This window comes from Argiope bruennichi, chromosome 9 (assembly GCF_947563725.1).
Source record: "Argiope bruennichi chromosome 9, qqArgBrue1.1, whole genome shotgun sequence".
Classification (NCBI taxonomy): domain Eukaryota; kingdom Metazoa; phylum Arthropoda; class Arachnida; order Araneae; family Araneidae; genus Argiope; species Argiope bruennichi.
Window position 1 is genome coordinate 75,969,961 of NC_079159.1, and position 144,179 is coordinate 76,114,139.

The 144,179-nt window shown below is 29.3% G+C and overlaps 1 protein-coding gene across 1 annotated transcript; it reads left to right on the forward strand.

The window, feature by feature from the left end:
* Positions 1–30,255: 30,255 nt before the first annotated feature.
* LOC129985318 (chaoptin-like) lies at positions 30,256–97,190 on the forward strand. Its single transcript, XM_056095303.1, has 6 exons — positions 30,256–30,478; positions 75,798–75,890; positions 83,994–84,173; positions 85,184–87,993; positions 91,071–91,486; positions 96,759–97,190. Exons 3-6 carry the CDS (start codon positions 83,994–83,996, stop codon positions 97,091–97,093), a joined length of 3,741 nt encoding a protein of 1,246 aa, XP_055951278.1. The 5' UTR covers positions 30,256–30,478; positions 75,798–75,890; the 3' UTR covers positions 97,094–97,190.
* Positions 97,191–144,179: the final 46,989 nt, after the last annotated feature.

A 144,179-nucleotide genomic window follows, 5' to 3' on the forward strand; every position in this document is an offset into this window, starting at 1 on the left:
ATTAATGAATGGAAATGGTTTCAGTTTTTTTTAAAGAATGAATAATAATCCTTCAAAAGATGGAGAAAAAATTAATGAATAAGAAGATGAAAGAACACAAAATAAATCCAGTTATGAATTTTCATAAGACTGCAGTAGGGTGAAAGTTCTTATTTATTGATAGATGGGAGTGCAGTTACAGCTACACGCAGAAAGTCGATTTAAGATCGCAAAAAAAAAAAAAAAAAAAAAGTATGTTTTATTTTCCTTTGGAGAGTACTAAATCGTATCACGAATCTTGCAAATCGTTTTCATAACAAATGCAGCCGAATAAGAATCAATGGACTTTCACCTCGCTTTTTGTGTAAGGAAAAAAAAGTAAAGAACAAAAAAAAAATGGCGCAATCAATTCTATTACGAAAGGCTAGAAAGAACTTGGTAATATTTAATTTATCTATGAATATGCATCTTACTTTTCGCTCTCGGTGCAAAGTAGAGTCTTCAGAAGATCCAATTTTCAATGAAATATTTTTTATTTGCATTTCTAGCGTGGGTTTTTAATTTTATTATTCTAAAAAGTTGTGGTCGAAAAGTTTTTTTTTCACTCTATTAGAATGACGTGTCCTTAAGGCTTAATGTTTCTTTTTTTAAACTTCTGATCTCATTTGAGTTTTTATAAGATTTTTTCCCCCGTTTACATTATTAATTTTTGTTTCATTAAGAACAATGAAGTAGTGAAAATAGTGCTGATAGGGGCAATGTAGATTTAACTTGCGATTATTTCTCCCACTTTCTTTCTAAATATGAGATAAATTTTTAAAAAACTCTTGATGCAGTTGTGTTAGGAAATGAGTAATTTAAAATTATAAATTACGACATTCAAATTTACAGCAAGGAATTGGATTCACAACAAGAATTCAGATTCACAGCAAGGAAATGAGAAAGAAAAATAATAAAATGTGGTGAAAAGAACTTAAGAATGATATATATTTTTACTACTGATTATTGTGGCATTTCCAGTTATTAATATCGAATAATATATTCAACACTCTTATAATACCTCGTGGAAAAGAAGAAATGCAGAAACGTATTTCCCGGTAACTGATTAAGTTTATTAAGAGGTCTTTACACTTGTGTTTATTATTAATTTTATTAAGAGGTCTCTACACTTGAATTTGTTATTAATTTTATTAAGAGGTCTCTACACTTGAGTTTATTATTAATTTTATTAAGAGGTTTCTACACTACAAGTTTTTGAAAAGTTCTCGAAAATAATGCACCATATACAAACATCCCACAATTTTAAGTACAGAAATTAAATTTTAAAATAATATATTCTAATAATTACATCAATTTTCATGCAGAAAAATTGTTTTAATGTTATATTATTATTTTTTTTAAAAAAATTAATCTTTTTGATAATTTCTAGATTATATTTATTAAATTATCTGCGATTTTTATTTGTTCATATACTGTTTAGAAAGAGAAAGTATCTTCAATAAATTCTAAATCAACAGTTTGACGAATTCCACATGTCATTCCTGAGTTCGAAAAGCTCATTTCTAACTGTAACTGTAACGGTTCTTATTTCTAACTGTAGCTGTATAACTGTACTTTAAGTGTAACTGTAACTGACTTTATATCTGTCTATCTGTGAACACGAAACTCAAAACTCTAGACGGGTGAAATTCGTTGTATTATCTCTACTTTAAATTTCTACATTTTTTTTCAAATTTTAAATGAAATCCATTCAGAGGATGAATCCATAAATGAGAACAAAATTTAAATTTCACACCATCAAAAAAAAATATTCCGAAATAAAATTTATAGCAAAAAACAACTGTTCTTGAATGATTAAGAACCATTTGAATAAGGAAAATTTCTTTAAATGAATTAATTCTTGAATATGAGACAAAGGATTGCATAAGTTTGGATGTCGAAAAGAGTAAGATATCTTTAATTTTTTTAATAATTAACTACGACCGAAGTTGAAAACTTTAGTGACATAAAATAATTTTTTTCTAAGATTAAGTAGTACAATGATAAGGAAAATTTCTTTGATGGAGCATGGCTTCAACATGAAACAAAGGAAATTGCAAATGCTTCCACAAAAAAAGAGAAAGTTTGTATGAAAATTTTCGATTGCACTGCAATCAACAAATACCCTAGAAAAAATTTATTGTTATAAAAGAATTGTTTTAAAATGACTAAAAGAGCTAGGACGACGAAAATTTCTGTTAATAGAACAATACATCAATATGAGTCAAAGGATATTGAAGAAGTTTCGACATCTGAAAAGAGTACACAAAATTTTATAATTTTATTACCAACATGATTTTTTTTATTAATAATAAGTCAATATTTGTGCACCACAAAAGACAGCAGAAGGCTTACAGAAGTAAGTAGAAACAACTACATACATAGATAAAAATATGTACGTTTAAAAATAAGGATAAAAACAACAGGAAAAAATAAACAACAAAGCTAATCAAAAATTGAAGCAGCAAAGGCAATAAATTTACAGAATGAGAAGAAAGCCATTTTGTTGTCGACCAAAACATGAAGTGGAGGTGGAAACTTAATATTACAGGCATCTAGATCCACAATAAAATCTCTTCTCCCTTCAGTAAGTTTGGAGCAATCAAAAAGCAAGTGTTCGACATTTTGAACTCCATCCACGCTGCAAGAGTGTGTGATCAGTGTTCGATAATCCAAATTTCTTGAGATAATAATTGAAATTACCTTGTCCAGTAAGAAATTTTGTTAAGTGAAAATCACTGAAAAAATGCTTGTTATTCAACCTTTGAGAAATTGTGGGGAAAAATAATTTGGTTAAAGAGGCAGTTGACGAATTTTGGTACAGCTCGTTCCATAAGAGAATGGTCTTTTTGTGATTCTCATTACGAATGTGAGATTTGGGGATGCTCACAGGATCGATGATGTTTAGTTTTGTAGCTTGCTTTGCAAGCCAGTCGGCTCTTTCATTCCCTAAAATGGCAGAATGACCTCGAACGTGAGAAAAACAGACACTAATTCCTCTTGCTTTAAGCTGGTAAAGAGTGATTTGAAAATTCACTACAATTTTGTTGCAGGAAGAAATATTACTTAGCAAAAATAAGGAACCAACATGATTTGTGGTTGAAAAGTTTATCGACGTAAAAGAACTGTTTGAGAATGGTTAGAAAGTTCAAAAATGGGGAAAATTTCTATTACTTGACTAACACTTCAATATGAGGCAAAGGAAATTACAGACGTTTGGCCATCGAAAAGAGTAAGAAAATTTTAGATTTTATTGTAACCAACAAATATTTTATTGGAAGTTTTCTCTATATGAAAGAGTTCTAAAAATACTAGGTCCGGGAAAATTTCTGTTAAAGGACAAATTTTTCGATATGAGACAAAGGAAATTGTCAATGGTTGAGCTTCATAAAAGAGTTTAATTGCATGATAGCTACCAAATACTTCTAAGAAAATCTATCAAAAAACTGTTTTAGAATGTCCAAGACGGATTATAATGAGGAAAGCGTTTATTAATAATCTAAAATTTCGTCACGTATATATAGCTGGGTTCAGTTTGGTTTCAATAATCTAGGCATAATTTGGTTTGGTAAACACCAATCTAATTTAAATCACAATACGACGAACAAGAAATTCAAGTGAAATTAAAGAAAAATTATGATATTATTGTCCATTCCTTGGTATTTATTGTTGAATTTAAAAATTTCTCCTTTTTAAACAAACAAATTAGAAAGAATAATACTCAATAATTCTAAAAAATCCAATCAAGCACAAAAACAAATTTAGAGCCCTTCAAATAAAATACATTTTCTTTAGATAAGCTTTAAAGTTTACTTTATCACAAATAATAAATCGTTATAATACGTGTTAAAAAAAGAAATCGTTAAAATGACAGATTTTGAATAAACGTAAGGTAACATTGAGGTTTCATTTTCTTCACACATTTTGAAACTTCAGCATATGCATAAAAGTCTAGTTATAATACCGTCCTATTAAGAGGCAATACAGAAGTAATATTTGAATGACTTTGTAATTTCTGTTTCAAGGTGAAATGATTAAAGTGGTATCTCAAAAAGAACTCTTAGCATTTCCAGACTCGATCATTTGGTTCGTTTTTGAATCCAACGATCTGGTTTCAACTTTAAATATTTTATCTCACACACGAACTTTATTATCAGGTCAGAAACTGAATCACTATATGAATATGGATCTATAAAAGTGGGAACAAAATCTGTGAAATAAAATAATTTTGAGAGAGACAGCAGATCAATTAAGTATGAAGAATTGGAACCTTTAGGTCCCGCAGACAATAATTCGCAGTCAGAAATCGATCTCCAATATCAATACAGATCTCTAAAAGTGAGTAAAATGCCTGCGAAATACAGCAATTTTGTGAGATACAAAGAATCATTTGAATATTAAGAACTGGAGCCTTTAGGTCCCAAAGACAAAATCTCGACACCAGGTCAGAAATCGATACCCAATATCAATACAGGTCTCTAAAAATGAATACAATGCCTCTAAATACCATGATTTTGAGGTATACAAAACATCACTTGAATATTAAGTTCATATAATCGATTAAGTAATAAATAATAGTCTATTCATTTGAATATCTGAATGAGCCATTAAAAAGTATCTTCCAATAAAACCTCAAAATGAAAGGTCATTTATTTATAGAAGAATAAGGCAATTTCCACATCTCTTCTCACTAGGGTACAATAATTGGATTTCATTTCCAATGAAGGATTTTTGATTTAAGGAGGAGGAGAGCTGATGTGAGATAAAACTTAATCATCCCACCTATTACCGGAGGGAGGCCCTTCAAAAAGTCAAACAATCATCTCTAAGGCACTTCAACAACAAGAATCGCTCCAATTTCGTCTCCTAAAATGGCAATTAATCATGAAGGGTTTAATCTGATCAAGATCTCTGAGGCCCAGATAAAGCTAATAACGCCCTAATGGAGTTGAAGCCCAAAACAGCTCAGATTCAACCACCAGGGGAAGCACGCCCCCCACCTTTTTCATCTTTTGCTCCCTCCAAACCTACAAATCGATAGAACGCAGTAACAGATGGCATATCGATATTTCCTTTAACATCAACACTTCTGTCTCTTAGGGGAATCTATCGATATTTTTCCTGGCGAATTTTGGAATATCCCTTTAGGGAGGTCCTCCCTCCTCCTCCCCTCAGAGCTGCCCTGCAGTTGCCTACCTTCTAGAAAATCGTTCCGCTTAAACACGGAAATAATTAAGTTATAAACGTGCGTAATAATAAGATTTATACGGAAATATTAATTATTTAAATTGGATGGAAGATGGACGTTAATACAAATCCCTTCTTGCTATCCATCCATTATTTTGGTAGAATTTGGTGTTTTAATCAGTCTTATCAAAATGCAAATGGGATCCTTGTTCGAAAGGCTATTGATAATAATGCTTCTTAAATAGGAAATGCTCTTATTTGGGGAAATGGAATCCTGTCGATTTGAAACCGTGCTATTTTTGACCTTTTAACGCCTATTTTGAGGTATCAGACTAAGTTCGGAGGTTTTTATAATGGTTTCGGTTTTATAATGGTTCGGAGGTTTTATTTTTTATTTGAGAAATATTTTCTATTTTCAAATAACATTTATGCAAAAACTTAATGTATCGAACAAAAATATTTTATGAATTAATTATTTTTTAACTATTTGAGGTAACAAAATTTTTTCTATCAAATTTGGCTTTTTATCAAACATTCTCGAATAAACAACAAGAAAAAATAGTATATTCTTTGTTATACGTAATTATTGATGTACTGACTAGGGGCAGAAGTCAATACATCACTGAAGGGATACATAAAAATTCTTGCAAATGACAAGGAATTTAATGTAAAATCTCAGGTGGTTTTTTTTTTTTTTTTTGATATTTTTTTAAAGGTTAAAAGGTGCCTAACTTTACAATTATCTACCACTGCATTTATATTTTGGGTAATTTGGTAGACAATATTATTAACAAAATTCATGCGAAATTTCATATTGGTATTTTTAATAGTGTTTTAATAATATTGTTCCGAAACTGAAAGAGAGAAGATGGGTTAAACTTTTTGTTTTCAATAAAATAAAAAAAAATAATTGTCTTCAAAACTTTGTGTACTAATATGCTTTTCCATTTTTCCCCTTAAACTCATATAATTTTTTTTAAATTTTTAACTTTGGATTTTTTTCTTTTACTCTAATGAGTGTAAATATGTTGATTAACCTATAAATACTGCTATCGATTAATATTTGTCCTAAGTAAGATTAACATGTTTCTCACAAGTTTTGGTCAAAAATTACATTATCATTGGAAAATAAAAAAAATAAAAACTTCGGCAGATATGAAGTGATTTAGAATTATCTAAATTTCCAAAAAAGATCTATAAAAATAAAAAGAAAATTCATACTGAGAGAATTTCAAAATAGAAAAATTTTAGCCCATGGTAAAATAAATAAAATAGGAAAATACATTAATTTTTAAATAACATAAATAAAAAAATAATGGTAACATCTCATTTGTATTGTTACTTATAGTTCCGGTTTAGAAGTTCGGTTTGTTCTATTAGAATGTCTTTTTTCATTCATTTATGTAACAAAAACTGTTTTAAGAAGGAAAAAGAACATAAGTATTAACCTTAACCTTAATTTATATTTAAGCTTTATTATACACTTTGTTTGTATTTTTGGATATCTTATGCCAGATTTACTATCCTCATACAACAATTATATATTTATATGTTCTTTCTAAGAAAATTCTATTGATTTGTTTCAAATGAAAAGGTATCTTTTTTGTCTAAATCTTGTGGATAATCAGATTTCTGCCTTTTAAATGTGGGTTCAGTATGCAGTTAAAACGTATTATATTATGCTGCATTCTATTTGTAATTAAATAATATATTATCTTTATTCTATTCACATTTAAGTATTTGAGTACAAGACAACAGTGTAAAGTTTTTTTATATCGTATGGTTTTTGTAGAAAACTTAATTTAATGCGTGGTAAAATGTGCTAAATACGTTTTTTTTCCATAAAATCAATGCATATCGATTGTTAAGCATTTATATTTAATATATTTGGCATCTATAAACTTAATTATGATATATAATTACAATTTAAAAATTTTTAGTATCCAATTAAATTGATCGCAGCTAGCTTATTATCCAATACTTACAAAATAACAATGAAGAATTATCAATAATCTGTTATAATTTTTCGTATCTAATTATAGTATCTATTTTCAGGATGCTTTGGAGAATTATTTTATAATATTAAATAGATGATTTAATGATGACTTTGACACCTGCCTGGAATCCCAATGTTATTGATGGGAAGAAATTTTTGCATTACAGTGACAATTTGGCATTAAATGAATAAAAAATTGACAGTATTTTTTGTATTAAAAAAACGTATTTACGATAATTATATTTACAAATAAGAACATTATTACACACATTTTGTTAAAAACGTAAATGAATAAATAAAACGATCACTAAATACAAATGTGCAAACCAATGCCGTTAAAGCAATTCAAATGCATTGTAATTTGATATAAAATAAGTATTGAGAACTGTTCTGTAGATGAGTCAACAGGTGGCAAAAAGAAACAATTTAACAAATTCAGAAGTATAACATAAAAGAAGATTTGACAGATTTAATGGAATAAATTTACCTTTTCACGAAACATGTTAATCATGCCATGACAATTTAATCAGGATTTCATTGTACAAAATGCAGAACGGAAAAGGTCGTACGGTTCAGAACAAGCATTATTAGAATGTATTCCAATGTGTTACGCAACCATGTATATCAATTACTTTACTAATATGCACGGTTGGATATATGATTATATTCCGATATAAAAGTTCATTATATGTTAAAGTATTTAGATACATTAAGCAACCGTGCATATCGATTACTTTATTAGATTGTTAATATCATATATTATTATTTATTCTATTTATTCCTTTCTCATATCTTACTATCGTACTTTCTTCTAATTTTTCTTTATTCATATTCTTTTTATTTATGAACGTCATTCACGTACCTAAATATTATTTATTCTTGCTTATTTTTATTTACATATTACATTGCATTCTTTCATGAATTTTATTATTATTTACTTTTATTTATTTTTATTTACATATTACATTGCATTCTTTCATGAATTTTATTATTATTTACTTTTATTTATTTTTATTTACATATTACATTGCATTCTTTTATGAATTTTATCATTATTTACTTTTATTTATTTTTATTTACATATTGCATTGCATTCTTTTATGAATTTTATCATTATTTACTTTTATTTATTTTTATTTACATATTACATTGCATTCTTTCATGAATTTTATCATTATTTACTTTTATTTATTTTTATTTACATATTACATTGCATTCTTTTATGAATTTTATCATTATTTACTTTTATTTATTTTTATTTACATATTGCATTGCATTCTTTTATGAATTTTATCATTATTTACTTTTATTTATTTTTATTTACATATTACATTGCATTCTTTTATGAATTTTATCGTTCTAATATGTAGTAATGCTTGTATGTGAATGCAGTGTTGAGTTGTTCTCGCGACTGTAAGATATGTCAAACTCCATTTTGGATAGTGGTCACAAGAACCAATAAATGTCTTATTACTTTAAACGAGTAATTCTTATGTGCACATAAATTTAATTTGTGTATCTTGAAAACGGCTCTAACGATTTGGATCAATTTTTATATTAGATAAGGTTTTGCTTTTTAAATTTATCCACATAGGTGTTTTTCCTGAAAAAAAAATATGATTTTACATATACACACACACACACACACAAATGCATAACTAAATATTGAGTGGCTATATATGACCCGCATAAGCGTATCAGAGTTGAAGCAGTTGTTAGGGTTTCAGATTCCCATGCATTTTTCTCATGTTCGATTTTGTTATATTAACGTCCCGTTTGAAGCAACACTAGGGCTATTTTGGGACGGACCTCGTCATTTTGAACCGCAGTCAAATGACGAGGACGACACCTGAGCTGGCACCCCACTGTCCACACCACACCTCACCAGCGGGAGGACGTTTGGTCAGGACGGATTTAACGTGTAACAGACCCCCTTACCCGACGGTTCTTCGGTGGAATCGGGTCTCGAACCTGAAACCCTCCGGTTCCGAAGCCGAGATCTTACCACCAGGCCACAGCGGCCTCTTTCTCATGTTCGATCCTGCGTTTTCAATTCAATTAGATTTCGTTTATAACTTTAAACTAGACATAGGATAGGATTTTATTTACGATTTTACATAAGAGAAGAAAAAAATTGCCGAGCGAAGCTTGGTCCCCCAGGTACTTAACTGTTTTATAGCAACTGCTATTATTTTCTATTCACGAGACAAGATTAAGTTAACAAATTCTTGAAATTATTTCTAAATTAAACTTTGGATCAGAACTCGAATTATGAAAAATAATTATATTTGAATCAAAGATAACCAACAACAAGTCTAAACAAAACTTGGATCTATACCACTCAATATTTGGTACCGCACAAATATTTCCACCTTATGTAGTATTTCTTCACGCAACGTTGCCAAAAGTCTTCACTTTCCAATACATCTTCCATAAATGTATCACAAATTACCCACGCCAGGGAAATCGACGGTGACATCCGTCCTAATGGAAACGGAGCACAACTTGTCCACCAACAAGATTTCGGATGGAGTTCGCTTGTCTTTCCTTCCAGTTGGCGGAGATGTTTTTTTCTCTTTTTCATCTGCTGTGGGAAGTGCGTTTCTGTGCTTTTTGCTCTTAGAGGGGGATCAACCAGAACCGCGGATCTCATTTCCATTAATATTTCATATCCAGAAGGAGAGAGATACGCACAGGCATTGGGAGTGGTTGGATGGGAAATATCGTTGCCACACGGGAGAAAATTTTTGTTTTCACCCGTGTTAGAAGTGAATTTGAAAATCATTTGGTTGTTGCTTTATTGGGGTGTTATTTCAGTCGAAATGTTTATATGCTATTTATTTGGCTACTTTTTAGGTTTATTCGTAACTCTACGGTAAATATAAAATAGACTGACTTAGTACTCTTGATTTTATGTATATAATTATATGTCTTTCTTTGACAAATATTTTTGCCAAGAAAATTCTTTGCATGCACAATTTTATTTTTGCTTCATTTAAATCAGTGCTGGATTTCTTGCCCTTGTTGATCAGAATTTTTGTTTGGTTTCAAATATTATCATATTTTTAATGCGACACCTTACAAATCATTGAACCAAACTGTTAGATTACCTTTTTGGCAATCTTTAAGAACTTTGAAATACAGAATTCACCTATCTTTGAAATGACTGTAGCTCACGATATAAATTGCAACAAAATTTACATATAATGTATTGTATTTTATTGGCCGATTAATGAAATATCATAGGTTTAATATTCTTTATGAAATAAAATATTGCTGCCTAAAGTATTAGTTAAGGGAAAATCATTTCATTTTTAAAGTAATTTCTCATGGCATTTTTTAAAATTTTCAAAGAATAATGATGCATTTTAAAAATTTCATAAATTTAATACTCATTTTAATTACTGATTAATTATCGTTAAAATTCTTCATAAAATAAAATAAAAAAATATTGTCTAAAATATATTCATGGTAAGATAGTTTTATTTTTGAAATATTTTCTAAGTAATGAAGGCTCTTGAAAACAAGCACTATGAAGAATTTTAATTTTACTAAAGAATGGTGCTCTTTTCTCTAGAATAGAGTTTGAACCCAGAATTATAATAAATTGATTTGTACTTAAAAACAATATGTTTCAGTAAGGCAGTTCAAAACGAAAATAAATCGGACGAGTTATATATCAGAAATATATTTCTTTAATTATTCATTATTAACAATAAGCATTATTTAAAATCATAAGATTCCATGAAACAATTTTAAAACCAAATTCGATTCATTAGAAAATTCGCTATCACCAGGCATTTGACATGGTACCGAATCTAAAGAAGGCTGTTGTTGCCGTTTTTTTAAAATACTCAGTTCATTTTAACTTTTACATGTTGCCAACCACAAATAATCTAATTTTATTCAGATGAGGTTCGAATCAGTTATTTTGAGATCATAGCTGGAAACTGGACGGTACACAAATAATATTTCTATCTAGGTTCTGGAAAATTCCTTATAAGAACAAATCTTATAATAGATAATTGATGATGATGATTTCTATTAAATAACTGAAGATACTTTTATTAATTTTTGATTTCCCAACAGTTACGTCATTTAATGTTTTTATGCTCTATTTACTCTTTTTTTTTAAACTATCATTTTATAATCCAGTGTATTTTTTTCAATTAAATATCAAAACGTAACTTCATCGCAATTAGAAATTTTGAATTCTTTATTAGAAAACCATTAAAAAATGTTGCTTATTGAAAGGCTGTAAAAGGACTTTCGAAGATTTCATTATTTGTCATTATTTATTGGAGGTTTTGATGAATTTTTTTAAGGCCTGTTCCTAATTACCAATATTTTATTTTGTTTCGGATTCTTCTATAATTTAATCTTCAAATTTGTGAAACTCAAAATAAGTCAAATACAAACAACCTTTCAAATAGCACATTTGTATCGAATTTTTAAGAAAAGAATCTTTTTAAATAATGCGTTTAAGTATTTTCTTTAAATTATCTCATTATTAAAATTAGTTTATGTAATTTTTTATATGCTTAACTAAGAAACAGAACTCTAATGAGATTTTAATTTCGTTAAGTAAAACCAAGTTACAAAATTTTTATATAGTTTTGTTGTGAATTTTGAAGTGATTTGAAAATTTCCTGATAACAGAAATGAAAATATAACATTCTTTTTCAACAATAGCAGTAAAACTAATTTACCACCAATAAAATTAATGTAATTTTTATCTATTATTTTATAACATAATAAAAACAGTAATATGCCAAAGCAGATATTAATTTATCGTCTGCGAGTGACATTTTATTCGGTTTTGTTTAGTTATTAATTATGATAAACAACTTTAGTTTTATCAATTTCATGATATCAATGCTGTATTTTTAAGAGGGAACCTTGCTTTTATGACCTTCCTAATTTTTAGTTTATTATTTTTATATAACGAAACGAATCGTTCTTTTTTATCAGCTGGTTCTTTACATTATTATTTCTTTGAATCATTTCTAGAATCTTCATCGATTTTTTCTCAACGTGAGGCATATCACTTATTGTCGATTTAGACAGTTTTAAAATTCTTTTTAATAACAAAACAGCAGACCCGAAAGCGGTGTGAAAAGGAAGAAACTGTAAAGACTAATCATCGAATTCAGATTAAGTAAACAAATGTATTTTTTTCTTGGTATCCACTCTGATTGCGGTTCAATATCTAATTTCCACACAGTTTGATCTCAAATTTCCAATCTTTTCTAGACTATAATAGTTAATAGTTTTCCGGGGTTCGTTTGGATAGTGAAAGTTATATGGTGTGAAGAACGCTCAATCACCAGGCGGCAGTAGAAAATAAAACAACGACGTTTATTTACACGAAGACAAACAGGACAGCACAAAGACGACAACTATATACAGCACAGAAGACGATTATCTTCAACCGAGACGTGCAGCATACAACAGCATACACAGCAGCATACAAAACAGCATACACAGCAGCATACAACAGTCTCTACTGCAGACAGTAGCGCACAGCTTAGTTCAGCACTAGCTTCACTCCGTCGCTGCTCCGCTTAGCTCTGGAAGACCAGTTCTTTACCCTCGGTTCCGACTACGACGACAACTCCACTGGTCCACGATTACGACTCCGATCTGGTTCACCACGACGACTACTCTTTCGCTTCCGACTACTCTTCGACTCCACTGGTTCGCAACTACCCGGCAACTGCGGCTGCTTCCTTTTATAGGTCTCAGGAGGCGGGACTAGAAGCCTCTCAACAAATCAGGAACGTTCGAGGCCTATCTCGGTTCCTACTGGACGGATCGGGAAAATTCTCGATGTTTCGGATATAATCTATTTTGGCGCCAAAGTCGCCAAATGGTCGCCAAGTTTGTCGCCAAGCTCTGGGATCTCCTATGGAACCCACTATGCTTGGAAGCCTCATCAAGGATTCGTAACAATATCAAATATTAAAATATTGTTGCATATTTTCTATGTCTATTTCATATGTCTATTTATATATTAAGAATCACACAATTAAAATAAAATGAATCATTAAATGAGTAAAAATAATTGCCTTTTAAAAATTTAAGGATCGAAAAAATAATCATATGAGTGAAGTTCATATAGTTATAAGAATTTGTTAAAACTCAATTAACATATTTTATTAATATAAATCTCAAATTGCGACGTTAATCAGTTCCTTTTCTTAGAAAGTAAATAATAATTTGATGTCAACCCACGCTCAGCCAAACCCACAATTCAAGGTTGAGAATTTGTACTGATTTTTGAACCCAGAGACCTTGGAATTAATTTCTTAATATTACTTTTTTTTTCCCTTATAAGGATTATGAATTCCTCTTTTAAATTTGAGTATTTTGCTGTATCCGGTTTATGAAAGGATTTAAAACCTATCTCAAGATAATTATTATATAAAATTTCCTACATTTTTTACTCCAGTTATTCTTTTGGCTGTCTTAACGCCTCTCATTTACCTATAGACACGCTGCCACCCTCATGGAAAGATCCAAAGCTCATTGGAAACGCTATCTCCCACGTTGGGAATTTATGAATTACGATAAGCATATATTTATAAATAAAAAATACTTTAAATACGTCGTAAAGAAATCTATTTTATACTTTATAAATGAATGCCAACACAAAGATGTTAATTAATACAAACCAATGCCAGACTGAACGACTGTGTGTACCAATTGCTCAGCTTCAATTATTGAAAATAAATACAGAGTATAAATATTTACTCTATTTTCCTATTCTAATGGTAATATTTAGAAAAATATTTTTGTAATATTCCTACAATTCTATGATTAAAACTGAACGAATTATGAAGCCTCTATCATCATTATTTTAGAAGAGTTTAGATCCTTTCAAACAACACCTCAAGGGAGATCGTCGATTCAAAGCCCATTGTTTACTTCAGATGATCGTAAAGTAGTTTAAAATAATAACGAAATTCAAATGTTTACTGTTTAATTAGTTTGAATTTCAGAAGAATGATTTTTTTAAAGTTTAAAATATGTTAATGTTTCAAATATGGCAAAGAAATATTGGGAAAATGCTTTAGATTTCTTAATTTTTCATCCGTGCATTTATTCGATAAATACAACGTAAAATATAATTCTCTATGTCATTAGTTTTCCCTGAAACACATGTCAATAGTTTAGGCATTAAGTACACGGCCATTATTAGAATGGAAATCCTCTATAAAAATGAAATACTTCCTATTAATTAAGTAAATAAATATAACTAAATATTATAATAATATATTCAGACCTTCTTCGGTAATTACAGACGATTTTGTTCTCGTCATAGTAATTTTTAGTGAAAATGAAGAATCTATTTGTTTTGAGAGAAAAAAGAAAGAGGTTGGAGATGCAGATGATCCACAGATGAAGAAAATTACGATGGGGGAAGCAGAAGAAATACTTTAGAATTTCATAAAATTCAAAAACTATATATTCGCTTATGTAAACACTTATGTTATTAAGTTCAAATGTAAAACAGTTAATTTTAAAAACTATGGCAGCAATCTTGTAAGTAGGTAGACATTTGAAGTGAAACATTATCACACAAAGAAATGTGTGATATTATATATAGGATAATTTTAAAATATTGTTCCATTTAGTTTTTGTGAATTATACAACTACATATATGTGTTAAATAACTTGTTCTATTTATTTAATCATGGTCGATAGATAGAAATAAATGACCAATGGGCTTTGAAATTTTAAAAATATACAAATGACACAAGATATGATCTAATGAATCCTAGAAATATACATTGAAACATATATCCAATTATTAGAAAAAACATCTCTTATGACATTAACGAAGTTCTGTTACTACTATATGAAAGAAATTCTACCATAATTGAATGATGAGATTTCAGCATTATTCTTTGACGATATTATACATTTGTATTTATTATTCTAAGCGATACTGCATGTGTTTAATTCAATTTTTATGTAATATCATTTAATGTGATGTTTTAAATGAGTTTTTCCTTTGAATTTCATTCATATATTATTATAAAAGTAGTAAGTCCTGAAAAATTATTCATAGAATCTGTAAAAATTATATTAAAGATAAAAATTAATATTAATCTAATGTTAATCATAGTAATCGTGCATGTAGAATAATTAGATATTATTTAACTTACTTCTTATTTCATTTTTTTTTTTGTTGATGAATTAAAAAAGAAACACAGATCTCCATATTATTACTCTCAATTCAATGTAAAAGATTTAATTATAGTTATCTTGGTCCTCTTTTACGAAGCGGAGTAAAGAAAGCGAATGAAAAATAAAATAAAAATATGTAAAGCAATGAAAATTTGTTTCCAAGACGAAAACATACAGTTTTCGTTATCAATTTAAAATAATATGGAAGAATTATGAAAAGAATAAAGCAAATATTTTTTTCTCATCGCCTTACGCTTCGAATTAATGAAGAGTTGTTTTTAAAGTGATTAAAAACAATTTATTTGAGACTCCAAAATTGTCAGAATTTATAAAAGATGATACAAAAACTCGTCTAAAGTGGAAAACACGTGGAACTAATTTCTTAACACTGCGACGGTTTTTAGAAAAGAATAAACTGCATTCTTAATTGCTCTTGTGTCTTCGTTAAAAGAATTTTATTTTCTCATACGACGCTTATTTTAGGAGATTTAAAGATAAAAGAATGTGAAAAATTGTGTTCATTCTTTTAGCTGAGTTACTTTTTTTTATCGTCTGCTTTCCACAAGAAGAAAAAGCTTACATTAACATTATTTATAAAAACACGAATGCCAGTTACAGACAAATGAATGTTATCATTGCATTAAGTTATTTTGAGATTGGGTTTTGATAAAGATATTTCTTTCTTTCTATAACAATAACTCACTAATCGCCAAAGAAAGCAATTCAAAGGAATAATTATTCATTATCGGAAACTCAACATTTTTTTGGCATATGGCAACATTGCAAGGCTATAACGATCACGGTCGGTTTCTTTTACTGAATCTGAATATTTGTTGCCAAAAAGATTATGTAATTATTGATCTTGCATCCCGAGATAAGAATGATTAATTGAAACAAATGTTAAAAATTCTAAATAAATAATTGCTGGAACTACTATCATTTATTATTATGCCGGGTTTACACTCGGCCAGATATAAGACGGGCAATAGGCAGCGCATGCGTAGAAAGGCTGAAAAATACTGTTTGGTCGATGGCAAGTAATTGTCCCGACGGGACAATTACAAGTCGTTGTATTGTATTTTTTCTTACTGCGCATGCGTTTGGCGGGTTTTTTGGTGTGAAAAAAAATTGATCACTTATCGTAGATAAATTCGACATTTTTTGCTCTCTGTTCTTTTTAGTGTGAGTTTGTGTGTGTGTGTTTTTCCATTTTATTTGCCATTTTTTCTATAGTTTTACATATTTAGGTAAGTTGACCTTTTTTTTATATTTTACCACATTTCTTTGTGTAAATATCCATCATTTCAATACGATACGCGGTGAAAAATTCAGACTTCATACCGGTAATTTATAGCCAGGCATGTAATGCTTGAATCTATGTTATAAAATTGCAGCAAACATAAATCAGTCCCTTTCTACGCATGCGCTGCCTACTGGCTGTACTATAACTAGCCGAGAGTAAACCCGGCATTGTTCTAATATTATTTATACTTTAACTAGGAATAAAATCAAATATTCTAATAGCATTAATGGCAACACGTTAACGCGTTACATAGCCTTCAACTTAAGTGGTTTAATTAATTTCATCTTAATTAAACTACTTTCGAAACTGTAAGTAAAATAAGTGTTAGTTTTGTAGTCCAACGTTTACTTTTCAAAAAATTTTGTTTTGATTTAATCATTTTTAAAAGTGTTATTTTATGCCTAATTTTAGGAGAGATTAAATTAGAGATAAAATTTTAGGAGAGATTAAATCGTGATACACTTTTTTATTTATAAATAATTAATCTTTAACATTTATAACTGAATGTCTGAAAAAATTTATATTTACTTACATCGGATTAGAATTTCCATTTTCTGAAACTCATGCATGTCATTAGTTATTGAAATATTTTATGGAAGAAAATAGAAAAATATCAAAATTAATAAATTAATGATGGAAATTCAGACAGTAGTCTTGAAACGTCTTTTCCGAAACCTAGGAGAATTATTTTTCTTTTAAATAAAGTGAATATATATTATTTATACGGAAGTTTAATGCATATGTATATGATAGTCCTCCATTCATAATTTTTTTATAAATCTGTAAATTTTGTTTTGAAATACAACATTATATTGCAACTTTCAATGTCTAGGAATTTTAAACATTATTTCATGAGCTAAAAGATATTTAAGGAAGCAATTTCAACAATTTCATTTTTTATTAGTGAACAAACAATATAATAACAGTTCGCTCTTTTTTTCTTGATTTATGTTAAAGAATTCGATGAGACGCGATTAATTAATTTTTTTTTATTTACCTTTTTTACAAATCATTTCAATTTATATTAATTGCTTCTGTTTTTAACCTGAAAACTTATATTTCTTTTCGGTTCATTATTTTCTCATTAAAAATTAAATAATTTATATAGGCCGTTCGAAACGTCATTTTTTTATAATATGTTCATATATTTTTCTGATTTTGAGAATAGCAAAGCATAAATAAATATGTCCTTTTATTTTTAGATCAAGCTCTTTATTCCGTAATTTGCTTTAGTCATCGTAATTGCTAAAAATATCATGAAACTGTTTTTCGGGAGTTCGATAAGCTCTTTTTATCAGATTATAACATCATTTTAAACAGATCAACTTATTTATGCACTGATTTGTCCAGTTGAAACTATTTCATTGTTGCAAACGATTCTCCAATCTCTTATAATGTTCTTGTTTATTTTTATTTATTTATTTTTCATTTATATATTCACGTCGAAAGCAAATTATTCTAATATTTTCAGAACTTAATTTTTAATTAATAAATTAATTTAACTAAGTTTTTATTCCATTGGATTTCATGTAGTAACTAGTTTTGAAGAAAAGAATTGGTTTTAAAATTATAAAGATTTAAATTAAAATAAATGTAAAAAAATTAAAAAATACTAAAAGCAGCTAAAAATTAAAAATGAATGAAATAAAAATTATTTATTAATCTATACTTATAATAAAGCTCAATGTGTGTGTGTGTGTGTTGGCGCTCTACAGGCCAGGTCATTTGACATACAGCTATCAAATTTGGTACATGTATACCTTAGAGGTCGGGAATGTGCACCTGGGGTCCCTTTTTTTGAAATTTTAATTAGAATTTTAATTATTAATTAAAAACTAACTTTCCCGCCAAAAAAATCTTCCATTTCCCCCACCGCCAAATGAGTAAGGATTCATTTTTTTTTCTCTCCCAACAGTAATGAGGCTAGGGTTAATATTTTTCGGTGGATTATTTCAAACGATTCTGTTTATTTTCTTAATGTTTTATGCATTTAAAATTAAACATTGTTAATTAATCCATGTTTCAGATTCATTCTGAAGTACTTTTGAATTAAAATAACACAGAATAAAGGAAATTAAAAATGTATAATCTGCATAGCGTTACCCCAACTGGCGTAGAAAAATTCATGCATTTGCGTTACCGGAGCTGGCGAAGAAAATTCACGCATGCGCTTTCTAATTGTTGCCATGACAACCGTTATCAACGGATGATTTAAATTATTTTTAGGTTAGTTGCATGCTTTTGTAAGTAAATTGTATTTATGTTAGTTATATATTTTTTGTATATGCTTATAGTTTTAAGTACATCGTTTTTTAAGTTGTTTTTTAAACCTGTTTTCGACCGATTATTTTAAACGATTCATTTTATTTTCTTAAAGTTTGATGCATTTAAAATTAAACATTGTTAATGAATCGATCTGTTCATGATGAATCTGAGAAAATTTTGTTGACAAATTCTTGAGATATTACATAACTTAAGAAAGATATTCTTTAGTGCCCATAAAGTTTAAACGCTCAGTGACTCTATTATCAGTAATCATATTATTAAAAAAAATGCTTTGTTTCAGTAAAACATATTATTATATTAATTGCAGTTTAGTCATTTCCATTTTAATTTTAAGCATAAATTCTACCGGAACTAACAGAAAATTAGAGAGATACATATTATGTTATGGCTGAAGGACTTTATATTATTATGAGTGAATTACATGATTATCAAAATTTGAAGCTTTAAAATATTTGATGAAGAAGCTATTAAAGTAGGAATTACATAAAATATTTAATTATTAAAATTTTAACGAGCATTAAGATTGGCGAACCGGCTGGTCGCCAAAGGCGGCTGGTATAGTAATAAACGTCTGTTTTAAAAAACTACATTCCATAAATTCAATTTGTTTTTTATTATAATTATTTATAATTCCAAACAACGACAATATAAAGAAAACTATTTCATAACTGGGCATTGTATCCAGTAATGGGCATAGTCCTATTAAAAGTTACTAAAGAGTTATATTATCTTTTTTACAGAAAATAAAAGCTAAAAACATTCAAAGTATGATATTTTGTATGCAGCTTCGAATTTTTACAATAATATATGCTGATATAAAAATCGGAATATTATCCATTTTTTTTTAAATAAAAGACATTTTTTCTTTTTTTTTATGATTGGAAGGAATGTTGCATTCCTACATTAAAATGAAATGCTAATATTATATAAAATAATAAACTTATAAAACTTATTGTTTTTCAAATAATTGCATAAATTTCCAATTTTTTAAACAAAATTTTTGTTTTCCAACGAAATAAAAACCAAATCTGTTTTCGCATCAAAACATTAGTTATAAAATAAAGTCCCTCATTTACTTTAATTTAAACTAATTTTGAACAATTCTTAAAACATAGCAGTTCTTTTGCCTTTCTCTTTGTAAATGGAATTTATGAAGAAGCGGTTTTAAAATAATTGAAAACAATTTATTTAAGACTCAGAACCCGACAAAATTAATAAAGAAAACTAAGCAAAAACGTGTCTGAGTCAAAAAACACGCGAAACTAATTAGTTCACAAGGCGACGGTTGTTAGAAGAAAAATTGTGATCGTAATTGCTCTTGTACATTCGTTAAAATCTTTTATTTTCTTCTAAATGCGTTCATTTTTGGATACTTAAAGATAAAAGAATGTGAAATATTCTGTCTATTATTTTGTCTGGGTTTACTTTTCCCCCTGCTTCTTTTAAAGAAGAAAAATGAAATGCATTAACCTCAGCCATAAAAATAAAGATGTCAGCTTCATACAAGTGACTGTTTTTGTTGATTTAAATAATTCGAAGTTTTATGAAATAAAAGCTTTCTTTTTTTAATAGCAATAACTCAGTAATATAAAGGAGAAATCCTGGAAAGGTATGTTTATTCATTTGGAAAAACTTGGTAATGACTCGCAATAATTCTCATATCAGATAACAATAAATTCAAATTTTTTTCAATTGAATTTTATTGTTTCCTGAATTAATATTGAATAACGCGAGTTCTCAAATTGTACAGACTAAGTCTATAGCAAAGGATACCGACATGCTCTGATTGGTTTAAGCCTTGTCATCCTTTTGACCATGTTTTGCACTCATAATAGTGTAGTTACTTGGCTCAAACCTTTTACCTTTCATTAGTTTTATGGAAGATACGAGTGAATATCCACACGATCTAATTTTTACTAATATAATTGTTTTCTCTAAATATTACTAGTAATACTACTAATACTAATTAATAATAATAAATATTACTAATAATACTAGTAATACAAGTAACTAATGTTGTTTATGCACAGAAGTATAAAAACTAAATGAAAGCAATTATTCAACATATGATGCAGCAATTAAATAATTCTTATTTTTCTATGACTTTCGTGCTTTTATTAGATAATTTATGCAGTCATTGAAACTTGTTGCTGAACGTTTATTACTTTCCCATCAGCTACATATGAGGAGATAAATACTTAATGCCCAAAACGTATAAATATGTAAGCTTTAACGGAATATGTGATTTAGTAGCTAATTTTTTTAGTTATATCAAAATAATATTAAGAAGAAACACAAAAAAATATTTTTAATAAATTGTAATTTTTATATTTCCTGAATTTAGGTTTCAGAATTTGATCTTTTCTGCTGTATATGTGTTCCAGATTAATATTACATGTAAACCGTACGAAATAGGGGGAGGGGGAGGATAAATTCACAAATTTTATTTATTTTTATAAAAATATATTTCGGTATGGCATCTTTTTGGCAAAACATACACAGCATCTTGGCATCTTTTTGGCAAAACATTGCCAAAAAGCTGCCAAGGCTTAAACCAATCAGAGCACGTCGGTATTCTTTGCCATAGACTTAGTCTGTACAATTTGCGAACTCGCTTAAATAACTAGCCGCCATTATCAGCCAGTAGTTTCTGAGAAAATACTGTTTGTGTTTATTTTCAATTAAATATGTTATACACACCTTAATGATCATGATGCTTCTAAAAATACTTTTAAGCATCAAACTGTGACATATATTAAAGTCTTACACAGCTCTGTTCATTGTGCGTATGAACCGCCTTAATAGAATCAAATTCTACGACAACACAGCGCTATTAAAAATGTATCAGTCAGATAATATATCTTTAACGTTCACAATACTGTATCTTCACTTTTTTGTTCTTCACTAGTCGCCTTAGGCGATTAGGTTGTTTGCCTTGCTAAAACTTTCATTTTAAACATTACGATTAACTTTCTCTTAATAGTCTTCTCAGCAAAATAATTTAATTCCAAATTTTGCCAGATCTGTAAGACATCCTATTTTAGGAACCTTACACTGTTTCTATTTATAGTATTAATTTTTTGATTATATCACAGGACACAGGATCAATTGACGCATTGAATAAATTTCTTACCAATGTTTGATTCTGAAATTAAATCTTACATGCAATCGCAGTAAAATTTCAAACATTTTCTTAAAAACATGTATTATGGCTGAAATTAACACAGTTTTTGAAAATAAATCGAATCTTCGAACTTTATTCACCAGTGCAAAAACACTAGTATGTAATTGTTAAAAGCAACAATGAAAAACAGTTTGAAGCTTTTAAAAACAAATGAAAAATGAAAAAAAATGCTATCACCACAAAGATAATTCCTTAAATCTTAGGCTGCTGTAAAACACATTTATATGTTGTAATACCTTTAGAATCTATCGCAAAAAAATCGAAAAAATTCTTAAATTTAATATAAAAACATCATTTAAAGTACACTTTTTCACTCTCTGAATTATATACGCGCTATGTTTTGTGGTTTTTATATTAAATGTTGTGGTCTATAGAGCTCCAAAGCCCACGCACGTACGCACACACACACACATCCATATTTATTATTGGTAAAGACAGAGATACATCTTTAGTTCTACGAAATTTCGATTCTGTTTACTTTCAATTTAATTTCTAACACAAAACTTATACTTGGGATTTTCACTAGAAAACATTTTTATCCATCGGATTGCTGCAAAAATTTATTTCATGTTAGTTTAATAGTCAATGCTTGAAAGTTTTACTCATTGTATATATGAACCATCTTAATCGAATGAAATTCCATAATACTATAGAGCTTAAAATACATAGATTACTTGGTTCAAACATTTTTTTCAGTGGTTCTATGACATCATTTTCTTATTTTTCATGTAAATCACCCAGTTAGTAAACAGAATATTTCTTCCTGAACTTTCAGCAGTTAGTAGAAAATGTCATTATCTCAACTTTCGATGAAATATTGAAAACTTATTTTAATTTAAAAGTTATAGAATAATCTATTGTTGAATATTAGACAAAAAAATTTTTTCTTTAATTACAAAATTTCAACAACAATTTATGATTATTAAATGGATATCATTAAAAAGATTTTTAATTTTTTAGCTGATATAAAAATCATTTCCGTGTTTTAATATTTTTGTAGTGAAAAAACATTAAAATTTCGCTTATTTTTTAATTATTCAAATTTTTATTTAAAATGTTGAAAAAAATCGCTGTTTTTTTGCTTTCCTATTCTCCAAATTGCACATAGGTCAAATTTAGTAACTATATATGATATCTGATCTGTACAGAGTCAACACACAGGTACACACTCTTTTATTATTAATATAGATTATTGCTAATTATTTTTCTTAGCCAGAAAAATTTGCGAAATTTGAAACAGAAAACAGTTTAATTTCATATTTATTACAACTACAATCAAATACTAAAATAGTCATAGCATTTATACATTTATTATAAAAGAAAAGCAAATATATAAGTAATATCATTGACAATAACCATTAATTTCATAAATCAATGCGTATCCATTCAATTTGACTAATGAAGACGCGTGAATTATGAAGAAAGTGAGTAAAATAAATATGTTAAGAAAATGTTATATGTGACCGATTGTATTCTTAAAGTGATATATATATATATATATATATATATATATATATATATATATATATATATATATATATATATATATATATATATATATATATTAAATCATGCACTGAAAGTATATTATTGAATTATACCTCTGTTCACACATTTTACAATCAAAGAAAACTTGCTTTTTCTTTTAATATGAAATCAAACATTTAAAAATTAAGGAATTTTTCAAAATAGTCCAATTTTTAAAATTAATTCTTTTTTATTATGTATTTCACTTAAAATATTTGTTGATCTTCAGCTTTTTTTCCCCTAAATCTTTATGTAGGTTTATGTTCTTCATTTCTTGTTTTACCGTTAATGATAAAATAATCTTTGTATAATCTAGGTTTAAGGAGTGGGGACACTAGGCATTTCTTTCAAGTCAGCTGCAGCTGCAAGTACTTAACAAGATTCTTGTCAGAAAATGTGAGAAAACCAACACAGTCGAAATCGCGTTATGTGATTAAACAAGAGAAATATCAAGGTATTGAAGATCATGCTACAAAACTGTATATTTTACAGCTTTGATAGGGATTAGAAATTCATTGCTTTAATTTACAACCATTCACTTTTTTTAAAACTTATTTTAATCTGTATATATTCTATGATAATTTAAAGTTTCTACTAATAGTTTTAAAACCCACTGTCGAAATATTTTCGACAAATTATTACTTAATAAAATAGAGAACAGTTCAGATTCTTTGGTGTAATCTTTTCGCAACACGCAGGAACGAAAATGTAATGAAAAAAAAATGCATAGTAGATTATTTTTTGCAAGAAGATATTTCCTTTTTTATCGATATAAAATAATCCTCTTTTCTTTGTAAATCTCATTTTATATTATGGTAATTATTTAGAAAAGTTTTATAATGATTAAAAGCAATTTATCTGCCAACACAAAGCTAATAAAAATTATAAAGAACACTTTACAAAGCTTCTTTCAAGACAGAAAACATCAGAAACTAATTACTTACAACTGCGACGGTTGTTAAAGGGGAAATAAACTTTGGCCTTAATTGTTCCGGTACAGATGTTAAAATCTTTTATTACCTACCAACAGTGCTTATTTTAGAAAAGTTAGTGTTAAAAGAGCTTGAAGAATTGAGTCTATTGTTTGCTCTGAATTGTTTTATTATTTCTTCTTCTTCAAAAAAGTGAAAAGGGGATAGGATTAACAGCATCGATGAAAACTAGAGAAGCCGGTTTTAACAAATAAATGTTTTCATTGTATTAAGCCATTTTGTGAGTATTATTTAATGAAAAATAGTTTCTTTTGAAGAATAGTAGTGTTATTTAATGAAAAATGATCAATAGTTGCTAAAGAGAACACTAAGGAATTACAATTATTTATTTACTGACATAAATTTCTTCTTTTTTTCAGGTGGATAATTTACTTGAGAAAAAAAATTAATGTTCTTTTCAGTTGAATTTAAATATTTATCAGTATAATTCTTACAAGCAGGAATAGTTTCGAGAGAAACTTTTTTCCGGAACACAAATGTATTATATTCTTCTTCCCCGCCTCCTCTTAAGCATAAAATTGGAAAACATGGCAAAGATAATAAAACCAATGAGTACCTTAGGGGTTTTTTTCCCCCGAAGTCAAGAATATGAGAAGTTTATGTTTCGTAGTACATCACAGAAATACTATTATTTATTTTAGAAACTTTTTTCTAAATCGATAGAAACAAGAATTCGACAAACTACTACAATGTTAGTTGCAAGTTCATACATAATATGTTTCATTTATTTAACCCTTTAAAGGGCCACTTTTTTCTAGTCATATTATGTTAAAATATTTTTAGGCTTGAAATTAAAATAAGAAAAAGGGTTCATTTAGCTTATTAGATAAATTTAATTTGATTCATTAATTAATTTGGTTAAATAATAATTAAGTGACAAACCAAGACACATCATTTTGTGTGAGATAAAGAACTGAAGCATCTAAGTTTCTGTCTTTCTAAAAAAATTTATCAGAACTGATGCCAACCTACATAATTTCATACAATGATTGATAAATTTGGTGGGAAGCATACTTCTCACGGCCTTAGAAAGGGTTAAGTAAAACCTAGTAAAACTATTTTCATGTACTAAACTGAATTTAATTTTAAAAATTGATTTCAAGAGCAAACGACGAACTAATTATTTAATTTTAACCTTGGAAGAATTCAAAGTTTATGAAAAGACATCAAAAGTTTTTATAGAAATATAGATTATCTTCAAAAGATAGTATATTAATGATTAAAAATTAAAATGATAAAAATTGGTATTTTTTCCTCAGCTGTACTTTCTCAGCTTCCTCAGTGTTCTTCCAATTTATAATGATATTTGTGGAAATATAGTACTTAATTTTAACTCTCACTCTAAATTGTATGCAGATTTAAAAAATTAAAAATTCAGACTTAACAATTTATTAAACTTTTAAATGATTCAAAGATACCGTTATATGGGAGCGCTAGAAACTACTCCTTCCATTTCTAAAGTTCATTTTTTCAAAGCTGAAATCTTTTGATCATAATAATTGTTATGCACAGAATAATTCGGCGTCTCATCAAAATAAACAGTTTTATTATTGCCACTTTCATTACCTTTGCCATGTTAATTAAGTAACAAACCAAGACACATCATTTTGTGTGAGATAAAGAACTGAAGCATCTAAGTTTCTGCCTTTCTAAAAAAAATTGTCAGAACTTATGCCAACCTACATAATTTCATACAAAGATTGATACATTTGGTGGGAAGCATACTTCTCACGGCCCTAGAAAGGGTTAAGTCATTACGCTTTTCACTTATCACTTTACATCAGACTAATACCTATCTACAGACTTTCGATCCACTCATAGATTTAATTACAAATTTGACACAAAACTACAGTTTTAGTAACAAGATCACACACCAAATTACATTTATCAAAAATGTTGCGTTTTTATATTATCGTGTTTACATGCATGCAAAAGACGGTTGTGTCGTCGTTGGATTTGGATCATAACTGAAAACGAATCTATACTTAAGATGCTGAATCTGTGCATAGAATTTTATCTATCTATCCCTTTATATTTTGTAGATATCGGGTTCACCTGTACTTGGACGATCAGATGGGAAGACAGATTTTCTGTTAATAGATTGAATTCAAAATCTTGAAATCTACATGTTAAGTATTAAGACTACATACCGAATTCCATACGCTTATCCGAAAACGATTTGGGTTTATCGCCTGTACAGACAGACATAACTTCAAAAGCTTGTATTTCGGATCCAGGGAAGTTTGAACCACAATCTTCACTTTAGATGTTCATTTTAGAAACGGATAAACCGAGGAACAAGAAGAAACGGAAAGTATAAATACTTGGTTCGCCAGTTTCAAACGGAGATATCGGACAAAACATTAGTGTATTATTAGAAAACATTTATTTATTTTAAAATGAAATATCATGAAGTTACGACAAATTAACACCATATTTCGGGAATCTTCTATATTTGCTAAACTATTGATGACGACTGGGGTAACCACGATAGAGCTGATCTCACTCCACTCGAATACATACAAAGAAAGTTTGAAATGATTTGGACCCTTCAATAGGACTAATGGTTGAGTCTTACGGGCACTCAGCGGTAACGGTACAACCTCTCCGGTAGGGAGTACATCTGGGTATCGGCAAGGAGTAACCAATCCCACAACGTTACTATATCCAGTGTGTGAGAACTAACCATCATATCAGAAGTTTTTCATCCTCATATATGAGATGGTAGGGTTGACCTGGAGTAGGAAATATATCAGGCATTATTATTATGTTACCCTCGTCTCTATTCAAAATAAATATTTCGAAAGTATATCAGTATTTAACTAGATATATTTTTAACATATATATTCATATTTTAATCTAGAAAAATGTTTCAGAATATTATTAATGTTAATGGCGAACTAGAATGGAATATACATCCTCTTTTTGTTTCAAACTTTACATATCTATTTTTGACATAGCCAAGGAAAAGTTAAAACTGGAGACATTCATTGTTCTGAAATATAAGGAATATAAACTTTCAGTTCTTTCTTCATTTCCTCCTCTAATTTTATAAGTGTTGGGCATAGGAGATGAAAGTTAGTGGAAGACAATGCAACTGAGAAGTACTATATTTAAAATTAAGTACTATATTTCCACAAATATTATTTGATATGGGAAGAACACAATAAAGACAAGAATCTGAGGAAAGAATACCAATTTTTATCATTTTAATTTTTAATCATTAATATACTATCTTTTGAAGATAATCTATATTTCTATAAAGACTTTTGATATCTTTTCATGAACTTTGAATTCTTCCAAGATTAAAATTAAATAATTGGACAGTCGTTTGCTCCTGAAATCAGTTTTTAAAATTAAATTCAGTTTAGTACATGAAAATAGTTTTATTCGGTTTTACTTAACGTACTTTAAGCATGTTTTCAAGGATAGAAATTTAAAAACGATTTTTCACTCACTTCAGGATGAACTAATTTTTTGAAATGTCCAATTTTTAATATTTGTTAACAGAGCAGTATTTTAATATTTTCAAATTTAATTCCCATTAAGATTATTAGTTTTGATTCAATAAGTGACATTATTTGATAGTGAAATTGTGAAAAAATATATATATTATAAGAGTCTACAATATTTATAAAAAAGGAATTATGAAATTTGTTACAGATTAAAAAGAAGACAATAATGAAAATAAAAAAAATTCGAAAGATTTTTCATCTATTTAAATACGATAAAATAAAAAAATAAAAATTCTCAAAAATGTGTGATTGTAACCATAACACTAAATTACTGAAAAAAAAAGCACTAAAGCACTATATTTAAATGCAGTCACGATGAATTTAAAAAGAAAGTTATTCTTATAAATTCATTAAAAAATTAAATTTAAGCATATAACAAATATAATTAAACTTTTAATTACCATAGACTTTTTTTAAACTCCGTCACACATTTTTATGATTTAATTTGTGGTATTTAAAGTTTGGGTGGTTTTGATTGTTTGTTTCATAATAAAAGATCTTGAAAACCGATTTTATTACATTAGAATTTTTGCATGCTTTCTAGAAAACTACCCGTTTTCTTAAGCTTCAAACTATAGCTTGGAGAGCATCTTAAATTCTTAAAACTAAAATAATACTCCAAGCAATTTAGAATTCCATCGGCTTGTTTATTCTTTCAACTTAACAGCGTATCTTACAGACATTGCCAGATTCCAGAAGGTTTACAATTGATCATCAGCTATTATACAAAAAATAAACGAAATAATATTAACAAAATATGTTTATCAAAGAGAAAATCGTTTGCTTTTACTTTTTAATATTATTTTAACAAAATAAAAATGGTAGCAGTTATAAAATGTCTGAAAAGGAATCGTCTGCTAAATGTCTATTAACAGATATAGATTATGATATTTAATAATATAACATATAAAATATAGAACAAGAATATTATAAAAAAGAAGAAAAATTCAGAAAGTGGATCCAAACACAAACTAATAAGCATGACACCGCTATAGTAATACTAAATCATGATGAGCTTAAAAAAAAAAACGAAACACAATAGTGAAATGGTGAAATTTTGGCGAGTTATTTGGCGATTTATCCTGTCATGCGATTAATAACATTCGAAAGTCGAATATGTGATTTAGATGTGTTTTCCCAACCGACTGAAAAGAAAATTTGACAAAAAACTACTTTTGCAGTTATAAAATCCCATACTAAATTTAATATATTTAATTCATTGCGTTTTTGTGTTATCGCATTGATATGTTTCTGGAAATACAGACCAACAGACAGTCAACCCCTCGTTGGATTTGGTTAAACATTTGATTGGAGTCTATACTATAGATGTTAAGTCTGCATACCAAATCTTATCTATATGGCTCTTTTCCTGTTGCAATTATCTTAAACTACATTCGAACAGCAGGACAGACAGACTTCCTCAGAGCGAATTTTTGCTGGAAATCTACAAATTTGGTGTAAGGATCGCATAACCAAATTTCATTCTTCTTGATCAAAGCGTGTTTTAGTTTTTTTTGTCACAGACAGACATACAGACGGATGGACATTTTCTTAAAATATTTTTTTCAACTCATGAGGGGTCTAAAAAACGCAGATTCGTCAAAATTTCGAATGCGAATTGTTTGAAGTTTGCTGTACTTTCTCTATACTATGTGTACGAGAAAGTAAAAAGGTTTTCAGATGATAGTAAGTTAAATTTTCTTACAATTTAGAAACCATTTTCATGTAGAAATCCGTAAGACGTTCCATTTTATCTTCACTCTATTTAGTAACATGTATCTCATGATATTTATTTTTCCTTTCACCGCAAAAATACTTACATTTTTCTACTTTCTTCCACACCCTCCAGGTTCTCGTTTTAGAATAAAATCATCTTAAAGGTAAAACATTCCATAATCGAATTTCTGAAATATCAGACTGGCGGGATTTAGTTTCTACTACTCGCGGCGCATGCGTCAAGGAATGGAGGGGGTAGGAGTTGAGCAGGGTAAAAGCTGCCTCCAACATAGAATCGTTTGGTGAAGGGTAGCAGAAAAGTGCGAATCGTGGTCTTCGTGACATTTCAGTCCGCTCGCTCCGCGAAGTTCTGGAGAAGTTTGCCGCGAGGTGGTTTAGCAACCCTCGAGAGGTTCTGGAGGAAATTAAATTGTTCCCGATTCGGCTCTTTATTAGCGATGAAGGATAATTGCTTCCACTGAACACAAAGAATAGTTGGTAGATTGTTTTGAATGGTTTCAATGAGTTGGACTTGGAAAGGAAATTAGGAACGAAAGGCAGGTAAGAAAAGTTTCTCAAAGTTTGAGATCAAAAGAAAAATGATCATTTGATAAGTCACTGATTCATGAAATTGCATGATTTGCATTCAATTCAATATATTGATTTTTAATTGCATTGAATTGTAATCGTTTTGGTTAATTAATATTAAAAGACATTTTTAAATAGTATATTTATTTAGCTATTTTTAAGAATAATAACAAAACTATAGTTTCTAAATTTAATTTTAATAATTATTTAATTTCAATTTTTGAATTCAATGAATATTTATTGCCACTTTTTTTAAGTTACCCTTTCTTTCCCTGCCCTTTTCTTTCATTTGCAATTCTACTTAAAGACTGGTGAATTCTATTTACCGAAGAGTGTTTGTTATAAGTGATTTTGTTTAAAAAATTGTTTGGAAATGTTTTATTTATTTGTTAATTTATAATTGTTCGATATGAAATATCATTGATTAGTGTAAAATTTTCTTAATGGTTCTCCGAAGAATTTGGTCGCCAAAGCATAAAATAACTTTGATGAATTTTTAGTTATCTATTTTTTAACTGCCAGGATTTGAAAAAACGAAAGAAATATTTTATCAGTTTTTCTACCTTATATTTATTATATGTTATTGATTAATTTAACATTTTCCTAAATTTTTTATTTCCATTTCCATTTCATTTTTTTCAGTTCTTCGATTTTCGATTCGATCTTCAATCATTTTTTTTTAATTAACATGATTAGAATAAAATAAAGAATAGAAGATTTGCCAATCTTTAAGGGCATGAATTGAAATAATTTTTCGAAATGTTTGTTTCAAAAACTGTTTTTTATTATTTTTTCATGTTACTGCACCACTATTATTTCTCCTCCAACTGACTTTGAATTTTTCACTTTGCTTTATATTTTTAATGAGTATATCCAAATATTGAAACATTCATCTCTTAATATTTACTTATTAGAAGGAATAATTTCACTTTTGGACTCGTTAGTTAAGAGGTTTTGAGAAAAATTTGTTTGCTTCCTCCATTTTATATTTTAATAGTTATATTAAACATTTACTTTATATTATCTTACATATATTTTTTTTCATATTCGTTATTTAACAAATTAATTTTTAATTTAGAAAGTATCAATGAATGAGATATTTTCATTGCAATTCTTAACAAATAGCGATCCCAAAGAATTGATTCATTTTTTTAATTTTCTATAATCTTTTAATATACACGTTTCCCTACTTCTTAAGAACATTTTATTGCATTATATAACACCAATGAGCCATTGGAATATTTTTCTGCCCATTATTCGCATTTTTTATTATAAATTATATATATCTTTTATAACAGTAGGAATAAATTCTATCATCCAAAAGGGTCTATATCTTAATTAACTTAATTATGATTGGATTTCCTATCTAAAAAATAAGTATTTAACGTTGTGAAAGAATTTTGAGTAATTATTTTTAATTTTTATGCAATTGTTTAAAATTTTCATATATTATATTAATTACAATGAATTTCTGTTCAAAATTAATTCTTACTTTATCATGCCAATTGGTGTATCAAACATAGGGAATGTCATGTCTTCTTATTATTTCAAACAAGATTCTCTAATGGATGATTTTAAGTTGAAGATGTCGGTATTGGAACTTCATTGTAACCGATTTACATACTGTATTAAATTTATTAGTTGTTTTTTTTTTCATCTGATCAATTTGATGTTTAATATTTTAGTAAATAACTAATTTATCCCATAAAAGAATTTAAGAGATATTTTTAAATATTTTTACGGAATTTGGAATAATTATTTGGTTTTGTTTTAAGTTTTAAAACACTCTTATTTTTTGCTCTATATAACTCTATATCTACTACAATGCGTTGTAATCTGAATTAAATCTAAAGTATTCGATCTCAAGTTTGTATTGTTAAAATATTGAAATATGATAAATCCAAAAAAGCCATTTTTTTTATAATTATAAAGTATCATTCTGAGAATCTGATTGCTGAAAAATGCAAAGCGCTAAATGCATGAAATTAGATCGTCACATCAAAATTGACGATCGTTATCAAATTTGAGTCAGAGCTGTCGAAACATTATTCATTTAACTTTGAAGCTATACCAAAGGAGCATATTTGCAAAAATTGCTTTACACGCATTGCTATTTTATCCATTTAAAAATTCTGAATAACTTTTGTGGTTGCCAAAAAAATATAATTTTTACGAATTTACGAAATTAAATAGAAAAAGAGGTAATAGAAATTCGCTTGCTTAAATAAATATAAATGTATTTGAAAAAAGGTTTTATAGTAAAGAATGCTGGCAATGTATCTTTAAAGGTAATGTTTTTTATTCCTTCGTAATTATTACGGAATCTGTTCAATTCTCGGACACGTTTTGAAGCTTTTTTCAGTAATTTCATTATCAAGCAATTGCGCATATTTAACAGAAAGTAAGCATAAAAATTCATAAGCATAAGCACCTAAATATGCATAAACATATAATAATAGCATATTTAATGGAGATGGTAGATAAAAAGGAGACTGTGAGTACGCATACAGAACTTACGTAAGTCTTTTTTCTTAAATTTGTACTAAATAAGAACTAACTGATTTGAACTAGAAGTAAATTTGATTTAAATTCATTTCGAATGCGTGTAGACTGTGAAGCATGGAAACGAAAAAAAAAAGATCATAAAACTTGGGGGTTAAAGATATGGTGAATACTAGTTTCAAATAAGTAGAAAATAATTATTTTTTAGAATATGGTTAAATATAAAAAAAAAATCCGACAAAATAAGAGATGAAGAATTTTTAAATGACAGCATTATACTTCATGATAAAATAAAATATTTATAGCGTCTTTAAAAAATTCCTGACACAGGAAACAAAAAAAAGGATAAAGTTGATGAACTTTAAACAGTTAAAAAAAATGATACCCGTTTCTGAAGGGTAATCTGATTTAAAATTGAAGAAGTGCTCTAACAGCAGTTTAAGTTAAAATTATATGTAAAACCTCGAAAACTGGATAATCAACCGAAAACAATCAATTTTAAGAATACAAATAATCTGAATTCAAATCAGATTATTTGTATTATACATAGCATTTTTTGTAGATAATAGTTTTTGAAGTTGTATGAATACTCTCAATCCATCAGTATTAAACATCTAAGGGTTTAATTAAATCAAATTCCGTTTACACAAAGACTTCTTTAGAATAGACCTCAATCTGAGTCATAATAAAATGACATCTGAGTCAGCACTCATCCTTTTTGGATTTTCATATCTCACCACAGGGTAGCATATTCAACTCATAAGACAAGAGGTTTTGTCAAGCAGGCTTCAAATCCGCGACCCTCTGGTAAGAAAGTCTGGGTTGTGAGGAGGTTACTGCTATTAGCTTGGAACATTTGGGTTCTAATACAAAACAGAACATTTAATAATCTATTGCCAAATTTCACTTCACTGCGGTTCATTTTAGATAATCTGGAAAATCTAAGTCATTAAAAAATGTCAATTATCGATTCCAGTAAATTTGTATTAAAAATATATCTCGCTTATAAGTATTTCGCTTAACTTAGAAAAAATAAAAACACTCTAACCAAAATTTTAGACATCGTTTGGGAACCTACATAGAAATTGTTACTATCTAAAAGTGATATTAAAAGCGCTTGATTAAAATTATTTCCAGTTTAAAGAGTTATTTTAATTGATTCTGTACATTGTGTTGATTTTGATAATCATTGACCTAAAATGAATATTCATTTAGTATGTATTTTTAAGGCATTGGTTGATTTCTTAGTTAGTTTGCATTTTATTTTTTTTAACACAAGAGCTCTTTAGCCTCTTTGCGCTATCCAGTAGAGTAGTAGAGTAGAAACTTAATTCTGTTTTAAAAATTTATAAGATCATGTATAGTTATATAGATATATATGAAAAATCATGTATTGTTATATATCTATACTTATATAAAGCTCAATGCGTGTCTGTTTGTGCGTGTGTGTGTTGGCGCTCTACAGGCCAGAGCGTTCGACCTACAGCTATCAAATTTGGCACATGCATACCTTGGAGGTCGGGAAAGTGCACTTGGGGTCACTTTTTTGAATTTTTAATTATAATTTTAATTATTAATTAAAAACTAAATTTCCCGCCAAAAAAATCTTTTCATTTCTCCACCGCCAAATGAGTGAGGCTTTAGTTTTTTTTCCCCACCCTAGAGAGGATAGGCTTAAGAAATTTTCGGATACGGATACGGAACGGATTTCAATTTGAAGGCTTAATATGTTTTCGACAGATTATTTCAAACGATTATGTTTATTTTTTTAGTGTTTGATGCATTTAAAACTAAACATTGTTAATTAATCGATCTGTTCATGATGAATCTGAGAAAATTTTGTTGAAAACTTCTTGAGATATTATATAAATTAAGAAAAATATTCTTTAGTGTCCATAAGGTTTAAATACTCAGCGACTCTGTTTTCAGTACTCATATTTTAAAAAAATGCTTCGTTTCAGTAAAAAAAAATATTATTATATTTATTGCAGTTTAATCATTTCCACTTTAATTTAAAGCGTAAATTCTACGGGAGCTAACAGAAAATTAGAGAGATACATATTTTGTTATGGCTGAAGGTCTTTATTTATAACGAGTGAATTATATGACTATTAAAATTTGAAGTTTTAAAATATTTTAATGAAGAATCTATTAAAATTTGAAGTTTTAAAATATTTTAATGAAGAAGCAATTAAAATGTGAGTGCCATAAAATATTTAATTATTAAAATTTTAACGTGCATTAAGATTGGCGAACCGGCTGGTCGCCAAAGGCGGCTAGTATGAAAATAAAGCAGTTAAAATACATAGATAAACGATAAGAATTATATAATTTTAGGACATTTATTTTAGGATCGTATTTTTTTTTTCATAGGATTAATTTATGTAAGCCTATTTATAAAAATAAGAGCTAGTAAATTACATTTATTCATTGTTTAACCCTCGTTATTCTCGGATCGTGTCGATTATCCTTATTTATTTGAGTAATACTAGTTTATTCGCATTTATTAGGATTTTGGCGTTATATAATTTCAATCACTAAGAGCGCCACTCATTTTCAGCTTTGCATTATTCGTTCGTAATCCGACGTAATTCAGAATGTGGATTTATTCTGGCGAAAGTGGATTATTTAAACTAGTTAAAGTTTTCAATTCATGGTAAGTTATTATCTAAATTAATTTCAGCTTAATGAGATTATTTAGTCTTACGAGTGCTTGACAATTTCCAGCTAATACACATTGTCACTCGTGTGTTATCTGGATTAAGGAATTTACGTTATAAGGCTGTCTGTCGATTTTCGATTTTATTTCCCGAAAATGTTACATCTCAAGTCTAATTAGTATATAAAGCCATTCGCTCATTATTAAACAATATGTTCGAAAACTTTCAGCCATCAGAACTGGCAGAATTTGGCCGATTAATATCATCGGCTTATGTTACAGAATTTTCTTGAAACCAGTCATCAAGTATATCTACTGTCTATATAAAATACCATTTTAAATGTATGTCAGACTTTTTATCTCTCACTTTAACTTGAAAATTATCATGGATATTAATTATATGCTGAAGTGCATAAATTCTAGAATATTCAATTATTGTCATGTTGATCTTCTTTGAGTTTGACATGTTTAGCAACTTATTGTAACATGGATGCAATATCATGTTGGAATTTCTAAGCAGTTTACAAAAGATATCGTCCAAACAACGAGCAACAGTACCATTTTGCAAAATGTCATTCGCATTTGGGAAGACAAAATTTACAAAGAAGCTGCTAATTTCTACGCAGCTGAACGTACCGATTGCTTGTCGATTACTATTTGAGTTTGGCCAGAGAATGCAATTCATGCTAAAAGAATGTTTCTCACACTATTAGGGGATCATCATCAAATATCTTTTAAGTATTTTATCAGAATATTTTGCTCGCAGATTTTAACGTAGCCTTATAGAGTCTACTTGCAGAATTAAATTTGACCATTGGTTTTTGCAACTGAAAACGAGACTCATCAAAACATACTACTTTTTCTAGTCATTCAGAGTTAGATGCATAAGATCGTCAAGCTCACGACAGGTGTAGACGCTGAAGCTTCAAGTTGTCTGCTATTAATTTAAATACTCGATAATCTATTAATATATTCCAGAAAGTCAAATTTCATTATTCGGGCCTCAAAGCCAATTCTAGTAAGTGTGCCCTTAACCATCGGATGATGAATTTTAACTACATTTGGTTATATATGTCCTGTGAGGATCCAAAAAGCTAAATGTCATAATCAATTTGATTTTGAAGAACAGATAGTTCGTCTATCTGCAAGATCACATGTACTCAAAGAACTAATCTCGAGCATTCAGTAGATGTTGTCAACCGATATAATATTGTCCCTTTGAGAGGCTATTGCTTACAAGTGGAATTTCTTGCCATTGTAAAGCAAAAATACTATAAAAATCCGAACAACTACTTAAGAGACACAACTTATGCATTGATTTTAATATATGAAACCAGAATTCACCAGCAGTAATGACGCATATATACCTTTTAACCAGTGGCAGCTCGACAACTCGGAAATTCGAAATGATACAAAAGTTATTTGCCAGGTGATTATTACTTCAGTAAAACGCAGTACCACTTTCAGCATAATCTATTACTCATAATAAGCTTAAAATTTTTTAATTCAAAGCCAGATATAAAGTCTGTTCCCTTTTAGAAATATTAAAAAGCCAGTACATGATACAAATTTCTTGTAGTTTTGTCAACAGAAAATTAATACTCATCCAAAAAGGTATAAAATTTTCAATGATTGATCTGTAACATTCATCGCTTTTTAGTTTCTAGTATATGAAGTTTGCAAAGAGTAAGTATTGTAATCGTCAAAATATTTAAAATCTAGGAATCGCATTCTTCGTATCATATCTGTCTGTTTATCAATAATATAACTCAAAAACACTTTGATCAAGACAGATAAAATTTGATTTATATTCTCTACTCCAAAGTCATAGATTTCTATCAAATTTTGAATGAAATACATTCGAAAGAAATCTGTCTCTCTGATTGTTCGAATATAATTTAACATGATAATTACAAAACGAAGAAGGTAAAATGGAAAAAAACTGACACAGACATTTAATATCTAAAGTGTAGATGGATATCAGGTTTGGAACAAATCTTTCAAGTAGTTGTCCGTCTGTCGGTCTGTACTTTCACAAACACGCAAACGCGATAAACCATAAACGGATTGATTTAAATATATGAATTATATGAAGCTTTGTATATTATTATATGACTAAAATTGTAGTTATGTGTTAAGTTTTGCTTTAATTGTTTAAAAGCATCCCAAATACACATTCGATTATCTGTGTTACCTAGTTTCTTAGTTAGCAATAATCCTCCCTCCCCCCCAAAAAAATAAGTAGAATATCTCAATCTAATAGGCTGTTTAATAGTTAATATTCATATATAATAATACATAAATAGAATTATTATGGAACATGCGAGAAAGTTTCGGGTAAACGATTCCTAATAATTGCATGTAGTAATTAATAATAATGGATACCTCCTTACAGAAATGTCTGAATGAAAATAATTTTGAAAATTATCTACACACTTTTTTCTGAAGAGAAAAATTTAACAAAAGAAAATGAATAGCCAATAGAATAAACGCATTTCTATCCAGTCAATAAGGATCGAAACGAATTGAAAAAGACATCACGGCCAATAAGATGTTAGGAAAATAATAATATTAATACACTGAGAGAACGAATGAGAATTTCTGATGAAAGAAAAAATGAAATGTCATTAATTTGCTGCGTTCGTAGCTGGGTCTGATCTGATTGCAGCTCTAGCGTTTCTGAATTGTCGCTCTTGTTTTTACTCATTGAATCAATTGCGAACCCTGGGAGCTTTCATGAATTACTCACAGATCTACTAATACCTGCGTTTGTCTTACTTATTGATTCAATCCCTGCCTTATTTTCCAAATTTTATTGATTTTTTTCCTTGATCATTGTACTCTTAGAGTAAAAAAGTAATAAAAATTTGATCTAAAACAAAAATTAGATTTTTTAAAAAAATGAAGCAACAAGGTGAAAAAAAATATGCGTGATGCAGCTCTGAAGCCCTTATGAAACAGTCGACGCTGTTTTGAAACCTTCGAAAATGTCCAAAGAAAATTCCATATGACTAATTGGTTACGTTTTTGAATTCCGTGTTTACATCTATACAAAAGAACAGACCGACAGACTATCAAACCCTTGTCGGGTTTAGTACCGGATTTGATGTCTAGCTACACTTTAGAGGCTAAATCTCTCTATCAAATCCTATCCAATTAGTTCATTTCGTTTGGAAGTTATTCTATAAAGAAAGTTTGGAAGTTATCCTGAAACCTGACGGATAAGCTTCTTCTGAATAAAGCTGGCTCCAAGTGTAAAGTTCATTCATCTAGCTCAAAGAATTTTAGAGTTATCGTGCTCATAAATAAAGAGAGTGACAAACAGACATAATTCCGAAACATAGTTTTCGTACTTGGGGAGGGGGGGAATCTGCGATGTGTCGATTCATCAAAAGCACGGGTTTGAATTGTTTTGATTGCAGCACTTTACATACTTTGTGCACAAGGAAGTAAAAAGTAAGGATTTCTTTCTTCTACGAAGAAATTAATTAAATTAAAGTAAAACAAGAATTTTACAAATGGAACTTCCGAAAGAAAAAAGGTAAGGTAAATGATTTCAAAATATCAGACTTTAATGGGAAACTAAGATTCTATACAATATCGTTGCTAAAGCTATGGCAGAATCTTTCATGGGATTTAATTTAGCTAAATAAAGTCTGCAAAATATATGAATGAAAATTTTGCTTTGGAAACTGTGAAAAATTGTCATTTGCCAGTCTAGACAGAAGAATCTTTTGATACTCCTTGAATCTGAATTCTCTTCTCTCTACTATTGCAATTCAAGTTTATTTCATGGAAGTATAATGAGGGCCGAGATTACTTTCATGATGGCTTCTATCTTCAAGAAATGCTATGGATGTATTCGAATTTTAGCAAATTAATACTTTTAGAAAAAAAAAAGATATATAGATGTAAGTTAAATAATGCAGTCTTCAATTAAATTTCGTTAGTAATAGATATTAACGATGCCGTCAATTTAAATCCAGACTCATTAAAGTTTTTTTTTTACATTCTTGATACTTTACTAATTAGAAAATTTGTAAGTTATATCTTTCTGACTATAGAGTCTAACAGATGCACATTTCTGAATTAGGTGCAGTGAGGGTCTGTATTAAAAAGAAATAATATGAAGTCAAAAGGTAAAAATGAAAAAAAGAAAATGTAAAAAAAATTCGAGCCCCTTTCCGAAAGCATTATACCATCATTATGTCTATGTCTTGATTAGTTTGTTTGCATATTCGTCTTATTATATTGCGATACGATGCCAATAAAAAAATAAACAGTTAATAGTCATAGCACATATATTTATAAATGTAGTACAGAAAATAATGAAAAATACATTTCGTAAAATAAAATATTTATAAAAAATATTTACAATTTTTTTAAAAACACTCAAGTGATATAAAATCATTTTTATCCAACAGTATAGGCAACAAATATTTTTATCCAACAAAGGCATTAAAATTTCGATAATTTTTTCAGTAAAAACATAGTTTGAATTTTTTTTAAAGTCCTTTCTTAATGGATATATAATACCCATATAATAACTATGCAGTAAATTTAGCAACTCTCGGTGTTATGATTTGCACTATGAGGAGCTTCGAATGATTTTTTATATCATGCAGGTCAAATGACCCATACGCAGTTTAAACATAAAATAATCAGCCTATAAAGGCAGGGGTTATAATTAAAGTAATCCTACTCATATTTATATAGAGATTGTTCTGATGGATTTATTTTGTTGAAACTTGGTACATATGTTAATTGAGTCACGGGGAAAAGATATCAGCAATAAAAATAAATAATTAAAATTTTGAGCACCATGTGCAAAAGTAGCGCACAAAAGACATAAATTAGGAAAACAGAACTTTAATTATTCACATCATTTATTTAATGTGCATTCCATATTCGTCAATCACATGCTAAAAATATGTTATGACTTATATAACAACAGCGCAAAGTGCTTCTTGAGCAATTGTAGCATCATGGCATGTTATTAGTATTTTGAATTCAGATAGAGTCCCATCTTTCTCCATAAATACGAAACTTCAGGAAATCCCGCAATCTTACCGAGTTTACCTTCAGGAATTCCAGGATGAAAATGGAAGCAAAACCATACATCTAAAACCGTTTCAAAACAACAAACATGGTTTTAATTTCAAGATAACGATGTAGCCTACTATTCAATATTAGGCACAAAAAATACAAAATGTAAGAAAAAGTTTCAAGACTATTAAATTGGTATCATAAAAAGGACAATTTTGAAACTGTGTGAAAATTGTACATTAATATCTCCAGAAGAGCAATGCTAAGTTTGACTTAATTTTAATTAATTGAATTTTCAAAAAAAAAATATCATTCCGATGTGCACATTTCCAAACTCCAAAATACATCTGTGACGAGTTTGGTTTTCTAATTCAAACTGATACGCTGGCTTGCTTGTAGAGCGCCAACGTATTTTCTAATTCAAACTGTAGAGCTAATTCAAACTGATACGTTGGCTTGTGGAGCGCCAACATGCACGCACACGCACGCACACACATGCGCACACACACACACACACAAGGTTTAAAAAAGTAAATTGTGAGCATTCTTGCCACGTTGTTAAGGAGAAACTGTTCTTTAACTGAGGGCAGAAAAAAGATAAATAGTTGATAAAATTTAAGATGCAAATAAGAAATCATAACACCCACATTACAGTACATTTTGAATATCTTCAAGATAATTAAAACATTAAAAAAAGGACATTCAGAGTTGCAACTCGTTTCAGAAATGATATATCTTCTTTTAACTGTTGGAAAAGGATAAAGTGAATGTCCTAAAATAACACAGACCCATTTTGGAAACTAAATAGCAGAATAATAATAGCCCCCCAAGAATGAAAAGCACTTGAAAAAACAACACTAAGATGCATCAAATCTATAAAAATGTGGACGAAATCCATTGAATGGAAATCTATATGTCCGTGTGCAATGAATCACGATAACTCAAAAATAATACAGAGTTATAAAGTAAAAATTTGATAACAAAGATTTATCATCGAAATTGTAGGTGTGCGAGACCAAATATGTAGGACGGATTATTAAAAGTCGGTCTATATATTTGCGCGAATGCAAAAGTTATTACCCCAAAACTCAATACTTTATGTAAATGAACTTTGTTATGATGCTTCATGACTCAAATTGTAGTGGATATTTCTCGATTTTGGTACATGCAGAATTTAGTAGGACAGGATATGAATTTGTGGATCAGAGGGAAATAGCAGGAGAACAGAAAAGAAGTGCTAAATAACTCAAAGGAGTGGAGATCTCTTTATATTGCAAAGTTAAAAGAAGGACATTCCAGCTTGGTGTTTGTTTGTTTTTTTTGAGTTTTAGGCACACCGTTATTAGAAGTAGAAATGGAATAATCAAGTCTTATAAGAAGAACGTATAGCCATATAGAATGTGGAATTTTGAATTCTTATAACAATGTATTTCATTTAAATTTAAGGGTATTTTAATCACAGTTTTTTAGTCTTCAATTTGTACCGATAATTTGATAAATATGTAATTTCACAAAAAAGAATTTTTCTTTTAATGTTGTAATGTTATTCTGAATGTAAATTATTATTAAAAAAAGCCCTTAGCCCTTTTGTGTTGATACATTTAGATTCATAATTATTTTGAAAAAATGCGTTTAAAAAGATTTCACTAAAATTGCGCTAAGATATAATTGAAGACTAAACACCTTTCTAATATAATTCTTAAGATTTTAATGGCAAGCACGTCCGCACTTTGTTTTATCGCTTATGTCAACGTTGCAATCGTTTGAAGTTAAGGCCATAACTATTCTACTCTTATTTTCGTCTTCTTCACGCCTTTTATCAGCCATTATCCATGAAAAAAAAAATGAAGCAATTTGCGCAGAATTTCCGGCTATTATGTGCCAAGAAGAATTTTAGTGAACACGTACTTTTTATATGTAATTCACTGAGGTTCTACTGGCATTAGTTTGATTGTTTTCATGAAACCGTCTTTGATCAAGCGATAAATTCCCCAAACATTGATTCAAGTTCTGTATCTACATCTAATTTTCAGCTGCCATAAATACATTCTCCAACAGATTAATTTGTTCAGTTTTGCCGAGATTCTAATCTGAAAACTACGCCTGAAAACAATTGAGTATATTATCCCTACGTATATTACTTTTATTTAGTTTTGGACGTTTTCCAATAAAAAATTCTACTCTAAAATAGTTAAGAGCAGGCGTCGTGAAAGTGAACTGTCGTTTTGGGATATCTATCCCAGTAAGACAACTGCTGTCTTTTTAAAGGCACAAAATAAAGGAGACTTCATGTTGCATAATTGCTGGGATAAAATGAGATATAAAGGTTTCGCGTGTTTAATATTGTTTGCACTATTCCACTTTGGCCAGATGTATCGCCAGGAATATTAAATATTTAATTTCAGTTAATTCATTTAGATATAATTCATGTTCATGATTCCATCAAATTTTAAAGCATTAAAGTTGTGTTATTTTAATTGTTTTACATATGGTCTATTCACAGTGTGCATGAACCTTTCTAATGGAGACTAGTCCTATGACATCATAAATGTATTACCATAAAGTGTCATCTATCGTCTAAATTTCGAGGTATTATAACTTCATTTATTTTTATTCTTCTTCTAGCTTTAATTTTATCAGGAAGCTGAAGGGAATTTTATTGTTTTATAAAATCCTTTGTTTGTATACTTTTGTAAACGTTAAAATTATTGTTAAAAACACTTTTGGAAAATAATTTTTAAGCAGATTTTTTAAACTTTGGTTTCTACTAGCAGGATAATGATTTGAGATTTCTGTCAGTTGAGAAAATGGTTATTCACAAAATGCAACGGCTGATGCAATGAAGCTAGACAATAAACAAATAAATGAATGAAGCCTGTAGCATAATCATGTTACGATGTTTTAACTATAATTTCGAAAAGTACGAAGCTTTTGATTCAATCGATAGCATGCTATAAATTTTGCAAAGTTGCAAGTTTACATGGATTAGCTTTTCAAATTTTGGTAGAAAAGTATTGGCGTTTATAATTTACGTATAGTGGTTTTAAAATATTTTTACATTTATACTTTCATAATATTTATACATATATGCCGCTTAAGAATGCGTAACTTTTCCACAGTATTTCCCAAGCTCACCAAACTTTTATATCTGGACCACAAATAACATTAAAAAGGTTAATTTTGTGGTCAAGCAGAATTTTTAATGATGCTTTTTTTCTAATTATTTAAAATTGTTAGTCAAAAAGTATTAAACCATTATTATTAAGACTTCTCGTTAAAATTAATGAAGTACTTTATTAAATTCTTCTTTATATATATATATATATATATATATATATATATATATATTATATGTATGTATTCCTATTTAATTTTTGAATTCGCGATTTTACAATTCTAATGTGTTAGATTTCAGAAAGTTTTTGTAACTGTATATTCTAAATGGCAATATATTATTTTCAGAATTTAATAGATAAATAAATTAATTAATTTGATTAAATTTTGATTTTTTTTCCAAAATTACCATCTATAGAATAATTTGAAGAAAAATCCATTTCAAGAATCTTTTATATTCATAATAATAAATTATAAATTATAGACTAAAAAAGTATAAAAACTTTTACAATAAATAAATCTTTACTTTTCTCTATGTTAATAAGATTTTGTTTTAAAAAACTGCTACTTAATAAATTTATATAAATAAAGTATTAAAAATTTCTTCCAGTGAATCAGTTTCATATATAAATATACAGATGGGAATGTGAAAAATTCATTTTCCAAAAAAGACATTACGTAGAGGGTTTTGAGTCAAACTGGCGATACATTCTAACTCCTAATGCAGACATTTTAAATATATTAAAGAACTAATGCATGTATTGTGTTAGGAATTTCTATGTTTATGTCATTAAGCATTAAAAAAGTCAAAATTAGTTTTCAGTTTAAAAATAACTCGTGTTATATCATTTTAAGACAAACTATAGAAAGGATATTGAATTTTGTCGGAGTTGAGTATTAAATAACATACTTACTGCTTAATCGAGTTCTAATGGTTATTGTAAATTAATTAGCGAATATCTAATATAGAAGGGAAGTTATTAATTGTAAAGAAAATTAAATATGTTTAAAACTGCAGGATTTTTTAAAAACTTTTTTTTGGTGGTGGTGGGGAGATTTTAACATTTTTTTGTTTTTGTGTTGTCTATAAATCGCTTTGTTTCTTTAGATTACTAAACTAATAATCATACTGCTGAATTTTTATTAGTTTATTTATATTAAAGATTATTAATTTTTTTTTTATTAGAGATAGTTTATTTAGATTAAAGATTATTAAATTTTTGATGATTTTATTAGTTTGTAATATTTAATAACTAATATTTTAGTAAAATATTTGATTAATTTGTCAAAATAGAGGCAATTTGTTGGCAAATTGTCTTAGAAATTATTGAAATATATTTTGATAATAATGAAGTTTTATCAAAAGTTTATATATTTATAATGAAAAATTTGTATTGTTGCATCGTCTTGAAGATGAAATTTTGTAAGTAATTCTGGAGCTTCGAGATTATGTTCGAATGTGTATTCTGGATGAAGATAAACGAATTAAAATTTTCACATTTCCATTACTAGTCATTTAATTGTTTTCAGTAAATTTTGATCTTTGACCAGTAGCGCCATCTGATGACAAATTTGTCAACATTAATTTAATGATTATAATTTATTAAAATAAATTATAATCATTAAATCATGTTTTTTTTTATTTAAATCATGTTTTTTTTAAAAATTTCTATACATTTTTACTTAACCTCTCTTGTTTCAAGTTTTTAAAATAAATAAATAAAATCTGTCAATTAAAATAAATATTGATTCCATACTCTTTATGCTTTCTTGTAATAAACAAAAGAGGAAAATTAATTTCATTATATCAAAATATTTATCGTGAATGATAAATTCAGAAATAAAAAGAAACTATTATGCCAAAGGCGAAATTTCATTTTGTAAAAACCGTTTTTGTGATATTTATTATTAATTTAAGGGAGTAAATATAAATGCAGGCGTTACCCTTGCTTAATTGGCAAGACGAAATATGACTCCATTATTCAGCATAGTACTTCACGCTGTTAATCAGGTTCACCACTCAATATCAGGGGGGGCTTTCACCATGCAGAGCAGATTGAATTAGTAGAGTGATTCTGAGCGACACCAAGTGTAGTAGCGGGTTGTTAAATTAAATTTGAGGTAGTGACAGGTAACTGAAATTACCCGTATTTGCGCTTTGGTTGTTCACTTATTCTGTGGCCATATTTTTTTTAATCTTAAATGTAGAAAAATAATCTTTTTAAATTCCAAAATTATGTTTTCTAACGAAATAAAACTTTAATTTTTTAAGCCACAGTATGTCAATGATTTTGCTGGAAAATTGTTAAGAGCCTCTGGCTTTATTTCGTATTTATTATGGACCATTTATTTTGAAAGTGGTGTAAGTGCATCAGAAAAATGAGATATCATAAACTGATTAATTTTAATTAATGGTCTTTTTATTAATTAACTGAGATGAATTGTGATTAATTTAATTTAACTTTTTTAAAAATTTATAATTGATTAATATATAACATTTTAATAAATGATAATGGTTTTCCCTATTTAAAATTGGCCAACGATTTATTATGAAATCCTGAAATAGGAGAAAAAAATGGACATACCACTTTCAAAATAAACGATCCATTTTATTGAATAAAGAAATAAATGCCCGATGAAAATAAACCCAAGGGTGAGTGGAATTTTTCATAGTGTATAATTCAAATATGAAAAATATCTTAAATTTTCTAATTAATTAATTGGTTGGTTAGTTGATTTAATGCCCTTCTCAACGTCTTTTAACGTATCATTTAATTCCTTCAGTTGATGGTTTTAACATTTTAAAATAATTTACAGTTTTTAAAACCTTTTAGATGCTATTGAAAAAAATAAAACAAAAAATGGTTTCAAAATACGAGTTTGAAACCATGAGATCTTAAATGTGTTTTTAAAAGCAGAATTTTTTGCTAATGAAAAATAGGGAAGGGAAAAACAAAATCTTAAAATCACAAACCACAAATAGAAATAATCTAAATAAATTGGAATTTTATTTACATTTATAATGTATTTATCATTTTTTTTTGAATATATAAGACTTTCATTTTTCGTTATATTCTTTTAGAATTTGATTTTATTATAGTATTTTTTAACTACAGATAATCATATTTTATCGTTTGTATTATTGTTAAAAAAAGGATTTTCTGCTTTCTATTAAATTAACAAAACAGCGTTTGTAAAATCTGTTTATTTGATTTTCATTGTTTTCTGATTTATAATCGTTAATACATTTCATCGTTCGTCCTTATTATTAACTATTATTACTTTTAAACTAATATAAAATGAAATTGTTTATATATGATTAAAATTTAATTAAAAGAAGGGATGATATGATTAAAGGAAAATATTAAAGCTCCATATAAATTTCAGAGAACAATAGACTACAAAATTTCAAAATTCTATTTGGAAAGAAAGTGAGTAATACTTTAGTTATAAAATTTCATCTAAAAATAGAATCTCTTAATATGAAAGTAATTAAGTTCAATAAAAGTAAAGCTTAAAATAAGATAATATGAATGGAATAAACATAAAATCACTGCCTAACCATGATGGTGTGCAAACATTAGAGTGCATTTGAAAACAGAAATAAAATCATGCCGGCACAATTTCCGTTTTTTTCCAGGTCCCGCTATGGAACACTATATATAAGAATGAAAATCGATACTTTAAGTGGCTAACCGCTTTGATCGTGACTTTCAATTTCTACCCAACACTCGTGATATCTCAAAGAAAAGAGAGATATATATAGCTGAATTGCCACTAGCTTTATGTGAAAGTTAAATGAGTTACAACAATTGTGAAAGAATGGACATCCTTTTCCAAATTACGTTATTTATTATTTATTATATTGATGATAGTTTTCTAGTTTACAGGGAGCAAAAAATCTTTAGATTGTTTCCAATAAATAAATTACTCTTTTGCAATATATTAATACTAATATTTACTATCTTTTCTAACTTTTCATAGATACTGACAATCTAGTCTTCGTTGCACTCTGATCATTATGATTTTATGATTTCTTTTTTTATTACCTACAAAGTCGCACATCGTTGTTTAAAAAAAAATCTAGTTTCTTCTTATAATATCAATGGATGACAGCATCCTTTGTACCAGGATTACTAGGAATATGGTCTATCTTTTAAGATAAGTTGAATGGTGAGAATTAATCAGTTTTAAAATTGTTGATGTGGGGAGAATGTTTGATTAAGTAGAAAATGAAGTTCCGTGACACATGTATCCTCTGTATTAATATACCGTACGGGTAATGGCACATAACCACCTTTGGTCTGGGATTGTCGGATTGATAGTTATCATTTAAGATAAGTTGACTGATGTTTTATTGTAGCAAAATTTGTTGACATGAGAAAAAAAAAAAGCTTTCATGAAGGTATCATATGAAGAAGCGGAGTGTGAAAATCTCCACTGTCATCTTATTTTTGTGATTCCGCTATAAAGTCATCATGTCCCTCCTCAATAACCAGTGTACAGTTACAAATTAAAATTGTCAAAAGATTATTAATCTATTCTGAACGGACAATACAATGAATCCTGTTCTTGACAACAAATTTGAGAATCATCTGGCGTCTTTGGCTATAAAAACATTTTTGGAAGATTTTTCTTTACAATAATAAAAAAACACAGCATAGAAGCAATATCACATATTCGTATTTGCATACAACGATACGTAAAATAAAATTTTATTATTGAGAAATATAAAGAGTTGCCGATGGCTGCATAAATTTCTCAGAAATTTTTATCCAAAACATGTACACATTTCACCAACAATGAAAGATCCGACTTAAATCAAGCCCAAAAGTAGGATTAATTTTCTGTGGAATCAGGCTTAAAACCAAAGAGAAGAACACAATCTTATCAATCAGAACACAGACTTAACAATCAGAACACAAACTTATAATCAAACAAACGTGGTTGCATTCGTTAATTTGCAAGTATACAACAGGTCTCAAATTTTACAACAACCATATTTTGATGATATATAATAAATATGTAAAAATTCTATACATAACTTAATGCAAATAATAAAAGCTTAAAGTCTATGCAGAGCTCTGAACTTTTAATAGTTCCAGAGCCAACTCACTCAAACGAGCCACCATAAGCAGATAACTTAATATGCTATTTACATACTGCAATCTTTAAGATCTCAAACAGCTCCTATTTTAATTCGATGATTAATTTAGTTAAATTCCCATCCCAGTCACTGAAGAATTCCACTATAGTTTTCCTGCCCAGAGGGTCAAATCTCTCAAGAGACAGGCATATCTCGAAATTTCTCTACGCTCCAGACTGCATATGTTGGATTTTAAATAGCATCCATTTAATTCATGGCATAGTTTTCTTAATATTCATGCGCAGTTTTGGATTCTAGGACGCAATTAACTCAGTATTTTTTATTCATAATTAAACAATGAATAAAACTTCTGAACTGGCAATTTCAGTTGGATAATGTTTAAAAAATAGCAATGAAGGCTTTATCTATCGAATATTTCACGAAACGCTTTTATTAATTGGATTAAAAGGTAAATTATTTAAAATTATTTTCTAATTCATTTTTTTTTCTCTTTTCCTTTTATTATTTTTATTCTTTCAAACAGTAGTTCATTTATAAATGTTACAGAATTTCGATTTTTTTTTCTTCTGAAATCTGCAACCAAGTGGCCCTTGCTGATATTGAATAAGAATTTAATTAAATTAAACAAATAAATCATATTATAAAAATAATAAAATACTGTATTTTAGGATTAGTTCCCCTTCCTCATCCAGATGGCAGCGAATTCCCATTGTCTTGAAAATTATAAAGAAAAGATTTTTTGTTTTGCTTGACAGCCAAGAAAAGTAGACATTCACGTGGTGTGTGAGGGATCAATTGCTCGTAAGGGAAAGCAGAGTAAATTTATTTAAACGATCAAGGGGAAACCCAGGAGTTTCTTCTGAAATTAATAGTTTATGAAGAAAATTATTTTTATTGTCTTTAAGAAATATTCGTAACCGTGATATGGAATTGCTTATCTAAAATTGTGTAAAAATAAGGAGTGGCACAAAGTGAATAAATGGATGACTAATCCAGGAAACTGTTTCCTGATTTTTCTTGCGTAGAATTTTCTATTTTTTTCAAACAGGAGCACTGGGTATGTGCTCACGAACAGTGCAGAAATACTTTTTTAGGGAAATACCCCCTATATTCGACACTGTAGTTTTATAGAATATTCGAAAGTGTTCTAGATTTTTAAACTATTTAATCGAAAAGTTGGTAAAAAAAAATTATAAGAAAATTCTATCTATATATGAAATTATTAAAGTTAAAAAAGTACAAGTAAAAAAAAACAAATTCGATTGAAACTTTACGCAAGGCTGTTATATCCAAATAAGAATACATTAAACTGGATGGTGCAGTTCAAATATAAATTTAAAAATGACAGTGTATCAAAATTTTTAGCTATTGACTGACTTTCTTATATAGGTCATTTATGTATTGCAGTACAGTACTTTCCGTGAAATAAGAAAGTAACATCAATAAAAAATGCATTTAAAAACAATACTTCATTTAAATAAAAAAATAATAATTTAAATGCATTGTTAAATGTAAGAAACGAACAAGATTATCAATTATGAATAGAATTAAGTAATGAAATGACATTGAATGAAAATAATTAAATTATTGAGACTAAAAGTTTTAGGCAAAATTGATGCGTGCTAGCCCAAACTTTTGCGGACGACATAATTTCCATTGTGGTTTTTGAATTAAAATCAATAAGTACAAAGAAGATTGCAAACATAGAATAAATATTAAAAATAAATCGAAAAAGTAGTAGTTCACTTATAAATATGAAAAATTCAATATAGATAGAATACTTTCCACATTTAATAACAAAATCTTTTGCCATTTTCTCAATTTCATAATTACAGGATTGAAAATTGTATGACCAAGGATTGATTAATTTTATTATAAACCAATCGTTCTGAATTGAATTTCAAAAACTGAAAGACTTTTCCATGTTTTCTTAAAAATTTCCCATTTGATAAACAAAAAAAAAATAAAGATTTGACAAAATGTCGGTATTAAGATGAGAATTCTTTAAAATATAAGTATTAGATAGAATAAAAAAAATTAAATTATGCACAAAGTAACATAAATATTAACTTAGAATTAAAAATTAAACTGAAGTTATGCTTTCACTTTAAAAAATCCAACTTAATTCAATAATTTAAATATAATATAGCAACATATAATCGATTTTAATAAGAATTAAAATATCTAGCCCTTGAAGAATGGAAACATATTTTTCTTTGAATGCCATGATTTTAAATCAACAAATACAAGAAATAATTTGGAATATATTTATTATTTTTAAATAACATTTAATTTTTTCTTTAAATTTTCAAAACTTTTTTAAATTGTGAAAACAAGAATATATCGATATTCTTTTCATATATTAGGCTCATAAATATAGATATTTTTTATTTTTATTATTTTATTTTCATTTTAAATTAAGATTTATTGTATCACATTATAAAATATGAATGATAATTAACGTCGACATTCTTCGCTTTAACTACAAAATTTTTACCATTATTTATTTGATCGACTATGACAAATCTTTTTAACAAAAAACGAAATAAAATGTTTAATGCTTAAAACGAAAGCACTTATGTAAGAGGATTATAAGTTTTAAAACTATGAGACATTTATTCCCTCTTTAGCAAACATAATGTAAATTGATTTCATATGCATGCTTGCATAAAAAGATGAGGCAAACTTTCAGCTTTGCTCCAGGCAAAAATGACTCTTCAAATTTTCATTTATTTTCATATTTTTAAGCAAACTACCTCCATTATGAATTTTCGATTACACGTTCAGCGTCAACATCATTAATTATGCAATATAACTTTTGAGGTTTTAAAATCAACGCGTCCGTGCCATTTTTGAGCTATTTATCCGTAATATCATTAACACCTTATTATCTGCTTTCGTTTTAAAACTTTTTAAAATGAATGCATTTTTCATAATTAGTTCTATGCGATCCAGAGTTTTAGAAGATAGAAGGTTTAAAGCAAAGTTTGAGAGAACGAAGATAAAATCTTGAAACCTACCGTAATATATAAATTAGTTATTAATATTTAACATAATTTCGACCTTAATTAATTTTTTTATATATATTTTGACACATAATGCGAATCCGAGAATTTATGATGTGGTTTCAACACTCATTTTTTTCACATCATTGTATTTCATGCAATTTTTGAGAAAATATAGTTAAGTTTGAATTTTTAGTTAATCTGATTCTGAATTACATAACACAATCGATAGGAAAACTTTTTTCTGTTATATTTCGTTAAAAAGAAAATCTTTTAACTTGTATTCTAAGCAAATAAGTGAGATAAGTGCTGCAAAAGTATCTTTAATTATTGATGTCTAACATGAATTAACTTTCCAAATGTCGAAGATTCTCTGACAGTTAATTTATACTGTCTTTATATCAGAATACAAATGTTTATATCCATATAGACGGTAATGAATAGAATTATTTCATGGAAATATTAAATCTTATAATGTTTTTAAGTTAGTATAGTATCTGCAAATTGCATAATACAATTTTTTTAGAAAAAACCCGCAAAAAATCTTTGAAGAGATTAAAAAGGAAACCGTTGAATCTAATTTTATTAAATTTTCAATACGTTGCTAATTTTTTGAGATTTTTAATTTTTTTACAATCTTTTAATGAAATAAAAATTAATTTCAATTTTCAGTTTCTCATCGATACTTTCGAAGTATATATTCCTTCACAAAAACGTTTTGCGCCAGTTTAAAATTTAGTGTCCAAATTTATTTTGAATCTATATTTCAAAAAGATTTTCATTTCACAATTATTTTTGTACACTTTTGTTTTGAATTTAAAGGAAATAACTCGCATTTTGCATTATTTTGATACAAATTTATGAAAAGTTATTTTAAAAACATTTTAAGTTTTTGTAAAGCTGATTTTGAAACGACTCCAAATGGCATAAAATAGTAAATGATAAAATAAATATGCTGCTGCTATAAAGGTACACATTTTCTTTCACTAACTGACTTTCGCAAACATATAAAAACCATATAAAAAAGTTTCGTCAATAGCAGAAATGTGCTTTAATTCTTTTATTTTTTTTATTTTTGCACTCATATTTTGAGAAATACAAGGTGTCATTAAAAAAATTTACCGATATACGACCTCTAGTGGACACCCAATCAAACTTTCTTGATGAGAATTCAGATATTGTTATTCAGAGGTATAAGCATGGGATTTTGTGAACGGCAACACAGTGGCTTTCCCGTTCACGGTTATAGATATAGAAACTCAAAATGTTCAAATGACAACCATACTTTTTCCTGTCGCAAAATGTTCAGCAGATGTGAAAACCCTAAACAGATTTTGAACGATACGTGCATCACAAAAAACGTACAAAATACAGCTCTACAAATGACCAAAATAAACAAACAAAAAAGCTATCAAGTGCGTGGAGGTAATTTACATATGACAGACGTAAAACACAAATCACTGATGACAGCACAGATCGAAGAAAATGAATTTTTTTATTTGCATAATACGTTTTCCTTATGTTTCTTATCATCTTCAATTACGCATTGTATAAAGAGAATGAAGACATTAAAGCCGAACAAAACATAGCATGACAGATGTTTGCAATCTCACATTTGTTAAAGTCTTTCCTTTGAAATCCTGCAAAGCTTGCAGATTGCTCATGTACACTCTAGATTTGAATATCCCACGAACCAAATCTTTTCTTTACTTTACTTTTTATTTTTTTGAAAAGGAGGAGGGGAGCGTTCCCATCTCTATTTTTTGTGCTTGCATTACGCCTCTGTTTTTCGTGATACACATACCGTCTCAACACTTCTTAAGATTTTTGCATGTGTCAAATATGTTTGAGACGGGAAAAAAATTAATTGTCATTCAAAATTTCTAGTTTCTGTATCAATTACCATAACCATTCAAGCCACTTTGTAGTCGTTCTCAGAATCTCGAACTCATACCTCTAAATAACTGTATCTGAAATCTCATCTTAATTAGTTGAACGGACCGTCCGCAAGAGTTCCATATACTGACAGAATTTCTTTTATGATCACCCTATAAATTATTCCGAAGTAATGCAACATCTCCCCTTGAAATCCAAGATCTTATAAACACTCGCTATCAAGTATTAAACATGCTCTTTAAATGCAAAAGCATGAACATTGTAGAAAAATATTATAAAATTTCTATATATATTATAATACAAGGGGTGTTCAAATGAAAAGGTACGAAATGATACTGTGGGTATAAATGAAGATTTTATTCAAAGCATACACCATAGGGCTGAGCACAACTATCCCATTGATTAACGAGCCGAAGGATTCCTGGTTCCCAGAATTCCTGTGGCCGTGACAAGATCCAATCCTTTATAGCATCCTTGAGTTCGCACAAGGAAAACTCGAGTGCGAGTCGAAGCACTTCGTTTTCAGAAGTTTTTTTTTCAGGGGACTAAACACATGAAAATCGCAGGGTGACATGTCCGGGCTGTAGGGCGGATGGTCGAGATGCTCCAACTTGAACGTGGCCAGTTCCGCGTGTGTGATCCTGGAGACGTGTGGACTTGCGTTATCATGCAGCAGAACCACACTCTCCGTAAGTAGCCCCGGTCTTTTGCTCTTGATGGACTTGAGTAGTCTTCGGAGTATCTCACAGTACACATCGGAGTTTATGGTTCTTCTGCGCTCGAGGAACAAGTAGCGGATCTGCCACGTCAACTGGACGGCGCTCTTTATAAAAGCCTCTGCTCTCCCCGGCGCATGTGGGCCCCCGCGCATGATCCGATCTATACTGGTGACTCCAATCGCATCCCTAGATGTCTCACTACGTTCTCCCACCATGGCCCGACTTAGCCCAATTGCGTCCGGGGACAAAAACTTCTTTGTGCCCGCTTTGTCTTTTTTTGTTTTTAAAAAGCAATATTAAAAAAAGTTCATTAAAGAAGGAAACGTAAAATAAACTTTATAGTCGATTTGGGGGCCCTCCTCTCATGTGGGGCCCGGGGCAACTGCCCCTTATGCCCCTGCCTTAGTCAGGCTCTGTCTCCCATAGCGGTAGAGGCAAATATGTTAACGGTTACGTTGTTACGACGTTTCGTACCTTTTTATTTGTACACCTCTTGTATCAGTAAACTAGAGGAATATTATAATTGCTAGCAATAAATTATGAAACTATTAAAAAACATCCAAAATATAGAGTACAATGTTCCAAAAGAAAGAATCTGTAGTTGTAAAGCAGAAAAAAATAGAGAAATATAGTATTATTAAATTGAAAATAAAAAAATTCTTAATCCGATTTATATTTATCTTAATTTAAATATCTGTGAAATATGCTAAATTTTATTTTTGTATGTACACAAGGTTCTAGAGTTTTTATTTTGTGTTCTTGAACTGACTACTTATTGGCGTCTTGTTTAGAAGTTACAAGACGCTGATTTTACTGATTTAAAGCGTTTAAGTGTTTATTGTTTATAAGTAATAACTTAACCATATGAAAACACATACATAAAAGTAACTAGTATATTTTTTTGCTTTCTATATCTATGTGATTGTGTACGGGTATATTCATGGATATTTGTTCCAGAATGACAGGAGCCGTTCCAATGAAACTTAATGAATAGGTCTTTCACCTGTCCAATTAAAGCACTGTAGAAATAAATCAATCTTAAAATCTTTAACTTCCTGTGAAATACAGATTAAATAAAACTAAAGGAATTAATCAACATGAAAACTGGTTGGTATGTTTAAAATGTTGGTAAAATTATAATAAAGATATATGTTTTCTAATCTGGCCTTTAAATTGTAACTTGACACATGTATTCATAGCGGATAAAGGAAGTTTTAGGAGCCTTTATAAATATTCGTATCATTTTTCAACTTGAAGGCTGTCATTGATATATATGGCAGTCAACCGATTACTATGGAATTTGACTTTCATATTTCATGCCGATACATTTTGTTTCACCATAATATTTTTGACTTTTTATGAGCTACTCACTTTATTCATTTTATATAAATATTATTGTTTATTTAAAAACAACAACATTTGTTTAAGCCATAGATTTATCTTATTTAAAGTTTCGAACCTTTTTATAAATGCTTTTAACAATGTTTTTATCAATTTTTAGCTTGGAGGAAACATAATTCTTAATCGTATGGTAATATATTCATACCATGTGTCTTGGCGCAGTAGAGCTTGGCGCAAAAATGTAGATTAATCAATCAACCAACCAAATATATATATTTCTATAATATATATATATATATATCTGCCCGAATATAAGTTAACGCGATAATGATAAAACGGACACATGTATCCGCGGATAAAACTTGACACGTAGATTTAAAATCGAAAGTATAGATGTGTGTAAATCATAGAAATGCGTAGAATCAAATTCATCAGTGTTCACACACTACACTACATATATTTACAAACTCACTACATATATTTATGAAGGGTCATTTAAAATATTTTACGATACATGTGTAAATTCTAATGTTATATAAATAATCTGCATGAAAATCAGCAAAAATATAAACATTAAAGTTATTATAAGTGAAATTTAAAAATAAATAAATAAAAATAAATTCCAAAGAGTTGATAACTGAATTGTAATTATTCAACTCGAATTCAAGTTTAGGTGAAATATTTAACAGAGGTATCAGCTAGCAAAACTATTGAGTTTATTTTATCTGAAGACTTCGGGTAGGGTAGTTACAGAAGATAGACCATTTTGTTACCGAATATAGATATTTTTTTCCAATGTTGAAGTGTTACTTAGCTCTTAGTCTATTCAAAAGACTTTCGGTCTAATTAAAAATATTTTTGATGTATTCTTGATCTAATCTCTGACTGGTGAATGAAAAATTCCTTGATATAATAAGGAGAATTAGTTATAAATTTTAATATCTTGTTTTGTATAACTTGAATTTTCTTCTTATTTTTTGGAAAAGCTAGTTTCCAGATGGGGAATGCATTAATATGGCTAGAAGGTTTATTTGAAGAGCATCCCTTTGTTGGAGAGTGATAGTTTAAAAGTCTATCTATTCTAAGAAACACCAGTATGATTTCTCATCAGAATTTTAATTCGATTCTTCGGATATGCTGACAGAGGACAATTTTACTCTATATTATGAGACCAAAGTACTTTTGTTACTCATTCTATAGATTCTTAGAAGAATTTAGGTGAATGTGTAAACTATTATAATAAAATGTGAAAGTTTCTATCAATAAAATTGTATTGATAGAAATATATTTGTGGTGAGCATGCTTTCATCAAAATCAAGTACGGGTCACCAATATGTATAATTGCCCAAATATACAACAACGGCATAAAAAATAATACCTTTCTTTAAAAAAAAACATTAAGAAAGAATTTCTTTATTGTTAGCTAATGAAATATTATATATATATATATATATATATATATATATATATATATATATATCCTTGAATACAAAAAAATAGAATTAGCTTATGTATTGGATGATTAATCCGCTGGCACGAGCATGCAGCTCAAACCACGACATCATTTTGATGATAGCAGGATCGCCACAGTACAATAAATGTATTTGCTATATAAGTATATAAAAGGTCATCTATATAAACAAATATATTATATATATATTTCATTAATTAGTAAACGAAAATCTTTTCTCTTATTGTTTTTTTAATAAAATTGTTATATTTTATCCCATTGTTGAATTATCTATAATAAATAAAATAAAAATTGTTTTTCTTCTAACAATAGGCTTCAATACGAAAGCGACTAGAAAACAAATATCAGGAATTTCATTCTCCAAAGGGAAAATACATTCTGGAATTAATTTCTTATTCAACACTAAGCAACTGTAACAGGGGGGGGGCAAAAACGATTCCCCTAAATCCCTCTTACTTAATACCCCATTTCCGTTGGCGCGATCGCCCCAGTGCTCAAATCCATCATCGCCAAATCCACTTCTTTTACCACGGATAATCAAATGAAAGTTATAATCTCCGTCACGAGAGCGAAAAATCTTATGAATATTTCGCAAGGCATTCCTAATCGCATCTTTTCCATGAAATGCGACTCGGAACTTTCACACGTAAGTGAGAGCGGTCGAATTCCAACCCCCCACCCATACATGCCTATGATTAAATGTTATTGGAGCTCGCTTCCGTGCTGAAGCGTAATTATCCGCTAATCAAGGGACTGTTATTATGCAGGCAGGGAAAGAAGTCACGGCACATAATAAAGACAAACCCGCCACCCACTCGCCAAAGAAGAGTCGCCTATTTGTAAAGGAAGGTCATAATTCGGACGGGAGGAGAATTTACACGGTCCATTTCTTGGAGCAAAATTGCCTTATTTGGTGCAGATCCGCTGTTATTTGCTGTTGGGGAAAGCCGGTCATTATTTCTCAGCTTTTCGGAGAGGATAGAGGCTTTTATAGAGAGACAGGCTATATTCTTCAGAGGAAGATTGGTCACAAGTGAATCCAATGTCTTTTTAGCTGAAACCATAAAAACCTCTTTGCTTGTATTTTTGCTTTATAGGTGTTGAAAATTGTTTTATGTTATAAAATATGGGACTCTTTATAGGAATAGATATTCTTCTTGGAGGAGAAAATCTTTTAAATAAATATTTTCATCCTTGCAAAAAATAATTGGGTATCTTTATAAGACATTTGATCAGATTTGGACGGTCAAGCTCATAACTGAATTTCCAGCTGTCAGACTTAACAGTTGAAAAGATGTGTTTATGCTTGTTGATCTTCTAAAAGAAACTGTGATTTGTTTTATTAATTATACATTGGCTAGTATATCAATTATGCCGAAATTTAGTTTAATTATATAAACGTTCCAGTTTGACGCAAACTCAAGAGTCTTTTTTAGAATGTACTACATAGTTGTGAACAATCGTCAGATGGTAAATCAATCATCTAAGCGCCATTGGCATACTTTCAAACTTTCTCGCCGCATTAGTAGATAGATGTTTGACTTAAGAAAATATATTTAATGTATGTAAGTCCAGTATAAATGTGGAATAATTGATGAATCAGGTTTCGAATATGAAACACTGTGGTCCCAAAATTGAGACCTTGCCATCAGACACCTACACTTTCGGAATTAAAGATATTTTCTAATTTACACTGTGTAAAATTGAGTATAAAGCAACTAATCACTGTGGCACATCAAATGGAATTGTTTAAGTGAAATTTCAATTTTAATTCTTTTAAAAATTCTTAAAAGATTGAGTTTAAATTATAATTTTCAGGTTGTCTTTCCAAAATAGTATTGGAGCAATGGCTTATACTGGGGTAATCTGAAGACACCGATAAATAATTATTTAAAGGAAAAAAATAATTGATAGTTTTTTATGGACTAAAAAGTATAAAATAATCTTTCTTGTTTTCATACAGATTTGTAACTTCATACAGGTTTCTAACACCCATTTTGAAAGTTTGTGATTATGAAGTTTAAAGATTTACTATCACATATTTTAGTTCGTTTTGAAAACATGGTATATTAATTTTTTAAAGTATATAATTGTTTTCCACGTTTTAATGTTGTATGTGGGAAATTTTGCAATTGATTTTAATCAATTAAAGACTTAAATATGTTGTCATCTGTAGATAGGTAACTGCAAATTTTTTTTCCGAACTAACAAACAGATAGAAAAGAATGATAGTTAATTTTGTATTATCTTTCAAATTCGATGTAACGAAAGTCCGATTATAAATATAATTCCACAGTCATCGTTTAATAAATAAATATTTAATAAATGTGATAAATAAATGGTTTTAATTCTGGTGCATAAAATCTGGTTGTAGTTAATAGCTCATTGGTAAGTTAATTTAATATCGATTGCAAAAGTTACACAGAACAGATAAATAGACAAACCAAAAAGGGAATTTTTGCAGACTAGAAAAATGTTAAATTTAGTCACTAAATGTAGGATAACGATGCAAGTGACATTAAATTGTTTTCTTTTCAAATATATACATTGCATTTAATTGAGTTAATTTCAACTGACGTATTGTCTTCAAATCATGAATCTGGAAGCAGAAATCTGATATATAAAACTTTTATAATGAATAACTTATTAATCTTTTATGTTTTATTTTTTATTTTCAGTAAAATTGCTAGAAACATAAGAAAAAGAAATGATTATTATGACTTAATAATGATCACTACAAGGAATTTTTGTTGCAATGAATCGATTCAAAAGAACCATATTTATTTGAAAACATACCTGTGTGCCATTTAATATTTATTCTCACGTTGTCTAACGCTGCGTTATACTGTTTTTCCAATGGATTGAAAGTTGTTCAACGGATTCAAAACATAAAATAGTCTGTAATATATGATGTTTGACACGTAGGGTTGGATTAATTCCATTTAATTACTTTTGGATACCTCTTCATTGAAGCGGGGATTATTTCATTGGTTTCTGATTATATACTATAATGTTAGTTGGAATTGTCTTTGGCTATTATTTTACTTTTTTTCCATAAATATGCTGTTTATTATCATAGATTAACCAAGTCTTTTTAAATTTCAATTCATCATTTCCACAGTTACTGATGTTTTAAGGCAATATATTAAATGTTAGCTGCCATATTTTTTATTACATTACATCTGAATATTCAAAAATGTAATAATTTTTTATACAATAAAGAGTAAATAATTTAGTTATTTAGAAAATATGGTTAATTCTCAAGAAGTAAAGAATATTTTATAGGGAAAAAAATATTTGCTAAAATCAATTAATTCATTGACCCCTTTTACAATTTTAACCCTGATACTGTAATCTGAATTCATCCTTATGATCCGGAACTGGGCCTTTTTGTTTCTAAAAGTAATTCTCTCATTATACACTGGTTGGCTTCACTCAGCATTGCATCAAAGAAATGAATGACTATGATACTAGATCACAAATTCGCTACGATGCCAGAGGTGATTTGCAAGTCAAAATATCAAGAAACGAGTGAAGCGAAATATTTCAAAAATAAACGAAAGAGGTTAAGACATTGCAGATATTAAAAATAATAGTTATATATAATAAATAGTCTTAATTCTGATGCATACAATTTCAGAACCGTAATTAAAAAAAAAACCGGAAAGGAATGATGAATAAAAAGCTCCAACCAACTAAGAATAGTATTTTAGTAAAAGACCTCAAAGGTCTCTATAATTCAAAAGTAAACTTACCAAAAAACAGCAGACAAGTCTTTCACAAATGGACCCACAAATTCTCTTGTTTACTTGCCACCACGTGATGCCATTGGCGTAACGCTTACGGGCATTTTCCTCTTGCATTTTTGATTGTTGGGATTTACCCAAATCAAAGTTTTAAAGAACTCCCTTTTATTTGTCGACTTTTTGGTGGTTTTAGGATTCCTGGAAATGGCCTAGCAAACCTGAGCTATCTGGAATTATTAACAACACAAATTAGGAAATGTAAGGGGTAAGAGGGGGTTGCAATGATTTTAGTCATAAACACTTAAATTAATGTAACTAAAAATAAGTAAATATGATTATAAAGGTTCCCAAGCTCGTGCAAAGGTTAATTTTCTTGTAATTAATATCAAAATATGAATATTATTAATGGAGACAAAATAATATCTAAAATTTGAAACAATTACATTCAGGAATCTTTTCGTATTAATGTATCTTTTATTTCTTGTTCTTTAAATAACATGCCATCAAAACCTTTCTTTCTTATAACCAAAGAGACAGGGTTACAATGATTTTAGTTTAATAAACAGTTAAATTAATGTAACTAAAAATAAGTAATTATGATTATAAAGGTTCCCAAGCTCGTGCAAAGGTTAATTTTCTTGTAATTAATATCAAAATATGAATATTATTAATGGAGACAAAATAATATCTAAAATTTGAAACAATTACATTCAGGAATCTTTTCGTATTAATGTATCTTTTATTTCTTGTCCTTTAAATAACATGCCATCAAAACCTTTCTTTCTTATAACCAAAGAGACAGGGTTACAATGATTTTAGTTTTATAAACACTTAATGTAACTAAAAATAAGTAATTATGATTATAAAGGTTCCCAAGCTCGTGCAAAGGTTAATTTTCTTGTAATTAATATCAAAATATGAATATTATTAATGGAGACAAAATAATATCTAAAATTTGAAACAATTACATTCAGGCATCTTTTCGTATTAATGTATCTTTTATTTCTTGTTCTTTAAATAACATGCCATCAAAACCTTTCTTTCTTATAACCAAAGAGACAGGGATACTTGAAACTTACTTTCCCTATATTATTTCGAATTGATTATTATTTTGAAACGAATGTTGAAACGAACTGTATGCAATAGTATTTATTACGAAGCAATGACTAAAAATCGATTGCTCTAGAAGAAGATTTATTTTAGTTCGGATAGCTTTCTAATTCAAAAAAGATATGGATTATGCGATCATCATTTAGGTTTTATTACTTAGAAAACATTCACGATTTTCCAGAGAACAGATATACCAGCTATTTCATGGCGATCAATATATTCAATGAAAAGTTAATTTACCGAAGATTCTCAAATGAATATTAATGCTGCCAAACCCATCTAACGCTAAGAACTGCAGTGTTTACTTTGAGAAGAGTTAGGAAGTCGAAATTCAAATATTCAAATTCCGGGAATTAAGAGTAGGATCTATAATCTAGTCTGAGGACATAAATTTCAAACTGCTTCCAGCATATCAAGTTGTCTACAGATTGCTCTGCAGAAACTTGTAAATATTGTATTGTAAATATAAATGTAAAATATTTTAAGTTTGCGTCGTCGGTTTCCATGCAGAAATTACTGAGTATCTTCCTGAAATGAAAATTTTAATACAACTCCTAACACTAAATTTTGAATATGACATTTCTCAGCCTGGTAAACTAATATGAAGCTTTACAAACATTTTGCAACTTGATCGAAAAACTAGCGAGCGTGGTCTCCCTAAAACTTTCTCGCATACTTTCTAATAAACTTGTCATGGCAGAAAACGTCTTATATGGCATCGGCGTACAATAGTTATGATATATTAATTTTGCCATGAATTTAGCATTTTTACTAAATCTGTCGTGTCATCCTTGGCGAGTTATTTGGCGATTAATCCTTGGCATGACCTACTAGTATCCAAAAATCAAATTCGTATTTTAGACAGGTATAGACAGGTATTTATACAGATATCGTATTTTAGACAGGTATTCGCATTTATTATTTTCTCAATAGATTGAAATAAAAACTTGTCACAAAACTGCATTTGTAGTCAAAAAATTTGATACTAAATTTGATATATTTAAGTCATTGCATTTTCGAATTATAATTTTTGCATGTTTCTATAGGTACAGACCGACAGACAGTCAATCCGTCGTTAGATGTGGCTCAAAATTTTATAAGTGTATGCATTATAGATGTTAAATATGTGTACCGATTCTTATTTATCTACATCTCTTCGTTTCGCAATTATTTGTTAACTTATATTCGAAGACCAGACATTCGAACTTCCTCGGAACAGAGTTCACACAAAATTTGATAAAAATCTACAAATTTTGTGTATAGACAGTATACCAAATTTCAACCTCCTGGCTCAAAGTTAGTTTTCAAGTTATCTTTGTCACAGACAGACAGACAGACATCTTCCAGAATTTTGTTTCTCAAATTCAGTGAGGTCTAAAACATTGAGATAAGTCAAACTCTCTGACGATTACTATACTTTATTTATACTACATATATGAGAAACTAAGAAATTGTTACTTTCTTGATCCTTGATTATAAAGTAATTACTGGGAAAGGATTATTCTCAGTACAGGGATAGACTTTGATTTAAATTTCAAAAGAAACTATACCTTTTAAAATATTTCAAATCAAGTTAATGATTTAAGAAAACTAATCTTCAATTTTTTTATCAGCAAGAAATGAAAACATTTCAGTATTTTAAAATTCGTTTGTTTCATTCATTGAGGGTTTATTGTTTGGATTTGGAAGGGGATTTTAATGGGAAAAAAGACAAACACGGCCATGCTGCGCCAAATGTATGGTGAATATATGAACATATGGTAAAGTAAAATTATGGTGAAAAAATTCTAAATTAGATCTAATTGATTTGAAAAAAATAATTAAGTATTTAAAAACAAGTGGCATGGTGGAAACAATCATATATGATGTAAAACGCCAATCGACTGCAAAAACGAAAGACATTCAAATGAGAATTTTCTCGCACTAGATAAACCTTTTGTATTAAAAAATAATCGACATTGGAAGTTAAAAACTGGACATTCGTTAAAGTGTGTACAACTGAATAGGGTGTTTGGCACGCACTACAAATGTATGTTGTTTCACCTAAAAGTAAATGTTTATGCGTAAAACGTGTATGCCCAATACGAAAATGAGTCAGTATAGCGTCTTTCCTCCTAACTGAGGCATCAGACTCTTTGCAAATTTGATGGCTTGTGTTGCCTTTTGAAACTTATATATCTTTCGTTCACATTTCAACAAGTTTTTACAGGAAAAGTGCTAAGAAAGTATTTTTAATTTTTTTTTAATTGAGAGAACATACTTTACGGAATGAAGGTAATATAGACTATTTTGAGTAGGTTGGATTGAAGTCATATGATATTTATTCATTTTAATTGTATTTGAAAACAGGGGATAAAAACTTTATTTGCTATAGACTTTTCATTAGTTTAAAAATAAAATATATTTTTATTTTCTCTTTCATACATTCTAAACACATCATGAATGTTAAGTTCTTTCTCACACTTTCTACTTTCTCTTATAGAAATAATACAAAGAGAGAATATTACAATCTTCGAACAATTCATAGTCAAGTTTTTAAATTTGAAATAATCACATATCACACTTCAATAAATCCGAAAAACATATTTTTGGAAATTAGGTTTGTCTGTCTTTGAACCCGATAGCTCCAAAACGCTGTGAGCTAGACGGATAAAATTTAGTATATAGTCTCAACTCCAATTTTACAGTGCTCTTGCCCACATATTGATCTTATTAATATGTATAGTGGTTATATACTTTCGATTTGGCAAGAATCTTGGAATCAAGAAACTCAAAACAAACTGCATTTTATCAAGTCATCAATTGGAATGTGGCCTGCTGCTTCTGTTCGATGGACTGACGTAAAATTAACTAGACTACGAATTGGTCACACCCGCCTAACTCAAAAACATCTTTCGTTTGGCGAGAGGATTGTAAAGTTAATCTTACAGTTTTACATATTTTAATTGAATATCCAAAATTTAATTTTTATCGAATGCATTTCTTTAATTCATCATCATTGGATTTGCGTGAACTGGTTGGAGAACAGCCTCACCATAATATTTTTGACTTTTTATGAGCTACTCACTTTATTCATTTTATATAAATATTATTGTTTATTTAAAAAAACAACATTTGTTTAAGCCATAGACTTATCTTATTTAAAGTTTCGAACATTTTTATAAATGCTTTTAACAATGTTTTTATCAATTTTTAGCTTGGAGGAAACATAATTCTTAATCGTATGGTAATATATTCATACCATGTGTCTTGGCGCAGTATAGCTTGGCGCAAAAATGTAGATTAATCAACCAACCAACCAACCAAATATATATATTTCTATCAGACTTTGAATGAATTTATTCAGAGGATGTCTGGCTGCCCGAATATAAGTTAACGCGATAATGACAAAACGGACACATGGATAAAACTTGACACAGAGATTTAAAATCGAAAGTATAGAAGTGTAAATCGTAGAAATGCGTAGAATCAAATTCATCAAAGTGTTGATTGTATGTCAGCCTGCTCTTTCACAAGTGTGTATACGAGATAACTTCAAGGCTATTCAACCGATTAAAAATGTTTTTAATCGGTCGAAAAATAGCCCTCAAAAATGCCCATTCTGGTATTAGTTGCATCCCAGCGATTAATCACTAAAAATATCTACAAATATCAGACTCTAATAGACTCTTAACTATAGGTATACGTATTACCATACGGTAAATATGTAATACGTTTATGAGAACATGCGAGAAATTTTCAGGGTGAATACCAGGATGATATTTCTAATTAAAAAGACTCTAATTAAGAAATCATGCAACAAATCACGTAGCTTTTCAACAGTAACTAAAAATAAAAATATTACTTGACAATTATCAAAAATGATAAATTAGAAAATCAAGATGATTATATTTCTATATCAAATAACATATATAAAGAAACAAAAATTGTAAAAATGTAAATTGCAAATACATGCGCATAAATGAATTCCCAGTTGTATTTTGTTTTTATATTTCTCAAAGTATTTACTTCAACAAAAAATAAAAATTCAAAAGCAACAAGAAATGAAATCGTTTGGAGGTAAAAATTGAATGTAGGAAAATTTCACAAAGGTTAACTGGTGTCATTATTATACCTTTTGCTTAAAAGCATTCCCAGAATCTTATCTTTACGCCATCCCAGGAAGGTTTTGATATTCACTGAATATCAAAACATCGCTTATTTTTAGATCATTTCCTGTAGACATCATTGCAAGGTTTTTAAAAACTATCCGCAATCAACTTATCCGTCTTGATTGCTTCGATCATTTCCAAGAACTTAAAGCAGCTAATATCCATATTTTATGCGAGCATCCAGGCTAATGTGCACACACAGGTACATTCAATGATAGGGCATTTTAATGCATAGTTGTTCAAAGAAGCACCTTCATGAACTCACGGGCGTACGTAATGTTATAAAACATTAATAATTCGGAAACTTTAAATGAAAAGCGGAAAAAATGGACGCAGCTGTAATTTTTTTTTCTTCCTGTTAAAATTTATGGAGCTATAAAGAACCTCGTAAAGAAGCGTGCGCTGAATAAAACTCTTAATGTTTCATGGCGGCCGTGACGGTTAAAGGAATTCCCATTTATAAGGATAAATATTCTGCATAGTAATAAAAAAATGCCTTAATTTCGAGTACGCGGAACACTTCTCTACTCTATCCAGGTTTAATAAAAACAGTCGAGAGTTAGACCAGGAAACACGTACCGAAATAGATTTATGTATTTACAACGATTATTTTATTTGATCTTAGTTTTATAAAAATCTTAATGTATTAATGCAGAAAAATAAGCGAAAATGCATTGCAGTAATTGTATTTTGCAAAAAATTATTGCTACGTGATAAATTGTTACTGGAAATTTTATTAAAAATCCTCAGATTTACAGAAATTTATTTCGGGATACTGGTTAAGAGGAAAAGCGAGAAATATTGTGAAAAATAAAAATATTCTATAAATAAATAAAATGGAACAGCTATTTAAATATAAAGTAAACAGATTTTGACTCAACTAGAGAGTTATTCTACAAATATCTAACTCAAATCATATTTCGTATTAAAGAAACATACTTCTTTGGAAATAGATTCTCTTCTCTAAAATAGTGATGTTTTCTGAAGCAAGATATGTAATGTCATTTCTCAAATACTGAAACCATTATTTTGCGCATGCGCCAAGAGGCGTTTATTTTATCAAAACAAGGGTGAGATGAAAGAAAATGCCTTTAATAGAATGGAAGTAAAAATTAAAGCCTAATAAAAATTCCTGAAATTCCCACAACATATTGTGAATAACTCTTTTGGTGAAGTTAAATTATCCAAAATTGCTAATCTTGAATTCCTAAATCGAACAGTATAAAATAAGTTCCATGGCAAGTTACTTCAAGCCGAAAGCGAAACATATGTCTAGCTTCTTTATTTAAAATTACAATGTTTTCTAGATTATATTTTCTCATTAAAAATGAAATAAACATTTGTCTTATCTTTCTATGTGTTGAAAATTATAATTCAACAACGACATTACAGAGTAAAATCATCAACTTTTCCGAATTTCATTTCGCAATATTTGACAACTAGCTGAGAAAAAAAAGAAAGGATTTTCGAAAAATTTCATGATTTGCATAAAAGAATCAGTATTCGTCTAAAATTTATTCAAAGTTTATTAAAAAAATGTATGAAAAATTAAAGTAAAAATAAATATATTGTTATTATTTTTACTATTTCTAAAACCATTTTTTATTTCTTGGAAATAAAAAATGGTTTTAAACATTGATGAGACATTTATGATTTAGACAATGGTTTTAGACAAAATTAGACATTGTTCCAGTTAATCCTGAATCTCTAATCATCAACAATTATGGAACAGTATCAATATAATATTTCTTTGTCAGCTTAACACAAAATTACTTCGAAATAAGTCGAAATCGAAAAATATATTTATCTCTGAAGTTGCGATGTTTTCTAGATTATATTTTCTCATCAAAAATGAGCGAAACATTTGTCTTATCTTTTCAAAAGACAGTTAGTTATAATGATATTTGAAATTAGCTCTATCTTTATCCATTAAACGGACGCCTCATTTAGAATGAGGCCTAAATTCGTGAATGACGTTGGTTTTGAAATTCTGTAGCTGAAATGTTACACACCATATATTTTGCGTGGCTATTAAACTATCCTAGATGCCGTTTCAATGAGACGTAAAATCAAAATGAATGCCTGCTTTCCAGCAGCAATGGTTTTAAAATAAGGATTCAAATGATATTTTATGAGTAGAACATACACTTTATTTAACAATTTGAATTATGAAACATCATCTGGAGTGACAGATATTCAATGCTTCCAACAACGGATAAATATACTACGTGCATATATACGTAATAAATTATTTTCAAACGGAAAATAATATTATAATTCATTTTTTATTTTTATTTAAAATATTGATTTAATGAATAATTCTTTCTTTTTTTCTATATTTTCTTTAACCTTTTAAAGGACCATTTTTTTCTAGTCATATTATGTTAAAATATTTTTAGGCTTGTAATTAGAATAAGAAAAGGGATTCATTTAGATAATTAGATAAAATTAATTTGATTAATTAATTAATTTGGTTACTTAATAATTAAGTAACAAATCAAGACACATCATTTTGCGTAAGATAAAGAACTGAAGCATCTAAGTTTCTGTCTTTCGAAAACAATTTGTCAGAACTTATGCTAACCTACATAAATTCATACAAAGATTGATATATTTGGAGGGAAGCATACTTCCCACGGCCCTAGAAAGGGTTAATAAATCATTTATCTCTATGTTAAAAGATTTGGTCACTATAGCATCTTAAAATTGAAATATATATATCTTAATTATTGTATATATTTTGACTAATTTTAATTAATTTTAGAATGTTTTTAAGAATATTTTATAACAGCGACACAAATAGGGAATGCATTTCATTGTTACATCTCTTTTTTTTTTGCGAGAATAAAAGCACATTTATTAAACAAGAAATAAGGCCAATAATATGTACAGTTTTACAGAATTAAAGTGATTTAAACCTGGATTTCTTCTCTATTATTTATTAGTGAGACACGAACATTAGGCTTGTTTTTCCACACTGAATAAATTTCTACTAAAAGCAGTCTTTTTTTTTTAATTTTTTGAAATGCAATATTTACAATTAGGGATTAACTCTGGAAATAAGTAATGATATTTAAGGTTCGTCCATTTTTACTGTCTTTTATACAAAGTAAGAGAAATTATTGCAATCTTCAAAACATTCACACTCAAGATTTTGACAAATCTGCACTTTCAGACTTCCCTGAGTTCGAGGAACATATTCTCGTATTTATGTCTGTGAACACCATAACTCAATGACATTTTGGCGATATTGTGATGCGCGGGGATAGAACCTGAGACCTTGTGATTCGAAGTCCAGTAACTAAACCATTATACCAAAACGATCGTTCGGGTAGAAGAGTTGTTAACTGGCTTATATGCTATTCACCACAACATTTTGAACTACACTGATGCAGAAATTTGTTATGCGAATTTTGCACCAAATTTGTGCATTTCTATCAAATTTTGAATGAAATCCAGAGAAAGTCTTTATGGCTGGCTGACTCAAGTACAAAGGGACGCGATAACTTCAAAATAAGGAACTAGATAGGTTAAATCTGATTGGTAGGTGTAGCATCAAAAATGCAGTAAAATCAATTCATTCGATCATTTCTTAACAATTTTTTTAACAAATGTGTCAATGAAATGACCATCTGTCGATCTGTAAATTCGAATGCATGTAAACACCAAATTTTAATGAATGAAATTTGCTATGCAATCTTGTGACCACAAATGTGTCAAATTTTGATTACAATGGGTATGACAAAAGCGTCCAAAATGCACTTTTGCTCAATAAATTCATTAAAAGTGCTAGATTCAAGCCAAAGATCTGTATTTCGTAAATATTATTCACAAATAGCTTGCATTTGTAGCTTTGAAAATTTTATGCGGGGATGTGGGGTAAATGACAAGATGTTTATTGGAATGTATGCAAGAAAATTTCGAGGAGAATCGCACTCTCTAATTTAACAGTGCTGTTCTCTCCTGTAGTACAAGTGCATGTACATGAATATATCATCTCTTTACTAGGCAGCTTAAAAATTGACTTCTTATTCTAGTGTTCTGAATTTTTTTTATGTTCTACATTTTTTATTTTTTTTATTTTTTATTTATTTATTTATTTATTTTTGAATCAGAAAAATGCTTATTGAATGATCCTCTGACATATTTAGTAAATTATAAAATAAATCGTGTAGTACACACAAAATTTCAATGCTGAATGATTAAATTTTGTATCCTTTTATTTTTAAGAAAGTTGTTTTGATTAAGCATGTTACTGGATTAGTTGATATTCAATTACGTTCATTTCATATCAAAGATTAAATTTTAGATATATTGAGAGAAAATAAGGTAGTTCGCAATGAACAAAATGGTGTAAGGTTTCTAAAATAACACAAACTGCATATCTATCAAAATGTTATGTTTAAAAAGTCATTAAATCAAGATACATATGAAAGATTTAATTGAAATTTTTATTATCCATTAATCCCTACGAATCAGCTAGTCGTCACATGCGACTAGCCGTGTTAACAATAAAAAGTTGAAGTGATAGTTATTTTACTTAGATTTATAGTAATCAAATAGAGAATTTCATTTTAATAAAACATGTGGTGTACTATGTGATTGAGAGAAAGTTGAATTAAAATTATATTTCTGGTAACTAAAATTATTGTTCTCTTCTTTCTCTAGTAATATTATGCCATATTCTAGAATACTAGTGTTATTTTAATCAAGAATAAGTATATCGCTGCATATTTGTGTCATAGTCAAGGATGGGATTATAACAAAGATTTTTTCTATAATTATATTAACTATTTCAGTATAAATATAATTTTGAGATATTTCTAATAAGATAAGTGTTTGCATTATTGATTATATCTTTGAAAATGGATCTTGATGCCACAATTATATCAAAATAAAGTATTACAAACAAATATCCAATTAGCATTCGTCCCAACAACATTATATTTATACTTCTCCATAGAAATTCATATTAATTCGTTTAAATGTTTTATTTTACTACTGGACAAGAATGTTAAGCAAAGTAACTACAGTCTATGTTAAATAAGAATTTTAAGTACATAAACTACTTGAGTATTCTTCAAATGCCAATAAATTTAAATTAAAATAGTAATAGCTACTCAGCGTCAAAATAACAATATTCTTAAACTGCAATATTTCTTAAGTAAATACGAAGAAATTTTTCTTATCTGAATATTACTCTAGTTATGAGGCGAAAGATTTTGCTTGGGATAATCAATTTAACCAATCAATCAGACCTTTCTAAACCACAGTACCTAAATAATTAGATTTTAGGTACTGTGGTTTAAAAATACTTAGAATTCCTTTAGCTTTCAAAATTAATAAAAATCATATTAATAATAAATTTATTAATGAAGTGTTCTATTTCTTAAATGTGCATGTTTACTTTATAAAATGAAATAAATACTTTATAAAATGAAAAGGATAATATTACAGTATGTAAGTTAATTCTCTAAATTAATTTATAAGGTTAATTCATTTTGCTTGATTTCATTAAAATTTTTATGATTTTATTCAAACTAAAGTATAAATTTTTATTCATAATAAATTTGATAAATAAATTTTGAAATAAAGTCTTTCAATTATATTATAAAATGCAAAATTATTAATTGTTTTCAATCTTTTTCTTATTTTCAGTTTTGTTTTCTCTAAATGAATAATAACCATAAATTTTTATTATTTTTTTTAATTCTCGAATAAAATATTTATAATTTTTATTTTGTTTAAAAGAGCCAGATAAAATGTATTGTCACAGCTGCATTTAAAAGTCGGATACTGTCTAACATTATTGATTTTTTTTAAAAAATTTATCCAGAAATTTTTTTAAATTTAAATACCCAAGGGTTTTATATTGAAAATGCACTATGTTTTATGTAGGATTTATTAATAGAATCAACGGAATTCATATAGCGTTGTGCGTTACATAATGAATGTCAGCGAAATCAAAATCTAATCAGCGAAATTTAATATAATCTAAAAAAATAAAGAAAAATCGATTGTGGATTCTCATTTTTCTAATGAGCATCTGCATAAAAATAAATATAAATAATTCAAAATTCTGATACTTTATAGGAAACGGCAAAAGAAAATTAAATTTGAAAGCGCCATGTAAACGATGCTTTTAGACTCTAAATTATATAAAAGCAATTTTGCTTATTCTTTATTTCCTAATTCGGCTCCTTGTGAAATCAGCGGACTAAGTAAATTTCTTCCGCTGCTACTATATTGGCGAAGAAAATTTCGATCCTTGCCAAATCTGGGAAGAATTAAAACTTCCCTCAACGGATCATTCTTGATCAACTTTAACTTTAAATTTATTAAAAAAAACAATCAATTGAAAATCAATGAATTACGATATTTTGATCATACTTATTTGAAATTGAAGAAAAATGGCTTCAACAATGACCTTAAAAATTTTGAAATAGGCATGAGGATTAAAACTTCGCATGCAGGAATTTTAGCTTCATTTCTTAAAATTTTTCAGGAAAGTTGTCTCATTTTAAGTGTCTTAAAATTCAGCAAATTATGTCAAAAGTACAAAATAATGTTCGTTCTAAATAAAAAGAGATGTGCTTGCTTTCGTCAAAGACGCATAATGTTTTCTGCAAGTATAGGAATGATATTTTATTTCGCAAATAAATGCGAAAAATCATGGAAAAATACCCAAAACATTATGTTACAGATTTTCTAAATTATATTTTATAATTCAGGGTTTGAGGTGCATTAAGTTACATTATAATTATCTGCATGCCGAATTTCATGGGTGCAGATACATACACTTAAACACTTTTTTTGAAAGTATAGGTGATATTTATATAAGTTTTCATGCTTAAAGTTTTGAAGTCCGGTAAGTTTTAATTCATTCATTCATCAGTGAGATTGTAGTATTTGGGGGTGGGGTGGAGTGGCTAGATGGCAACTAGTTGAGGCTTTGGAGCTAGAAAATTCGAAGAAGATGGAGGATTTGAAATACGAAAACGTAAACCTTGTGCCATATATTTATAATTCAAATGCATATTAAATCTATGTGATTCAAATGTCTTTTCGTTGGTACGGTGTAAAAATAGAGAAAAGGTGTTAATGAATATGAGAATTCAGAGAAGAAATTGAGAGCTAAAGTATTATCACGGAACAATGGTTTAAAATTTTGAGTCAGTTTAAAAATGGCCTTAAAGTGGTTTCAAAATGGCATTACAAAAAGTCATAACTCAATTAAATATTAAAGAATACATATACATGTGATTAATCATATTGCTCAAAAAGTGTTCAATCCCTTTCTCTCAAATTATTTTCACTGGCTTAAGTTATTTAATTTTGTTTTGATATTATAATGCACATAATAATATAAATAAATAAATAAAATAATCATTTTTATTTTTAGTTATTATTAAATATTTGTAAGCATATAAAAAAATGCTGCTACAGAGTTATGCCAGCAGTATTATATTTAGAAATCTCAAAATTTATGATACTAAAATTTGAAAGGAATTAATATATAAAGCTATCTGTATGATTACCAAAAAATAATAATTCAGCGTTTTTAATATGTATTAATTTTTCCTACGTATATTTACGTAATATTTTTTGATAAAATAATGAAGATAAGAATAAACACTTTTGAATGAATTTTACTATCAGTCATTTCTCTAATAAGAATATAAATTTAATTATTACAAAATATTATAGTAAACAAATATTCTAGATTTTTGTTTTCGTCTTAGAATATAAGTGAACTATTTAATGCATTCTTTAAGTAACAAGGAATAATGATGATAATGTTAGTAAATCAAAAGCAAAAAGAAAATTCAAATATATCATTCGTTTTAGATATCCTCTGGGATTAGCGAGCAAAACTAGATTTCCAAAAAACAGTTTTTCAACATCGTAATGTTTTTGCCTTTCATATATTTACTATATATATATATTATTGACAAAACATAGCAAGATATTTGTTTATATAATTATTTATTGTCAATTTGTTTATAAATAAGAGTCCATGAATGCTAGAAAAGGCAGTAAATGAATGAAATGATGAGAATGTTTAATGAAAACATCCGAAGATGTTATTTCTCTACACTCTGAAAATTATTTAAGTAAATAAAAAAAGTAATTATGATGTTCATTATAAAATGAAAAAAATAAATAAATACCTATCTTTGATCCGTTAAGATAAAAAAAATCAACAAACAAGGTTAAGATAAAATAATCACAAAGAATTTATATATATTCGTATTCTTATTTTAACAATAAAATTTTTAATTCACAAAAATTTTGATCTCTGATTTGATTTTCACTTTTGTGCATATTATGTCATACATAAAGAAATTCTCTAATCTTCAAAAGTTCAATTTTTTTAAGCATCCATATTTTATATCTTCCTGGGGAAAAATTTCTGTTTTTGACATATCTATTTCAATTAATTAAAACTGCTACGAAATAGATAGATAAATATGGCATAAAGTTTTATTACTATACTTCTAGATTGATCTGCCAAATCCTAGATAACATTATCTGTATATGTCTCTATTTTTTTTATATATAAGAGTACTAACTAAGAGTATAACTAAGAAACGCAGTACGTTAGATTTAAGAATTTTATAGTGTTATCTTTAACTCAACGTTTTGGATTTATGCCTAATTTGAAAATTAAACCCGAGAAGACTATATGAGAATTTGGCAATTCAAACCACACAGTGATTGATCTAGGGATATGAAATTATACTGTACGTATAAAACTGTATATAACTAAAACTGTACGTATACAATAAATTTTGCTCTCAACAGGTGAACAAAAAGATATCCACAATGCATAATTCAATCTCTTTGCGAAGCAAAGCATAAGACATGCATTATTCCATGCGAGAAAGTGAAAGGGAGAATATTGTCAATGGTTCAATCTCTGTGCTTAAATCGAATGTCAAATATTGGATAAAACTATTATAAGTATGGGTCATTGTATGTACTCTATGGTCAGATATTCCTACTGTAACTTTAAATTCACTTATCTAGGCATTTTTTTTTTATTTTAGATGCCGCATTTCCGCACTTTTAAGAATAACAGTTTACATTAGTCAAGGCAGAAGAACTTTTTGAGGGAATTTGAATTTGTTAGTTCACCAGTAATATTTACTGAATATATAAGTGAAATCAATTATTATTTAAAACAAGATTGTTGAAAAATAATTCTGAAAACGAGTCTATGACAGAATTCTGACACTGAATGAATGAGTTAAGCTACTTATTGAAAAAAATAACATTCTATTTTTCAGGTACAGCATGGAATGATAGAGATTTAGCTGATGTTCGATGCATTAACTATGGAAACGTATAAAATTTAAATAAGCACTTAACATTTTGTATCCAGTTCTTCACTTAATACTTCACGTTTATTTTGTTATTTTCAGGTGCTATGCTGAATCGTGTTGGTAGCAATGAAGCATGGAGCAAATAAAGGAATGCAAAGAAACGGGTGGACTCTGCTTGCGCTGTTCTGAAAGGTAACACATCTTTATAATCTCTAACTGATCTAAATTTCGTAAGAATCAATGCAAATTTGCATTATAATTGAGAGATGTTAATGGGATTCGAGTATAACAAGAGTATACTCAATTAAGTAATTCGAGTACAGCCGGGCGCAAGCAGAAAATCGCCAAATAATGTAAAATTCCGCCAAATTTCTTACGTTTGTCATTCGCTTCGCTTGGCGACTTGGCTGTCGTTTGGTTCACAATTGGCGACATTTGTGCCTGGCTAACGGAAAAGTACGCATAAAAAAGTAAATGCATCTCCTCTTTCCAAAAGTTTGTTTGACAATTATCTAATAACTCATATATGAGACCGTGTTCGGTACAGGATCTCTTTCCTACTTACTTCAGAAGACTGGTTTAACTTAAGCATTACAGACTTATGCAGATTTTGTTGGACTGAGATCATGTTGGCCACAGTACAGGGCCTCTCTCCAACATTTCAAATAGCTGATTTTCCTTGAGCATTACAGATTTGCGTATATGTAATGCAATTACTACCACTTTTACCCCAGTAAACGGTTTGTTTTGCAACTACCTCAGGCAATCGGTGCAACGACATAAACACTGCAGACTTGTGCAGAAGTAGTGGATTTAAAGGATTTTACACTATATTATTACCTGTCCTCTGATCGCCTTATTTCATTTAAAAAATCCTCAATGATCTTTGAAACTATCTGGCGGAAAATAGATCCTATTTGCAACTTTCCCAGCATCCAAATCCGATTACTCGAGAAACATATTTACAGACATGAAGAAGTCTTTCCAAGGTACTTCAGCATCCAAGCTCAAAAGCTATCTTTCTTAAAAATAAATACTGAGTATTTTACTTGAAGCTCAATCCAGGGATGAAAGTATGTTTTTAAAATAAATCTCCACCTTTTAGCATCAATATTCGTATTTTTCTGAATAAAAAATCAGAAAATTTCGGTGAAATTTCAAGGTTTAATGTTAGGGAAGTATTAACAATTCTGCCATATAAGATCTTACTTTATTTTCATCCAAAACATAGTCGATGTATGTGGTGCAAAACTCACCAATACATTGCAAATACATAAGAAATGCAAATACCAATTAATTTATTATACTTGGAACTCGGTGTATTTTATTAAAATGTCAATTATTACGAAGTATTATGTGTCTACATATATTTTTACGCAAAACACTAATATGTTTTTTTTTCTTTTCTTTTCTACAGTTATAGAATTGTTTCCATTTTTTTTAATGGAAACGATTTATACTTTCCTCCCTTTTTTACACATCTGCATTCTATGTGCAGGAGCATATATTGATAAGAAATACAACTCATTTTATTTTTAGAAGTTAGTTTATATTCATAAATATAGTTAAGTGCTTCCCGCTAATTTAATTTTATAATGAATTTGCACATCGTGTTGGAAAAGCGCTAATTGCGAAGGTACAATATTATTCGGTTCAATATTAATTAATTTACAATGCTTCATTTATTAGGTGATAGCGACATCACGTAAATAATAAGTTCCTTAAATGAATAATAGTTTTTTTAGGTGAATAGTTTTTTTCACTGATTCCTAGGTTCCTTTTAAGTGAATTAGAATTTTCTTCCGTAAATAATAGTTTTTTCACTTGAAGAATGTTTTTTCGTGTTTTTGAAATGCCAAATGTTGAACATTCGCTTTTATCACATATAAAATTTCTTTCCCGTGTGGATGACGCTTAAGTGAACATTTCGAAATTCTGCTCCCATATTTATATTACCGGCAAAGTTTAAAATCCGGCATTCTATAGAATACCTAGGCATCTTCTACAATAAAAAATGGTTACTAATGTATGAAATTATTAATATTTCACCCATTTACCAAGAATTCTACAGAATGTCCATTGCTCAACCAGCAAAGTATGAAATACTTCTCCGATGGTCCAATTTTACTTCTTTTTATAAGAAATAAAATTAAATGCAATATAAAATAAAATGAATTCCTTGAATGAATGTGCGACAAATATTTTCATATTTTATTTTGTTTTCTTTGATAATAAAATAATTGATTTTGATTTTATCAATACTTTTCTCTATGAATTTAAAAAATGTTTATCTCTTTTTTTTTTCAAAACAGGATTTGTATTTTTGAAATTTTGTTAAATAAAAGCCTTATCATATTACTTTTTTCAACTTTTCGTAAATAGCGATTATCAATCTACAGAAATTTTAAAGAATTTCTAGGTTTATTTACATTGATTTGGTAAGCATATGATAATTCTCAAATTTTATACTTTGTCATACATTCTATAAAACGCTTAGGTATTCTAAAAAATGACGACTTCGTACATTAACTAACATATCATAATGCCACCGACAGTATAATTTACACTTCTTCAGTCTGATGCCAAATGCGAATAAATTCTATACATTTTGTTACAGCTATATTTTCTAATTCTTGAACACAATTTCACATTTACTGTATACTTGACTACATTATTCATAAAATGACTTCCCTAGAATTAATTACTAGAACAAGCAAGTTGTATACTGTAATTACTTCAGTAATTACATTTACACGACATAATTCATACTGTATTCGAGCTTATCTATCTACTGCTATGTTTCAGCTTTTAGAATTCTACACACTACGCCGGTATCGTTTTCCTCCGGCTTCATAGTTAAACAGTAGATTACGTTAATACATAAGCCAACAAGAAAATGACAACATACCGTTCTAATCATATGTAAATAACTTCTTTCTAAACCGTAAGAGACAGATGAATACTGTTTTGGAAAAAAAATACTTTGACATAAAAAATTATGCTTTGTGAAGTTTTAGGCAATTAAATATACTGTTGAAAAAATTATGAATTCCACATTTTTGCACAGTCTATCCATTCCTATTAGCCATATTTAATAAAACGTTCCTGAAACACTAAAATTTATATACCATAAGTTCTATTCTCACTGTGACTAAAATTGAATCTTCAAACTTCATTATTTGGAGCCAATCAACGAGCAGCTCTATAATTGTCGTGAGTTGAATAGCATTTTCAGCATTTTCTTAAAAGTTAAAGTTTGAATAGTCTAAAATGATTTTAAATTACGATATCCAAAACTATATAAAACTAGTTTCTTTACAAAAATATCTTTTTTTTACTTAAAATGTTGTATAAAAAATATTTTTTTTTAAATATGACTATTGGATGCTGTGGGTTGTATAAAAAATGTAAACATCATAATTTTTTCTAAAATATATATGCAGACTTAAACTACATAAATCATAATTTTTTGAATACGTGAGAATTTTTTCAAATTGAAAACATTCGCCAATTTCTGACTGTTTAGAAATATCATTGGTCCACGATTAGAAAAGTTGCCCTGTAGAATTATTGAGCAATCATCAATCTGAGAATAATTTCTTATTATTATAGAGCAAATGAAAGAGTATACCTAATTAAATTTATTAAATCTTTCTATAGAATGATTTAATGCATATTGGTATTTTTTTAAATTATTGAATTAAATTCTGAAAATGATTAACGCAATTTAAAATTCTGGATATAGAATTGTTGAGTATTCTAATCTAATAAATATACAATCATTATAAATGTGCATATAAAAATACTTAGATAATTCTCAGACGATAATGCTTCACAAGTAAATAATATAATTTGCTTTATAGTACGTGATTCTATTTAAATTCAATCTGATTTCCATTTTTAACTAATAACAGTTTTCATTTGTAGGATGATGTAATGCAATTTTGTAATTTACAGTATAGCGAACAGCTATGCTGTAAATTAAAATTGTAATTTACAGTAACATTGAACGAATAATGACTGGCTTAAAAATATTATGGTAATTTTTTTATTACGTCCGTTGGATAGCTAATGATTACAAAAGAATGAATAAATATACAATGTTCTTTTCTGTAAATTTTTTAACAAATAGTTACATTAAAACGATTCCTTTGGCAACAATTCATAAGTGAATTTTCTGCTTACAATTGGCAAATCAAGGAGCTATTTTTTTTCTACTATTTAATGTTTAGAGTTGAATGAAATACTGTAAAATTCATTAGGCGAAAAAATTTGGGATTCAATTTCTTTGCGAAACTATATTTCTTATTGATATTAGTTTCTCTACATGAAATATTATAAATAATCGAAAAAAAAAAGATCTACCTTCACGACTTCACTATCAATAGAAATAGATTCAATAATATAAATGTAAAAATATTGAAACAAAATGAAAAAAAATAATTACATAACTTTTAAAAATAATTTAAAAATTGTAATTCGAATTTTGTTTGAGAGTGACTGAGATTTCATCCAACTGATGAAGTTTGGACCAAACTGTTCTGTCAGCGAAAGCGAATTCATTAAAAAATAATTAGATAAGTGTTCCATAATTTAAAAGGCTCTTGTTATTAATCTGAATTAACTTGAATGCATGAATCTTATAAATGAAATGAATTAAAAAATTAGATTACCCTGAATAAGAATAATTTTGGAGCCCCCAAAATCGCGGGATTCGCGCGCTGTCACCTACTTTGGCTATTAGACAATTCAAATTTACCTTATGTTCGGCTTCTGGCATTTCCAAGAGCAGTAACCATTGACCAATGCCCGGTTGTTTAATTTACAGAAATAGTTATCCCCATCATGTATCTAATTCACTAATGAAATCATTTCGACAAAATCACAATCTAAGAATCCCAGAATGAAATTATCATGAGTAAATTTTGTTTCATCAGATTAATTTCCTGTGTCCAAATTAAGCGAAAGCAATTGAGGAGGAAAGTATTATTTTCGTTAAAGGTTAAGCAATGAAAAAACAGCACTTCTATCGTAATTTTCTCCCTAAGCATTATTATCACTCATCCGGGGGAGGGCTGTTTAGCTCTTTAGGGGAATAAAATCAAGATTATCTGTCAATGACGTTAAACAACTGTCTTCTGCTGAAGTAATTATTGTCTTCCATATTATTTAGCACACGTCGAGGAATATGATTTAACTAATGGTTTATTCACGGAATCAGATTTAATTGAATGCATCAGGTAATAAAACCCTTTTTTTTCTTATAACTAAATGATATTCTCGTACTTTTAATATTTTGAAACTGATTTTCTATCACTTTATTTTGGAAAAACATATGTTAACAATATGATATTTACTGAGTGAGTTTAAATTAACTTACATCTTCTGCCTCAAGTAACTTCCATAAGTCTCACTAGATGTCGCTACGAATTCTTGAAACGAAAGAGAGCATAAAAGAAGATCGCATAGCGTTACTTTCAGTCTTTTCCACAATGTCTTCCGAAGCCGTCATTTTCAATTCAAGGCAGGTACTCCACCCCACCCACCTCGGATCTCTTACTGCCTTTCATACTATCTAGAACACACAACAGGATGTGATCAAATAATTTTAATTTACTACTACAGGAAAACAAATATTTTCTAAGGCTAAATACGCTTCTCATACTTTGGATGTTTTGAAACTGATTGACCATCTTATTTGTATGGAAACTAAATGTTAAGAATATGTTATGCTTACAGAATGAGTTTAACTCTTTCTATGGCCGTGGGAAGTACGCTTCCCACCAAATTTATCAATCTTTGTTTGAAATTATGTAGGTTGGCATAAGTTCTGACAATTTTTTTTATTAAGTCAGAAACTCAGATGCTTCAGTTCTTTATCTCAGACAAAATGATGTGCCTTGATTTGTTACTTAATCATTAATTAACCAAATAAATTAATTAATCAAATTAAATTCATCTAATAAGCTAAATGAATCCCTTTTCTTATTCTAATTCCAAGCTTAAAAATATTTTAACATAATATGACTAGAAAAAAACGGCCCTTTAAAGGGTTAAATTAACCTACAAATTTTAGTTTAAATAAAGATCAAGAAAACCCACTAGGTATGACAATTGCGTGAAATAAAAAAAGTATAAAAGAACACTGATCAGCTATTTTAGCAAAAGTTACTTTCTTGGGTACTTCTTTTTTTAACACCCTTACCATATGAGAGCAAATTAAGCGCTATTCTATTTTTTCCCAACTCTACGCTTATTTAACCAAACAAAATTTCCCTTTTTATGGCATAATAAGATGAGAAGTTAAAGTGATAATTAATATATATAGCCTAACACATTTTTATTCTCAAAAATAAAAAAGAAACCATTTAGACAAAAACATAAAAGACAAAACAACTAAGACTCAAAAATTAATGTTCAAATCTCATTGGACTTTTTCTACACAAAAAACATTTACTTAATTTTAACCATAAAATGTTCATTAAAAAAATATTATGGGTTTTAGGCTGACTGAATCATTTTTTTTTTATTTTCGAAAATAAAATATAGGTGCTCACGTAACGTCCAAACTTAAAAAAAATTATAAAACTGGAAATAAAAAATAAATACATTCCATCAAACTTATTACTAAAAACTTATTTTATAAAATTTTGCAACTTACAAAATTCTCAGAATTGCTAAATTATTAAAAGTGAGACTCAAAATATTTCAGAATTTTTCATTACTGAATGCAATGAAATTAAAAACACGTATTTTCTGGTTTCCATTACTTCTTAACTGCGTTTCACTACATGTTTTCTTTAATTAGTTTTCACTATATTCATTTCATACACTATCGGCCCATTAAAAAGATAATAGTGGTGTAATTGTTTTCAGCACTAAATGCACCACATGGAGCTATTGTGTGTTTTTAATTATTTATAGATCCATTTACTTGAGATGTTTCGTATATTTGATTTCCATACGCAGTCTTCTTTTCCAAGAGAAATATATTTCATGCACAGGCTTTACATTTATGTAGGCATTGTTGAAGTGTTCGCAATTTAAATGCAGTGGACATACGTTTAAAAAATCGCAAATGATCTAAGGAGAAATTTGTTTTCTTCAAACATTACAGATCTGGGAAATTATGACTCAATTATGCATAAGAATATAACTTCATATTCACCATTAGCCATATATACCTTCAATAATAAGAAGATGTGAAATATATGCGGAATTGGCCAACTACACCAACCTCTTTTTCATATTTAGACCATTTTAATGCCACGTTTTTGAGTTTGTGCATCGATTTCGCTTTTATCATGATAGATTCAAAATTATGACACCCTTGATTTGGTGATTCATGAAAAAACTAATAACTTAAGGATCCTTCAATAATAAATCATTTCACCAAAATTAATCTCAATCCTCCCCCCCTCCTCAAAAATTATGTTCCTTTACCAAAAAAGCCCCTTTAAAGGGACATTACGACTCCTATGAAATTCAGGTTGGCATACGGAATGAGCTTGCGTTTATGCAGTTGCATATGCGACCAGATAAAACTATTTCAAGGTCAATTGAATTTTTGAAGCAAAGGAGAAAGCTAAGTAGAGGTTAGAGTTGGTGGATTTTCCCCCATGCCAATGTTTATTTGTTATAGCAATTCATATCCTCTGGCGCGCTCTATAGCCAACGTGTGCGCATTTTTATTTAAAATCATCATCTTCAATCGATGGTATATTTATGGCTAAAAATTTATACTTATATGGCGGAAAGACCACAGATTTTTTATAGAAGTTGTTTTCAAAAATTAAATTCTTATCTAGGTCATCAACAATTCTTGTGGAACGCATCGCCAACATCCACATAAATATATCAGTATATTATTTTGGTCATCTTATTCATTCGATGTTAACGAAAGTTATTTCTAGCTTCGGGACCAACTGAAAGATTTTTCTTAACAAACAGAAGCCAAAATATTCTATAAAATTCCAAATTAATGTTTATTGCTCGTTTTCAGGGTAAAAATAGAAATTCTTGAATCTGCAAGTAGTAATTACTTTTAATGCGTGTTTTATTGTTTTATTATTGGGTTTTTACTTTTCATTTTGAAATTATCAGTTAAATGCCTCTTCTTATTATTTTCAAAAGATGTTTATTACAAATGATTTAAATCTTATTCAAACTGAAAATTAAAAGTTAATAAAGCTTATACTATATATTATTCTTTCTATCTACCTTTAAAGTGAAATACATGAATTTTGCTTTTTTTCACTTTTTTTTTTATTCTGAGTAATAAAAATTTGTCTATAGATGGCGGTTCTGCTGTCCACCCTCACCGTCATGATGATCAGTCTGTCGGAAGCGAAGTCTGGCAATGACCTATGCACCTTCAACCCCCTATGCACGTGCCGTCGCTCCCATCACGAGGTCATCTGCCACGGCGTGCCGTTTTCAGAATTCCCTGCATTTCCCACCGAAGAAATATACCAGGTAACGAAATTTCATCAGAAAAAAGTGATTTTCAGTCACTCAAAATTAATCTAACCATTTTAATTCAATAATTAAACAAACGACAAATTAAACTAGGCATTTTCTCCTTTCAAGATAATGCTACAGGAAAAATTTATGTTGTTCAGTACACATCATTTATAAGGCCCTTTACAGCATCATCATAAATTTTCTGTGATTTCAAAATACAGCATAATTAGCATGCATGTTAAAAGGTCTATTTTTTTTTTTTTGAAAAATTGTACAAAAAGCATAATTTTCAACATTATTTAATTAATGGATGAACAAATCATTTTCAAATAGTTCTAACAATTACCACCTTTTCATAATTAGAATTGATAACTCATTAAAAATAAGCGAAATCAAATTCCAAAATTCTTCTTTCGCTTAAAAATCTCAAAAGATTCTTTTTATTTTTCCCAATGTAATTAAATAAAATGAATTTTCTAGCATGTCAGCATTGCGTTGAGGCTTTGCTGTGATATCCTTTAACTGCAAAGTTTTTCAACTTCTTTTAAAAACACATTGAATTTATATAATATTATTCGGAATATGGTATTTTTGTATGTAACTTAATCCATTTATAGTGATCTTCCCTATATAAATATAAGAATAGTAAACATTTTTTTTTCTTTTAGTGAAATGTATTTGGCATTAAAAATTAACTGACACGCTTTTCGCCCATAAATTTGTTAACTACAATCAATATCAATAAAATTTAGGATCAGTTATCCACGAAATCTGAAAGTAAACCAAATCGCAAAATAATTCTCATCTGTTAGCTTTTTAAAGATTTTAAATAATTCATCATAAAATGTGTCGTTATAAGTTGGAGCTAGCCAATCTCTTTGTTAATGAAAAGCAATAAAATTGCTAATATTTATTGATATTCGAATTATGTTTTATGTAGACATCTTTGTAAATTGTGACTGGAAGCCATCTGAAATCTATACTTTCTGTTTTAAATAACCACTAAATACCTTCTATTTCAGGTCACGATCTTACGTTCTGGGCTTGAGGTGCTGCATCATAATTTTCTCGAAGGATCCAGCATAGCATCTTTGCACTTGATGCAGAATCAACTGACACGTGTATCTGCCAAGGCCTTCAGTGGCTTAGAGAACATACTCACGACACTGGATCTCAGCTACAACCAGCTGGACGACACGCTCCTAGCAGCTTTAATCCCTCTCAGCAACCTTCAATGGCTCAACCTCAAGGGCAACAATCTGGAAGAAGTTCATGCATCCAAGTGGTCCCAAATGAATTTTAAGAACGTCATAAATAGTTTGTTTTTAAGTTCTAACCACGTAACACGTATTCAGGAGGGTGCCTTCTTGATGCTGAGTAACCTTGCCTTACTGGACATCGAGGGAAATTTGATTCACGACATCGATAGTCATTCCTTCCCAAATTCCCTTCAGTCTCTGTCGCTATCCAATAACATTTTGAAAAAAGTGCCTCTACACGCTATTTACACTCTCAAAAATCTACGTTATTTGTATTTATCTGGCAATCTGTTCCGAAAGTTACCTACCCCATTCCATCTGCAAACAACACGTCTTGAAAAGCTAGAAATAAGCAACAATATGTTAAATCAGCTATCAGAATTTGTATTCAATGGTTCTTTCACCATCAAGGAATTGGTACTTGATTTTAATTTCATTAGAACATTATCTGCCAGATGTTTTAAAGGCACGGCACTTGAAAGACTTGTTTTGGCTAATAATAGGATCACTAAACTACATTCTGATGCTTTCGTAGGTGTAGAAACGACGCTCAAAACACTAGATTTGAGTTTTAATCTACTAGAAGAATTTCCTTCTGCTGTAAACAATCTTAATGCGTTATTTTATTTATCGTTAAAAGGTAATATGTTAAAAAATCTTGAGAAGGATGATTTGATAGGATTTCGAAGGACGCTGGAAATTTTGGATTTATCTGGTAATTTATTTGAAAATGTACCCCAAAAGACTTTGATGCGGATGAAAAAATTGGTGCGCCTCAGTCTCCAAGACAACCGCATACGTAAAATTCAACAGGTTGATTTCAAAGACTGGGGCGAAACTCTAACGACGTTGAGCTTAGCGAATAATGGTATAACTCATCTACCAGAAGAAAGCTTCATTCACCTTAAAAAGTTAAAAGAATTGAAACTTTCTTTCAATAATATTTTGTTCTTTTCACCTCATGTATTTAAACCTTTAGAAAAAACGATAGAAGTTCTGGATTTGAGTTCCTCTTTATTTTCGCATAACCAATCAGCAGAGCTTTTGTGGAAGAATTTAAAAAATTTGGAATGGATGCAATTAGATCATAATAATATCTCAAAAATATCATCTCTGAGTTTAAACTCCTTGTTAAAAGTGCGACGTTTAGATTTTAGCAACAATGACATTAAAGAAATTCCAACTGACTTTTTTATGGGTGCAAAAAACGTATATCTAGGAACAATAAATTTAAGCAACAATCATTTAAAATTAATTAAAAGTGGAACATTCTGGGAAATACCGCATGTTTCTACAGTTATTTTATTTGGAAATAAAATAGCGATGGTTGAAGATTATGGTTTTGCTCACTGTACTTATCTTCATACCATAGTTCTATCTAAAAACAATTTGACATCAATAGCCCCTTCAGCTATTTACAATTTAACAAGACTCTCAAATCTCTTTTTGCAAGACAATTCATTGCGAGTCTTTTCTTTGGACATTATAGAAGGAGAGACATCTCAATTATATGTAAATTTATCAAACAATGCTTTACTAGAGCTAAAACCAAATGACAGCAACTCGACTACATATGTAAAAATAAGAACTTTAGATCTTACAAACAATCAAATATCTGTGATATCAAATGAGTTCATGGTTTCCATATCAAAATGCCTAGTATACTTATTTTTATCGAAAAATCAAATTGAAAACGTTTCTTTTCCGTTACTACAAGAACTTCAGTTACTAGACTTATCCTGTAACAAATTGCTCACCCTGAGTTCTGATGACTTTACATGTTGTCCAAACGTCCAAATCTTAATGATGGATCATAACAACATATCAGATATTCTAGATGGTGCTTTGGACGTTTTGAAAAATTTGAGGATACTCGATCTAAGCCAAAATAACTTGTTTTCTCTGAGAGAAAATACATTTTCTTCAACGAAATTGGAAAGGCTTAATTTATCCGGAAACCATCTACTGCAACTGCCATCGATGACTTTGAACATGGTGCATAAAACTCTCAGAATCTTAGACTTATCTTTCAATGAATTCGATAACTTATCTCTGGTGGACTTCGCCGGTATGAACAAACTTCAAGCCTTAAATTTGTCTTCCAATCACATTTCTTTCCTCGACGGCGAGAGTTTTCAGGGTCTTACCCACCTACTTCACCTGGATTTGTCTCACAATCCTCTCAAGAAGGTTAATGAAGAATCCTCCCTCAACTATCTTTCGAACCTCAGGTCCTTCTTGGTGTGTAACAGCAGCTTAAAATCCCTTGAAACGCTGCCACTACCACAACTACATGTGATGTCGTTAAGAAACAATTATCTTTTCAACATATCCCAAAACGTATTTCAAAACAGCGACCAAGTGCGATATCTAGATTTGTCAGGCAATTTATTACAGGATGTACCAATGCATCTATGGCCAAACATGAAACATCTCATAAGTTTGGATATTTCTTATAATCCTATTGAAGTTTTGGGTGTAAATAGCTTTAATGGACTTGACAGGCTACAATCACTGGATATTAGCGGCTTAATGCTAAAGCGTCTGGATCCAAGAACACTTCATGGATTAAGGTATTGACTATATATCAGTTATTATATATGTTCTGAGGGAGGCTAGAAAAATCTTAAGAATGTTATATCAGTTTGTAAATTTATTCTTAATAGTCATAAAATAAATTAAAGAAAACAAAATTTGGAAGACGAAGTACTCTTCGTGCTTCTTATCTGTTACTTTTAAGGTATAATGTAATTACTTTTTTAGCCATATTCAGTCTTTTTGGAATAGATTTTTAATGTAAAATTGTATTTATACACGCTTTCTAAAGTTTTTCAGAAAACATTAAACAAAGAACCATATTTGCTAATTTATGTTTATATGTTGTTGTTTTTTCATTTCTTGATATTTAAACCAAATGCATAATATTTACTACATAGAATATAAAGATAATTGATTTTATATAATTTCCTGGATATTTTGCATTTCTATTTTATTAATTTCATGTCAGTTCATTAACTAGCGAAGTACAAAAAACGTATTTTCGAAATTTTGAAAGCTATAGCATCGTTTCTTAAATTTTTATTTACGCTTGATTAAAGATTTATAAATATTTCATGATGCAGGAAAATCAAACATTCTTTATAAACTGAAATTAATAGAAAATACCATTTTATAAGCACTAATTAGGCAATTCTAATAAATAATAATTAAGTCTTTCAGTTGCTAGTTAATATCTTCTCCAAGACATAATGCAATGTGGTCTATTCGGTCTACCGAGATAAAAAAAAAATATTTTTGCTTTGCATTCAGTTTATTGAGAATTCAAAAAAAGCCTGAAATTTTTTTTATATCTAAGTTGACTAAAAATAAGCACAGTAAATTGCATCATTGTTCCAAATAAGATAAGAATAGTAAGAGATTTGATAATGAAATATCTATTTCATTTATTTTCAAAACTTTAAATATTTTAAATTTTTATATATATTAAAAAGACAAAATTAGTAATTTAGAAAATTTTTTATTTCCTACAAAATCATTGACAAAAAATGCATACCTAGATTTAATACTGATGGTCTCATAATAAAGGCAAAATGATGACATTATATATGATTGACTAAAATGCCAACTTTCAGATTTTGTAGTATTCCAATATTATTTTTAAATTCTCAATTGTTCTTCTCAAATTCAAAAAATGATAAGGAAAATAAATCTTTTGTAAAATTGTTGATGAACAAGAAAAGGTGTTGCCAGAGCACTTGGACAAAGTTCAAAGAGAAAGCATTAGAAGCAGATACCAATTTGTAAAAGCAAAATTATTGATCTAGTTTATTTTCAGTTTTTATTAATGAAAATGAATTATCTGCAAAGCTAATATAAGAATATTTTTAATTTATGGAGAGAATCAGCTATCGACAGTTTTTTAAATCGTCTGCTTCAAATGATATTATAATTTGAAACTAAAAAACATTTCAGACGATAAAAGGATTCTACATTTAATAGTATTAAATACAAAATAATTTTATTTTTACTTTAAAAAATTTACATGGAACGGTTTTAATCGCGAATAGCATTAAATTAAAAATGAAAAAAATTCTTTTCAAGGATTATCTTCAAACTAAGGAGTATTATCTATGAGCGTGCCAACAATTGTCCTAAAATTGAGTCAAAAATCTAAAACATTAAGACTCCGGTTGAGCATGAATTAGTATACACATATAATTAAGATATAATCTGAACAATTAAGAAATTAAAACAAATCTAGCTAAAAAGTTAAATACAAAAATTTAAATATTAAAAAGTTTAAACACTTTATTCCAAGAGATTTATGTTCCGGAGACCAGAATTAAAATACAAAATACAAATAATTAATATATCCTAAAACAGAAAATACAGATACGATAAATTTGCAAATTTTTAGAAATTCTAAAATACAAAATATATGCTATATTAAATATTTTAATTTTGGCTTCTAGACCACAAATTTCTTGGAAATTGCTGTTTGAATTTCTTAATTTCTTCTTCACAAGTTAAATTTCATGAAGATTGTACATATCGTTTTGATTTTGGGGGTCACCTGGAACACTGCGCCGCTAGAGCATTACAGTAAAGCTTGAAAATGAGTAAAATCTCTAGAATTTGAATTTAAAAAAAAAACACTGCGTTATACTTATGTATCAGATTTAGCATGATCGAAGATACACCACAAGGAGACTCGCTGAGATACGCTATTGGAGGGCAATTTTTTTAGCATTTTTGTTGTTTAATGCATGAAACACCAAAAATGAAGATGAAGCACCATGCTGAAGCATTTTTGGTTTTGAAGCAAATTAGTTGATTTCTCCGCGCCATTTTCATTCCAATCATTTTCCAAAAGAAAAAAATCTACAGTTATATTTAAAATAGAAAATAAGCTATGATATAGATATATAATTAAAAATATTTGCACTATTATATGAAACGAACTTTAGCGATACTCAAAATAAAGAGTAGGAAATTCCGTGCAGCTCTAAGTAATGATGACCAAGGCTACTGATAAAAAAAAAGAAAACCATAAAAAACTTTGGACTCATATTAAGAGTTGGTCACTTTCAAGAATTCTGACAATCCCAAAAACTTTTCCTTGAATTGAGTTTCAAGAAAAAGAGAGAAGAACTTTAAATGAAAACACAGGTGTTCCCTTTCCGGCATAGTGTCCCACCATGTAACACTATCGGCGCAGTGTTCCAGCTGATGGAACACCAATTTTATCCAATATGTATTCGTATGCTTTCTGTATCAAAAATTTTCAAAAATATATATAATACATATCTTAAGATACAGACAAAAAAATAACACTTGTATACTTTTCTAACAATTATTTTTCACTAGAAAAAAATTATCAAAATTCCTTGAAAAAAAAGCTTTTAGATAACGCGTTATAACGAAAAATAATGGATCAGCTTTATTTAAATTGTTTTCTATCATTAAAAGTGAATCTTATAATTTTTTTTTCATTTATAGTTGAATATAACGATTTTAGAAGGGAGCGAAATTAGGTGTTCCATGTAGTGAACACTGCACCGCAAAAGATTAATCTGCTTCTTCCCACATTTCTAGAATAAAATTAACAAAAATACAGAATTTTATTATTAAGCCCATTTCATTTTTCCAGATTTCTAATCTCTCTGAAAACGGATTCCTATGCATCGGTGCGGTCATTCCGCCTACAAGATCTACTATCCCAAGCCCCAGCCCTTCGAAAGGCGATCGTCAATGTTGAAGAAACCACGCTGTCTCACCAGGTCCAGAGGGCATTCGGAACCAAGCTACGGGAACTGGTCATTACAGGAACAAACCTAAGGACGATCCTACCGGACGCTTTTGCCGGTCTCACCACCCACGAACTGACCATTCGGATTAGCGGCACGCTGGTCAGCAAGTTTCCCGATGGATTGCTCAGGTATCTGCCGGATGTTCGATACCTGACTCTGGACCTAAGGAACAATCGACTGACCAGCATGGGACCGGGTGTTCTGGCTGCTATCACTAGAGACGGGCCGGTCACTTATCAGACACAGCATATCACTGGTAAGGAATTGTCTGCTTATTTAAATTTTCAATTCGTTTGCTTTCTCAATAAACATCTCCATCAAATCACAGCAATGAATAACATACAAATATTTCTTTTCTTTTAAAGAGTTCTTTACAAAACTTCTTCCAGACAAGGCAGAATGTAATTCAAATAGAAAATTGATCTGAATAAAAAATTAGTTTAAGGAGTTAAGGATCAAACTTTTTCTTTCATTTTTTTTTTTCTTTGCTCGGTATAGCATAGACAATTTCATGAATTGCGCCTTAAAAAACCAACCCAAACTCATTTTTCCTAAATTATAATGCCTATGAAAAAGGGCTTAAAGGTTTGAAATTATTACATATTAGATTTAAGAACTGATTTGATTATATAGTAATAACAAAATTATAAAAAATTATAAAAAAGCGATACATTTATAAAATAAGAAATTTAAAGTGGAATCAAAACCATCGGAAGTGTTCTGTTCATTACCGAATTTCTCACATGCGGACGCAATAAGCAATATTTCGTGCTCCATAGAGCAATAAAGAAAATAAAGCCTAATTTTTCTTTTAATCAATAAAATCAAAATTTACAATAAAATAATTATTATGAGAAAACTACAAACTTAAAAGTATCTATATATTGTTACGAATCTGTGATGCGGCTTTCCAGCATAGTTGGTTCCATAGGAGGTCCCAGAGCTTGATGACAAACCTGGCGACTATTTGGCGACTTGACGACGACTTTGGCGCCAAAATAGATTATATCCGAAACATCGAGAATTTTCCTGATCCGTCCAGTAGGAACGGAGTTACGCCTCGAACGTTCCTGATTGGTTGAGAGGCTTCTAGCCCCGCCTCCTGAGACCCATAAAAGGAAGCAGCCGCAGCTGCCGGGCAGTCGCGAACCAGAGCGGTGAATTGAGAAGTCGGAAGCGACAGAGTAGAGTGAACCAGAGTCGTGGACCAGTGGGGTCGAAGAGTAGTCGGAAGCGACGGTGAAGAATTCGTTTTCCAGGGGCTAGCGGAGCAGCTACGGAGTAGAGCTGCTGTGTATGTTGTTGTATGCGGCACGTCTAGGCTGAAGATAATCGTCTTCTGTGCTGTATATAGTTGTCGTCTTTGTGCTATCCTGTGTGTCTTCGTGTAAATAAACGTCGTTGTTTCATTTTCTACTGCCACCTGCTGATTGAGTGTTCTCCACACCATATAACTCCCACTATCCAAACGAACCCCGAAAATTTCGTAACAGTATATATGGAACGAATTTTTATTTTCTTAAATATTGAACCTGACATATACTTCTAATTGCAAAAATTTCATTAAATGAAATGAGTAATTGATTGAAAACACTATAGCTTCTGTTGAGGTCGACTGCAAATTTAAAAAAAAATAAAAATAGGATAATGCCTCCTATATTGTAGAATATTGAAAGATGTTCCTTAATATTGTACAATACCATATAATATTCTATAATATCAAACAATACGTGATACGATATCGTGTTGGATGCTGAGGAGCATAGATATAAGCTAAAGATGGATTTTTTTTCTTCATTCGTCCAAATGGTTCATAACGCAACATACACAGCTAGGAATATGAGCAAAGTAATGACTCAGTAAAAAGATGAACATTCAGTGATTGCACAAGTAATTCGGATATGCATCTAATGGTATTTGTTTTGGTTAATAGGCATCACTTTTTACGGACGTTGTTTGGTGTTTGTCTCACAAATCTCATATTTCATCTGAAAAAATTTAATTACTTGACAAATACGCATTAGGAAAAACGGGCATCGAAATGACTCACAATTTTATTTCCTTCCTTCAACCATTTCAATATTTAATATTGAAAAAAAAACATCACCAGTATTCCAAAAATCATAACAGTTTTATGAAAAACTACTTATAAAAAATTATTATGGATTTGAATTATTTTTATATTTGATTTTTAATGTGGCATTTATATGACTTCTGAAATTAAAACAGCTCAGCTATTTTCCCATTCTATTCACTCTCCAACACAAAATTGAATCATAAGATCTGAAAATTAATGAAACTGTTAAATCAAAAGGGAATAGAAATTTCTATTTTCCTCGCAAAATTATTAATTGATTTTGTAAATATTCCTAAGCATACAAATCTAAAATATTTGCTATGCAATAATAACTTTTATTGGAAGAGGGCGGATAAAATAATTAAACTGATTCGTGGCCTCATTATACATTATTCAAGATCATTTGAAACCAAAGAAATTAAATGGGCGATTTATGATCCTTTACTTTTACGATTTTGGTAAACTTTATTCAATATGATTAGGCAAATGTTAACATTTGTGTTGAAGTTCTCCGATACGGAGCAGAGTAATATTTTATTCTTCCATTTAAGCTTCAATAATTCAATTGCATTTGTTAGAAACATTTTCCGAATGCAATCGCGTTCCTTCCTGGTTATTTCTAAGGCAGTTGTGAACAAAACAAATTATGTTTTAGTTGACAGTCGCGTTTCATTCGCTGCTAGTGTTTGCGAAGCAAATAATGTTGTTTCATTGGAAGTGATTAAAAGGAATGTTCAATAGATAGGTACCTAAACATGAAAATAAAGGGATATGAATTGTGTTGCTGTTCATTAATCTAATGATACTGTCCTGTATTTCGCTAAACTGTTTTCAGTTATACAACTCGGATTGTGTCAGATAAAAGCGCATGCATAATTGAATATGTCTTAGTCGAAGAAAGATGGTGCTCTAGGCGACCATATTTAACAAGCGATATTTTAATATTCGGAATGCTTCGCCGATATTAGTTTGGCAATATACTGGTTTCATGACGATTGAAAAATATTATTCCTATTTGGTATGTTTCTTTTTTCGCAGAATGTATAGTGAAAATAAAAATAGGTGTTATTTATTTTCCATTTGTTTCTGTATTTATTTTCTATTCGCTTCTGTATTTATTTTCCATTTGTTTCTGTACTTATTTTCCATTCGCTTCTGTAATTATTTTCCATTCGCTTCTGTACTTATTTTCCATTCGCTTCTGTACTTATTTTCCATTCGCTTCTGTACTTATTTTCCATTCGCTTCTGTACTTATTTTCCATTCGCTTCTGTACTTATTTTCCATTTGTTTCTGTACTTATTTTCCATTTGTTTCTGTACTTATTTTCCATTTGTTTCTGTACTTATTTTCCATTTGTTTCTGTACTTATTTTCCATTTGTTTCTGTACTTATTTTCCATTCGCTTCTGTACTTATTTTCCATTCGCTTCTGTACTTATTTTCCATTTGTTTCTGTACTTATTTTCCATTTGTTTCTGTACTTATTTTCCATTCGCTTCTGTACTTATTTTCCATTCGCTTCTGTACTTATTTTCCATTTGTTTCTGTACTTATTTTCCATTTGTTTCTGTACTTATTTTCCATTCGCTTCTGTACTTATTTTCCATTCGTTTGTGTACTTATTTTCTATTCGTTTCTGTACTTATTTTCTGTATTTATATTTATTTGTTCTACAATTTAATTAACCAATGAAGAATTTCCACAGAAGGAAGAAGTACTTCTTTGCAATCGAGAATACTATATAATAAAAACAGATAAAATGTGTACTTTTTTAAATGTTTGAAATCTTTCTGTTTTGTCACCAGAAATGTATACAACTAGTTCGCTCCAATCTGAAAACGATAAAAGGCTTTAACCAATACAATTTCGCTTGATAATTCATATGCAGATATTTATTGCTTTTGGAATCTCTAGAACAATCCAATAGAAACTCATCGTTGATTATTTTTCTTCTAAGGAATGAGACTTCTTCTACTGAATTCAAATCTTTTGATTGTGATGCAATGTGAAAATAAAATAAAGTTTAAAAAATCACTTTGCATTTATCATAACAAGATGATTACAGCTGCTACAATATTAACACCATATTGAATTCTTAGATTATATCACCACAATTATGCAACTTATTTCCAGCGATCTAGAAGAGATAGAATACCTGAATCTGTTCTTTTTGCTGATGGTTCGTCTGTCGAGGTATATCTCAGAATTTCTTAGAGCAATTCAGTAACCTCCCGTGATTTATTTTATTTTATTTATTCATGTATTTATTTTGGATTCTGACGCTGAGAGTTCATTTACCAGAATTCAAGACGTTTGAGTATGGTTTAATTCTTTATAATCATACAATTATAATCGATACAATATTAGTAATAACATGAAACATTTGGAAGCCTTAGAATCTTATCGCCATAGCTGCGTACAGCAGAAACCTGAATCACTCCATTTTTTTTCTGTTGTTTTGATTGTAGAATCGCATTGCTTTAAAAACTATAAAATAATTAAGAGATTTTAAATCATTAGTGATCCAAGATTGAATTTTTTTCACGCCATGGCTGAGAGTTGTTTTAAACGGAATCAAACCTTTTTATTATGATTAAATTCCATAGAAAGAATATCCAATGATGATTGAATTTATATTATCATTAGTTTAATCTAAATTTCTATCGCTAACCAAGGTAGCATTCGGAAGTCTTATGTTTGAAAGATTTTATAAATACTACATTTGAATAACACAAAATAGTTTAGCGTCATTTGCCAGAAGAACCAAAAAGACAAACAACTTCATTATTTTATTTATTAAATGTATTGTTGAAAATAACTTAATGGATTTAAAGTTTAAATTTTTAAAATTTAGATTTCCGCCCATTGAAAGTAGGATTATCTGTAAATTTTACATTCTCTAAAATTTACATAATTTTCATAAAATATGTAATAATTTCATTAATTTTCACTCAAATAAATAATAATCAATATTTTGCATTAAATTTTAAATACTCTTTTCAAATATATTAACAGCTTTTTTTATTTTTTATTTTCCCAAGAAATTAGCGAACTTGCGTTCAAATTTCAAGACATTTACAAATATTTTCATTAACAAAATTATTATTTGGTTAAATTATGACTGTAAGAATTCTTATTTCTCTATTTTATCATTTCACGGATATTTTTTAAAGACTTAAGATTACCTTACAGAACACCAATTCATGTTATCTTTTCAATTATAGAATTCTAAATATGGATGCAAAATAATCAAATCAGACGATTGTACATCAAATGTGTACATTTTTTCAAAATTTTCCCATTATGAGCCACACAATAGGAAGCTAATAATAAAGACAGGGTATAATCTTTCCTCGAGCAGTTTTCACATTTTAAAGATGATCTTGTTAGGTGATAAAGATGTTTTCAAATAATTAAATACAAATTGTATTAAATTCTTTATTTTTTAGGTGGCGTCTTATTAGAAGAAAATCCGTGGAGTTGCAGTTGCGAGCTGCTGTGGTTAGGCCGCTGGTTAAGACGTTGGCTAAGAGAGACTTTCCACGTCCACATGTTAAGCGTTGAAGCTTCTCTGTACGTGAACAGTGTGTCCAGAAAAGCCACCTGCACTGTATCTGGTAGCAACATCACTTTGGCCATCATCGACCTGAGAAAATCAGATGTGGACTGTCATCAGGCTGTTGGAGGGACCTCACTTCAAGCCCACATGAACCTATCCTTGATCACCTTCCTATCACTGGGAGTGCTTCTCCTTCCCATATCATTCGCATGCTCTGTATTGTAAAAATATCATTCACGTTTCGCTGTATCTCTGTGTCTGATGTAACATAAAACTGGATTGTTGTGGATGATTACCGTGTGAAAGAGTGAAATACTCAAAATGTAAGTATGTTTCCTAGAATAAAAGGAATTCTTTTGGAGAAGTGTTGTTCTATGATTAATTCTTTTTTGAGATTAAAAAAAATGTTTAAAAATAATAAATTAAAAATATGACGGAAAGTCAAAACGTAAAGAGATTTTTGCAATGTGTCTTTCCAGTGTTTGGTAACACTGCTAGAATCCAACACTGAATTAGTGTAGTCGGCAAACACTTCTATGCAACGTGTCATTCTTATTCCCGCGTTAGTGGTTGGAATTTAGCAGATCGTTAATTATGGCAGCTCCATTGTCGATATGTACCAAAGAGGAAATGAGGGCAGTCAATAATTTTTTGTTTGCAGAATGTGTTACATCTGAGGGAGTTATTCGTTGAATGCAGGTGCAGTATGGTGGCTGCTGTTTATCGCGAAGCAAGATCCAAGAATGGATAGACAGCTTCATACAGGGAACAACTTCTTTATGTGACAATGAAAGATCAGGCAGTTATCGACGTTAACCACTGAGGACAATGTGAAAGTTGAACTATTGTGATGTGTTGCGTACTAAATTGAAACCTCCAATCAGATTCATTGGAAAATTGCTAAAAGGTGTTATCCTGAAGCAAGATAACGCTCAACCACATTCTGCTCAACGGAAGGCCAAAACAATAAAGGAGTTATGATTCGAAATCCTGGAACACCCCTCATACAGTCCATACCTGGCTCCAAGTGATTTTCATATTTTACCAAGTCATACGAAGATAGTGCTGAAGTTAAGAAGATTTGAAACCGATGAAGAAGTCGTTGATGCGGTGTAGAATTGGTTAAAGATGCAAAGGAAAAACATTTTTTTTTCTTCTGACGGAATGAAAAAAGTTATGAAACGTTGGAAAAAGTGCGTTGAAGTTCAGGGACAGAAATGTAGAAGAATAATGTATGTTTCATTCTATCATTAGCACCTTTTTTTTTAATATCCTTTACTTTTTGACTTTCCCTCGTATATGAGTTGGCGTGAAAGTAAGTTCCATTAACAAATAATGCCACAATGGCATTATAATCTATGAGTGCGCATACTCTTTGTTTAGTTCAAATCATCTTCAAGATTAGTGTATTGTTATTACGAGTGGCAGCAATGTAAATGCTTCGAAATAAGTTGCGATAATATTTAAGGAAATTGCTACGCCCATGTCATCATACACATAGCAGCAACATATTGTCTCATTATAGAATTGGACTGAACATTATCCCCTCATTCCCATTTCGGTCCGAGCTTCAACTATCTTTCAAACTTTTCTATCTGGCAAGAAATTATAGAACAGCAAGATTATGAAAACAAATGGGGAGGGAATTGTTATTGCAAATGGATTAGTGCTACAATACTGGGATACGAAGTAGGACAAAATCTCAATATAACAATTTTACATCAATTATATGACCCTTAATTATAACAACTGTCCTAGCAGATATTCTAATTTAGAGATCACATTTTAGCACAATGCATGTTCCTCAGCTAAGATGTATAGTATTTATTATAAAGCCTTAAAATTACTATACTGACTAATATTCAAGCATAAAACAAAATCTGCCTGGGGCTTTTTGACAAGATTGCAGTATTAAATAACAATACCTAAAGGCTCTCATTTAAAAGTGTCTATTAAATTAACTACCCCGAGTTTTTTAATCCACCCACTACTAACCCAACCCAACCGCATAATTTATATTCTAACGGGCCGTTTCGGGACCGATTTCTCTTTCATATCAAGAATTGAAGATGTAAAATGAAGACATGTGTTAATGTTAGCTTGCTTTATGTCCTGCACCTCTCGTTTGAAACAGAAACCGGTCCAGAAATGACCCATTAATGGAGAATTTTTACATCTGGGTTAGTAATAAAATAGTTAAAATGTAATAATATTTAATGACTGAGTAATTGTAAAAGTTCGAAACTGCCAGTTAAATACAATTTATTCAGTATATATTTTCATTATAAACTAATGTCATTTGTAAATCAAAGGAATTATTTCAATAAAATGCTATATTTTCGTTTTGCCTTTTTTTTTATTTTAATATTTCCTTCTAGCAAATTTTTTCAGTGAATTCTTTGCGAATTAATATTTAAAAATTACATGAAGTCAAAAATTTTGAATTATTACACCTAAATATTATTATTTGATTTTAACATTGAATACTTTTAATTAGGTTATTAAATATCGATGAAAAGATTTAGCATAACAAAATGTAAATTATAAATCACTGCGAAAATCTTCAGTTTAGGTATTGCATTGTAACTATATTTTACTATCTATCCAGGCAAGATAAAATATAAATAAATTCAGCAATATAAAATGTATTTTCGAATTTTGTGTCATTTTTCCAATAATAAACCGTTTAAATTATATATATGCTTAAGAAAATCATTATCATATGTCAGTTTTCATAAATATATGCATTTCATAAATAAAGAGATATATAAGAGAACATTATCAATGCTTCATGTTTCAGTTTTGTTTATACTGAATTTTATTCATAAGTCTATGGATTTGAAACGCACTGGGTAATAATACAAAATAAATGAATTCCATTTTTCTATCGATGAAGAAAAATGACTTCATATCCTCTTCAAAAAAGATTGTAAAGCTCCCGTTTCTCCAATCTTTGGTCCGTAGAATAGCACGTTCCGCAAAAGGAAATTTTCCAATGCGAATGGGCTTTTCATTTGTCATTTAGTAAAAGAATTACCCTTCATTTCAAATGCTTCAATTGATATGAAATAGAATCCTGTAGTTAAAAATAAATGGCTCATAAATAACAGCAAACTATTCTTTATGCCATTTTTTTAGAGTTTTTCCACAGACATTTCATGATGATTCATCTCCCTCTCGAGTTAAATCTTATGTTGCATGCATTATATGTATATCTTATCTTTTGTTTTTATTTTATCGTATATACAAAGAGAGATATACAATGGTCCTAAATTTCAGTTACCATATTTTGATGATAAGACTTACGTTTTAAATCTACTGTGGCAGTCGAAAATATTCGTACACTTAAATTGTTCACCTCAAAAATGTATAAAAATTGAAATTGCGTCTTAATTTAAAAAAAGCTTTTTAAAGGGAATTAATGCAATTTAAAAAGTTCTGAAAACTATTTGAATTTTTCAGAGCAAAACCTTAAAATATTATTATAATGAATTACTCATTAGAGGAACAATTTGAAACTCTACACTAATCCCGTACTTCAAAAGTATTCGTACATATATATTTCGATTTATAAACCAATAAAATTGAGACAATTTGAGCTTCAAATATCGTCTGCGGGATTGATCTATTGTGGTTTTCTTCTTTCTTTTAATGCAAAACTAGCTTTATTCTAATGTTAACTAACTCAAACTGGCATTACATGTTGTTAATCGCACAACTTTAAGTTGAGATGGCTTGAAAGGCAAAAGAAAACTCATAATAAAAAACTCACAAAAATAAACTCATAATCAGACTCCATAACCATGGTAACTCTCTACAAAAGAGATTATTGGAAAGAGTTATTGGAATCTCGCAGGTTTTTGGAAGGCCACGTTATACAGTTCAGAATGTGACAGATCAACATTGCTAACGCAATGCTATCAAAAATATGCCAATAAGTGGGGCGCAAGTATGCTCACTGGTAAGCACACTTGCAAAATTGATTTTTAAAAATCCGGAATTGAGTGCTTTAGCAGTTAAAGCAGAGATCCTCAACCAAGGAATTTTGATCTCGGAAATTGCTATATGCTCCAGTTTTAGTGATGCAGTGTTCCATGCTCGAGTATCTAGAAAAAAAATTATTTATGTCAAAAGTTAACAGAAAAAAAAAAGCATTTGCTATTAGCTAAATAACATGTTAATAAAATTCTTGACTTGGGACAGAGTTATATACTCGGATGAGAGCAAATCCAACCTGTTTGGATTAGATGGCAGACAAATGGTTTAGCGTAAAAAGAATGCAAAGCCGCAACTTATAGATATGAGTGCAACGGTAAAGCATAGTATTGGTTAGATGGAAGTGTTTGAGAGCGCACATAGAGGAGCAAATTGCACATCATTGATGAAACTATGGATCATAAAATGTACATTGTGGAGTGCATTTTATGAATTTAAATTCTAAGAGTACACAAATGGGTCTACAAAATAACTACATATTTCAAAAAGATAACGATCCCAAGTATACAGTTCCTACTTCTAAGCTCTGGATATTATAAAACATTCCCGAAAGACTTAACACATTTTCTCAATCACCTGACATGGATCCTATCGAACATTTATGAAGCATTTCAGAGCGGAAATTCAAAAATCGACAGATAAAAAAATAAAAATCAGCTGAAAACCTTGGAAGCTTGGAAGAATGAGCATCGGAAAATCGAATGAAAGAAATGATTAAAAGCTAAATGATATCCTACAAACTTTTAAAAATTGATAATTTATCTAATTTTTAGAATAAATATATAGTGTACGAATAATTTTGACAGAAAAGTTTTCTTAATTAAGCTCTTTGTTTATTTTTGTAATAGTTTACAGATTTTTTTTGTGTGTGAAATTGTTAAAAAATAAAAAATATGAGCGGTAGTATTTGTATTTACTTGGCATAATTAAACAGATAAAGTATTATATAACGCTAAGTTCTTCAAAATTCAATGTTCTTTTGACTGCTACTTCCCTTGAGTCTAAAAAAATAACTTGTTTTGTACGTACAGCAGTTTACGAGTACAATAAATCTAAGCTAGCTAAACGAATAGAATATGATATGCGATATTTACATCAAAGCTGTAGATTTCTATAAAATTTCAGTGGAAATACATCAATAGAAATTTTTCGTCTGGCAGTTTATGAACAAGACAGCTAAGAAGTTCTATGATCCAGAAAACAGAGATGTTCCAATTATTTTCATTGAGGTAACATGCTGTAATTAATAAAATTCTGAATAACGTAATTTTTCAAAGATGAAATTCACTATTGATGTAATAAATAATTTTAAAACTTAAATAGGTGGTTAAAATGTTTCAGTTAATATTTGTAGCATTTACCAGCAAAATATTAATTTTTTTAATCTCAAATATTTTCTATTTAATTCTGAAGATTTTCATAAGTTTTGACTAAAATTATTACTACCGAATTATTGATATCTATCTTAAATAAAGATCGTCGTCTTTTAACAGATATTTGAGATCAACATCATCATCATCATCAACACTCATCCATCATCCTGTCCATGTATAACTGGCACCCTCATAAATATAACAAGGCTGATGAATGAAGTGAATTTCAATGTGAATTTCCAAACACTTTCTAAATATTTCCGTAATTCATTCAGATTAGATGGCAGCGCTACGATCAGACGTCAAAACGCTTTCCATTGTAGATTTAGGTCAAGGCTCTTGGGTGGAAAATCTATAACCGGGGACAATTTTTCAGAATATTCTTATAACCAGATAGCCATTAGGAAAATCATTTTTTCCCTAACACATTCAATTTCCATTAGAGTATAGAATATAAACAATCGCAAATGGTCGAAAAGCAGATATTTATGCAGAAATATGAATGGTAGGAAGCAAATGTTGCGGAGATAGAAAACAAATCCTTCTCAAAAGATTACCGATTTACCATTTTTTTAAACATAACTTAGGAGTCCTTAGGCGTTTAATATTGTTTGTCAACCATTCCCAGTATTTTCTAACATAAGGAAAATCGGATGATTCTTTGAAGTGTCATAATGCAAGATCCATCCGGCCAACAAATACAACAAAGCGATCTTCAATATCCTATTACCCTGTCTGAATTGCTTTCTCAATACAGCTATTGCCCCATTGCCTTTGATCGCGAACAAGTACTGTTTTATTAAACAGTACTGAATACGAATTCTTGTCCATTTCTTTAGGTTATCTTGGAGCTGCCATTATTCAGATTTCAAACAGCTGAGAGTTTTATGTGGTTCACATTTCGATTTCTATTACTCTAACGTTATGAATAAAAATAAATTATATTTAAGCTTATAAAGCAAATAAAGAGTATTTGTAATTTCTCCATATTGAAAAAAATAATCAATTAAACCTTTCAAGCCCTTCTATTTGCATCATTTAGAAATTATTCTATAGAAAAATTCAAGAAAAATGTTATTTAAAAACACCTGCATGCATTATAATTTGAATAATTTTTAGATCATTGCAGAAATACTCAGGACTATCTTCACTAAATTGATGCTAGTTAAACGAATATAAATTACTTGAAAAAATACAAATTTTAAAATTCTACGATAGTGCTCAATTTTTAAAAATGTAAAGGGCTTTACTGTTTGCGTGAAGATTATTGAAGTTTTCACTGATTACAAAATGTGTTGAATATTTTATTTAAAATTGTTTTGTTATACTGAAATTTCATTTACATTAACATGAAGGCCACAATATTCCATCTTTCACCCATGAATATGATAAGGGCATAAAAGTGAGTCAGATGAAATAGTAATGGATATATCCCATTTCATAAGTTTTCCTGCTTAAAAAATTTGTCTTGCTGAAGTCATACATTAATTATATATACAGCACTGCAATTTACTAAAGAGTTCCAACTTTAATTATATCAACAACTTACATCAATAAATCCAAGATTTATTTTATCTTGACAATTCCCCATTTCACATTGATTGGTTTGAAAATTGACAGCAGATTTGATTAATAAAAATATTGGGATAAAATTTATTCTGTTTTATCCCAATTGTCTCCGAGTGACTTCTTTTTTTTCTGCCATCGATTGCATTGGATTTGTTGCCTACATCTGGCAGAAGAAAGCAATGCTTTTCGCTAAGATTCAGAGGGAATAATTCAAGGTGATGGCTTATTTGTCCTTGAAAATTTAAACATTCAAGACCCCAAATCGAAGTAACGATATTCAGTCATAAATGATGTTAAAAGTATGCTACTGTTAAGCTAACGAACACGTTTTAAATGGTGAGAATTTGGTGCAATTTTTCCAAATTTCAGATGAATTGCTATTAATACTTCGAAACAATTTTAACGAGTTTATTGGAAGTAGACAAATCTTCCAACTGAATGCTCATACAGAAATTTTTATCTGGTCTAGCAATTCTCTGAATATATAAAAGTAATTTTCTATGTTTTATGGCTGCATTGTGAGAATAACTATTCCAATACCAAAATCGTTATCAAAATAATGCCAAGAAATTGGAGAATAATGGAAGAAAAATATCTTGTAAAATATCTTATATCAGATATCTTAGCCATCTTAATACAGTTTTTGCCCGCAGACAGACAGACTCTGCAGAAACTATTTGGGCATCAAGTTTCCTCTTTATTTATTTATTGTTAGTAAGAAAGCAGAGATGGTCAAAAAAATTTCTAATACTAACAAAATTATCCATCATAAATGACCGAAAGATTCAAAAGGTAATAAGATTAGTTTTCAATGTTAATGTCAAGCTGTCTTATCTAACATTTTCTGCTACGATGATTTTGGGAATAATTATAATGTGTCATTTTTTATAGATACGTCAATGATTTGTTGCTTTCATTCATTCACAAATCGCTTTATGATTTTAAGATGGTATTTTAGAATTCCTTCTAGTATTAAATAAAGGATCGAACGATGGAAATACTTTTCTTGCATTCTAAAAAAATGGTTGAAATCATTTTAAAACCATTAAAACCATAACGCGCATGATCTTTTTCACTGGATTACATATTTGCAAAACTCTTACTTTTTAAAAGATTTCAGAGTTCTGTTTTATTAATAATGCGACATTTTAACTGATACATTAATTATTTTTTTTATTTTTATCATTTCTGTTACTTTATTTTTTTTCTGACTTCCTGTATACAAGCAAATAAACTTGCGCCTCTCTTTCTTCGGGATTTCAGCATTGTAAAACTTGAAAAATTCTTTTCTCAGATACTGTCATTTTTTTTCTTTCATTTTTTTTTTTTTTTTTTTTTTCATAATTTACCTTTTTCGGAAAACAGATCATTAGAAAAATTCACCGCCGGTCATTAGCGCGCATAGGAAAGACTGCGGGACGAAAGAAACAATACCAATAACCAGGCTTCCGGTGGCATCGATTCGCCTAAATGAAAGAAAGAAGACATCTGCGGGTCCCAAAGTTTTCGAGCAGAACTTTTAAAATATGCAACATCGATCGAAAATGCTCGACGAAAAACTACAGATGGAAAAAATATGATAAGCAACTCGCTGCGTATAATGACGCATCAAATCTACGATCTTAATTAAGTTAGGGCTAAAATCACGCTTCCATAGAAAACTTCCCGCTAGTAGCGATTTTTTTTCCCCAACCTCGTGGAACATTTCTGTGTTTATGCAAATGGCGCTTGGATGAGGTTCGCCGAAGAATCGGAAAGCTAATCAAAACATCGCTTCTTCGCAGATTATTTTTTATGTTTATGTGTTTCCGTTAAGGGATCTCATATTTTTGTTGGAGATCGGCCCTATATGCGTTAACTTAATAAAGAAAATCAACAGTCATTTAACAAATAACTTATTGTTTATGTTCACGATATTGATCTCTTTGTGTATTCTGCAATTCATCAATATATCGTAAATAAATGTGTGTTTTCTAGCTTTTATCATGTCTGTTTCACTTTTTTGACTTTAGGTGTAACAATACAAATCTATATTTTATATTGTATATTAGTAACATTATAAAATATACTGAATTTCTTGTAGACAAGATTTTAAACTATTTGTCTGCATCTTTGCATTTCCTTTGATTTTTCATGTTATTAAACGCAAATTTCTTTATTTTAGAGCAAATTTAGGTTTAGTTTATTGAAAATTGCACTTCAATTCCAGGCAAAATCTTTTTTTTTTGTTGTTGTTCTGTTTCTTCAATATTTTATTACATTAAGATGAATTGATTATTATTCGATTTTTAACTTGGCATGGTGAAACAGTTAAAAGAAATTTGAACATATAATTAAAAAAAGTACTGTAGCATGATAATGTTTTAAGATTCATTTTTTTTACTTATGAATCTTACTTTAACTTATTTTTAAAATTAGCATTTCATTAAATATCGGAAATTACATGCACACAAATATTTTTAATATCATCCCAGCCTGCCAAATAACTAAAACAATGAAAAGCATACAGAAGCGCACTTAAAAATTTTATTAAAATTGGAGAAAATTGCACGGAAATAAAATAGGTAGAATTGAACACATTTTTTCTTAAATTTTAAAATTGTTTCTGTGCAATGTACTGTCATGTTGTCAAAAAAACATTACAATTTTGATTATTTTTTAATTTAAAAATCGAATTAAAATCCTGAAAGCCTATTCTTAATTAGCACTATTATGCAAGGAACAGCTATTCGCTAAATTTGGTAATTATGTCCAATGGTCTGCATTGCAGAACTATATAAAAGTAACCGTAGCGATACCCTTTTCTTCATGCATTTCACGATATACAAAAAACATTTCAGTTTCTAAAAATTATCGTGATAAAAAATACGATAAGCAGAAGTCCAGAAAAAAATTTCAAGAATGCCTTGAAGAACGCCATGCCCTTTAAGTTTATTTTTTCTGCTCCGACTCAATGCTGTCATAAATAATAATTGCGTTCCATCTCACTTAAATTATGTCATCAAATCATGTAGGTGTACTCTAGAGATCGTCTCCTTTGTGATTTCCACGTAAAAATACCAAATGGGAATAGAGGCAAAAGGTTGGTGTCATCTATCATAATATCTTTCAGCACTCATTTAAGATTCAATTATATACATCTTGATAATTATTCACTTTCTGAACTCTTGGTACTCTTTGGAAAATATTCATTTAATGAATCTATTCAGAAGAATCCATTGGAGATACATAGCTTGTTTGGAAAATAATGTATTCTTCTCGTTGGTTTTGTTTATTTCGATTAATTGTCCATTTTCTTTTAACCCTTTTAGAACCGTGATCAAATATCCGTGATCATGCGATTCTCCCTTCATGGCTCACTGTATAATATATAAGATGAGATTTTCCGACTTCAGCGGAAAGATATATATGATATCGTGACTTCTTCTCATGTATGATATCATGAGCCTTGAAGGGAGAATCGCGTGATCACGGATATGCGATCATGGTCTTGAACAGGTTTATATGAACAATTTATTTTTGTTGATCATCTTGATGATATTAACTTTTGGTCAAATTCCGAGAACTATTACACTTAAACCAGTAACTGTCTCTCCAAATGCTCAACTACAATAATAGCATGATCTTTGGTTTTTTTGGATATAAGTTTTATAAGGTGGATTCTAAGTGAAATAATTGTTGTTTAGCAAAATTCATTGCATTTTATAATTGTGATTTTAACATAATAAAGATAGAAGTTTGTGAGATTTGAATATTTATTATTAAATGAAAAATTCGCAGCTGTACCGTTTGTTAATGGAAACTTATGTTAATTGTAAATAAAGAAAATATTGTAAAGAATGTTTTTTTTAAAAAAATTATTAATACAGCATTTGTATTCATTTTGTTTCACGTTTTTTTTAGTTCAGCTATACAGATCGTTTTGTGTTTTGTCTCAAATATTTCTGAAGTTAAAAAATTATTTGTATGGTTTTCTGAAATCCACGAAACTATAAAAGCTGCTAATTTTCATGACAGTTTTTGAATATCATGCAGAAAACCTGCCATCTCACAAGTTCTTGACCATCAAAACAATCGATTTCGTGCGATTTTATCTCTTCTTATATTATATTCATCCTATCCCTATATTATATTCCTGTTTTATTTCCAGAGGTTTCTAGAATCCACGTAACAACAGTAGTTTATTTCCATGACCTTTCTGTAACATCATGCAGAAAACCTGCCATCTCACAAGCTCTTGACCATCAAAACAATCGATTTCGTGCGATTTTATCTCTTCCTATATTATATTTATCCTATCCCTAAATTATATCCCTGTTTTATTTCCAGCGGTTTCTAGAATCCACGTAACAATAGTTGCTTATTTTCATGAACTTTCTTTAAGATCATAGAGAAAACTTATTACCTCACAAGCTCTTGGCAATAAAAACAAGCAATTTCGTGAGATTTTATCGATTTTTACATTATATTCATCTCTTTTAATATTTCGGAAAGTCCTTATTATTAATCAAAAACTCAAAGACAATATAATCATAAATAATAAAAATCCAATGCATTACAAAAGTGTTACATTATCAGCTATTGTTTCATGAGAACATTTTAATGAGTTAATCTAAATAAGAAATATTTCATTTCCAGTCAGAATAAAAAAAAATATGGAATACAATTTAAAATCCCAAATAAATTGCATATTAAATAAAATGAAACGTACTCTTATTTACGTTAAATAAAAGAGACAGCACAAGTTGCTAAGAACCAAGAAATAACAAGAGAACTTCGTTAAGCTTCTCTGGGTGTTAGTTTCCTATGCAAATCGAATGCAATTCTCTTCGCATTGTTTTCAAACACCCTTTTAAATGGAAATTAGGAAGCGAACGAAAGAGTAAGTAACAAAAAAAAAAGAAGTCTCACAGTATCGTTCCAAGAGGTTGAACAGATAGATCTTCAGCCCCAAACAAGATAATCAGCTTTATGCCGAGCGCGAGCATTAAAATTACTCAGCGATTCTGCTAAATAACGGAACGCAATAGAAGTAGCTTATTGTTATGAATTAGCAGAGTACAAGCTTATAAATATTGAAGTTGCTAATTATCAGATAAAGTCATTTCTATGAGAAGTATTAAAGCATTCGAATGTTCTTTCTGTCTAAGGATTTAGAAACTGAGATAAGGATAGAATCTTTGTATGAATTAAATTAAACTTTCTGGGTGGAATTCGTATTTAATCTCTAACAATAATAGATGAGAATGTGTGTGTGTTGGCATTTTACAACCCAAAGTTTTGGATCTAAAACTACAAATTTTGTCACATATATATTTTGGTGTGTGGAAAGTGCACCCCTAAAGCGAGTTTTAGAATTTTTAATTTGAATTACAATTAATTCAAAATAAACATAATTTTGGTGCTTTTCGTTATTTCTTTCGGTAATATTACTTCACAGAAATGAATATTAAAGAAAGTTTTGAATTTCAAAAATTATATTTTTAAGGACATCAATTTAGTTGCTATAAAATTCTTTAATCTAAATTTAACTTTCTAAGACATTTTAAGTATGTTTTAACGATATTTTTACTGTCTTGAATGAAATTAAACCATTTTTATGGTTTCAAATATTTGATCTGATTTTTTTTCCATTGTTGAAAGCCAAAGAAGAAGAATTCTGTTTAATATCTGTGTGATTTACATTTTTATTATTACTAGATTAATTAGGTCTTAGTATAAAGCATTCTAAAAATCTTTAAAAATGATTTCTACTTCAATTTAGGTCTAATTTAATGATGAGAAGATTTCAAGTACTTCCACTTTTGAAAACTACTGCTCTTTCATGTGATATAATTGGATATACAAAAATATGGATTGAAAAATGAGTAAAATACTTAGGAATAAAAATTGAATCACTATAGGCTTTAGAAAAGTATGATAAAATAGTAAAAGTATGTCAAAATTTATAGTTCAAATATTGAGGCAAACTTAAGATATTATTTATGGAGATCAAGTTTGAATAAGATATTTAATGGAAAGTTTTAGCAAACTCTAAAATCTATGTAATTAATGGTCGTCAAAGCCAGCTAGTAATAAATAATATTCGTTATGTTCATCAACAGATCATAGAGTTTTGTAGAAATTTAATTACTTCTTCCTAAACATCATAAAAATAAATAAAATATTATCAAATTTCAAATTTTTAGAAATTTGCCTTTTGATTTGTGTAATAAACTACAACAAGAATGTTAGTTTCCTGACTTTACTGAATAAGTAATAATATGGCAGGTTTCATATTTAACTTAATAGTTTAAAGAGGGAAATCGTATATGCAATTTTGCACCTGTCTTTGAATGAATCGGACCAAATAGTGATATTCGCTTATACATATCTATTTTAATTTTTTTTCTGTTATTTCCATTCTTACTGACATAAAACTCAGCTTAAAGATAAGTATTAAGTTTCAAATAAACCGGTGAGAAATAGGGTACTTCCGGAGCCACAAAAAAAGTCTTTAACCCTTAATTGGGAAGGTGAAATTTTAGGGCTTAACTGGGGAGGTGCGGTCTACGAGACCGCATTTCATTTACATTGAAATAAAATTTTTTAATGGATGTATTAGTATGAAAAACTGCCAATATACTTTGCAGATATTTTTCTTGATATATAGATATGTTTTAGAAATTTTTCAAAATATATTATCATTGAAAAAAAGAAAATGCGTTGGAAGATACGTTTTCTTCTCAAATTACATGTTACAATAAATAATGTTCTTGAAAAAACATATTACTTTTTACTTTTTAAATCGTATTTATTTTTACAGTATATGAAGGTATATAGAAAACAATTAAATGTAAATTTCAACAATAATATGAAAAATAAAAAAAAATGACAATGGGTAAAATTGGCCCTTTTTTTATCGGTTTGTGTGACTTTCATAGCACGGTTTTTTAGGGCATTTTAAACAGAAGGTTAAGAACTAGTATAAAAATCAACCTATAAATTATGTATATATATATCTTGGTATATTAATATATTTTATAAATTTTTCAAAATACATTATTACTAGAAAAATTATGTTTGAACATACATATCAGAATCAGTTGAATGCGAACTTTCATCGAAAAACTCTTCTGTACAATTACCCTTATCACTAAAATCACTTTCTGCTTCATTTAAAAGTGTCGGGAACACTGCTTCATAATAGGATCAGTAAACTGGATGATATTTCCTGGCCCAAGTTTTAGCGCCATCTGCTTAGCCTTGTTCATCACTGGAACTCTAACAGGGAGGTGCGGTCTTAGAGACCGCGCAAAAAGAAATAACTGAATTATTTTAAAAAGCATCCGCTGAAATCGGTTGAAAAAGTGCACATGTATTGAAGGTCACAAAACAGAAAGCTACAGGGTCAATCCATTCAATTGAGCTAAAAATAGAACAGGGGTGACCGAAAATCCATCGGTAGCGGTCTCACAGACCGCACGTCCCCAGTTAAGGGTTAAAAAGTTTATTACCAAAGTCCATCTAGATATGATATATAATTGCATAGATAAATCTATAAGCAAATAGAACAGTTTTAAAGGAAAAAAATTGAAATGTGTAGAGAAAAACAAAATTAAAATTCACAACAAATGTATCCTTACAAGGGTGATAACTATGAATGTTTTCGCAATTAATAACAATAGTATATTAATGAGCCAATATCTAAATAAACTAAAATATAAAAACGTATAGAAACACACACATACTGGATATAGAAAGGGGGAACCAAACATTACTAATCAAGATTCATACCAAACCTCACACGACAATAGACGCAAATGAGAAAGAAAATTACAACACATTAAGCCTTTTACGAAAGACATCAAAATAGACATTATCTAAAGATATAAAATTTATATAAAGATGTTAGAAATAATAAAATACTATTTGAATCTACCGAAAAATTAAAACCGTACATTTGCTTAATCCAGAAAGGATATGAAAAAACAAAACATAATAAAAGACAATCATAATTTTAAAGAACTTTCTGTATTCTAGCATGCCTACAGAACAATAACAGCGGCCGCAGCAGAAATCAGAACACGTGGATATCATTTTTACACCAGAAAATCTTTAAATTGTTTAGTCCAAGATAAAAAAGATATTTGTGAACCTAGTAAAAATTCATATTCAATAATAAAAGAATTACAAAAAGTCGAAATCGGAATTCTACCTAAATCTGTATTAAAAGAAAAAATATTCATTCTCTACTTCATACCAGCTAAATAAAATTTTTAAAAATTCATTCAGTTAAAATCACCTCTATGATAAAAATCAAACTTAGGTTTGAATATTTTTCAATAGGAATATTTTTTTAAACAATAATAGTAAAAACACGCCTCCCAATACCCGGACCAGTTAGTCGCAGAATTTATATTTGAACTCAATTTTCCTTGCACTTTGCATTGGGCTTCAATTTTGCTCTGTAAATTCTTGAACTAGGCTTAAGGGCTACGCTGTGGTAGTTTAAGTACGTCTCCTCTGTTACTAGACGTCTAAATTGCATCCTATCAGCAACTCCTCTGAGCCGAAAATACATTGTCGGCTTCTCAGTTTCTTGAATGCATGTAGATATGTCTGTCTTTGAAGGGTTTGAGTGTTTCAATAATTTCACTCTGTGTGATTTTTACATCACTGAACTCATTATGTTCATATCACTGACTCTCCGACCCGCTCGAAAGCACACGTATAATAAATACTGAATGACCGGACCACCGTAACAGCAACACTCGTGGGAACTGTGGTTGAGTCCTAAGGGACATCACCGGCCAAGGTGCTATCCTTCCCTAAGGAAGAACTTCCCATCATCAATGGGAGGAGCCATATCCCCATCTTTTCATATACCCTCTAGAGTGGCGAGATCCAATCACCATGCCGGAAACATCTCATCCTCATTTCGAGGTGACCCCCGGGGAGTTTGTGTTTTGTTCAATAATTGCAATGATCAACGGTTGAATCTATATAGCGATTTTTAAATTATTAGTACATTTCAGCGAATGTTCAAAAAGAATATCATGCAAATAATTCATTATGCTAATTAATACCCATCTCCCCTAAAACGGCTAGCAGCCGCCCCAAACCGACCCACGTGGATGTTATAGGGTAAATTCTCAAACCGCCCCGCTGGAATCGGGAGGGTTAAAGGAGAAATTAAAACTCTCATTTGAAATCAAAGTAGAATTTCATATCATAAGCACTGTTAAAGGCATGCAACTGCAATAATAATGGAGAAATAATATTGGTTGAAATTTCATTACTAAAATAAAAAGAACATTGTTATTAATTGTTTAAAATAGTGTGAAAACTAAATACTAAAATTAGTGAATTTGTAGAGAGTTCTGAATGCTTTTTGTGTTACACCTCATGTAATTTACAGAAAGAAAGCTTACAAGATATTATCATAATATTTAAAACAAAAGTTAGATTTGTGGTATGAAATTATAAATATTTAGAGAGATATTTTTATCATTACATGAACATTAGCAAAAGCATGCAAGTGAAAGATTCAAAGAAGCAATAAAATTGGTTGAATTTTCATTATAGCATTAAAAGGTATTGTTATATATTGTCTAAAACTAATTATAAAATTTATTGAACTTAAAGGATCTGCAGAGAGTTTTGGATGATTCTTGTACCATGCCTCAAGTAATTTACAAAAGGTTTACCGGTGAAAAGGAAGTTATTTTGAAATTTGAGTCTGAAGTAGCCTTTATCTTGTCCTAAAACGATATGCATATCTAATTCAATTTCGAGAAATAATATTTGTTGAAAGTTATATATTTAGCTTCATAAAGCTATTTTGGATTAAATTGTAGCTTTATGGTAATGAGTGCCCTCTAAAATAATATTCCAGATCTCTTTTTCCACTTATAAGTAAAAATGTTTTTAATTTAAAGATACCCTATCACACTTTTTGGTTTTCAAATTAAAGCAAATAGCAGAAATATTATTTAAATCATTTATTTTATTTTCATTTATTTCTTCTTTTTGCAGAATGGTTCATTTTTACAAGCACTGAATTATTTTAAGTTCAAATAGATTAAGTTATTTTTTTTTGTATATTAGTGTTATCTTAAGTAGTATTTTTCAAAATCAAATTCCACATCAAAAGCATAAAGGATGATAAATATGAGTTTCCTCATTATCAATGGCCATAATTAATTAAAAGGCCAATATGTGACTCAATTAAAAATCTTTTTAATAACATGCACAATTGAGCCCAAATGTAAGAGTAGAACAAAGACCCACTGGGATTCACAAAAGAACCATCACAACAGAAGACATTAGAAGAAAATGACAATAAAGCTCCAATAAATTCAAAGTTTACTAAAAAACATAGCATAATTTAACACTAAGGATAAAAAATTCAATTAAAATTTATTGAAATGTATAAAATTGTTTTTTGTGCAATAATATATGCTGAAATCGTGATGGAAAAACATAGATTAATTATTACTAATACAACAATGTAATTTAAATTAAAAAATTCTACAAACACCAACCACTACACAAGAAATAACTCCATGCCAAATTTGGTAGATTCCAGTCGAATACTTGTCCTAAGAGTGTTTAACATGATTTTTGTGTCAAGCCTTACACAATTTGATGAAAATATACAAGTAAATAATTTGTTTAATACTGGTGTTATTTCAAATAATATCCGTTTTAAAATCAAATTCCACATCAAAAACTATATTTATAGCAATTGTCAGAATGCTTATCTTTATCACTGGTCATAATTAATTAAAGATCTAACAAGTGACATAAGTTGAGAAGAACACAATGGAGCCCAAATGCAAGAGTACAAAAATGACCAACCATAGTTAAAATAAAAAGTACCAACAACAGAAGTTTTAAAAGAAATGGACAATAGTGTTCTAATTATTTTAAAAAAAACCGTAATTTAACGCTACCTAAGGATAAAAAATTTACTTAAAACTGATAAGAATGTAAACTTGAAAGTGGCGCAGAATTGTTTTTGTGCTATTATATATTCTGGAATTATTGTGGTAAGACAAATATTAGTTTAATTTTTAATGATCAAAATCTTATTTTAAATTAAAAACCTATATTCAGCAACCACCATAAAGGAAATAATTATATTCCAAATTTGGTAGACCTAAGCCGATTGTTTGTCCTGTACAGTGTCTTATATGATATTTTATAGAAAATATGCCTGTAAATAATTTATTCAATAAAGTGATATTTTTATATTAGGACTAGATTGAAAATAATATAAAAATACCCTATTTCAAATAAACTGTTTTTGAATAAGGATTTACGGTTCCTACTCATGTTGTGGTGCTTTAAAACTGAATGATATACATAAAAAATAACATAAATCATACATTAGATTTTACTTGAATTTATTTCTATATTTCTGTTCATCCTTCATTTTTAAGAGAATCAATATATTTAAAATTCAAATTTATTTGCATTTTTTTAAATATATATTCATGATTTCTTCCTATACAGAGGAAAATAATGCTTGAACATTTTCTAAAATATTAGCTTGGCATAAAATTTTAGGAAACTCATTAATTCACTGCACATAAGAATTGTTTATCTATTTACTTAAAAATATTCTTTGCAAAAGCGGCCGTATTGTAAGACTCAACTAGATATAAATTATTCACCTTATGTAATTTAACTAAACTAATAATTAAAATAAATTAGTTACACTGAATTTTTTTAAAACATATATCCATTAAATAAAGCCTTAAAGTAGAATTTTTCTGCTAGAGTAATTTATGATAAGGATTTGTAAAACTGTTTCATTCGCATGAAGACAAAAAAAAATTAAGTAGTTTAAAGTTGCAAAATTAATTAATGCCATTATTATTTTTATAAAAATTTTCTTTAAGCGAGTTAAATTGAAAAATTAATTTCTCATTCCTTTAGAAATAGTAAAATCTCGTAGCTAAAATTTAATTTTTCATTTTATATATTATAATTATTTTATTGTATGCTCGGATTCTTTAAAACCATCACAATAAAATGAGATTATTTTTTAAGCCGAGATTATAATGTTTACGTGAAGAATTATTTTTGTATGTTTGTGTAGTCTTTGTTTACCAAACGATTCTTTTTATTGCTTATAAAACGGTACAGAAGTGATTCATAAAGTTTACTTTGAATTTATCTACATTGTTTTCGTTTGCATAATTTGAACTTTATTTTATCTTTTTAGAGAATGATTACAAAGACTGAAGAAAGAATAGAAAAGAATATTGAATATAATTCTGCAAAATTTTAACTCTTAAACAATTTTATATTTAATTTATTTAATGTAACAGATAATGTAAACTAATGCAGAAATAGTGATTTTACGTCTGACGGTTATTACAATGACATTAACAAAGGAAAAATACAATATATTCTTTGGGTCCACGAATTCAAGTCGGCCAATCAGTGTCAATTTTACAGTTACATAAAGGACAAAGTGTTTTCAATGTAAGTTGAAGATTTTGACTAATTATTGTTATATAACAGTTAAGTTAGAATTAGGAATACTGTGTCTATTGTGACAGCCTATTAGTTGGATTATACTTGACGAGAATTTTATTTGCGTTTTAACATTTTTCGAGCTACCACGGCTACGCACATTGAATTTTACTGAAGTAAAGGATTTTACTAAAAACTCTAAAAAAGTCTTCACAATATATTTAAGCAAGAATATGATAAAATATAATAAATTTTCTTAAAATAATTTTTGCAATCAGAAAAAGACTTTTTGATCGCTCCGTGTTTCTCTTTATATTGCAGGTTGTCTATTTCACTGCACTTTCTGTCTAGGAATAAAACAGTTTACAAAAACGAAACTTTCATATGAAAGGGACATCTTCTAATATAACAGCCAGAAAATATCGTCCAATTTGGCAACAAAATGTGCAGCTAATTTGGAGAAACTTTGCATTTGAACTTTTTTATCAGAAACCTTAATTTTTAATTTAAAATGCTTGGTTGAAAAAATATTTGAGTTCAAGTTAAGAACAATTTATTATTATTATGATGAAAAAATAATGATTTGCTGGAGGAATTGATCATTTCTTTCATAAATATATTACAAAAATACTGTAAGAAAAGAGAGGATTTCTGATTAAAATAAATTGCTGGCTTTAACATGATAGCTTCATAAATATTTGTATTCTCTTTTTACATAGCAGCATTTTTTTGTACATAGCAGCATTTTTTTGTTACATGTCTTTGGGTATTGATAAGTAACGTAGATAATTTTCTGTACAATAATAAAAGTTGCGATGAATGAAAATATAAAATGGTAGGAAAATTCTTTACAAAGTCATTACTTTTCGACATAACTGTTATTGATTTTTCAAGAAAGAGCGTGAGGAAGGGTAGACTGCAAGAAATTTGGTTGAAAAGCTTTGTGGCATCCATTAACCCGGAATAGACACCATCAGATTTCCCACTGTTTGAGACCATGAAAAGGTTCCATCGCAGTCAGAAATGTGAATCTAATGACGATGACGAATTCATACGGACTAACGGTGCTCTAAAAGACCCGGATTTTCAATCTGATCTAGAGCTGAGACGAATGCATCAAAAACATGAATAACATTACGTCAAAAAGTAATAAAATAGTAATACTTTTCTTTCCGTTTCATATTGCCACTCACAGCACATTGTAATATTATTCCATTGTATACTCTACCTCTTACCCTAATGTACCCTCAGTCAATCGGTAGAGTAAGAATTATAACACCTAAAAGCTCTGAGGGATAATGAAGGAATAGAGTGTACGATACAAATATATGATATATTTTTACCAGCCCAGATTTATAACCGCTAAAATGATGACAGAATTGATTGAATTTAAAAGAATAGAAGCACCAATTATTAAATGCAGCCCTGTTAATTCTGAGAAGTTAAATTCTCAGAAACGAGTGAAATATGTAGAATTTCATAGTCTACCAAAATGTTTTGTTTCGTTTATTAACACGAATCAAACATAAACATAAATCCGGAATCTGTTTCATGAATGAGATCACCGTAAAATCTGAAATCCAAGACTCGGGAATAGAATACAGAAACAGTACAAATATTTCTCATCTGAGCGAAACAATTGTTAGAAGATAATATGTACTAGTGTAAACAAACTTGCTGCATTCTTCCAGTCATATTTTCGATTAATATATTTTACAAAATTATTTTTGCGTAACAATGGAAGTTTGCTTTTTTTTCCCAAAAAATATGCAAAATTTTAATATTATATCATTTTTATTAAAATTGAATTCATTTTATATTTAACTTAAAAGGAACACAAACACAAGGAAAGTGTAGTTAGGCCCCAACGACAATGCCTACCATCAACCCCGGCAAATGAAGCAGCTAATTGGACTTATGCTATTCATTTCTTATGGGTTCAGAGTTACTCCTTCCTCAGTCTGAGCCTTAATAAGTCCTTCAGAGGATAACCCATAGTTTTATCCCTACAGATGATTCCTTCAGTTTTGCCTACCATGTCATACACTGGGGACCAAGATCCAATGTTCCCTTTATTTTTCTGAGAATTCTCTTTTAGACCTAAGGATTCGATTCCAAAGATTGATGTTTTACCCTTTACTTACGTAGTCGTCAAAAAATGATCATGCATGGTTTGTACCTTCTACAGACAGTAGCAAATAATATGACTAGAATAGGCAGATATGCATGCATTTATGCAACTGTTGATGTGATACATGTGAAAGAAGTAACAAGTCCTTTCTGATATGGAAGATAATTCAAAACAATTACACCTATTACGGTTGGCTATAATTTTCTGGGAATCAAGGATAGAAAAAAAATATATATTCAAATGCAAAGTAAAAGAAAACTGAAATAATGCTTTCTCATAAGTCATAATACATTGCTCTCTACGATTATCCATCCAGACGACAGTTAATTTGGTTGATATTTGAGTCTTTTCTATCTTTTCTTCAGTTTGTTCACTGTGACGAATAATAAAGCTGTTAAATCGGGGTCTACGACTTATTCCTATTACACTAAGTTACAAAATGTCATCTCAGAAGAGTTAAATAACAACATTTATGTTCTGTACATGACTATCGAACGTGCGACACTGACAGAGAGTATGCTTCACAGTGCAAGGCGCGAAATCGACAACGATGAATGTTGCCAAATGACCAAGGGAAAGGAAACATCGGCATTTATTTCGTTAGTTATTATTATTTAATTTCAAAGGCTATTACTTACGTAAATAAATCTAAAGCTTCCATCTATATATTAACTTTATTTCTATTTAATTAACAGAGATAATCTCCAAAGCTTTGTGTTCGACACATATCGTCACTAAAAATTCCAGAATCCGATGGATGGTCGTGTATGGTGAAAAGTCTAATAGGCTCAGTAAAGGATAACTACATTTCTCTCTATAAGAATACTCAGAAGAAAAACAGCTAAAGCGTGGCCAAGATAATCACTTGCAGTAAATAACTCGCACAAGCAACAAAGTATTATTAAACAATCACAAAATCACAAAGCGCTTATACAACTTGTTGGAGAACAACCTCCAAAGAGAGAATTCACTAGAGCTCCACTCACGTAATTACTCCAATCCACATAATTGGCTCTCTCGTGTGTGTGTTTCTGCTTTTTACAGCTCCCGTATCAGAGCGTCGAATGATCTAGAAGGACATCATAATTACTTTTAAATTGTAATTTTTTCAGATTTTCAGTTGCATTAAAAATGTTGCCACTAAATGGCATTTCGTTTTTAATTTTAAGTTACAAAATAACCATTTCTGTAAGAAAATAGGATAGAAAAATATCCCAAACTTGTTAATGTTTAATTAGCTCAAATTGTAACTGACTTTTTAGTCTTTGAAAAGTTGGGAGAGAGTCGTGTCTTGTTTCCAAGAAAACGTTTTCCACTGTGCAAATTTGCATAAAAGGCAAACAAAAATATAAACACGCATTCATCTCTATATGTACAAATAATTCTAAAATTGTAGCTTATATCTGAGATAAAAAAAAATGTTTTCAAAAACACTAATATTATTACTTTTTTACTTCCTCGTAAACGTAGAGGAAGCATTCTAACACTAAAAAACTTGAACTTATATTGAGGAATTTTCACGTTTTTTCCCACCTCTCCGAGTCCGAAAAGCACGTTTATGGCATTATGTTTGTCTATGAACATAGAAATCATTTGAGCTAGACAGCTGAAATTCAGCATAAGAATCGACAAAATTTGTAGATTTCTTTCAAATTTTGAACCAAATCCGTCAGACGTTTAACTATCAAACTGTCAATATGTACTTTCGCATGCATGGAAGCTGAATAACTCACAAGTGCAAATACTTAAATCAATTAAATTAGGTATATTATCTTGTGGCAATAGTTATAGTTTCTTACCAAAACTTGATGACCATCAATTAACGAAAAAGACGTCGAAAATTTATATTCTTTGTTAGATTCAGTAAATCTCCTAGATTCATGCCAAAGATCTAAAGTTCGCAATTATCATTCAACTATAATACCATGCGAGATATTAGCGGCTTTATTGAAGGTCCCTATTTTAGGCAGATGATGGGAAATAATGGGAGATCTTGCGGGAAAATTTAGAGAAGACTACTCCCACTGGTTTTTTATATTATTATTATAATAATTAATATAATAGTTTTATATAATATTATATAAGCAATTATTCTTACATTTTTGATGATCAAAAGATTTTTGTGGTAAAAATTTCTCTTTAAAATTAAAAGTTACATATTAATACACTAAGTATATGTAACCTGTATAAATGGTTAAAAAGGAAAATGAGGTTTTATAATAGTGCAAACCTCTACATTCGTTTGGTGACCCGGACGTTATACTATAAACTTTATCGCATAAACAAGCAACCTTTGATCCACAGTTACATTTTTTTTTAATATTTAATATAACGTAAATAGTTCTTATTTATTTTAATACAATGTAAGTTTTCTTGTTTCTTTTTAATATTATTCTTCTGCTTGGAGACGGACGGACGGACTCACTCACTCACTCACTCACTCACTCACTCACTCACTCACTCACTCACTCACTCACTCACTCACTCACTCACTCACTCACTCACTCACTCACTCACTCACTCACTCACTCACTCACTCACTCACTCACTCACTCACTCACTCACTCACTCACTCACTCACTCACTCACTCACTCACTCACTCACTCACTCACTCACTCACTCACTCACTCACTCACTCACTCACTCACTCACTCACTCACTCACTCACTCACTCACTCACTCACTCACTCACTCACTCACTCACTCACTCACTCACTCACTCACTCACTCACTCACTCACTCACTCACTCACTCACTCACTCACTCACTCACTCACTCACTCACTCACTCACTCACTCACTCACTCACTCACTCACTCACTCACTCACTCACTCACTCACTCACTCACTCACTCACTCACTCACTCACTCACTCACTCACTCACTCACTCACTCACTCACTCACTCACTCACTCACTCACTCACTCACTCACTCACTCACTCACTCGCATGTAGGCTGCAAATAGCAACATTATAAAAAGAAAACCATTCTTAGAATACAAATTTCTTACAATAACAATATTTAAAAAAGAAAAAAATTTGAATTATTCTTAAACAAAACAATTCTTGTTTTATGATATTACAACCTCTACTTATTCATTTTCCCCAAGTTAAAAATATTCACTATCAGACCATTCCTCATCCATTCACTTATTAACGAACATGGATCTTTTTTTTTCTCAAACAGTATTCTGTAGAGGACAGAAACTTTTACCACTAAAAACTACAACAGCTGTGTTAAATAAAAACTTTAGAAATGTATTGAATCCTCATCAATACAACATTAATTGTGGAAAAAATTATAAAACAGCTACTCGCTTTTAAAATATAAATGGTCACTATTGATTATATGGAGAAAAGGGAGCTTTCTTATCCAAAGAAAGCAGCAATTGGCTTGGGGCAATCGTTAAGTGCGCCAAGTGAACAATTCTTGATCAGTGTTTTGCCGATGGAGGGAAAATGCTCATTCGGCGAAAACTCCGTTTGCGGCGGGTTTTTTTTTTTTTTTTTTTTTTTTTTTTGACAGCTCTGAAACAGTGCGAATTATTGATCAATTGGTATATTTATTATTCTTATTCAATAGCGATAACAACTTGACTTTTTTGTCCAATTGGCAATTTTCTGTTCTGCTCTCAACGAAAAAATTTTGCTTTCTTCACTTATTTATATGCTTATTAGTTTTATGGAGCATTTACTCCTATTTGCATTTAGTATTTCCACCTTCACCATGCTAGAAATTATGATACACAAAAGTTGTATCAAAGACTGAGTGATTTAATAGCAAATTGTTCGGAATTGTTTCCACTCTCTTTATTAATTTTAATATTATAATGTTCATAGGCGGGCTAATTACCTATCAATTGAAAGTGTTAAAAAGTAGATCAAAATTTCTACAGAACCGAATGTTGAAGATAGAGAAAACAAACCAGACACAAACCTATTATTGGATAATACGCCCTTTTTAAGGGAGAATATTATGGGAGATTTTAAATTATATGTCGATTGAAATTGAAGATGTTTCCTTCTTAATATTCGTCGCAACATATTATTACAAAGATATTTTCTTTAATTCACACTCCTAGTATTTCCAAAAGTCGCCTTTTTTTAAAATATCAACTTATTTCCATATATTCTTTTCTCGGATTTTAATTTTTTTTTTAAATATACACCAGTGTTTTAATTACTTACTATATACCCAAGCACTTTGCGACGATATGAAATATATTTTCTTATGAACGTTATAATAAATATCCGGCAAAATTAAAGTAGACAAGTCACTTTTGAAACATTATGCTGCGATATCTCAGATTAAAAAGAGAGGTTCATGTTATCAGATCGAATGTCAGAATCATCAGTAAATTTTTTGACTTTGCCTTTGCAAAATTTTCAGAGAATCAGAGCTATTCTTTTCTAAATAATACACTTGATTTTCCAGTTTTCAGGCTTGTTTCTATGAATTTCTTATTTTTTCTACTGTGGGGCCGCAGTGGCCTGGTGGTAAGGTTTCGGATTCGGAGAGCTTCAGGTTCGAGGCTTAATTCCACCGAAGAAACGTCGTGTAAGCGGGTTTAGTGCACGTTAAATTCGTAGGGGCCAAACGTCATCCTGCTGGTGTGGTATGGAAGTTTGGAGAGGGGGTGAAAGCTCAGGTATCGTCCTCTTCATCCGACCGAAGTTCAAAATTACAAAGTCCTTCCCAAAATAGCCCTAGTGTTGCTTTGAAACGGAACGTTAATATAAACCAAACCAAATATTTTAATATTGCTTGATATTCTAGAAAATTCTTTATTCTTCCTGGTTTTATTTAGTATATCGAAGTGGAGAAATCAATTTGCTAGTTAAACCAACTACACAAAGATTTAATTTTCAGTAACTTGAATCTCGAAAAAAGGTAGCAAAATATGATGAAAAAAAATATTTTTATGCCATGCTTTAACCCTTTCTAGGGCCGTGGGAAATATGCTTCCCACCAAATTTATCAATCTTTGTATGAAATTATGTAGGTTGTCATAAGTTCTGACAAATTCTTTTAGTAAGTCAGATGAAGTAACTTAGATGCTTCAGTTCTTTATCTCAGACAAAATGATGCGTCTTGATTTGTTGCTTAATTATTAATTAATTAATCCTATTAAATTTATCTAATAAGCTAAATGAATCCCTTTTCTTATTCTAAGTTCAAGCCTAAAAATATTTTAACATAATATGACTAGAAAAAAAATGTCCCTTTAAAGGGCTAAAATATACATGTTCTTAGCTGAACATCAAAGGTAAATGAATTTTTCTTATCCAAAGAATTTGGCGATTGACTCGGAATAATCCGTATATGCGTGAAAAGATAAATTTTTATTCAATGCTTCACCGGCTGAGGAAAAATGTTCATGCAGGGAAAAATCCGTTTTTGTTTGCTTTCGTTGGCTGCCCTTACAGTGCGGATTATTGATTGATTAATGCATTTGTTATTCGGATTCATAGGCGGAAAATATTGCTTCAACTTTTCATCTGCCTTCTTTTAACGTTAACAAGTCAATGTTATAATTAAAGAGCAAATGTTTGAAGAACTGTAAGAGAAAAACTACTTTGAGTATGTTGAAGAAATTTGATATATGTTATATTTAAAACATGGGGAAATGAATTACACAATAAAAAAAATTAACTCAACTTTTTGTCATAGGTGGCATTTTTTAATAATAATATTTTATACATTGTAATTATAACATGTTTCTTCGTCAAAATATGAAATGCGTAATATATTACAATATTTGTTCAATATGGGATCCTTCAAGCCCTACCAAGTGCTGTAAAGGCAAGACAGCGTGATCCACAGTACCACCTAATGTTTCCTGGCCATGTCTAGTAATTCTGCTTTTTAAAGCAACAACAGAGTTATGTTTGTCCTTGTATACGCGATATTTTAAATATCCCCACAGCCAGAAATCGCAAGAATTGAAATCAGATGAACGAATTTACCACGCATTTTGGAAACATCTGCTAACTATACGATCCTCACTAAAAGTTCGGTGAAGCAGTTGTGTAACACAATGAGCAATCTGACACAAACACAATGAACAATATTGTTGAATCGAGACAGTTTCTGTCTTGCAAAGCAGGAATCAGATTACTTTCTAAAATTTCAATCTAACTAGTGCCTGTTACGGAGCAGTGAAATAGCCCTGTTGATGTAAGATTTTTGAAAAAAAAATGGACCAATAATAAAGTCAGCAGTCATACCACACGAAACTGTAACAAACGTTGAATCCAAGGGTTTACCAAAAACAGTATGCGGATTGAATGAGCCCCATATCCTACAGTTATGGGTGTTGACTTGTCTGGATAAAGTAAATTGTGTCTCATCAGTCCACAAATTATTTCTAATCCATGATTCGACTTCATCAATTTTGGCAAGAATGAAATTGGCAAAATCAATTCGTTGTTCTGGATCGCCTGGTTGCAAGTGCAGCAAAATTTTTATGTTATACGGATAGTGTCTTAAAATGTAGCGCAAGACTTTGCATACGATCACCCATGGTTTTGATCAAGTCCTTGCTACACTTCTAGAGCTTACAGGTCGATGATCCACAAACCCTGAATCAATTGCTTCCCTAATCTCTTCCACAACTTCCTGATTCATAGATCTTCTTCCTCTAGTTCCAGGGAATACTCCGAGTTCTCCTGTAGCTTCAAATTTATTAATCCTTTTCTTTAAGCCATTCACTGACATCGGTCCTTTTCTCAAATCTTTCAAAGCAGCGCTATAATTTCCTATTCTTTTGGTAATAATATTTTACTAACAGAGCACGTTCTACCTTTGACAAGTCATGGCTATAGCTTAAAGATACATGACTTATCAGCATAATGATTTTAAAATTGAAGTGGTATTCGATTTGACATAGTACAGAACAAAAACAACGTTTTAATAATCTACGGCTCCATCTATTGAAAAAAATGAACTAACATTTTTATTGCATAATTCATTTCCCCATGTTGTAAATATAACAAATACCAAATTTCTTCAACATACTCCGAGTAGTTTTTCTTTTACAGTCCTTCAAACACTTGCACTTTAAATATGACCACCCTGTACATATTTATTTTCTGCTCTGTTTATTGCTAATATTTCATTAACTCTGCGGTCATTGTTTATATCCTTTGTATTTTTATGAGCATTTAATCAGATTTTCGTTTATCTCTTCCAGTATCTCCTAACAAAAAAGGATGATACATAGAATTTGTTTTGAAGACGAAATGGATAGAAAATTATTGTTCAGAATCGCTTTTCATTCTCTACCATTAATTTATTTTGTATTTATTTTTCTGACTGATAGTTTTTCTTTCTTCAGACTAAATTAAATAATTTCGCTTGATATGCCGTGATGAGAGCTTTCCAGTTGCTTTTAAGTCTAAGATTACGTCAGTCAAAGCATTTCTCCTTTGTGTAAATCTATTTGACTTCATGTAAACAATCCTTGATAGAATTTAAAAATGATTATTACCTTACTGTACAGTTAATCAATTAGTTTCATTTCCGATCCAGAAAAATATACTTCATTTAACATTAAAGGAATAATCCGCAAGAATATTCTACAATCTAAATTTTCTGATATTTACATAAATAAGAGAATGTTATGTTAAGTTTCGTAGTACATGGAGAAGATAATAAGGTGGTAAATTAAGATAAATTTTATTTGGAGTCATTCACTTTAGAGGAGGGTTCGAACTCATATTAGAGATGCTTTATACTAGGATTCTGTTTGAAAACTGATCAAATTTAACATAAAAAAAACGAGTGAATCTTGGTATTATTTATTCCCTTTCATTAAAGGAATAATTCAAAAATTGCCTTTAAAATTCATTGCAGATCTGCAATTTCAGTGTCAAAATCGCATGCCCAATTTCATTCACATGTTATGTTTTATTCAAATTAAGTACATTTATATACTGACAAACAACGATTTTAAAGTTCAAAATTCAAATGTAAGCATATTACATTGACTGACAAACACTATGATAGTCCAGATTTTAATAGATTTGCATAAAATTAGACGCAGTACATATGGCGAATAAAAGTTATTAACTAACATTTACGTAATTATCTTTTAGCATTCTTGAATTATTGAGTTCTCACATTCAGGGATAAACAGACAGATAAACAATTCAATTTAATTTAGCTCTTTATTAACGACCGGTATTGAAGCATCAAAAGGATTAATTAAGATATATTTTACAATTGTAATCTGATGTAGGGTAACGTCCGAGTAAATATTCCTCCTACCAAACTGCAACATCATGCCAGTAGTAAGGCGTTTGGCTTCAGATGTCACATTTAACATATACCAAACATGAAATCGAAATCATTTTGAACATTAAACGCCCCATACCCGAGTTGAGATCTTACCAGTAAGCCATAGCTGTTCCAACCACCAGAAGACAACAGATAGAAATACTGATACTGATATTGTATTTGTACTGGCATACTGATGTAAATCTACAGTTCTATTAATAAATCTTTTGCCAAATTCCATACACTTTACTCTCTGCATTCTACGCTTATAGGCAGACAGAATTCCAAAGATGGTGTTTTTTCTTACTATGTGATCTGAAACCATGAGGTTCATCAACTGCTACAATATACATTTTAGTTTACAAAAAAGTAAAATTTCTAAATAAAACAACTTCGTTATCTGCAGGAAATCATTAAAGAAAACACTGAACAATTTTAATGCATCAAAAAAGAAAAAATGACTGCCAGTTCCTGTTCAATACTCAAACGAAAGTCAAAAACCTTACAATATTAAAACATGCAACACCGTTTGCACTTTTATTTCTGAGATTGCACTTTTCAAGCAAATTGTGTTTTTAGTTATTCAAGTTAATTAACGTCATTTCTTTACTCTAATTAGTCAAATAAGGATATTCAAAATTTTACAAGGTTTTTATTAGAACCTATTGCTTCGATAGCAAATTAAACTTTTTTTACCGTGGTTTCACTTTGTCCTCTGTAAGCGATCGACAGTGAAAGTCATTAATCGATCTCTTTTAAATAGGAAATTCAATAAAAAAGTAGTTCATAACGGCGTGAAATGAAAGTACTTTCTCAGCGCTCAGCTTAATACAGAAATTTTAATGACCTCTTTTTTAATATGTTTTGTAAGCGATTATTAGCAGCTCATAGAAGAGTGAAGGAGTACATTATTTTTGCTTGCTTTGAATTATTTTTTTAGAGTGCCATGGGCTTTCTGGAAATTCTTATAAATGCGATGTTGATGTATTTGGTCTCAAGAATTAGGTACAAACATTAACTTCCAATTTTAACTTCTAGCTTTTTTTAAAAAAGACGAACGGTATATTTTATTTAACCTATAATTATTTAGAAAAATTCTTGAATAATATCAAAGTTTAAGTTAACTACCAATAAAGAATTCTTCATTTAACAAAATGGGAAGAAATGTTTAGTTGCAAACACACATTCATTTGCATATAATGTTTTTTTTTGTTGTTGTTGCTTCCAGGAATAATATTGAAGTTTATGATATTTAATTAAAGATCTGAACAATACAATATTTTAAATATGACATACTCTATTAAATGTGAAGTAATATCGAATGTGTACGCAAAGAATGAAATGTTCGACAGAAGAACATATAATTAACATCTTTGGCGCGAGGTTACTTTTTAAGTTGTAGGATCAAATTATAGAACATTTTAAAAAAGAAAGAATTTTAATTGCTTGAAAGGGAATTAAAATCTTGGTGCTTTCATCTATAACTTTCAACTAATCATTTTCCATTAGTGTCAAAAATTAGCTTTTATAGCAATTTTACTTTTAATTTCAATAAACTATTGAAAATTAATTTAAAAACAATCTTTAACATCACCTCTTTTGTGAGATTTTTTGTTTTTGTTTCGCTCGATTATTATTAATCAGATGCTTTTGATAATATTAAAGCATGTTGACAAAAAAAAAATGCATTATTTGTACAGCAAAAGCAACGTTATTTTATTAATACATTTCTGGCAATCATTCTCCCTCTTGTGTCATGTAAAATTTGTCATGCAAAGGATGCACCGGACAAGCCGGAAGAAGACAAAGCCAACCGAAACAAACCTTAAGCCTTTTCATGCTATGGCATTTTTAACATAAAGTTCTAAATGTAATAATTTTATAATAAAAAAGATGTATCATTTCTTGTGTATCTACAATTTAATGCAGAGAATGGAAAAACCGAATATAACGAACCGGAAGATACAAATTTAGAAATAGAAGAAAGGTAAATGAAATTTGAGAAAACACTTTTCGTACATTGACAATAGTTTATATAGTAAGAGTAAAAACAAAAAATGCTATGTCTCTATATATTTTGAAAATGATAATTCTTTTGTTTATTTGTTTCTATATTTGAATCTAATATAACAACACCCCATTGGACAGATTCCAATGAATTTGGTATACATGTTTCTTAGTAGTGTCTTTTTTCATGCACGTTGAAGGATTAACTACATTTTTTTAAATTTCTGCAACCTTCTAATAAGGTAAAAGAGTTGAAAGAATTTACATTTTTCAGCCATAATTTCTGAACAAATCACTGCATAAAATTCATTTTCACACCATCTTAAAATTTTAAAAAATTAATCTTTTCAGCGACAAATTTCTTTTTAAAATGGGTATTTCCCTAATCTTAACTTTTAAAAATTAATGTAAACAGATTTTATAACAATATTTTTTTCCGTTGGAATATAAAGCCTATTTTCTATTCAATTATAAATTGAAGGGGGACAAAATCCCAACACCAAGAAAAAATTAATGTAGCGTAATGAAATTTGGAAAATGCATTTGTCTAGTTAACATGTTTAATTAACATATAATAGGCTTTATAAACATATTCGTTGGAATATAAAGCCTATTTTCTATTCAATTATAAATTGAAGGGGGAAAAAATCCCAACACCAAGAAAAAATTAATGTAGCGTAATGAAATTTGGAAAATGCATTTGTCTAGTTAACATGTTTAATTAACATATAATAGGCTTTATAAACATGTTCGTTGGAATATAAAGCCTATTTTCTATTCAATTATAAATTGAAAGGGGAAAAAATCCCAACACCTTGAAAAAATTAATGTAGCGTAATGAAATTTGGAAAATGCATTTGTCTAGTTAACATGTTTAATTAACATATAATAGGCTTTATAAACATGTTCGTTGGAATATAAAGCCTATTTTCTATTCAATTATAAATTGAAGGGGGAAAAAATCCCAATACCAAGAAAAAATTAATGTAGCGTAATGAAATTTGGAAAATGCATTTGTCTAGTTAACATGCTTAATTAACATATAATAGGCTTTATAAATATGTCCGTTGGAATATAAAGCCTATTTTCTATTCAATTATAAATTGAAAGGGGACAAAATCCCAACACCAAGAAAAAATTAATGTAGCGTAATGAAATTTGGAAAATGCATTTGTCTAGTTAACATGTTTAATTGATTAAATTTTCAAGACCACAGGTTAATTAAAGCACAAAAAAAATTCATTTCAAATGTGAAATGCCGTTACATAAATAACCGGTATAACCATCAGAATATTGAATGCAAACGTGACATGTGCCGAATGTCACTTTGTGGTATGTAGTTCCATGGCTCTTGTACTTGCTCTGTCAATACTGGGACGGTCAATGCTGGCTGTGGAAACATCACTTCAACCAAAATGTGTAATTATCACAATTAAACCTATTATTTTCAGAAGCTTTTTCTGTCGAATTCCGCCTAACGGTGTCCTAATTCCACCTTTACGGCCGACTCTAGAGATTCGTTAAACCATTGATGACCACTCAGTTACAGGAAAAAAAAATCATTTGGACAGAGAAACTACTCATCTTAAAATTCACGAGATAATAAAAATTGAATAGCTAAAATATGTCAATTATTAATTAAAGCAAAATTAAATCAAAAGATATAGGGGGTATTCAAATGAAAAAGTACGAAACGACACTGTCGGTATAAATGAAGACTTTATTCAAAGTACACACCATAGTACTTTTTACTATAGTACACATCATAGTACATAGTACTACACCATAGTACAATGGGATCTCTGAGCACAGCGATCCCATTGATTAACGAGCCGAAGGATTCCTTGTTTTCAGAATTTCTGTGGCCGTGACGAGACCCAGTCCTACATAGCGTCCTTGACCTTGCTGTCTAAGGTCCAGTAGTTGTAGACTTCCTCGAGTACAGAAGAACCATTAACTCCAATGTGTACTGTGAGGCACACCGAAGTTACGCAGGTCCTTCAAGAACAAAAGACCGGTGCTACTCACGGAGGTTGTGGTTCGCTTTGATAACGCGCGTTCACATGTCACACACGCGGAACTGACCAAGTTCAAGTGGGAGCAGCTCGACCATCCTCCCCACAGCCTGGACATGTCGCTCTGCGATTTTCATGTGTTTGGTCCCCTGAAAAAACATCTGAAAGGGAAGCGCTTCAACTCGGACTGCAATTTATGGACGCTGTGAAGGATTGGGTATCGTCACGGCCACAGGAATTCTGGGAACAAGGAATCCTTCGGCTCGGTAATCAATGGGATTGTTGTGCTCAAACCTATACTTTGAATAAAGTCTTCATTTATACCCACAGTGTAGTTTCGTATCTTCATTTGAACACCTCTTGTAGTAATGATTTGGGCTCTAGTACATTCAATATCTCTTAGAAGGAAAACCCTGATGGAACCGAACTATTAATTTTAAAGGATTTCAATTGAAAGTATCACATTTTACCAGGAATTACACTTTGCTTCAAAGTATGTACCAAATTTATTAAAATAGCTAATACCAAGAAATTCTATGGGATATTTCTGCTATTTCATGTCTTACATTACGGAGTAAAAATTTAAAAAAAAAAACAAATATAATTACCCGGAGATTGTTACTCTACACCTACTAAATAAACTCTGGCGAGATGCAATCCTTATTTGAAATTCCTGCAACCAATATAACCGTTCTCTTTGAACTGTTTGAAATACTTAATTCCTATGCCAAAATTTATGGAACAAGCGAAATCTGAATTGCAAATTAATATCGTCTGCCGAAAATGTTCTCCCAACACATTTTCTAATAAACGCCATCATATAACGCCATAAACATTAATGGGTTTCGGTGTATTATTTTAATTTTTATTTCTTTGCATTAGAGGATAATCTTTTTTGTTAAAGATCTTAATGAAGATCCTATGAAGTATCTGGATCAAAGAATTTTAAATTGCCTTCTCTTGGTATTGTTAATAGTTTAAAATGGAAATTTATCCTCTTAAAAACGCTGCTATGAACCTTGAAATTCCATGTTTCCTCCATGACCAATCCAGATTATAGAAGAGGACTCAAGAAAATATTTCCTATAAACTTCAAACAATGTTACTAAGCGAGATTTTTATTCAGAACTTTTTTAACCTCTTTTAAAACCTCTTGTGGATTAATTAGTCTAAAACTTCTTAAAAACATCTTTTAATTTCTTAATCACACTTCTAGAAAAAAATGTATTATTTATTAGATCGTTAAAAAAATGGAGAAGATTTACTACTAATACACAATGATATAAAATCATTCGATATAACAATATCATCGGGATTCGGCAATGCGTTATAATAGTGATATTTGGAAATTGTTCCTTTGGAGAAAAATCATCAAATAATCGATCAATTATCCATAAAAGCCATGAAACCTTTCATTTCAAGACTGAACCTAATATCCCTATAATGCAAGTAACCATTGAGTTTAAATTGCAGTGATAGCAAAAAATATAAATTCTAATAATCGAGGAATTTTATAAAAAAATATTTAAATATAAATAAAGGATAAGATTCATCAAGATATAAATAACTATTGGATAAATAAAGAAATCGGATTTTGGATGTAATAAAAACGAAAGAGAGAAGAATCTTTTAGAAGGAGCTACATAAAAAGTTGTCGGGATATTTTACGCCGATTAATCGGAATAACAAATAAACCAATCGATCGATAATCCGCTCACTGTCGGCGTAACAAAAGAGAAATACAATAAAAGGATTTTTCGCTGAATGAACACTTTACTTTCCGAAATATGAAGAATTGCTCATTTCGAGCGTTTAATGGTAGCCCAGGGCCAATCACCGGCTTGTTTGTACTTTTCTTTGCTCATAACCATCAGCCAAGAACACCTTTCATTTTAAAAATGTGGGATAATATTAGAATTTTAAAAATCATTTACCTTTAATGATTGATTCATTATAACCCGAAACACGCTGTTAAGATGCGTGCTTGTAATTTTAAGTGGTAAATGCTCATTTTCTTGCATAGAATGTTGATAGAGCAGAAAATTTAATATTTAAACTAGAAATTTACTAATAAGAGGAATGTATCAGAAATGCTTAGTTAATGAATATTTTAAGCTTGAATAATTATGTACTCTGTTTTATAATATGTAGTAAGAAGAAATCAGAATGAAGTTTTGAAGTATTTTGTAATAAGATAGATATTTTTGATAATTAGTTACTTAAGCTGCTTATGCTAAATATCATTTCTATGATAAAGAGAAAGAATGAAAGTATATTTTAGAATTAAGCCTTTTCTTTTCTATGCACTATATGATAACATATTGATGATGCTTGTTTTATGTATACATATTTCTTAACTTCTTCTATTATCTCTTGCAGATATTTCTAAATTTATTTCGGACAATTTTGTCAATTTCAGTTAAAACCAGCTCAGTATTTTTTGTTGTTGTTGTTTCCCGATATTTAATATAAGCAAATCTAAGAAAAAAAGCACCGCATTATGTATTTATCTCTCATTAAAACAGGTTAAATTCGTTTAGGTCCAAAAATATGAATCAATGACTTAAGATCTGTTAACAATATTAATTTTTCCCCAAAAGTTGATTTTTAATTGCTGAACTGATTTAATGAGCTTCTTTATCGATTTCAGAATGATTACATTCCATCTTTATTAAAGCCTTAGATGTAAGTGCAATAGATCCCTATTCTCCATTATCACAAACGAGCCAAATTATAGCCCCAAGCATGTAAAGCAAAGCATCCGCAGCGATAATGACACGTAAATTGGGATAATAAGGAACGAAAATATTTCAAAAAAGAGAAATATACCTTCGATCTGGAGCATTCATTAGTCCATTTAAAGGTTGAAGTGTAGTTTAGAGTGCCCTCCGAGTTTGTCGCCAATACGGTAACGAAACGATCTTATAGCAACTCTAATGCTGTTTTGTTTTCTACTTTTTACAGTGGTTGAGCTGTACATGAACTACAACTTTTTTACTGATAAGTATTGTTTTTTTAGACTGCCAGGCAGAATTTTTTTTAACTTAAAAAATACATCCTACGGCTTCGCTAGCAGCGGAAGCGGGAACCTAGTAGCTTTGCTAGCACATTGAGCATAAGGATGTGTGGATAACAGAAACAGTACATAACAAAAAGAAAAGAAAGAACAGAGAAAGAAGCAATCGAAACATTCTCCATACAAAATTCCAAACAAACATCCTTTTCGAACTTCATAATATAAAAAATATATTCCACTCACCCTTCAACCATTCTGCCGGTTCGATATCAAACCATTCTCAATACAAAATTTCAAGCAAGCATCCTTTCCTAACTTCATCAACTCGTAAAATATATATTATATGTATATACATATTTAACTCACCCTTCATCCATTCTACAGGTTCGAAATACTGCCGACATAACAAATTATGAAGGGAACCAACGGTTAGAACAAAAAGAATTACGAGAACTGCGAAGTATTTATTCCATTGCAGCTGTCTTTTAAAGTGAGAATGCAGACGATTTTTTAAAGCGCATATTCACAATTAAAAATTGCAAAAGAATAAATATTTTCTGTTCGTATTCACGTAAAAAAGAAAGGAAGGAGAGAATAACTTTTAATTATAAGCTTAACTTTCTTTATTTAATAAACTTTTAATTATAATAAAGAACAAAATTAAAATCTTTAATCAATATTTTTTTATAATATAGTTTTAGTTCGTGTACAACTCAACCATTGCAAAAAGTAGTAAACAAAACAGCATTAGGGTTGCTAGAAAAGCATTCCGATGGGTAGTCACATTGGCAACAAACTCGGGGGCAAACTATTCTTCACTTTATCGCAGAAAATATTTATACTTTTGCAATACTTAACTGTCAGTATGCGCTTTAGGAATCGTCTAAATTATTAATTTAAGAAATTGTCTACAATGAAATTCCTTGCACTTTTCGTAATTCTTTTTCCCGATCTGACGGTTTTCTTGACAATTCGTTACATCGCTAATTGTTCAAAAACGGATGAGTGGTGAATGGGATGGCGGGAGATATTTTAAACCTGCAGAATGGATGATGGGTAAGTGAAATAAATATTTTACGAGTTAAGTCAAAAGCATGCTTGTTTGAAATTTTGTATGGTAAATAGTTTCATTGCTTCTTTCTTTTCTTTTGATTATGTACTATTCCTGTTATCCACACAGTCCTTATGTCCAATGTGCTAGCGAAGCCATAGGATGTTTTTTTTTTTTTTAAGTTAAAAAATTCTGCCCGGTGCCTTTTTCGGATGTCGAAAACATCACATGCTCTAAATTTTACTGTCTGCACAACTGACTGGTACAACCGGTTCGAAAAACTTCTTTATTTTAAAATTGTTAAGATAAGCAGTGATAGTGATCCCAAAGGTTTAAAAAAAATCTCAGATAAAACAATACTCATCAGTAAAGATCATCATTTTAATGCAGGATGTGGAACCGAACTGTTTTCCAAAGTTTTTATTTATTTTGTCCGCCATCTTTATTGCGACTTGGCATCCTTGACGCAGCAAGGGTCACACCAAACTACGCTTTTAGCCATTTAAATTCTATACCTTTTTTTTATGTAATATGTTTAAACGATATAACGTTGTTGGAAAGTTATTTAATAGTTTACTATATGGCATTATGAATTACAATTGTAGAACCTGCAATTTTAGTATCATTTAAGTAGATATAAACTGTAGGAAATCTGTTAAATCCTTTCCGTAGTACGTTACCACATACCAGAAGCGTATTTAATACTAATTCATAAGCTTTTACAACAGCATAACAATTTGATTGCATTTAAAGTTAACACATTTTGATCTCGTCCTTCAATGGTTAACTATCGGATGGTTATAACATTAACCGTTCGATAGTTCTGCAAAAATGTTCACCATTAGTAAAGCGTAATATACTATATAATTTAAAACAGGGTTTATTGCCATCTTAAAATCTCCACACATTTTTATGGTATCATCGGCTTTTATAACTGATATGAATGGTGTAGGTGAGATTACTTTTCTCTATAGGTTCTATAATATCCCAATCTACAAGTTTACCTTTAAGACCTTTAATTTTGCCTAGGCCATTTTTTTTAAATATAGAGACATTCGAACAGCATATTTATATTTGCAAAATGACTTTTACCGTTTAATCTTTTTAGTTAAAGATTCTAATCTGGTGCTTTTCATTTCCATCCAGCCAAGATCGTATAGTCAATCAACATTAAATAAAGAATCTACTTTCCAATCAAATAAACTTTCTTAATTATAAAGATAAAGTAAAAATTAACTTTCGCAGATGTTTCATGTATTTGTTTAATACTCTCATCTTCAAAAGTTCTTAAAATATTTCACTACTCAGTTTTTGTTAAAGAAGATATTTTACGAAATTGTTACAACGACTTTATCGAAACGCTTGTACCTAATTGCCCTTTTACTCATCTATTAATAAAAATTTAATAATAACTTTTAATATTAATTTACTAACTTTTATTTTAACTTTTAATTACTATCAATTACTTTTTATTTAATTTTTAACTTATAATTTAATAATAACTTTATAATAATTTAGGTTAAGAACTTTTAATATCTTATTTTTTGTATTAAATGTATAAATTTCTATCCCATCAATTGCTTTGGGCAACTTTTTTTTCTTGCTTCAGTTTTACATTCAAATTTAATATTCTCATTTTGATTCACATTTTTCTAATAGTTTTATTTTAATCGAGACACGCTGTAGCAAAATACAAAGGATTATTACATTGGAAACACTTACCTTTAAATGCTTGCATAGGTTTATTCCATTTGTTATTTTGTCGTAATTTGAAATGACCCGAGTTTTCATCAAAATCTTTTATAGTTCTCTGCTGATGATATAACTTATGGACAGAATTGGAATCACTTGTATGCAATTCACCAGACTCTTTTGCAGCAGTTTCTATTGTGATAGCGATGTTAACCACTTTTTGTAAATAAGCTCCAATTCAGAGAACAACTCCTTTTGAATGTATTCACTGTGAGATCGCATACGAATCTGTCGTGAAAACTGTCTTTGAAGCTGCCCAAAATCATAAATTGGGGTTAGTTTCTTCAACTGGACACAAAGCTCCGCAAACATTTCACCTTGGTTTTGCTAGTGAAAAAAGAGATCTTCATAAAACCACAAGTGGCTTCGAGTTCAGATGCATTTCCTGTATTATAGCCAAGCCCTTTAAGCTTTTATCCTTTGGTTTATCAAGTTCGACCAGATTTGACTCTTAAATACAGCATAGGTTTTCGGCGATAAAAGATTGATCACAGTTGGCACTTTCTTTTTTTCTGAAATGTCGTACATTTAAAAAGTATTTCCAGGTGATTTAAGTACAATTTTCGAGCTCTTCGTTAGATAGTTCCATCTCTAACATTTGCGAATGAGACATTTTTTTCGGCAGTATTGTATTCCTGAGATAAAACAAGAAGAAAAAAAACCACGTAAAGGCTAATTTTTTTTCTATTTTCAGTCACTGTTTTTTGCTATGATTATTTTAGATATAAAGCAATGTTCACACGATGCCAACTATTGCGCGTAATGGAAGGTGACGCCTACTTCAGGAAGCTCACGTAATTGCAATGGGACAGTGGGAAAAAGCTGTCTCATCGGGACAGCTGTTTGCCATTGTCTCATTGTAGTCACATGATCTTTCTGAAGTAGGCGTGACCTTCCATTACGCGCAATAGTTGATTTCGTGTAAATGCACCTGAATTCTTTCGCAGCGATGTGCAGTAGAAAACACTGTGAAGATTGATTCAGAGTAATGACAATTGTTCAAGAGAAAAATGCAATGTACATTATAATTATAGGAATATAAAAATGTAAACAATGTCCGACGAACTCTCCAGGTTAGTACTGTAAAAATCCATTTTCTGTGATTAACGTATACTAATGATAAAATACCATTTTACAGATACTGTCTCCTGAAAACCGTACTAGGTCAAATACTAACGATGCAAAGCAATACCTGATAATTACAAAGCTAGAAGTGTTCCCTGTTAAAATAAGTACAGCTTTTATCTTCTTATATATAAAAAGAAAGAAACAATTTTTAATCAAATAAATCCTATTAGGGTAAACTAAATAACTCAACTTTGTAACTAAGTAATGCGAATTTAGTATGCATGCAAAACACTGCAAGATGGGTTCGTTTCTTATAATAATTTGCTTGCATGTTCAAATAAAGTGTGCAACTTTTTTTCATTTTAAAATCCAATAACTTCCACCTGGTGAGGAGTTAATAAATGTTTATGTAATGAAATCACTGATTCCTCTTTGAATCAGTGTAACAGCAGCCGGTGAAAATTTCCATTTTCTTACGGAAAACACGTTTGACCTTATTTAATAAGCATCAACAAGGATGTGATAGGAGGTTACTTGTAATTTTTTATAAGGAATAAACTAAACGATATTAGCTGGATTAGCTACTGCTTTTTTTTTCTTGTATGTTTTTGTCGATTTACTATTTCAAAGTTTTGTAAATTCATTTTAGCATAATGTGAGATTAAAATTACGTTTTATCTCAATTTTAGATTATTTTTTATTTTTAGAACAATTCTAGTGGTTTGCAAATTGGGTGCATTGTTGAATTAGAAATATTTTATCTAAAAGTAATATTTACTAAAGGAAAGTTTGATTTCTGAAATTTATTTTGGACATAAAGAATAATTTACCTAATTGTCAGTAATGCGCCCATTACTAAGAGAGTTTGACATATGAGGTGAAAAATGAGATTCTATAGATCCAAAATACCATTTAAATACGATGCATCCGCTATCACATTATAACTTTTGAATAGAGAATATTTATTAACATTTTTAGAACTTTAAAATATTTTTATTTTGAAAATAATAAAATAAAAATATAATATATTAAATCTTTTAATTACTTTAAGAATTTTTATATGAATAAATCATTTAGCCATTGATATGATCATGATTGGATTTATAAAAATGATGACACAGCAATCAAATGCTTAAATATTGTATAGAGATTCAAATCAGGTCTAAAGGCTCTCTGTAAAATTCAAACGAATAAAAATCCTTTGCTAAAAAGTGCAAATATATATAAATTTACATAATTTGATTTATTAAAATGTAAATAAATAAAAGTTTATTGGATTTTAAATGCGTTTATTTGTTTTTTTTTCTTAATGTATGTTAGTAAATCTATAATAATAATAGGGAATGTGTGTGTGTTGGTGCGTATATGCATTCTAGAGTTCTGTTTAACTTGCTAAATGTGGCACAAATATACTTTGAGATATTATACGGAGGGTAGAAAATAGAATTTTAGATAATAAAATATTCACACTCGTTTTTTTTTTCTTTTCTGGAGAGGAGGGGGTGACTATGACTCCTAAAAATGTTCTGTTTTTATACTAGTTTAAAATTTAGAATTTTTTATGATAAATTTGTGTAGATGTTTCTTTAATTTCGGCAATTTTTAATAAAAAATTTATTACATAATATCAATTATAAATTTAATTGTAATTAATGAAATTCAAAGCGTTTTCAATGTTTCATAAAATGTTTAATCACATGATTTTCTTCCACAGGTGATAGCTAAATTTAAAACATTCTTTTTATTATTTGAAAAACTTATATGAGGAAAATGAAATTACATTATCCTGAAAAACAAACTTGCAATTTGAGTTAAATTATCCAAACTTGTTTGTCTTTAATTGTATTAGGATGTTACGGATCTCGATTCCATTAGTAAATTCGGGTATATAATAAATAAAACATGTGTAACTCTATTAAAATAGTATGATTTTAATGTGTGATACAGTTTGTTGATTTTAAAAATTTTGTGGAGGAAGTCATTGATTTTTAATTAATGACTAATAGATTTTAATGAAATTTAAACACAACCAATATCTCTGGTGAATCGTCTAACCGCCAAAGGCATCTGGTGCAAATCAATAAAAAATAAATTGTTCTTAGATTATTTTTTTAAAATTTTCTATAAGATAAGCAGAAACACATATAAACGGCGCATTTAATTTCGATTTTAAAATATTGAGAACTATTGATTGTAGATTAAATATCAAAGAAATTTCGGAGGAATAGATGCATTATACTCAAAACTCAAAAGATGCTGTTTATAACTTTGAACCATGATTATTTTTCAATTCACTGCATAAATTATAAATTGGTTGAATAATATTAAAAATCAGTTAGTCGAAGACGAATGAAAAGTTCTTTGAAATAACACGAGATGCGATGGCTGATTTAGATACTTTTTTAAACACCTTTATTCAACTTTTCTTGTTTCATGTTTATATTATGGAATATTGTTGTTAGTTTTAAATTTTTTAGGTATTTCTCGATTGTTGATAAAAATAAAAAAAATTTGAATTTAAAAAAACTTATTAATTAAATTTTGAATCCGTATCCGCCATCCTACCTGGTATAAAGTTTGCTAAAGAGTAGATCTCATAATTAAAAAGGAAAAAATAAATTAAAGCAAAATTTCTGATATAAATGTAGTAATGAAAGAACATTTTTAGAACCGCCTCAGTTGAAAAAGTTTTCTTGTCAGAAGTTTAAAATTTTACGGAAACAAAGTTCAACATTTAAGCTATGTGCAGCTCGTGAAGAAACAGTTACATTCATCTTGTCATATCAATTAAAAACAATGCTTTATCAATTGAACATCTGAATGGAAGTTTATGCAATGAACATTTGTGAGACCAGCACTGTAATCTAATATTATGTTTATCAATCTTATTGTAATGCAACTTTCTATCAATTACAGGACCATAGAACTGGATAAATTTTACATTTTCCATCAACAAATTTTAGTTTGAAGCGATATATGTTTTTTTGAAGGTTTATATAATGCATAATGGTAAGATAAGTTTAACACCACTTAAACATTTTCTTTAAAAAAAGCTTTTCATTAAGTTAATTTTTTTCTTTGTGTGACTCAGGCGTGCATTTTTTTAAATCTATACTTATAATAAAGCTCAATGTGTGTATGTGTTGGCGCTCTACAGGCCAGACCGTTTGACTACAGCTACCAGATTTTGCATATGAATTACCTTGGAGGTCTAAAATGTGCACCTCGGTGAGATTCTATTAAATTTTTAATTAGAATTTTAATTATTTAAAAATTAAACGAAATTTTGGCGTTTTTCCGCTATAACTTCCGAAACTATTACAGCTCAAAATTGATTTTTACATCAAATTAAAGTTCAAAAAATATTCTTTTCAATGATGCTAATGTCAAGCTGGAGTGTCAAGAATAATGGGCCATAGGACTGTCTAAAATTTAAACCATAATTTTTAAAGCATATTTATAGACCATAACAAAATAATATATTAGTATTGACGTCATTTAAATCCTTTTGAAAGTTAAAAAAAAAAAACTTTAGTTTTATGATGAATCAGAGGCATTCTTATTGAATACTTTGAAATACTCCATAAATGAAATTATTCTGCAATGCACATAATACTTCAATACCGAAAACTCTGCTTTTAGTTCTTATATTAAAAAAAAATACATGCTTGGTTTCAGTAAACATGCTTTTATTATAAGTCAATATAATCATTTTCACTTTCATTTAAAGAAGAAATTTTTACGGGCGCTGACAGAGAATTAAAGAGAGAATCGCAGAACATCTTAAGACCTCCATAATATTATGAGTGAATAATATGATTATCAAAATTTGATGTTTAAAATATTTTTCAGCAGAAGCTATTATAAGATCAAATTATATGAAATATTTGATTGAAAATTTTAGTGAACATTTATATTAGCGAAACGGCTGGTCGCCCAAAAGCGGCTAGTCAAAGATATAAAAATGAATTTTTGTTTATTCTTATTTTATGCACTGCTGTACTGTTAATCCGATTGCGACAAAACTTTCTCATTTTATTGCTTTGAACTAGCATGAAGTCTATAAGCATAGGAAATTATTATATATATATATATATATATATATATATATATATATATATATATATATATGAAGTTTTGTTTGTTCTGTTTTATGTGCTGTTGTACTGTTCATCCGATTACGACAAAACTTTCTCATTTTATTGCTTTGAAATTAGAAAATCCACGTTTCTTACATGGTCAGTTGTATTTTGGATACTCTCGAGTCGGTGAGCCAAGAAATTATTTTAGAAAACGGAAAAACATAAAAATATTGTCGACCCTAAAGCTCTTGAATAATAAAGTCAAAAAATTGAATAAATATTACTTATACTTCTCCTTCGTATATCATTAAATTTTATTGTATGTATTCATTGTCGACAAGAAAATGAATATCATTTTTTCTACCATTCCTAATTAAACATTCCTATTTCAAATTTCATTTTCAAAATTATTTCTTCTGAGACAGCAACGCGCCGGGTACCAGCTAGTTTACAATATAAAAAACGAAATTCAAACCCAAATATTATACTACTGCAATATGAAGGTCTCGAAATTTGAATCAAATTATTCCTAACTTCAGAATCATCGTTTATTATCAAAATTCAAAATTTTTCTGTTCTTAGCAAGAAAATAGTTACAAGTCACAAACTAAATACTACAATAAATAAATAGTGCAGTTTTCAAAAGTAAGAAATTATAAATCGAGATATATATAACCAATGTATTTTTTCACTACTTCAACTTTACCTTTTAAAAACAATCTCCATCATTTCCCATGATGTTTGCAATAAAACTAATTTATTATGCTGTTAGTCTACTTCATCGATCATTTTCTATCATTAGCGTCAAATATAAATCCCACATCTCTGCAAAAAATCATTATTTAGTAAATTAGAAATTTTATTAGACGGCATATGGTTCGATTTCCAATACTCGGACTGATAAAACGCTATATTAGGCACTTGAATAAAAATACTTAATATAGAGAGAGTTTGTTTGCATCGTTTTGACGTCTGCGAATACTTTCTTTCGCCGTTATGATGCTGTCACCATGGAAACGGTGAATGCTGATATTTGGTTAGAAAAAGAAGTAATTTCAGTACAATGCCGTTGATATTGGATGCAAGAAGTAGTTTTAACCATTTAGATGAGAACGGGATTTTTTGAAATCCTTCTTCAAGTATTACAAATTATAATGCTTCAAGAAATTTCTAATTGAAGAGTGGAAAACGAGATTGCTTTTTGGAGCAAGAGGGTATCATTAAATATTTAAGAAAGACAGGAAATTTCTAATATTCGGTAGGAATTTTATAAGGTCGTTGAAGAATACTTTTTAATTTTTTCTTTAATAATTCACCTAGGAATTTAGAAGATTCGATTAGAAATTTATTCCTATTAATGTATTTATTAATTATAATTGTTATCTTAAAATCAGTTACTGTACAATTATGTTATATATAAACTTATCACATACGTAGGATTTTTCTATTAAAAATGCATTAGCCTGAATATGGTCATAACTCCCTTCTGTTTGGCTAAAGTATGAACATGCATTGTATCCATGACAAAATAAGTCTTGAGCATGTGACCTTCCTTTCTCAAATCTTACTTTACTTTCGTTGAATAGACAGCAATAAAATTTGAACGCTTATTGCGATTTTCTTATCGATGTATAGGTTTTTTCATCTCCACGATGAGGCTACCATACCTTCGTTGAACAGAGAGCAAACAATTTGAAAGTTTATTGCTATTTTCTTATCGATGAGTCGTTTTTATTTCTATGATGAGGCAACCATACCTTCGTTGAACAGAAAGTACTAATATTGAATGTTTATTGCTATTTTCTTTTCGATGTGTAGGTTTCTTCATCTGTACGGTAAGGCTATCATACCTTCGGTGAACACAGTTTATTGCTATTTTCTTATCGATGAGTCGGCTTTTTTTTTTTTTTTTTTTTTTTTCGTTTCTACGATGAGGCTACCATACCTCCGTTGAATAGAAAGTACTAAAATTTGAAAGTTTATTGCTATTTTCTTATAGATGTGCAGGTTTCTTCATCTCTACGGTGAGACTACTATACCTTCGTTGAACAGAGAGAAAACAATTTGAAAGTTTATTGCTATTTTCTTATCGATGTGTAGGTTTCTTCATCTATACGGTGAGGCTTCCATATCTTCGCTGAACAGAAAGTACTAAAATTTGAATGTTTATTGCTATTTTCTTATCTATGTGTAGGTTTCTTCATTTCTTCGATGAGGTTACTTTACCTTCATGAAGCAGAGAGCAACAAAATTTAATCACAAAACAAAGCATAATTTAACAATTTATGACAATTAAAAGTGCCACACATTCAACTTAAGCAAAAATAAATTAAATGTATATGAAAATCTAATATGATATCGTGTTTAGAGAATGGTTGGCAAGATAATTAGATCAACAAAACCGAATGTCCGCTGCGACAATTTAATTACTCTGTACTATATTGAGATAAGTTAAAATCTCTCAAATTTATTAATCCAGTATTTTATGAATTCTGAAATATAATC

Bases quoted from the DNA above. Each gene is read 5' to 3' on its own strand.
- LOC129985318 (XM_056095303.1), top strand. From the start codon at position 83,994: ATGGCGGTTCTGCTGTCCACCCTCACCGTCATGATGATCAGTCTGTCG. The intron at 84,174-85,183 runs GTAACGAAATTT...CTTCTATTTCAG, and splicing joins CCACCGAAGAAATATACCAG to GTCACGATCTTACGTTCTGG. The intron at 87,994-91,070 runs GTATTGACTATA...TCATTTTTCCAG, and splicing joins AGAACACTTCATGGATTAAG to ATTTCTAATCTCTCTGAAAA.